This window comes from Coturnix japonica, chromosome 4, assembly GCF_054131305.1.
Source record: "Coturnix japonica strain WE chromosome 4, WE-NBRP24, whole genome shotgun sequence".
Lineage (NCBI taxonomy): Eukaryota > Metazoa > Chordata > Aves > Galliformes > Phasianidae > Coturnix > Coturnix japonica.
Window position 1 is genome coordinate 83,949,643 of NC_140666.1, and position 144,179 is coordinate 84,093,821.

At 43.5% G+C, this 144,179-nt stretch overlaps 1 protein-coding gene across 6 annotated transcripts; it reads right to left on the reverse strand.

The window, feature by feature from the left end:
• Positions 1 to 20,342: 20,342 nt before the first annotated feature.
• FGFR3 (fibroblast growth factor receptor 3) lies at positions 20,343 to 70,263 on the reverse strand. Of its 6 annotated transcripts, none has more exons than XM_085545842.1 (17): positions 70,021 to 70,263; positions 54,853 to 55,116; positions 50,118 to 50,171; positions 45,036 to 45,205; positions 40,837 to 40,960; positions 40,171 to 40,361; positions 36,124 to 36,274; positions 32,107 to 32,294; positions 31,126 to 31,271; positions 30,913 to 31,034; positions 29,636 to 29,746; positions 29,010 to 29,200; positions 27,660 to 27,782; positions 26,524 to 26,594; positions 25,099 to 25,236; positions 23,616 to 23,721; positions 20,343 to 23,537 (listed from the first exon to the last, which is right to left on the reverse strand). In XM_085545842.1, exons 1-17 carry the CDS (start codon positions 70,190 to 70,192, stop codon positions 23,373 to 23,375), a joined length of 2,487 nt encoding a protein of 828 aa, XP_085401968.1. In that variant the 5' UTR covers positions 70,193 to 70,263; the 3' UTR covers positions 20,343 to 23,372. The 6 variants fall into 6 exon arrangements, with proteins under 6 accessions (XP_085401968.1, XP_085401966.1, XP_085401964.1 ...); XM_085545840.1 differs by having other exon boundaries at positions 31,126 to 31,274; XM_085545838.1 differs by having other exon boundaries at positions 31,126 to 31,270; positions 32,100 to 32,294.
• Between the last annotated feature and the right edge of the window lie 73,916 nt (positions 70,264 to 144,179).

Here is a 144,179-nt window from a genome sequence, read left to right on the forward strand (position 1 = left end):
AAGGTGCAAAACCAACTTGCATGGGATCCAAAAAAATCAACCAACCCACAATCATAAAGTTGTTTATTGATGATGTTACAGACAGAAGGACCAGAAGGGCCCATCAGATCATTTAGTCTCATCCTCTATAAGATACAGAGCTCAAAGAATTTCACCCATTCACTTTTGTATTTACCTCAGTACTTCGTGTTTCACTGAATTGTATCTTCCAGAGAAGCATACAGCCTTAATATTAACATGTTAAGAGAGAGATAGTCCCCTTGGGTAAAAAATGCTGAGCAGGCACTGAAACTAGAGAAGAAAATACAATTTTCTACTCCCGCCTATTAATGTAGGATTGCATGTAGGATGTATTTTGTTTTCTGTCATCCAATGTCCATAAAATCTTCTGATACTCAGCCTACACGCAGTAGTATTCAATTCAATTTTCATAGAAGGTCTATACTTGTTATTCTCACTTTATTGCAGAAATGCTTATGTTTGGCAGTCAGGAAATGTGATCCCTTGTACTGTATGAATGTAAAAGAGAAATATGTTATTTCCTTTAAACAACTAATGCTCCATCATCATTTTTATTCAAATTCCCAGCTTTGTTGGTGACTACATTCTCAATATACCTCCTTTGGTTCCATTAAAAGGAGACAGGATAGCTGATACACTGATTTGGTCTTACCTCCTCCACATATCCAAATCTGTTCCCAGACACCTAAGAGCAGCTTGCCTCATGGGATGGAGCTCACTTCATCTGCTTGGGGCTTTGGACTTTTGGAAGAACAGTGTGGTGAGATCTGCTGTTTGACTAATCCCAAATTAGCCTCCCAGCATCAACTACACTAACTACATCCTGGTGTGAAGCTCACCCTTTATGTATAGTCCTGGAATCATTAAGGTTTGTAAGACCAGTAAGATTACATAGTCCAACCTTCAGTCCATACCTCCCTGGGCTGTCTGCTTCAATATCTCACCACTCCTTCTGAGAAGAAATTTCTCCTAACATCCAACCTGAACCTCTCCTGGTGGAACTGGCCATTTCCTCTCATCCTATCACCGTTACCCAGGAGAAGAGGCTGACCCCCACTTTGATATGACCTCCTTTCTGGTGGTTGCAGAGAACTGTAAGGTCTTTCCTGAGCCTCTTTTTCTCCAGAATGAACCATCCCAATTTCTTCAGCTGCTCCTCATAAGAATTGTGCTGGAGACCTTTCGCAGCTTTGCTTTTGGCATGCATCTGGGCTATAAGCCCTTGGAAACTGGTGTTGTCTCCTACTAAGAATGTATTCAATGAGTCAGAACAGCTGGAAAGGGTTAAATTACCAGTATAGTCACTGCCTGGTCTTAAAAACTTACTCCCTCACTCCTCACCTTTACGTAACATTTCAGTGGATTTTGGAGTCAAAGCATCTGAGTCATTCAAGTGAAATCACCAGAGGGGAAAACATCGAGGCTGTCTTATATTTCCTAAAGGGATGATTTGTAAATTATTTTGATCTTTCATTTCTTCAGAACTGGATGCTGCAGCCAGAAGGCTAAAGACAGATTGCTTCTTGCCTGCTCTCATTCCTGACTGTCACTTAGGTCTTGGCTGCAGAGAAGCCCTGGTGCTGGAGGTTTCTTTCAGGCTTTTCCTCCAGGTGCTGTTTGGGGCAGCACTGTGGGAGCTGCAATTTAGTCCTCTCATCCTGAGGAAGAAGCTGGATCCAAATTTGCTGTTTCTTGGCCTGGTGCAGTGGTGCTGAGAGCCCCCACCTCTCCCTTCAGAATGTGTTTTGGGTGAAGGTGCCAGTGGCTGCTGTGCTTTACACCAGTACATCTCATTCTATTGCCCCTGAAAAATGTGGTGGTGCAAGAAGAATGACAGAATCACTGAACTGCTTAAGTTGGAAGAGACTCTTAAAATTCATCCAGACCAACTCTTTTTTCTGTATATTCAATCTAAATCTCTCCTGTTCTAGTTTGAAACCATTTCCCTTTGTACTGTCCCAACAGACCTTGCTAAACAGTCTGTCATGTTCTTTCTTCCAGACATCCTTCAGATACTGAAAGACCAGGTGTCTCTGAACTTTGTGTTCCACAAGTGGATTTGGGCAGGAAATTGTATTATCTTGTTTTATTCAAGGAAGAGGCAGCTCAGGTCATGCATGGTAAGAGAGCTTTGATCACCCGCTTCAAATGGGTGATGAAAATGTATTTGATTTCAGCAACCCCTTTTTCATCAAATAGGAAGTAAAAAACGTGATGTACCTTCCGAACCTCTGTGCTGTTAATCCAATATTGTGGCAACACAATTACAGCTGTCTCCGAGCGGGGTTAGCACAGGATCCAGATACCTGGGGCACAGAGTGTGGAGAGGAGGACTGGGAGACCTGACAGGGCTTAGCAGCAGGCAGTGCTTTCACTCAGCAAGCTGTGAGCTAATGGACAGATATGGTGATGGTAATTAGTGCTGATGTTCATAGTCAGAGAACTTGCAGGAGTAATGTTCTAATGGTTCTGTTCTCCCCATGCATGGGTTAAGTGCTTGTTCCTCCAGCTTACAGATTGGGTTATAGCCTTAGAAATCTAGATACTGAGGCACTGGCATTGATGACCATTTATTTTTTATAACTTTATTTCAAATCTTGTGAACATGTTTATTGTTAATCCTTTAGAGCTATTCAAGAGGAAACTCCACTTGAAGTGTCACACTGGATTTGTTAGGATGGGAGAATGGTGTGCCTGAGAAACAGGATGGAAATCTGAGCATTACCATTCACAATGCCTTTGCTGCTGTTAGATGTCTCTGCAGCTTGTGTTTATACCCATTTCTTTGCAGCAAACATAGATATGGCCCAAAATACAAAACTTGGTTGCAAGAAGTAAGTTGGGAACTGGCTTAAAAATTGGCCATTCGGGCAGACCTGCGCAGAGAGAGTCTGGACCCAAGGGATGAGATCTGTTCTTGTCTTGCAATAGGAGCCCCACATAACACAACACTATCGTGAAAATAAATATTTTCATGCTCCTCAGGGATTAGATAACCTGGTCCTTCATTCCACATTAACTTGAATTTGTACATTCCTCCAGCCTTTTATATTATGTCTCTCTGGGACTCTACCAGCAGCTGCTCACATAACTGCCAAGTGAATGGGACTGCGCGGCTGCTTTGAATGGAGAAGTAAGCAGGCAAATCCTACACCTGAACCTCTCTTATAGATATCAATGGAGAGATGTGAAGATGACTTGACTGGATTTTGCTCTAAGCGTTCAGGATCCAGAATACCAACAGCTTGGATGCTTATGCAGCCTGGTTTATCTCCCACCAATGTTAGGAATCCTAGTGCAGAAAAAAACTCCATGCTGCCATAAGCACTATTCTCAGACCTTGTTTGGAGCAAGTGTAAAATGCTGGCAGATGTAATTGGTTATCCAAAAAATCTTGGCTTTAAAATGCTCCTATTAAGAGTTCCTCTCTCTCCTCTATCCAAAACCTTGCAGCACTGTGCTGACCCCAGAATGAGTTCCCACTCCTTTGCCTTGCCTCACTGTTCAATCATTCTCCTCCAGGGCTTGTCCAGACTTGGCGTGAAGGTGCTAACACGCTTGTACTGACACACTTCCAAATGAAAAATGACAGATTTTCAACCGAGCAGCTTTATCTTTCCCAGCTAACACCTGCTAGAAGTCAGCTCCCTTTGTCCTCACTGGGATTTGAAAACCTGCTCGTTCAAATATTTCAGCTGACGTGATTCAGAAATGCTCTTTTTGTTGGAGTTGGGACAGGCAGGATGTGTAGGAGTCTGTGTTCACTCCCCATTTGTGAACGTGGGGCTAATGACAAAGCCTGGCTGATCTGAATGGTGCAGGATCAGGTTCAGAACAAATTTAAAGCCTTGTTTGCACTCACTCAGCATCTGAGTTGGAGTGGGAGAGTAAAGGCTTGTGGGCTGTTACCTACAAACACCAAACTCCTGCACTGTAACACCACTTTTCAGTGAAGCTCTCAATTGTGAGCTTTAATGCTTCAGCAACTACTGTTCCTCTTCCATTCCTTTTTGACAGTGTCTTCAGCTTTGACTTATTTATCCTTGCCCATCTAGAAGTATCTAGACTTAATCAGAAAGATGATTAATTCTGTATTTTCAAAGGAACTGGCATCAGGTACCTCTGGCAAGATGAACCACCTCTGGAGCCAGCTGGACTAAATTTCTTCCTCCCCCTCGTGAGTCAGGTCAGGTCAGGATTACCTGAGGACTCATCCCTAAAATTCTCCAACCTCATCCACATGTGGAGCTGATGTGTAAGTTAAGCAAGAACTGTGGGAGTGGTGACTGCGGGGCTGGGCTAAGAGCCTCACAGGGCTCAGTAATTATGTCCTTGGCCAAAACCTGCCTCCTGCATCCTGCCTTGCAATGCCTTGATACTTTAGCGCTCAATTGAGTACACCAGGACCCATATTGGGACTAAGGAACAGCTCGATGTGCAGAAGACTGATGGAGTCCTACCATTAGTTAGTGAATGAACAATGAGACACCAACCACTCCTCCCAGTGCAAAAGGAGTGTAAGATATAAAACTGGACACTAGTGCATATCAAAGCATAAAACAAATAGATTAAATGAAAAAAAGGAAGGAAGGAAGGAAGGAAGGAAGGAAGGAAGGAAGGAAGGAAGGAAGGAAGGAAGGAAGGAAGGAAGGAAGGAAGGAAGGAAGGAAGGAAGGAAGGAAGGAAGGAAGGAAGGAAGGAAGGAAGGAAGGAAGGAAGGAAGGAAGGAAGGAAGGAAGGAAGGAAGGAAGGAAGGAAGGAAGGAAGGAAGGAAGGAAGGAAGGAAGGAAGGAAGGAAGGAAGGAAGGAAGGAAGGAAGGAAGGAAAGGCAGAACTAAGTAAAATTGGATTTCAGAGCAAAACGTACTATAATCTGTGTTTCTTGAACCTTCTGCCATCTCCCTTGTTCAGTAGTGCTGGTTCTCACCTCCTCCCCTATTAACACCTTCGAGTGCATCCAGAGGAAGGCAACGGAATGGAAAACTTCCCCAACAAGGACAGGTTGAGAGCAGGAGCTTTTTAGGCTGGAAAAGAGAAGGCTTCAGGGAGACCTGAGAGTGCTCTTTCAGTATCTGAAAACAGGCTATAAGAAAGAAAAGGATATACTCTTTAGCAGGGACTTTCGGGATAGGACAAGGGGAAATGGTTCCAAACAGATTTCCGAAAGAGATTTAGACTGGGTGAAAGCAGTTTGGTTTTTTAATGCTAAGAGTGGTGAGGCACTGGCACAGGGGGTGGATGCCCTGTCCTTGAAGGCATCCAAGATCAGGCTGGATGGAGCTCTGAGCACCTGCTGGAGTGGTAGGTGTCCCTGTTCATTGCAGAGGAGTTGGACTTTCCCTGATGTTGGTGGAGGTGATGGAAAAGCACTTTGGATATAGCTTGGAAGACAAGAAACCTGGGAGTGTTGCAGTCATTTGAGCACACTTAAATTTTTATATGTCTTCTTACATTGGTTTGTTCATCATGACGAAGGATTTCATGAGAAATGTGAATAACCTCAGTGATTGCAAAGGAAATTTTATTGTGTGTAATCTAAGTAGTGGACTTTGCTTCTCAATGCATTTCCTTAAAGTAACTGAAGTTCAGTAGCACAACAGGGAAAGGAATGGGGAAAAACCATTTACAGCTACTGTGAGAGCTAACTGCCATTAGCTGGGTTTGTTGTTCTAAACCAGATTTCCTGAGGTCAGCTCTATAGCTATTGATGTAAACAGATAATTCTGCTTGTGATAGCTTTCATAGCCTCCAAAACAGTTTTCCTTTCTCATAGGAACTTGAAAGACTTTTTTTAGAATATTTTCTTAAACGAAAATGTGTGAATATTATCAGGTTAGGGTCAAAAAGTTCATTTGTAAGAAATTCCACACCATACTAAGATGTCGCCCTTGGCTAGAGATTCCTCAGACTTCCACTTTCAAGCCCGAATCTCTTCATAAGGTTGGCTGTGCTTCACTGTGATGAAACACGTTGACAAAATGGAACTTTTCAGGGTGCTTCCATTGCTGTCTTGAAGAATCTTTGGTACAGACCATTTCATATCTCACTTCACATATCTCTATGTCTCCCGAGTTTATCTGTTGCTCTCCCTGCAAAGGTCCTTGGGTACATCTCCTCATTGCTTTCAAACTAATTTCCTCCTTAAGGAGATGAACCTCTTATAAATCTATCTATAAGTTCAGACACTGAAAGTGGTTCTACTCACAACATATACATAGTTTCCAAGCAGATAGATCTTAGGGGGCTGATTGTGCTCTAGCCAATGGAGCTAAGCCAGTTTGCCCCTGTTGGCCCCCCTTTTTAATGAAGTGATGAAAATGGGTCACACAAATGGTAATTGCCTGATGATTTTCATTGCCCTGAGCTCACTGGTTGCTCAGTGTGTTTTATGATCAAAGCATGGAGAGGATGGGAATGGTACACTGTTTCTCAGGTACATTCCTCTTCTAGTTCTTGCATTGGCTGGTTCACTACAGATGCGTCTTTGACTTTTCACACCTCATTTCAGATGCGAACGCAACTAGCAGTTTTTATTTGATGTGAAAAAGAGAAGCAATCATAGAGCCTAGAAGCAAAAGGCACTGTTTGTTTTTCAGTGCACACAGGGATTCCTGTTTTGCAGCTATGATGTGCATATTTCACAGTGTTGCAGACAGCTTCTGTCAATTAACATGAATTATGGCTCCAGAAGCATTCGTTTACCATAAACCTGCAGTACATTAACTCCTGAGTTTCAACCCCTGCCAATGGCAAATTCATTGCAATGCAAAGAGAAATAATTTCGAAACTTGTGACTGGGAAGTGTTTTCTCTTGCAGTATTGCTCTTTCAAACGGTGTGAGGATTCTGTCTTGGTACAGCTCATGACTCTACTGTGTATATTTCGCATATCAGATTCAGTCTGCAAACTCCTGGAGTGTGGGGCTTTTTGTATCCTTTTCAGTCCTCAGCTTGAGAGGTGAAACCTTGCCCCTGGCATAGGGCTATCAGCATAGGATGATAAACCTGTGCTATTTACATGGAGTGTGAAAAGAAACCCCTTGGGAAAAACCAAGTGTTCCTACTAGGACAGCCCAGAACTTGGGCAGTGCAAAAAGATCCTCAATAGACTACTGAAGAGTTCACCTAGGACAAATTCCTGGTGTGGTCCCATGGTCCTCCATGCTCCCTCTGGGGTTGCAGGGAAGGGGCAGCTGGGGGTCAGGGAAAGGGTCTGCACCAGAGGGTGGTGGGCATGGAACAGGCTGCACAGGGCAGTGGGCACAGCCCTGAGCTGCTGGAGTTAAATAAACATTTGGATAGCACTTTCAGGCATATAGTTTGGATTTTGGGTGGTACTTTGTGGAGCCAGGAGTTGGACTTGATGATCCTTGTGGGTCCCTTCCAGCTTGGGAAACTCTGTGATTCAGTGATTCTGTGAATTGACTCTTGGAGAAGTCCCTTAATGGGGAATTAAGCAAAAGCGTGTGGCCAGGAGAGGGGAGCCAGAATAGGGTTTCAGAAACAAGGAGTGTTTAAATCAGCTTTGTCTTCTGGCATTGCAACCTGAGAACACATGCTCATGGATAACTCTGTAGAACTCTAAGAAAGGTTTAGTACCTGTTATTGGGGGATGGATTTGCAGGTATAAAAAGAGTTAATTGTAAAGAGCAAAGGGAGATAATTGCTTGCAGGGGCTGTATCCACACAGCTGAGTCTTGTCTTCTATTAGCAAGGAATGCAGAAGTCACATATTTTTCACAGGCAGGCAGAGTTTGCAAAGACTTGTGAGGACTTTTTTTTTTTTTTTCTTTTTTTTTTTTTCAGTTGGGTCTACAGATGGGATTCTGGTATATGGAGAGACCATAGAGAAGGGTACACGTAAGAACGTGCACATATTTAGGCAGTGTGCTCAGTCACTCTGCTGTAGAACAGTGATGAATTTTGTGTGGGAGTCCTGACGTGATGCTCAGTTAAGTTCCCATCTTCATTCCTACAGCTGCAGGCTTTTTTAGAGTCATTGGTCTTATATCTTGTTTAGCCTCTGCTTTCATTTGCCATCTTTTCAGTGAGGGCAAAAGAAAGCAAAATGCAAGTTTTCTGGTGAAGGGCTGGCAGATAAGGCAAAGTTTGAAATGCTGATTAAAAATCAATCCTAACTGTGAAAAGAAGGTAACTTCTAATATGTGGACTTCTTAGGCTGTGGACTGAGGCACTTTGCCAGGGCAAATCTTCCTGTAGCCTTGGATTTCATGTCTGCTCCCATGGTAGAGTTCTCCTAGGCAGCTGGGTAAGAGTCAGTACGTCAGAGCAGCCATGCCAGCCGCTATGTTCCACTATGGCAATGCAAAGCAAACCAGAAAAACTGGCTAAGCTGCCAAGAGAAAAGTTCCCATGCACTGGAGAATCCTCTGTGCAGGACAGTTTGTATTTCCAGCTCCTGGACTAGATTATAACTGGGGACTGTGCCAGCATTGCCTGTGCTCTGATGCATGATAAGTAAGACATAGTTTAGATGATGGCAACAACCATCAGAGGCCTCCAACAGTGGACTATAGTTGCCAGACTTGGCTTTGTGTAGCCAGTAAGCTCACTGAGTGATGTTCATTGATCGGGTCTCCAGTGCTGCACTAATGCAGCTGGAGTGACTGGCCTATGCTGATCTCTGCCATGGCTAAAGAATATGGGGTTTTACTTTGCTCTCGTAATGCACGTTTGTGAGCTTTTATCTCTCTCCATATCTCCTGAACAGGTTAATACGTTTATGTGTGTGTCTTTGGCCTAATATACATCATGTGTGTATGTGTGTAGAGCATTAGCAGCATCTTGAGGAAACATCTTACAGGCACAGCAATGTTTGCTCTCTCCAGAGAAAGACTATTTGAAAGTGAGAAAGCTTTTAAGGTGAATAACATGAAACAGAACATGCAACTGAAACCTTTGCATCGGTCCTGAGGAAGCGTGACAAGAGTAAAAGGAGCACATTTTGATGGAAGCTGGGGTGCAGACAGTGTTCTCAGGTCTGGAGAGGCCAACAGAGCAGTGGGGTAGATCTAGATAGGTTGTGCTTGTGAGTATGGCTGTGATCACAGCACAGATGCAGACTGCTCTGGTGTTCTTTGTACTGGGTATGAGTTATTTCATTTGGGAAACCAAAGATAAGGCAGGCGACAGCTCCCAGCACTGCCCAGTTCCATATTTCAGACTTTGCTGTGGGAGTTTATAGAGCTATTGATCCTGGTGGTGTGGTGCTCTAGGGTTTGTACCTGTAAGATGCCATTGCATAGGACTGCCTCTGCTATGGGGGGCTCTTGCTGGAGTGGGTGTTGATCCATCTCATATAATCTCACAAAGATTTTTATTCAGTGACCACTGAAACTGGTTTTCTACATCTTGTATGTTGTGGGAGAGTGCCTCATGTTGGAAAGTATATTATCTGACGTGCCTTAACTAGCATAATATTTAATACTGTTTTGCCCAGATGTCCTTGTTGCTGCCAAAGGCAAAATAATATTGAATATTGTGGTGGTGGTGATTTAATCATGCAAACAAATATATTCTAAGATGAACTTTTCCACTGTAGGCATAATCTGTAGCTACAGACAAGTGAAGGGCACAGAACTGATTCATCTCTAGTTGGTGTCTGCTTGTTAATTGTAATTATCATCCCCTTTCATGAAGATTTTTGTCAAAGAGGAGAGCATTAACCCGTTTATCTCAACAATTATGTTAATGGGAACAGAGGAGTTAGAGAAAATGTGCTATTCCCTCAGTTTCTTTTCCAGTGTTAGTACAGATAGAAAGAAGGTGGTGAATGTATAACCTGTATAAGCGCTGTGCGCTGACTTCTCATTCTTTACTTCTGTTGGCATGACTTTGTGCAATGCATATGCTTCTAAGGGACTTGGTAAATATTCTACTTTGCATCAGAAAAGTTGGCTTGGAAGATTAATTTGACGAAGTTTTGCCCTAACCAAAGCCAAGGGTGTATGATGGCCCATAGATGCATCTGCAGACTATATCTGAATAATAAAATAAGAGGTAATGGCTTCATGTTGTGCCACAAGAGGTTCAGTTTGAATATTAGGGAAAATACAATCTCATAAAGAGTGATAATGCATTGGAACAGGCTGCCTGGGCAGGTGGTGGAGTCACTGTCCCTGGAGGTGTTCAAGAACTGTGGATATGTGGCACCAAGGGACGTTGGTTGGTTGCTGGGCATGGTAGGAATGGGTTGGGCTTGGACTAGATGATCTTACTGTTTTTTTCCAACCATAATGATTCTAATAGTTATTAGTAGGTCAACCCACTTCACACCAGGATCTCAGTATAACTGCTGATAACAGGCATACCAGGGAGCACCATGTATAGCTATCAATTTACTCTAACAGACAAATTAAGCAATGAGTGGAGGTTATTAAATATGGCAGAGCTTGTACCCGGTTCATACAACTCAATAACTCTTATTCCATCTTAACTTTCTCTTGCCAGTCAAAATCAGTGCATGACTTTCTATGAGAACCACTTCTAAGGGTAACAGGGGAAAAGCACGGGTACATGGATGATTTAATGGGTTGTCTACATGTGGAGTTATTTCAGTGCAGTGCTCATGTGATTGCAAACAGGATTTTTACAAGATGGTCTAGAATTGGAGAGAGAAGCGCTCAGTTTCTGGCAGCCACCTGGAGCATTTTTGGAGCTGAAGAAGTGAGGGAGGCAGTCCGGTGAGATCTGAGGTACTGCCATCCATTATGCATGGATGTACTAATTGATGGAAGACTGGAGGCAAATTTAAATAAAAACGTACTGTGCAATTACAAAAGATTAAATCAAGCTGGATTAATTGAAACTGCAGGAGCAAAGGGAATGAGCACAGTGCTGCAGTTTGAACAGGTTTTACAGAAACTTTGTCCACCTTCCTGGCACTGAGCATCCAACCAGAGGGAGCTCTTGAGTAAACAGATAGTTTCTGCACTTGGCCTCTTCTGTATAACGCAAGGACCAGTCCTGTAACTTTGCAAAGGACTAAGTAAAGGGATATCTCTTTTGCACTGGTTCTGCAGTGACAATACTGCAGACAATAGCCCAGTCAGAGCTGGGCTTTCTCTTTTGTTTTTGGTGTTGAAGGATACACTCTCTGCCTGACTTGTCTATGTCTTGGTTTTCTAACTCAGTCTATTCCAGAACAGTAACTTGGAGGGCAGGGATCAGGTGCCAGGCATTTGTGCAATGCTTAACGCCATGTGATGTCAGCCTTATGAAATTTAACTAAAACTGTGTGACTAAAAATAAGAAGCTCAGGAAAAGCTTACTGACTGTGTCTTCTCAGATAGAGACAAGGAAAACACAAGGGCAATGCAAACACAAAGTGGAGCTTCCAAAAACACTGGGTCATCTGGGACAAGAAATTTTAGCAACAAATGCAGCATGACTGGCCAGATGGCTGAAGATCAAGTGTGAAGCACAGGAATGACCAAAATACTGGCTCTCACAGAGAGTTTTAGAGGCCAGTCACCACCACCCATTTAATGGTTGTCCCAAGCAACACCAGCACCATCAGAGCGGCAGTGGCAAGGTGGTATTGGTGGAGAAGCACAGTCAGAGCTCAACATTACCTAGATTTTTCAAACTAATGCATCTTTTCTTGTCTGAAAATTGTCATTTTGGATCTGAAAATTGCCAAGATTTGTGAGTGAAAAGTCTTTGCTTCCTGTGTCGTGGTATTAAATCATATTTAAACTTCTTCACTGTGAAGAAAAGCTAAGTTTAGAACCTTTCGAATTCAAAAATGAGAAATCAAATAAAAAGAGCTCCAATGGCTGATTTATAATGAAGATGAAAAGAACTAAATGGGTTTTTTGTTGTTGTTGTGTGTGTGTGTGTTGAAATTGTAAATGTGGGGTTCTATCAAGGCAGAAAATTCCTAAGGCCCCCATACCCTGTATCTGTCTGTGCTTTCTTCCACGTACACCAGAGCAGGGCTTTTGCTCTTCCATGCAAATTCAGTTATTGTTATCAGAGATGGATCATCCTCAGGGAGATAAGGAACAAGAGCTGGCCAGAAACCAGCCCCAAACTCACAGCCTGTTTCACAGAAGCTGCAGTGGAAGCACTGGGTAGAAATCCCTTCCTCTGTCTCTCCCTAAGTATGGATTCATATGTGGGGTTTTTCTCCTGGGGTGTTGCATAGCTTTCCATCTTGCTTAAACCAGTAGTAACCAGCAGTCAGTTCAGTACCTGGGTAAACTGCCATTAATGCTTTTATGAAGCATATAATGGAGTGGAAGCAGCAATTGTTTCACCTTATCTGACTCAGGCTCCTTTACTTTTGTGAACAGGTTTCCTAAAATACAGGAGTGTTCGCTTGCGATTCTTCGTTCTGCAGTGAGAATAATTTATGAGGAACGCATTTTCCTCCCCCCACTAAATACTTTTTCTTAGCATGTCAAGTGTGTATATTGCTGTTGGCAAAAAGCAACTAGACCTGTAGAAAGAGAAATTTCTGAAGAATGTGTGGGGTGTTTGGGTGGAGCTCAAATGAGCAGATGTTCCCACAGAACAACAGGGTTTTATGGTGAATGAACACAGGTAAAGCCCTGGCTCGGGGGCAACTGGATGTATTAGGTTTACTCCAGAGTAAGAGTTGCAGAAGCAGCAGAACTGCAGAAAAAATGACTGCTGGATTAGGCCCAAAGCTTTAAAATGATGCCTATGGGGCTTTCCTGATGGGAAGAGTGGTGGGGATGGCTGTGCATGGGACACTGGGATAAACGGTGTCCAGTTTGCAGCTTCCCTTAAAGGACAGTGTTTGTCTTTCTGAGGTAAATACTAAATAATGGGAGGTTTAATGTCGGGGAGGAAGATGGTCAATAGAATCGAGTCACAGAATCATTAAGGTTGGAAAAGACCCCTAAGATCGAGTCTTACTGCCAGCCTATCCCCACCATGCCCACTAACTGTATTAGTGGTCACATCCACATGTTTCTTGTACCCCTCCAGGGATGGTGACTCTTCCACTTCTCTGGTTCATACTTGAGTGTTTGAAGATGAGACAGCTAAATCCATGTGTTATTTGACAACAGTGAAATGCCTTGGTTGGTTGGTTGGTTGGATTTGGGTATTTTTTTGTGTGGTTTTTTTTTTCGGCTTGTAAGTCTTATATTTTTTATGGGAGTGGTGAAAAATATTAAATACCTCTGCCATCAGATCTTAGCAAGGGTAGGGCTGAGAGAAGCCAAGTGGTTAATCCTCTACCATGCCTTAGCTCTTAGGAACACTACTGCAATGTCTTGTGTGACTGCATAGTTACTGAAAATATTGTTTTAATTTGCACCATACTGGAAGCCCAAGCTCTCAAATGGAAATTAAAACAGATATTCCAAAAATACCCACCTTACTTTCTGTGCCTGTAAACTACACTGATTATCTGTAAAGGGCAGCAGCTTTGTCATCATCCTAAAAGAATATTCAGAGATCTGAGAAGTGCCTCTTGTCACCAGACCCTATCCATCTCTGAGTACCTGGTGGATATATCACCAGCTCAGCCTGTTCCTTGAGTTTCAATTACTCTTGCTTAACTGAATTTGCAAAAGTCTTTCTCGCTTCAGCTCTATGGGGTGTTTTGACATGATGAAAACAGAGATGGATGATTTATGTGTTATTTCACTAATAATGTGCATTTGATTTCCCTTAAAAAAATCTGCTTCATCTGAGCTTTGAACTTCAGTGTACCTAAGATGAACAGAGAGAGTTATGCTCCATGAGTATTACTTAGAGCTTGGTGATATCTGATTTCCTTCTCATTGGTTGTATCTTACTCATGCTTGAACTCTACAGAGAAATCTGACAAATGTATAGCTAGACTAAATTGAGATTTTTCACCTTATCTGATATTTAATGTGAACCATTGGCTTATTTGAGGCTGGTATTAAGTACTGGCTTTCAGTCATTCTAATTAGCAGTTGCTTGAAATTATCCATTTTCTGAGCCAAAAGAATCACTCAGACATTGAGGAAATAAAAATAAACAGCATTAGATTTGATCATTTGGAATAATATGTGTAATATGGCGGGAATCATAGAATGGCTTAAGTTGGAAGAGACCATAAAGCCCATCTGGTTCCAACTCCCCTCCATGGGATGGTTACCCACCACCAGATCAGGCTGCCCAGGGCCCCATCCAAGCTGGCCTTGTGCACTTCCAGGAGTGGGGCATCCACAGCTTTTCTGGGCAACATGTTCCAGTGCCTTAATATTTTTGTTCTGTGAACCATCAGAATTGTATAAGGAAGGATTTGACTCTTACTTAGGAAGCAAAGTATTATTCAATCCATTGGGAAGCTTGAAAGGCACGTAGAATACGTAGGATCTGTTCCGTGTAGCTACACTCACTGATTTCCCAAAAAACTCTTGCTAGAATGAAATGGGCTGTGCTTGACCTGGCTGTATTGCATAACTGAATCCTGAGGGATGACCTGGGCTTTATAATGAGACTCCACATCCCTTTGCTTACAAAAATGGACCGTTGGCTTGGAGTGCATCAGCTATAAGGAACATTCTAGAGTAAGATATCAGCTAATTGCTGGTGCATGTTTGGGTCTCTTTTTTTGGCAGTCTAATCAAAGGTTGTCTTGTCACTGAACAAACCAGCACATTTCACAGATCTTGCCCTGCCTTGAGAAGACTGTTTGTTGCACGAATCCATAACAATATACAAACACACCGCTGCTGAACCTTATTTACTGAGAGGCAACATTACAGCTGAGCATTCAACCCTAGCACTGCCTCGCTTCACTGCTTCATTTCTCAATTTCAGTGTTGCATAAACAACTGTTTTTCTGCCCTGTTCTACATGTTCACACATGCAGGGAGGCCATACTTCTCTGGTCCCTCCCACACAAGCCAGCTTCCCTTGGCTTTGCTGGCAATTTAACAATTAAAATGTTGCCTTTTGCATGGTTTCTTCAGATTTACTTGGATGGTGAGAATAAATGTATCCCTTTTGGAGACCTGCTCTCTCTCCTTGGGCTCACACTATGCTTATGTTACTCCCTGTTTACAAAATCTATATTGCTATGTTGATCTGCGCAAGGCAAATATGAGCTAGTACCTTTTAGCATTGTGGCACATGCAGGAAAGTTAACTAGCTTTGGATCAGCCAACTGAAATTATTTTAGGTTCTGTAACCTCAGAACTGCTCTTTTCGCCAGCAATTTCTTGTCCTTCCTCTACCTTGTAAAAATTTCTTAGATTCTATATTTAAGTATAAGTTTGATGGAAAAGTCAAAGAGTCTTTCTGTTCCAACATAATATGGTAATGTTGTAATGAATACAGCACTTACCTTTCTGTTTTCTGGATATCCAATGACAGCTTTGATTTGGAACCTAATTCCTGAAAATGTGATTAAAATCACTCTCGAAGAGTGAAAGCTGATAGTGGAGCATTGCATGGAGTTGACTTGGGGTCCAAAGGCTGCCACTGGCTCAGGTTTCTTACCTCCTGTTTATTCTTCAAACTGAGAAAGAAAAATTTGATCCTCACAAATAAATACTAATTCCTAACAGAGGTAAAACATGGCACCACTGTGCACGTTTCCTATGGTAACTTTTCAACCAAAAAAAATCACAAACTAGTGAAGACATAATGGAGGCACAAGAGGCGTATCCAGAATGTTTCAGTCCTTCTGAGACTTCCTGCAGTTTCAGGCTGAACCTTGACCTGAGCAGTAAACATCAGTAAAAGTGATAGGTAACATTAAAAGCATCGATTTTACAAGCGTATATACTAGCAAAACTGTTCATTCTTGGCATGGAGGAACTCCAGGTGTTGGTCATCTCCACTCACTCCACCCTGCACGTCTTCATTCAGTCTATGCAAGGAAAGAGCTAGAAGGTCCTTTTCATCTCTCACATGCAGCCCAGGACCTGCATCCATCTGGATCTCGATGTTTAACATCAGCCTCATTATGTGTGTTGTATTTAATCTGCATTTTTTATCTAGTAGTCACCGGGCTGTTCAAGAGCCAAGTATGGTGGTTTCAGACCTCACTGTTTGCTTTACCAGACAGATTTCCTTGGTCATTAGGGATATATTGCATAACCTCTCCTTTTCTCTCCTGGGCTATTTGGAAGGTGATAATGCTTGCAAAAACACAATCTAAATTTTTGTGAGTTTCTATCAGTGTAGGAATATTTCACTGGGTAGTTTGAAGGGCTGCTTGGCAGATAATGTTTATTCACTGGATATTTAAACATCCCAAGTCGAGGCAATAAGTATTGTTCTGAGCAGAACCACCTTTCTCAAGAGGCAGGCTGTGCGACTGTGCAGGGTCTCATTAAGATGGTCTGATTCTTGATTTTCTAGGTGTTCTCCAAGAATGTGACCAAAAGTACCTTTGGGAGGGATTTGCAGTTTTTCATGTGCAAGCTATAAACCTCCAAGAAAAGCATTAGGTAGGAGTTCATATTGTCAAGGGTGTTTCCACAAATGTATTTTATAGCGCCCATATCAATCAGCCCTAGAATTCACCCTGTCATCTGCAGCATAGATTTGGCTATGTGGTTTTTGTCCAAGGGAGAATAAACACCAGAAATCAGTGTAACAAGAGCTCTAAGATGTCATTCAAACTACCACAGTTTTGAACATTTCTTATGCAGGTTATAAATAATCCCTTTCTGATGGTAACACGTTGCAGAACATGAACTCACAAGTATATGGAAATGTATTGTATTGGGGGATGAAAGGATGGAGCACAGCCTTGCCAAAAAGGACTTTAGGATACTGGTGGATGGCAAATTTGCAGCCTGGAAAGCCAATCACATCTCAGGCTGCATCAAAAGAAGCGTGGCCAGCAGGCTGAGGGAGGTGATCCTGCCCCTGTGCTGTGCACTGGTGAGGCCTCACCTGGAATACTGCGTGCAGATGTGGAGTCCTTAGTACAGGAGAGACATAGAGCTGTTGGAGGACATACAGAGAAGGACCACAAAACTGACCCAAGGGATGGAACGCCCCTCCTATGAAGACAGGCTGGGAGAGCTGGGGCTGTTCAGCCTAGAGAACAGAAGGATGTAAATGCTGCAGGGAGGCACAAGAGCTTGCAAACAGGTATCTCTATCCCATGCCTATTAATAACAAGGGATTATGTGGCAATGACTAAAGCAGGTTTAATACAAGGGTCTGCTTGAAAACAGCTTCTACAGAATAGCTGATTTTTACTTTTGGAGAAAGTTCTATTTGCCTGCCTCTTTCCTATTACTGGTGTGGAAGTGGAAAACTTGACACTGACTTGTTGGAATCAAACAAATGGGTTTTCTGCTTTGCTGAGCAAACTACACAAGTGTTTGATGGAAGGTCAGCACAAATAATTGTGTCTTGAACATATTATTGGCTTTACTGGGGGAAAAAGAGATACCCATAGTGCTATCCAGGAAAGATATGGTATTATTTTTCTTGAATTGAGTTCAGCCATTTTTGTTAGGACCAGAGATATTTGAAGGAGCAAGTGTTGGCTCCTAAGGAAGTTCAAGGTGTTGTGCTGGTATCTGTGCAGGCTGTGATCATCTTGTCTTTGTTACTCTCAAAACTGGATAGTTCACTGAGGTAGCTTCAGTGAGTGCTTGTAAGCAGATCTTTGGGTTCTGCCCAGTTTTACAAGTCTGTCAAAGTCTTCAGGGAATGTGACGTTTTTTTATTAACTTTCTTAGCTTAGATTTTCTGCTTTATGTTCTGTTTCCTCTTAGGAAGTGAGTTAAAAGGTAGCATGATTCTCTACCCCTGCTCTATAAGCCAGTCTCTGATGCCTGGAGGTCTCTGATTACCCTGTTATCTGTGTTGCCTCTAGTTTAGGGCAGAGTAAACCCAAATGCAGTACCTGCCTGAGACAGGTTTGATGTCAGGCAGTCCTATCAACTTCCTCTCCTACCTCAGTTTACCAAGCCCCAAGGGAACGCAGAGGATGGTGAGGTAGACCCAGGGGCACACGGGCATGGAATTTAGCTAACTGTCTGTAATAATGGCTGAACAGGTTGTGTTATTACTTTGAAGCCCATGAGTTGATTATCCAAGGATTATCTTGTGCTGCTCAGCACCAGTTTTCATCTGTGATGCCTGATTTTCTGACCTAACACGTAGGGATGGTGATGAAAATAGAGCCAGTGCAGCTGAGAAATTGGAGGATGGCTACAGGCAAGCACAACAAATCCCTTCTCTTTTGACAAGACCGTGGTCTTGGGCCACTAAGTACTTCAGTGCTTGGCCATTTCCTCACATCTCCCCATTGCTGATAGCTCTGTGAAGTTGAGCAGAGCCAACCCTCTTTCTATTCCCTTTTAATGTCAGTACAACTCACGTCTCCACCTTCACCTTCTGCAGGTCTTGTAGAGCCTCGGGAAAGCACTGACTTGCTAGAGGAGTCTACCAGCAGCAGAGTTTTAGATGACACCAGGAATGAGGAAACTTGGCTATTTTCATTCTAGCTGCCTCCATCTCCTACAGACACCTGCAGAGCTTCAGACTTTTTTTTTCCTTTTGCCAAATCCTGCCTGGCTTACCACAGAGCCACGGCCAATGAGGACACATAAAATATTACAATATTAGTAACTTGTTTGAACGTTGCTATGAAACGGGTCAGAAGGGCCAGCGTGAGGCCCTGTTTGCGCAGTCACCCGCAGAGGAAAAGAGACACTTGTTCTGTTTTGAAAAAATACCTCTTTCATGTGGAAAGGAAACATGGTTTGGGTGGAAAGCTGCAGCCACTGAAGGGGAGGATGAGCAGTGATGGCCGGGCTGGGACACGCTCAGTGACAAAGCCCCTCCGAAGCAGCTTCAATGGTCCTTCAGATTGTTTTGCAAGTTGCTAAATGCATATCACCTGCAGCAGCCAGCCAAATATTCCTCCTTGGCTGAGAACTCGCTGCACAGTAGGGCAATTAAAGTAAAGCATTATCCCCCTCTCTAACCCACAAGCGAACAGCGCAGAGCATGAAGGCTGGCAGAGGAAGAATGACATCATGAAACTCAAGAGGAAAAGCAAACATCGCGCCAGCTCCATGTGCAGGTCAGCCACAGACAAACTTTGTCTTCTGTGCTTGGAGGACTTTTCTCAGCAGCTGTAACACACAGGCGTGCTGTGTGCAGCTCTGTCCCTCTTGCGCTTTTTCATCCTGATGGCCATTGGTATGCAACATCCTCACCTCCATGCCATGTTGAATGAGCAGAGGTCATTCTTCACTCCGTGCCACTCTTGCTGGGACAGGGCGCTGTTCTGGCCATCAGAGCATGTGCTGAAAGCATGGAAACAACCCATTGCAGAAGCAAGATTTCTCCTCCCATGGTGCAGAGCGCCTTGGTAGTGCTAAAAAAGGGTTTTTCCTACTATGTCAAGGAAATGACCTAAATACCAAGCAATCACTCTTAAAAAAAATAATTCTGCTAGGAAGCAGCAGTGGTTACATTGCTTCCAGCAGAGAAAAGCATAGACCACTGTGCTCTCCTGCATGGCAACTTCGAACTGCTAATACCTCGTAGTGAGATAAACCTAGAATCACAGAATCACTAAGGTTGAAAAAGACCTCTATCATCATCTCGTCCAACCATCAACACACCCCAATCAATGCCTTCTAACCACATTGCTCAGAGCTACATCTCCATGGTTCTTGAACATCTCCAAGGATGGTGACTCCACCACTTCCCTGGGCAGCCTGTTCCAATGCATTACTACTTTTTCAGAGAGGAAATTTTAACTAATACCCAACCTGAATCTCCCCTGGTGCAGCTTAGAGCCATTCCCTGTCATCCTATCACTGTTACTTGGGAGAAGAGCCTGACACCCACCTCACTGCAATCTCCATTCAAGCAGTTGTAGAGAACAACAAGGTCTCCCCTGAATCTCCTCCATACTAAACAGTCCTAGCTCCCTCAGACACTCCCCATTAAGACATGAATGCAGAAGTTAAAAGGTTTCTGGGAAGCACCTCAAAAGATCACTCACAGGAGTCAATTTTATATGGCCAATGCTTCCTGAGCTGCAACAACCCCCTGCAGCCCGTCAGCTGCCAGTGAAGCACAGACCGAACCTTGCACGTTCCCAAATACAAAGGAACCAAACGCATCTGACCCTTGGGTGCTGGGCAGGATGAGGCCCCGTGTGCCCATCCCACAGCACACTGGAGGCCTGCTCTGTGTGCTCACATGCTCTCTTTCCCAGCAAGATGCTCATCCTGGTAGAGCTCCTGCTCTGAATAAACCCAGGTTTCATTAGCAAATCCTGCCCTTGTGCTAGGGCTCCATTGTTGTTGTTTTTTTTTTTCCCCGAAGGACCCTCACAACTGGGAACAAACCCCAGAATTTAACAACTTGTTTATTTTATTTTATTATTATTATTTGTAAAATTAAGTTTGCCATGTTAACAAAAGCAGAATAGTTTTATTTAGTGTTTGTCTCACACCTTCGACAGCTGCAGCTGCCAGGCACAGAAGTACATTATTAAAATAAACTGAACAGAGTTGCTCGTTGAAAAATCACGCTATGCAAACCTGTGGATTGTAACATCAACAGTATAAAATGTAACAAAATTGGAATTTTAATATTTTTTTTCCTTTTTTTTTAAGCTTTTAAAGATAATAGTCCAGGCTATAAAACTATATAAGCATTGAATAAGAAATGTTAAAAGTCAACAAGTCTACAACAGATACATCTCGTAAAAACTCAATAAATTATATATATATTTATAATATCTAGTAACATTTGAAATCATGCACAGTTTTGTACATTTTCTTTTTTCAGTACACGAAACGCAACGCTTCGAGTACTTGGAATGTACACAATTAGCAGACATTTGTAAGAAAATACAAAAAAATTTCTTTTTATCCCGACAAAACAAAACTCTATAGAAATCTACCTTCTCAAACTTCCATTGAAATAACCTCAAAACTATAAATTATTTATTTTAGGATAAGGATTTTGTGGCTCTAAGAAGGAAAAAAAAAAATAAAACAAAACAAAACCCAACAACAACAAAACACCTTAAAAATGAGATGCTGCCATCCTGCTGTTTTGACACTTTGATATGTAATATGCACTAGAGAAAAATGTAAAGGAGGAATTCAGGATGCAATTCTTCTTGCCTCTTTGTGGTAGCAGATAAAGTCTTCTGGACAAGAAAAGGAACAAACAACAACAAAAAAAGGCCACCCCAGACCTCCCCCCATGTCAGGCTGAGCCATGTGAAGGTTCTTTTTTCACTTGTGTGCTTTTAACTGATGCCTAACATTCAGGAACAAACAAAGCACAGCATTTCGGAAACAGAAAACTAGGCATCACTGGCATTTTTCAATGTGTTAAATGCAAAAGAAATATGCAGTCGTTGCATCTCCCCTGCAAACAATATCGCTTCTCTCGCTGTTTTGCCCGTATGGTTTTTCTTAAACCCAACATTACTGGCACAGGGGGAAAAAAAAGAAATTAATGCTGGTCATCCAAAGCCAACACGTTGCTTTGCTGCGTGCTTCTTATTGACTGGACCACAAAGAATACCTTCATTCGAAAATAGAAAAATAAACACCCACGCCCCTGTAATGCACAGTGGTTAAAGTGATGGAAGAAATATTGGCCCTCTTTTTTTCTGAAATACGTAAAAAAACATCTTTCTGCTATTTGTTTGGTTTTAACCACTGGTGATGTATTGAAAAATAAACTTACCTTTGCTCACTGCAATCCAGGATAAACTAATATATATTTTTTTAATGAATACATATATATATATATGTAAGTATATATATATATATATAAAAACATTAAATGTAATTTGTTAAAGGCCTGTACATCTATACATTCTTTCAATATTTTCCATAAACACAAAAGAAAAACTTGATTAATATACTTTTTTTCTCCATTTTTAATAAGTTAAAAACAAACAAAAAAAAAAAAACCAAAAAAAAACCCACCCTTAAAATTCGGTGAAGTTTAAAGTTTACAGTAACGCTACGCTATTTAAACCGGAGAACAGATATGTTAATGTCTATAAATAACTTTACAAATATACACGTTAACATACAATTTTTAAAACAAAACTGTGAAGATATAAAACAAACACAACTCTTCTCTTTCACCCAGATCAGTATATCCTAGATTGCAATGCTCATACTTTGAGACTCTCTCTCAGTACTGCTTTATGTTGAATTAGTATTATACATTCTTTTTTTTTTATTCTTTTTTTTCTTGTTTTCTTTCCCCCCATATATTTATTTATATATATACAGGATATATTTATAGATATATACACAGATTCTCTGGAATAAACCTTTTTGATATAAGTTAAAGGCTCTTGCCTACAGGTACCCGTAACTTCTTTCTCCAAGTCACTGCACGTAGTTGAAACCAAACCGCTCATGCCAAAGGCTGGAGGAGCTCCTCCCCTACAACTTGCCCTTTGTAAGCAAAAGTATTCAAACCCCCATCTCCAAAAAGCAGGATTTTCCCCAGTTTGGCTCGTCCTGCAGGTTGGAACACAGCTCAAGATGCCACATAGGTGTGCAATCCCTATGGGACACAGCCAGCAGCTGGGCGGTGCTCTCCTCCTATAGGATGACTTGACTGTCTTTCTTTTTAATTATTTTTAATTCTTCCTCCATGCTGATTTGCGCATTATTTACTTATATTTCTTCTTCTTCTGAACAAAAAAAAAGATTCCTTCTATGTAGTTGGGAAATAAGGTCACGAAGCTATAAAAACGACGACAACAAAAATATAGATATTTCTATAAATATATGAATCCCTGCAGGCAACGTGGCTTTTCAGCTCCACCAAAAAGGTTCATGTACAGATTGCATAAGCAAAGAATTTCTACATTCTTTACACTTTTTTTTTTCTCATTAGCTTTTCATTTTTTCTTAAAAAACAAACAAACAAAAAAACCCAAAAAGAAAAAGGAAGATTTTTTTTCCTCTTCTTTGTATTGTAGGCACAGATTGGTTACTCTGGCGCTCGGCAAGCGCAGGCGGGAGGGCAGTGCCCTCAGGTTTAACATTCTGCTTAGGAAAAAGAAAAGAAGTTAAAAAGAAAATCATACACGATAGATCATCTTGGCAAGAGATGAGTTCCTTCAGGCCAAACAGTGCTTCTTGACTTTTTATACAGCAAATGGGAAAAAAAAAAAAAAGAGAGAAAAAAAAGAGAAAAAAAGATTTGTTTTTCTATTTTCTGTCTTCTTCTTTTTTTTTTTTTTTAAACCCTGAACAGCTCAACAAGAAGAATCCTCCGGCATCACCGAGCAATATCATGGAAACATCCTTCACTATGGGTTTATCTTCAGCGCTCTGTGCTTGTGCCAGGCTGGGCACTCTGCCTGTCTGTCCATCCGTCTGTCCAGGGGAGCTGTCACGTGCGGATAACGCCATTACAGGGCGCATGCTTGGGCAGGCAGGGCTCATCAGGCAGCAGGTCATGTGCAAAAACTGAGTCGTCCCCTGAGGAGCAGGTGCTGTGGGTGTCCTGGCCAGCGGGCGAGTATTGCTCAAATGGTACTGAGAGGTCCAGGTACTCCTGAAGGGGGACAAACCTGTTAGCGTGCCTGGGGATAAGTCATCCCTCCCTGTATTCCCACATCAACACCACACTCACATCAGTGGATGTCATGATGAGGACTCTGTCCAGGTCTTCCACCAGCTGTGTGAAGGTGGGTCGCTGTGAGGGGATGGCGTGCCAGCACTCCCGCATGATCATGTACCTACAGGACATACAATCACAGGAGTTGAAAGGGACCTCCAGGGATCATCAAATCCAACCCCTGCTCCCCACTGTAGGTTAAGCAGGAAAGTGTCTAGGTGGTAAATGGAAACCTTCAGAGAAAGACCTATCCAGGCTTCTGCCATCCCCACCGTAAAGATCTTGCTCACATTTTGTATGGAACTTTCTGAGTTCCAGTTTGTGCCTATTGCCTCGTGTTCTGTTGCTGGGCACCACCGAAAAGAGACTGGTCCCATCCATTTGACTCCTGCATTTTAGACACAGTTATGAGATCCCTCTCAGCCTTCTCTTCTCCAGGCTGAAGCCTTTCCTCATAAGAGAGATGCTCCAAGCCCTGCATCATCTTTGTGGCCCTCCACTGGACTACCTATAAATGACCCCTTACCTTTTTTGAACTGGGGAGCACATAACTGGACAGAGCACTCCAGATGTGGCCATACCAGGGCAGAGTAGAAGGGGAGGTTCACCTCCCTTGACCTGCTGGCCATGCTCTTTTTAATGTACCCTAGGATAGCAATGTCTGTCTTGGCCATAAGGGCACACTGCTGTCTCATGGCCAACCTGCTGTCCACCAGGGCACCCAGGTCCTTCTCCATGGGACTCCTGAACAGAAGGTCATCCCCTAATCTGTACCAATGCATGCAGTTATTCCTTTGCAGGTGCAGGGCTCTACACTTGCTCTTGCTGAACCTCATCAGGTTCCTCTCTGCCCAACTCTCCAGCCTTTCCAGAAAGAAGATGACAGGGAAGACTGGCTGTCACCCATGGCAGTGCTCATCACTCTCTGTGAGGCTCACTCCTAGGATTCTATCTGCCCGAGAGAAAAGCTATGGGTGAGGGGAGCCACAAAGCCCAGCCCCCCAACTGCCATGTCAGGAACAGCAGGGAGGCAGCCCAGTGCTGAGGGGATGTCTGCAATTCCCCTCCAAGCGTGGGCAGGCACAGCCTCCTCCACTCAGGCTGGCTTGAGGAGTCACTGGAGCTGAAGTAATGAGGAAGGAACTGAGTATAATTATGTCATTTTCTGGGATGCAAAATGGGCTGTGGCTATAACTCCAAAGACGTCATCCCTGAGCTGTGGGGTGAGGAGGGTGTGGGATTGCAGCCTCACTTTGGGGAGAGGAGGAGGGATTTGTGGAGACCTCACCTCATGTATGCATGTGCTCTGAAAGCAGGATGAGGGCCTGTCCTAAGGATGAGATGCCAGATCTGCACACCAAACTGCCACCCAATGAATGAGGAAGAAAGGTTACACCCCAACAGCCCAAAGCATGGCCTGGCCATGGCCCTGGCGGTCTGTGGCCACAGAAGGAAAGGGGAGTGGGAAGAGGAGAAAGGGTCACCCCTTTCCACTCACAGGTCGTGGGTGCAGTTGGCAGGTTTATCCATCCGATGGCCTTCTTTCAAGAGTTTGAAGAGTTCCTCAACGGGAATTCCTGGGTATGGAGACCCTCCCAAAGTGAAGATCTCCCATAGTAGCACTCCAAAAGACCAGCTGGAAACCAAAGAAAGATCTTTAAAATTCAATGAGGTTTTTTTTTTCTTTTTTCTTTTTTTTTTTTTCCTTTTCCTCCACATTTCCCCCTCCCTCCCCACCCCATCTCCCCAGTATCCCCTTCTCCCTGCTCCGCTTTATTTCTGTGCAGCCATGCATAGCTAACAAAGTCATCAATAGCATGACTAATTGCCTAGGCCATTTTTACTAGTTACTTGGAGATCTCCGCTGATCCAACTCAATAGCAAAGAAATCCCAGGCACCAAGTCTGAAATTGAAATGAGCATTTAATCAGATAGGTGACAGCCCATCTATTACCCCCAGCTCTTTGTTAGGTCTTCCACCAGCTCCACTGAATGGAACAAATCAAATTATTCATGCACAGCTTCACTGAATCGCAGGCTTGGAACCACAGGCCACTAATTGTGCAAGCTGATACCAAAACTTGCTTGTTACAACACTCATTTCACTGGCCAAGATGAGAGAAAAATACCCCAACAAAAAATCAGCAGAGCACTAATGTTACACACTCCACTCTTGCAGCTGTGCTCTGGTTAAAAGTCCTCTTTTCAAAAATATCTTTTGCCTTCTTCATTTTCTTTTTAAAAACAGGGATTATCTGTCTCTGTTTCTCTTTCAGGAATGCTCTCTCTCCTGTTTTCTAGCTTTGATTTATCTGTCATGCCCAATGCAGCATTACCTAAGCATGGAAACTATGATTTAAGATCAATAAAGCCAAAGTATGTGAAATTTACAGAAATAGAAATGATTCATTTGTCCAATTGCAAGCGGCAAGCCTTGGGGAACAGGCAGCCTGTCTGCTAAATTACTGTAAAAAAAACATTATTAACCAAATATTGAAATAAAAAGCGTGTGCATATTGAGCTACTTTGGTCCCTGTGAAGTTCAGATGCGATGAAAACTGCTGAAACTGCTTCCCAGACTGTTCTGCTTTCCATTCAAGTCAGGAAAACGAAAGAGCAGTCTTTAAGAGAGCAGCCTGCAGAATGAATCTCCTCATCTATAAACCACACAAGCAATACCTGCCTGCCTTCCAGTAATTTTTCAACAGCTAACTAGAGATCCTCTGTTAAAAGCAACCAGATAACAGTAAAGCAAAACCACGTGTGCAAAGCTGCAGCCTGGAATTGATTCATCGGCGTTTTCATCCCCCAATGCCCTGGACAGAGCTTGAGTTTAGCAGTACGTTTGTCTTTGGGATAATATGAGTGCTTATTTTGCTGTCATTTTATTATTATTTTATTTTTAAATGTGGATAATGCTTACACATCGCTCTGGTGAGTATAGACCCGGTCAAACAATGCTTCTGGAGCCATCCATTTCACAGGCAGCCGACCCTGTGATTAGGAAGACAATGGGAACACCCCATCAGCATATTCCCCCAGCCACAACGGCACCATCTGAATCTTCTTTTCTAATCCAGTTTGAAACATTTTCATTAACAATCACATCTGTCTTCCCGGTCACTGCGCAAAGCAGTAGTGGCCACATATAAACAGATTACAGCATTTGATCCCTGGATCTTTGCTGACAGTCTTTGCGGTAAATGCTCTCTGCAGAGAATTGTACTTCCTTGCCAAGGCAGGTTTAACATATCAGAGCATCTAAATCTTAGCATGGGAACTGCACCGATTGCTCACATATGCAGTTAGCACTGAAGCAAAGCATGGCACAGCACTTTTCATCTCTTTGACTGGAAGAAACAATGTGATACACAGCCCAAATCCTGCTTAGGCTGAACTACAGGGTGAACTTCCGAAAGTTCTCCAGAGCCAGATCCTCCAAGAATCAAATCTTGATCCCACTGGAGTGAAAAATAGCCCTAATTCCAGGTTTCCAGGGGGCCATTCTGCATCAGGGTTATAAACATGCCTGTCCCATGCAAGAAAACAGACAACAAATACTGGTTTTACCATGATTTTTTGCGTGAGCTTTGAACCATGACAGATGTCTTCTCTTCAATCCTAAACTCTATAGAAAATCTAAACTGCTCTGGGACCATCTCCTCACCCTTGGTAGTGGAACCATGGAGCTCTGTTGTAAAAAGGGCTCTGGTGGAGCCAGAGGTTGGCTCCTTGGGACCTTTATGAACAGGTTAGGAAAGGCTCTCTTTGGTAAAAATCTTGGCTTCTCTTAGCCTACAGTCTGCCTGACAGAGATATGAACCTCTCAACCAGCTGCTAGCACCTGCAACATCTGTCAGGAAGAAAATGAATGGTGGGTAGATGCCTGGGACCAGCCTGCCTATGACTCTTCACCAAGTTAGGCTACAGCAGATTTCTTTCCCCTAAGCCCCTTTAGCCCCTCTGGAAAGGGAGATGTGGAGCTAGGGCCACTTCCTGCAGCAACAGCAGTTCCTTGTGAGAAAGAACGCTGCATGTGTATGGCAATTCAGTACTTACATTGGTGGTTTTCTTATAATAGTCGATGTTGTGAACGTCTCTAGCAAGGCCAAAATCAGCTATTTTCATCACATTGTCCTCTGTGACTAACACATTCCTGGCTGCCAAGTCACGATGAATGCACTGTGAAAGGTGAGCAAGTCAATAAATAAGGGCTTGTTAGCTGCTTGAGCCTGGATCTAACAGCAACGTGTGGTTTATGAGCTGCCGTTTCATTGACTCTCAAGCTCATAAAGCTGTGAGTACTGCTTAATTCCTGGCTCTCTGTGTCACCGCCTCATCATGCATGCTCAGTGGGAGCCACCTCTTAGCAACACCTCATCAGAAGCCTCAGCACAGACACAGCCATGCAGCGTTTCTCTCCAAAGGGGATGCATGGGTAAGAAATCAAACCTTCCTCTTCTGTTGGTACCTACTGGTATACTAACTTGTCTCAAATGCATCTGCTCCACAAAGAGAAGTGATGGTTGATATTTGCAGTAAAAATCCTCAAACTAATTAAAATATCCCCAATTTACTCAAAATACATCGTAGTCATTAACTGAAAAAGAAGTTAAAGTAGCCAGCAGTGTGCAGAAAGGGAAGAGTTTAAGCCACTGTGAGCCACCACTATGAACTGCAGTCATACACCAACAAAGCAGTCCCCAGGGAGCATCCTGGGCATGGATATGCCAAATCCACTGCCAGCTCTGTTTGCAATGAGCCTACACGTGCTGGCTGCAACCGCAAACATGTGTGCAGCAAGGATCTTGGCTTCCTCTTGGGTGTCCTGAGTCTTTAGCAATCTCACAAGGGAGATGGGGAGGGAAATCAGGAGTGCATGGAACTCCTGACTCTGAAGTAATGCTTCCCAAGGTGAATGCTCACAACTCTGCACAATGTTCACCCTCACCACTGCTGGCTGAGTCCCCATCTGAAAATAAACTTGATTCTACAAGTGGCTGATGCTGAATTGCTGAGGGTGGGCACCACAGTCTGGGCTGTTTGTGTTTTTTGTACTTAAAGGGAACTTACAAGCAGGACTGACTTTTTACATGGGTGGATAATGACAGGGCAAAAGGGAACGGTTTTAAACTAAAAAGAGGGGAGATTCAGGTTAGATGTTAGGAAGAAATTCTTTACTCAGAGGGTGGTGAGGCCCTGGGACACGCTGCCCAGAGATCTGTAGGTGCCCCATCCCAGGAGGTGATCAAGGCCTGGTTGGATGGGCCCTGGGCAGCCTGATCTGGTGGGGGTCAACCAGCCTGAAGCAGGAGGTTGGAACTGGGTGGGCTGTCAGGTCCCTTCCAAACCAAACCATACTGTGATTCTACGACCAATGCTTTTATCAACTGAGGTTTCTCGACTCACTTTCTGTGATGCCAAGTACTCCATGCCCCGGGCCACCTGGTAGGCGCAGGAAACCAGGTCTTTAAATGTCAACTGCTCCTCAGGCAGCTTGCAGGTGTCGAAGGAATAGTCCATGCCAGGTGGGCGACGTGCCCTGAGGTATTCCCGCAAGTTCCCCTTCGATGCGTATTCAACCAACACGTAGAGTGGTCCTGCAAGCAAAAGCACCATCAGCAGCCAGAAGAGACACAGGGCTAGGCTGACCCCTACATCTCATCTTTTTGGGTCATTTTGGACAGACAGGCAGCAATTAAATAGAAATAATCACAAAACTCCAGGACATAATTGTACATTTATGAGAAAAGGAGAAAGACACAGATGTGGACCTCAGGAAAAGGTGCAACTTGAGCCAAACCACATCAGAAACAGGCAGGAGCTATTTGGCCATCAGCAGGGCCCAGACAAGTTTCACACAGTTGATCTGTGAGCAAGCCAGAGGGGGGAGGAAACGTTTCTCAGCACTGATCAAATACAGTGGTTTGGTCCGATTCAGGGCAAGAACAGCTTTAGAAGCCATGCAGAAGACTAAGACCAATGCTGTAGATGCAGGAATGTGATAAAGCACTCTGAACCCTGCCTGTACATACCATCCTGCGTGCAGGCACCGAGGAGGTTAATGATGTTTTTGTGCTTCCCAATCATTTTCATCATTTCCATCTCAGAGACCAGGTCTGAAAGGTCCTTGTCTGTGGCATCATCTGCAGAAAGCAAGAGAGGAACAAAATGAGTGTTTTGTTAAGCATTTAATACAACTGTGCCAGAGACATGCAGAGATTGACGGGGAATGATAATCCAAAATGTGCCACTCTTTGTTTTTATTCTATTTTGGTAAGAAGTCCCAAGAACAAAAACTACTATAATACCGTTCATCTTCTGTTTCATCCTAACAAATATTAAAGAAAAAAAGCCAGTTGGGGTATTTGGCATCATTTTCTTGCATTGTATCCCCTGTACAGCAAGGGGTTGGAATGAGATATCTTTAAAGGTCCCTTCCAACCTAAACCATTCTGTGGTTCTATGATTGTTACTCTCTCTTTTGTCCAGGGACTTAGAGTTAAGGATGCAGGAAAGTCAAAGATGGGATGGGGGACAGTGATTATTTTTCTGCATGGAAAACTGCACATTTTCTACAGAAATAGAAAAATGGGTGAAAAATCTCCTCAAATGAATGCTTTGATGCGAAGAGGTGGAAACGTTCCTGCTTCCAAAAACAACTTCAGAACAGACTGAAAGAAATCTGAAGAATCTTTTTCTGATAAGAAGTATTTCTGTGTAAAAAATGTCACTCCATGTAACCTCAGATTGCCAGAATGCCTGCCTTGTCTGGTCCTGCTGAACTCCTGGAACTCCTGGTGATCTTGTCTATGTACAGGGAACAAGGACTCCTACAGCAGTGTCCTGTGCATTCCCCATTTGGGGTTCCCTTTCAGCTTTCAGCAGTTTTGGATTGAGGTTATTCAGTGAGAAGGCAGAAGTTTAGCAGATGAGTTTCTGTAAACTCCAGCTGAGCATATTGCATAAGCTTTTGCTACAATAGCCAGTTTTAGTTATGGGGGGAGTAAAGAGCAGACTGGTTCCTGGAAATGTCTACAAGTGAAGGTGCTTCCCCTCCTTCTCTGTGATTATATTACCCTCTGGCAAAGAACTGAGTTAATTCCCATTCCCTTCTCCTGATGGGTTTTACACCTTTACATCCTCTCCAAGGAGACAGCCCTCACCCCGAGGCTATGAGGGTGAAGTGGAATAGTGGGTCTTCTTGCTTTCTTCTACAGGATCTGTTTGTTACAAAGGAGACTTAAAAGACAGGGGAAGAGAGGAAACCCCAGCACAATATGATGCTCCACCCTCCTCAGATTCCCCATACCTTTTAACATCTTGACAGCCACGGTGATGGCCTTGTTTGGCTTGTCTTTATCAATCCCAATTGCTTCTGCCATCACCACTTGGCCAAAACAGCCCTCACCAAGCGGCTTCCCCAGGGTCAGGCTAGAGGGAGGAACAAGCAGGTACGTTAGCAGGTGGTGAGGAGGCAACACTCCCAGGAGGCACAGGGACCCTGCTGGTGAGTTTGACTGACCGAGAACGTGCCAATTCCCACTTGGGATCTGGAGGAAGTTCCAGCTCAGAGACGTTGGCCAGCATCGGCCCATCGCTGGAGGAGAGACGAGTGATCCGGACCAGGGGTGTGTTGGAATTCATGGAAGAGTTGGACTCCAACGACACCTGCTTGGGTAGAGCAAATTAAGTGTTATTGCCAACTGTATCCCAAGCGGGTGAGAATATGCTCAAGATGGGGGGTTCTGAAGTAGCTCTGTACACTGATACCTTTCTGGTAATTTCTACATGGGAATTCTGAATTGCCCCCCACCCTTGCAAAATTTTGCTAACCTAGGCAAACACGGTCAGGTTGTTCACTGGTGGAAAGCAGGGACAGGTCAGCCAGGGCTCTCCTGAATAGAAGACTCTTAGCAGCTGCCTAAAAATGAATTAATATGCTCTGTCTGCTTCCACACACGTCTGGGTGTGTGTGACAGGCTATGGGGTGACTTCTCTTCTGGCATGGTAACTGGCCACCACATGCCTGAAGTCAAAGCTGGGACATCTGTATACTTCCCTATGTGGTTTTACACAGTGCCTTTTGCTCCAGCCCCTTTGCAATTACAAGTGGCAGAGCATCTCTAGCCGCATGGAGGATTCCTCATAGAGGTTCCTCTATGAGGAATGACTTCTAGTTTGCCAGTGACCTCAGTGACAACAGCTCTTGCTCCCCAAATTATCCCTCTAGCACCATCAAACCGTTCCCCTGCAAGATCAGCTTTCTGTGACATCCACAAGTGCACTGTGAACATTGGGAGCTGCTCATGAACCTGAAGCAGCTGCCACCAGGTAATGATCCACTGAAATGGAAACAAATGAATAAAAGGCCAGTAAACTCCTACACTGTAATTAACTTATGTTGCTCTTGGACAATGCCCTTCTGGTAGAGTAACTCACCTATAAAGAAAATGGCAAGGGAAAAATAGGGGGGAATAGGAATCTTGTATCTACTTTCTGTTACCTGTCTCTTGAGTGGAAATTTGGAGACTTTCTGCACAGTGGTGGTATTCATGGCTTTTTTGTTTGGCATTTTCATCCTGCAGATAATCACAATGACCAGCACCAGGATGAAGAGGACTAAGCCAGTGCCATAGCTGAGAATGCCAGCGTACACTGAGCCCGAATCATCCATTTCCATCAGCTCCTCTGCTGCAGGGTGACAAGAGACAGTGGTCAGGTGGGGCCAGCATTGCCTGCCCTCAACCACACACACACAGCACAAAGAATGTGGGGAGGACCCGCTCACCCACACAAACTTTCTGACCGACTCCTGTGAGGTGACCCTCCTAGGCCAGTGGTTTTCCACATGCAGCTGCAGCTAAAATATGATTTTGGTTTGCCTTTTCCTGGGATACTTTTACTGTCTTTTGATGCAATGCTGTAGAGCCTTCAGCCCACATGTTGAAAACCACTGCTCTAGACTGAAGGCACCTTCATGCATCTGTCCTTCTGAACCACATCTTGCTTTCTCCACACATCCAAACCATGTTATGGGGTGCCTTGGATGTGCAAGGAGTGCAGGATGGGGGTTTGCTGCCCTTTGCTGACCTGGCCCCTCTGATGAATGCATCTGGACCTCATGTGATGATCTCTATCAGATCAGTGCCTGTTCTGAAGGACCAAAGGGCCTGAAGGGCACCCAGGGATAATGCACCACAAAATGAAAAAGTCTCACAGATATCTATATAATCATTCTGTGAAAATTCAGTTCTTTTGGAGGGTATGGCTTGGAGAGGTGGCTGAGCCAGGAACGTAATGGCATGAGCTCATCAGTGGTGTCTGGTCACCTTCCACCATCGTATTTTTGGGACCAGCAAGGCTCAGCTGCAATTTTCAACTTGTTCCCTTCAGGACAGGCACTTTGCTCACTTCAGGACAGAGGGAGGGCCATGATGGAATCAGTTTTCTGTCCCCTAAAGGCAGATCAGCATCAGAGGAACAGTCAGCAATGGAAAACTTTACAGTGAAGTCATGCCAGCATGGTTAGCTTCCTAATGTCTAATTTAAATCCATGCTTTACAGTCAGTGGGAGCTTTTCCACTTGCAGCAGCAGGCTCCAAATCAGGTCTTTGATGTCCAGGATGTACATGGAGAAACAGCCATAGGTGACCATGGGGGCTGCAGCAGCACATGTGCACCCCATTTGCTGGACAGCGATCTCTTCCTACAGGGAAGGGTTTTCAGATCTCTTGGCAACACAGCATCTCTGCTCCATTTTCTCCCTCAGAGAGGGCAGGGATTCACGAGCAGAGGTTCCCCGGGAGGGCTGGATCCTGCTCCTCTTTTACTGTGGAGGGCAGTGCTTTGGAGCCTGCTGCTGCTGCACAGACGGCTGTCCTTCTCTCCATGGCTGACTTCATCGTGAAGTTCAGGTGATTTTCTTCCTTCCCATTTTAATTTGCTTAAATAGGAGGCATGGATTCATGTATTTTAAAAGCAGTCTAATGGTTGAATGAGATAGGATGAGGAGATTCTTAAATAACAGAGATATTAGTGCTCTAACCAAATTAAGTGATTTCTCATCCAGTTGATGGCAGAAGCAGAAACAGGATCAGATCAGCTATTTTGAAGCTGGCAAATGAACAGAGGAAAGACCAGCAGATCCCACCTGCAGAGGGTCAGGCACGGAGGAAACCCTCTTGAGAATCAGGAGAAGTATTTTAAGATGAAATCACCCACACAGATAAAGTCAAGATTAGAGATGCCAAAGTTCCTGATTGTTAAACACATCCCAAGACAGATGTGTTTGTGAGATAGACACAGGTGTGGTCTACAAGGTGAGCCAAACTAGGGGGTATAGAATTTTGGGTGCCTTTTCAGTAAGGACCTACTGAACATACTCCAGAGCTGCTGCTGCAGCCTTTGCAAGGCACAGCATCCACTTAGCTTCCATGTTAACACTGCTAGTGTTTACAGGGCTGCCCCCATAGCTAGAGGAAAAGGCACAGCCCTGAACCCCTTTTGAAGGCAGATCTCTCCTGTTGCATATTCCGTGCTGATTTCATTGTCAGTGGGAGCTTTGCACATGAAAGGATCACAAAATTGAGGTCACTCTGGCCTCAGGTTTGAAGTCTACAACAACTCTCATCATTTTCAGCTATGGCATTTGGTGCCCTAGGAGCCAGGGCTCTTGGGCTCTGACCATGGATGACTTTGATGGACCCTGTTCGAGATCACTGTCTGGGCCCGCTCATCCATGAAGCAGAAATAATGCTAAATGAGTGGACATGTGTACTCTTACCAACCAGCTGTACATCTGATTTTAGGCTGAGATACGAGGTGGAATAGATCTCCATAAAATGATCCACTGTATGTGCAGGGTTTAGATGCCCTGGACCATCTGATGAGGTTTCCTTCTCCCACTGAGTACACTGGCAGCATATGAAGCCAAAGTGTCTATTTTGGTACCTAACGACAGCCTCCTAATGCAGATGCTGTGAGCACCATCTAAGAAGATATACAACATTCTGTATCATTATTCCAGTAAGAATTTAAATCCTGGGATGAAGTGGCTGGATTAGATGATCTCACGGTTGGACCAGATGATTTTAGTGCTCCTTTCCAACCGTAATGTCCCTATGAAATGCAAAATCTGTCAGCTGTGAGTATGCAACAGGGGTCTTCTGCTGTGCCAATTTGTCACTGGTACAGCAAATCAGAGAGGGGGCCCTCCTTGGGTAACATGTCTGCAGGAACCTGGCATCTCTAAAGCAAATGTCAGAGCACCCTGGAGAGGGAAGGAGAGGCCAGCACAGAAGGAAATACCTGGTAGCACCGTCAGCCAAGCAGAGTGATGTGAAAACCCAATAGAATTCCCTGCGAGACAAGTATATTCCCCAGCATCCTCAAAAGTAACATTTCGCAAGTACAGAATCTCTAGCTCCTTATCCGTTGTGTTAACACCTGCCGTCTACAGGGGAAAAAAAAACACACACATATAGAAAGAGGGAAAACAAGAGAATAAGCCACATTCCCAGCAAGTGTGAGGACACCACAGGCAAATTTCAAAAGCAGATTAAAGTGTTTTTTGTTGTTGTTGTTGTTTTTCTATTGGCCCATCTTCCATATATATTCATTCATTCCCCTCTGCAACCTGCAGTCAAAAGCAAAAAAAGTTCCCTTCACCAGGTTCTTACTCTGTCCCACTAAAGAAGCATGCAAGCAAAAGCATCCAAATGAAAAATTGCCCCCACAATATGACTGACTTTGGTTAGTAGCGTGAGTACAGGGTGGGAGAGAGAGAGAGTAATGGGGAAAGATGGAAGGAAATGAGACAGGAGGGGAGAGGTGGTGGGGAAAGACTCAAGTGCTGATCAGATGAACATACAAACGTTGAGTTCATTGAAGAATACTGCATTATTCTTTTTCTTTTCTTTTTTTTTTTAAAAGTAATTTTAAGAATGAGCATTTCAAACCCATCATCCAGCTTCTGATACCACAGTATCATTGATCACAAGAACGTGTCAGACCCTCCAGGGGTGCAAGAGCTGGAGTCGCACCAGAGAGCTCAACACGCCATGCTGCTCTCTGCTTAATGTGTTTGCTTGTACAAGCCAACGTATGACTTATTTCCCAATTACTTCTCCAAGGGACAGAAGTGAGTCCATAATGACTACATCAGTTTTGGACGCAAAAACCTTACAACAGCTTGGTTTTCCACAGAGCTGAACGTCACAGGTCATTAGCATGCAGTTCTGTTATCAGCACTCAGTGGAAAGGAAGGGAAAGGAATAAAAGCATGAAGGATTGATAGCAAAATTTGACAGTCATTTTATTGTGGGAATTTTTCCACAGCAATTGCTGTATAGGCGTTACATTCTTGTAAAAAAAAAAAAAGCAGGAAAATAAGATAAAGCCATTCATTGTCAGTTGACAGGGTGTAATACAAAATGAATAGTAATTTTAATCACTAGCTTCTTAAAATGTTATAGCTCATTCTTGCAGTTGCCAGGGCCTTGGGACAGAGTCTGTGGTTTACCTGGTTTTGGTTTGCGAATGTGGAGCCAAAATGGCTTTTCGGCTATGCCTACGAAATTGTTGGCTCTACACAGATATTCTCCTTCATCTTGTTCTGTCACATTGAACAGATTTAGGTTAGCATCGGCTTCAGCGTTTTTACTGATCCAAGACTGCAGGAATAGACAGAAACCTGAACTTCAGTAAACCAAACAATAACCTCAATCGAACCTACATTAGCTAGGATTGACTGTTCAAGCCTGTTTTCCTTCTGGCTGTAGCAACATCCCCACATCACCCTACGATGAACAACCTACCCAGCACCTGAGCAAAGAAGAAAAGCCCCCAAACCACACACAGGTCACCCTCCTGCCCTTCACTGGTGTTCCTGCTGCTGGAACATGCCATTTCTTCCCAAAACAGAACAGTTTCCCACCTCTCCATCTGACACTAAAGACCCTACAGCAGTTCCTTAATAACTGCAGACAGGAGCACCAGAGAAAGGGCTTAAGCAGAGATTTGTGTTTGCAACTCAGCTCCGCAAATACTGTTTCAATTATCAGATTCCAAAATAGAATTTGGAAACAAAATATAAGCAGTGGCGGTCTGAAACTCGCTGCTGACTTTGCCTTTCAGAAATTAGCTGTAATTTTTTCCACTGCTTATAGGAGCCTCTTCTTTACTAAATAAAGTGGCGCACATAAATCAAACAAGCTTCGGACTGTTAAGCAGGGTTTTATTTCTCTTCTTCCAAGCTGCCACAACTGCACATCAGTTTGTTCCTAAACAGTTGTTTGTATTTTGATTAAAAATAAGCAACTATTTTGGGTGGCCTCAGTAGTAGATTGGGGAAAGTCTAGAAAAGTATCAGCTTCAGTCCTGGAAGTGAAAATAAACAGACTGCATTTCTCAGTTTTCTTCTTATGCTCTCCAGCTCCACCTCAGTGCTTTCCATTTTCAGGGCCTGATCCTGCCAATGTGGCTTTAAGTCCATTAAAATCAATGAAGCTGATGGATCTCATAGGTTATTGGAAGCCAAATCCAGAGGTGGCATCAACATGGAGCCATTGTGCCCATGCCTGATGGCAAACACCACTGGGTTTGACCTGATCTCATCTCTGAGGTTCACATGCTACAAGGTCTGCCTGTCCTGACCAGTGGGGAAATGTGCCTGCCTGCTATTGCTGCCTTGTTTATAATTAAACCAAGCATGTTTCAGTGCAGAACGTGCAATTTAGCCTTTGACAAAGCCTGGGCACCGTGCTGCCAGCCTCCCTCTAAAATTGGAATGCATTTAGTGTTCTTCTGCAAAGAACAAGGGCTTGCCTTTGATCACAAATGAGCCTTGGTTTTCAGGAATTGGTGCAGGTGATGGCTTGGTTTTGTTGAGCTTTTTGAAAAAAAATGGGTTGAAAGCACAGCATTCAATTTATCCATCTGGTCTGGGGTGGGTTTTGTCCTCGATTTAGATTCATGGAGAAATTTCACATGCTGGACACCTCTCCTTGCTTTGATGTAGGCTGAGATGTTCCTCCTATACAAACTGCCCCATAGCAGTTCCAGTAAATCTCCCAAAAGCAGGAGGGAAGAGCGGGTTGATAAAAAAGCCTTATCTCCCTGCAGGCGCCATACTGCTGGGCAGTGGGGGGCCCTTTCCCAAGAAGCCTGTGGTCAGAAGGACCGCTGCCAGGACCCTGCAGCATAGCCTGGATCACAGACTTGTAGATTGGCAAAGGCTGGAAAAGACCTTAAAGATCATTCAGCTCCAACCTCCTGCTGTGGGTTTGCTGCCCCCACTGCATCAGGCTGCCCAGGGCCCATCCAACACTGCATTGAGCACCTCCAGGGATGGGGCACCCACAGTTCTCTGGGCAGCCTGTTCCAGGGCCTCATCACCCTCTGAATAAAGAATTTCTTCCTAACATCTAACATAAATCTCCTCTCTTTTTGTTTAAGGCCATTAAAGAGGATCCTGCCTCAAAGCAACAGTGCTGCATGAGGTAAGGTCAACAAGTCCATGCAGCCAAAGGACAGGCTTGAAGATGACAGCACGATCATCTTTAGTTTTGAAAAAAATAAGCACATACACCCCCCCAAAAAAAACAACAGAAAAGAATCCCTGCAAAACCGGGCCCGCTACAGCTCTGTGGAGGCTCAGGACTGGCACACAAAAGATGCATCCCAAAATGGAAATGCTCCGTGCCCCAGTGCTGATGCCGGCATTAACACAATTCAAAGCATTCCTGATTAACCAGAAGTAGTAAATAGACGTGTGCTGGTCCTATTCAGCAAAAATAAAACCAAACAAAACTTCTGCTTTTAAACGCCTGCCTGTGCTCCCCTTCGAGGAATGCGCCCACAGAAGAGGAGGTATTTGGCAATTCTAATTACCTAGCCACCCCGGTGCCGCTCCAACATGATTTTAAAACGCTATTTATACGGACTATTTATATGTTCTTTGCCACAGCAAAATGGGAGCCTGTGCTTGTGACACAAGGCACTGTTCGCAGCGGCTCTGCGAACTTCCAAAAGGTACCACTTTATCCCATGGGGACCACACACAGAGCTTGGAGACTATGTGAGATGGCATGTGACACAGGCAGCTATTCAGAGTGTGGTGCTGGGCTGTGAAACCAGGGGGGGAAATTCAAATATGCATAATTCAAACACATTTGGAGACGCAGACAGAAAATGAAAAGTTTTATCAACTCGCGAGAAGCGCCTGCTGCCAATCCTGAAGAGCTGTCTCCAGCCATTTCTTCCAACCAATCTGTTATTTCAATCTGTGTAATTATTTCCAGGGTCTCTGGCTTTTATTATCATGCATCTGGCTGAGATACACTTTTGTAGATGCTGTCTGATAAGTTTGTTTTTAGATTAAAATAATAATAATAATAATAATAATAAATTCATACAAAGGGAAAGAAGGGTGTGTGTAGCAGGATGTGCACAGGGGATGTCCATGAGGACAGCCTCAGCTCTACGTTGCAGGGACAGAATCTGTTTCCAGAGGCAGAAAAACTGGATTTGGCACTATTCTAATACACACAAGCACAGGATACCTTCAATTATCAAACAAAAAGAGGGGGAGGGGGACTTATAAGTCCCATGTGTTTTTTTTCCCTACTTTTATATCTGTACTGGTTCAGGAAAAACCAGACCTGCTGGCTTGGTTCTGCCTGCAACCTGGAAACTCCCTTTCTAGAAAGCATTTGCAAAGTGGAGTTTGACTAAGTGAGTTTTTGCTCAATAAAATATAGGCTTTCCTGAGCATGGATAACAGCACGGCTCACTAATGTTCGTGGCTGGAACAAGGCTCTCTTGGCTCTCAGGTGCTGGGAGCTGAGCATTATTTAGTACATGTGCGCTGCAGTGTACTTACTTGGAAAAGGAAAGAATGTGTTTTACTTGGGAGCCTTTCATTTTAATAAGCCCTGAAAATACCTCCATTGAAGCAGTAAAAAAGGGTTATTTTTCCAATTTTAGGTCAAATGCAATCTGACAGCTTCCCTTTTATAATGCTGCATTTCTCACAGTTGCCTCAGCCCTTGCAACTACTTTGCTTATCTGTGCCACTACAGTAGTTGTGTTATCTCTGGCAAACAGAAGAGTCTGGAACATTGACATTAGGACATTTTTGCTGTACCCCCTCCAAAAGCAGAGTATTCCACTGCACAGACTTAAAGGAAAGAGCAATCCCAATAGTGGTCCTTGGCTTATTCTCAGTATTTTTTCTCATAGACATGAAACAATCATATAAAATGAAACCCAGAGCTCACAAAATCTGATTTTAATAATAAACACCCTTCTAGGAACTGTGGTATTGAGCATAGTCTGTCGAGAGCTTCTGGATCTCCCTGCACTGCTACTCTAGGCCTTATTTATGAACACATCTATAAAATTTTATGGCTTCTATAGATGACAAGAACCTTTACTCAGCGCTAATATCATTTGCCACAAGACAGTAGGCTTCTCTGAGAAGCAACTCCACAGTGTAGCTGGTCTCTCTAACACTGAGACCAAGCCAGAGGAAGAGATGCCCTGAGAGTAAAAAGGAGCGAGCACTAACCTTCAGCACTGTGACGTAGGGTGTCCCATCAGGTCCATACTTGCTGCCGTTGACTTCCACGTGTTTCAGCCACTGGATGTGAGGCTGGGCATCACTGTAGACCTTGCAGTGAAATTCCACATTGCTCCCAACCACCACGGTCTGATTGGCAGGGAGTCCTGCCTGCAGGATCGGTCGGTGAGGTGACCGTTCTGAAAAACGTAGGAGAAGAAAATGTGAATTCATCCATTCTTCCAGCAATGACTCCTCTCTGCAACCATCAGTGCTAATGACGGAAAGAATCAATGCTGCTCAGTGGTAGCAGCTCACAGTGATCTGGCAGGAATTGCTCCAGATGAGGAATCTCCTTGATTTTCAGCAGAAAGGGTGCAGACTAGGAGTGCCATCCCAGGTGTCCTCACCAGCTGGTGCTCTTCAAGCCAAACAAGGAGGAACCACAAGGAACAGAATAGAAATCTCAGCTCTGCTCACACCTTTCCTTCTCTGGCCTCTCTTGAGAGCTGCCACCTAATTTATGCATCACAATCTGAAAATGAATTGCTGGTCAAAAGAAGGCTTCCTCTCGGCTCTAGTTATTTGGGAAAGAAACCAAGCTCCTGCTTCCTGTCATATGCCTGTTCAGCATCACCACAGATCAGCTGCTGAGGGGAAACAGTGAAATCTCACCTAAAACATCAAGCTGGTACGTGTGCCTAATATTGCCATATTTGTTCTCCACAACACAGGTGTAGTTTCCTCGATCTGACGGCACGACGCTCTCCATCACCAAGCTCCACTGCTGGTGCCGCAACTGGAAAAAGAAATGAAACGATCAATTCCATGGTCAAGTCACCAGACCCTATAACTATCAGTGAACTTGTAGATGCTTTCACAATAATAGCAATGAAACCTGCTGACTGCTGCACTGGATGTGGCACCTCTACTAGAATAATGGGTTTAGAAGGCATCTGTTGAGACAGCTCTGATGTGAATCACAGAATTATAGAATCATAGAGTGGCCTGGGTTGAAATGGACCATAATGACCATCTAATTTCAATGTGCTTGTCCCCTTTGCCAGACCACTCAGATCCAGAGACTCCATCAGCTCAAAACACTGCATTCTTGTCTGCAGAATTTTAGCAATTGCTACATAATTCATACAGATAACTAAGAACAATAAAGCTTATAATTCTCACCCTGTATTCTGAATGTTTATGCTATGAGGACAGCATAGCTGTCAGAACAGAAATGGCTGACTACAAATGAGTCAGCCCCCAGTGTTTTCTGTCTAGAACTGAGGAGAAAATATGCTCAGCCTCACGTCTGGTCAGTCCTTCTCATTCTGCACTAAGCCTTCATTCTAGTTGTTTTTTCTGAATGTGATTTATGTCCAGAATTACTGGTTGTGCAGCAGCAGGAAGGGAAAGCACAACCCACGTCTCCAGTCTGACCCACTGCCCTGTACTCCTGGATAGAATGATTGTTTCTAATGAGTGCAGAGGAAATAATGGATATGAAAAGTAAACCTTGAATTAATACAGAAAGCAACCAACATAAATGAAGATGACTTAAAGACGCACAGCATATGATAAAAGCTTTCCAAATTTCTGAGTATTCATTTGATGCCTTCTGCCACTCCGATCAGGACAATTAACTTCATTAAACATTGTGGAGGTGACTCCAAGGACACAGAAGCTGGAGACTGCAATACTGGTGAGCTACAGAATGTCAAAGGCTCGTGGAAAAAAACAAGGATGTAATTGCTCCTGGAGTTTCCTTGCTGCAGCAGGTGAACTCAAATATGAAGCTATTTAACCTCTTTCACTCCATGTAAATTGCATCCACATGCTTTCCTTCAATGGGCCAAGTTGAGATTAAAGACAGAATTTTGGAAAGAGAAGGTCTGGAGTCATACGACCTAACAGTTTAAACAGCTTGTTTAGCAAAAAGCCATTCTGATGAAGCCCTGTGCTTTGTACATCTCTATGTTCCTAGGAATAGCAGTGCTGAGAATCCTACTTTTCAGATGTGTGAATATAAGATTTCATTTCAGAATTGGTCAGGCTGCTTAGTAGCTTATGTTCATAATGATTTATCTCCTAGTTGTATCTAAAGACTTCTTTTAATCCACTCTTCAGCATTGCATTTGCCTATGGAAGCTGAAGGAACTACTCCAAGGAACTGGGACTCCAGACACCTGGCTAACTCCCTAGTCTAAAATGTATTATAGAACCAGGTCCAAATTAGGTCTTTTTCTTAGCATGCCTTGTATTTACTTTCAAGGATCTTCTTATCACTGGGTTTGTGACAGGGACTTTGGACTCTAAACAAAGATCTGAACCTGGGGGCACAAACTCTGGGAGAAAACTTGAAGCAATAGTCCTTTTTTAAGGTCTAGATGTAGTAGATTATAAAAAGGGATGTTCCCAACTTAGGATGGTTGCCATCCTTGATAAAACACTAGAAACACGACATGATTTAGCACAGCCATTAATCAAGTTGGTGAGATACTAGAAATCCCTCTGGTTTATTTGGTGTTGTCATTCTTGGCTTCTTGTGAAACAAACATTTGCAGACACACTTGGAAACTCAGTGAGTGTTTGCCAGACTGGTATGCAAGTCAGTGTGATGGTCTGGGGAAGGGATAATCTCCTACCTCCCCTCCCCCTGGATCTTTCCTTCTAGGGTCATTTAACACACACAGGCTTACAATATTAGAGATTCCAACAAGGATTTAATCATTAATGCTCTTTGGGAAATTTCATATGATAAGTCATATGAATTTCTTTCCTCTATCAGTTAAGGATGAAATGTAAGAAGCCCAGTTTAACCCAGTTTAAGTGTTTTCAACACTTGCCCTTCTCTCTTACAGAATTCACAGAGGGCTCTGACAATCTCTGACACAGGATCTAAGTGCCACTTGTGAGAGGCAGAAGTGGAACGATGGTCAACTTCCAACTGCTGGCTGCAGACCTTACACAATCAATGTTTAAATTCTCCTGCACATTGAGAACAAATGAAAAAATTCTCAGCTCAAAAATTTCTGGGTTAAGACCAGATACTGAGATGAAGTGAGCCAACCAAGCTCTGCCAGCTCTGGATATTGCCAATTGTTTTCAAGCTGCCTAATCCTTTTATGACTTGAAGTTGTAACAGGGAATTTAAATCTTAAATACAGGAGATACTGAGCAGGTTTTCAACTTCTTCTTCTGGTTCAAATCTCAGCTGATATCTATCAGTATATTTATATTGGATGAGATTTACATCAGACTACTTACAGCTAACTATGGCTCAAGAGCAAAAGCAGGCAAATATGAGAAGGAAAATTACAGAGAGAGAAAGATGTCTTTATATCATGAAAAGGACAAGGAACTACAACTAGACAGAAAGCTTAAATCAGTCTTGCTGTAATTGGCCTGACATTGCGTTCAACAGCTCTGTAAGCACTGGTTTGTTTCTGTAAGGTGCCCCTAGAGAAACAAAGCACAGTGATGCCAAAGACTCACTACCGTGTTGCAGAGGATGAAATGTGTCAATTTAAACTCAAGGATAGATTAAAACTGCTGGAAAGTGGGTAGGGGGATTGCTTTCAGCTTTACATCTTATTCTGCAAACATAATTTAGTGCAGCTGATGTCACATAGTTTTGCAAGAAGCCATTTCATGGCTTCATGATGATTTTTACACCATGCAATTAGTAAAAGATGCTTGTGCTTCATAAGACTGCATACAGACAAGAGCTGCTTCCCCACATCTTCGCTTTCCTTAAGTTTTCAGATCTAAAACCGAGAGTGCCCTGAGCCTCATCCAGGCTGGAACGGGGACAGGGCTGAGGAGGGACCTTCAAAGGCTTTACTGAAACGACCACAATGGGCTCTTTCAGGAATGGGCTTGAGCTAACAGGAAAGAAACAGTCCGAAAACGGTGGGGAGGGAATGCTTTTTCAAATCCTTTTCTGGTTTCTGGAACCCTGCACGCTCTGCATGCCGAGCCCCTTTCAGAGAGTTACAGATGTGGTAAGCATCAGCACAGAGCTATTTAAGGTACTGGAGAAGGTGCCTTCTGAAAAATCCCCTTCTTTCCTCAGAACTATCTCAGAGAGATGCCAGGGCTGGCGGAGTGCAAGCTGCAAATAATTGCTCAGAGTCTGATATTGTTATATCCAGCCATTGCCTAAATATGTGTTGATTGTGACCTTCAGGCGACAAAGAAACAAGAGAAAAATTGTAGCAGCTGATTTTCTAGTTAAAATCCTGTTATTTGTCATGTACAGTAGCACAGAAACTTCTGGATAATTCAGTCATTTGAATGCACTGGGTTTTGGTGTGCACCCAAGCCAGAGAATTTTCCAGAACACTGTATGGTAGAAAGGAAAAAGGGAGAAGGAAGAAACCAAGTAGCAGACTGCTATTACTGTGGATACAGGGGGATCCAGCACTTGATGATTTATGCCACAGGAATATGAATGACCACAAGCACAGCTGTCCAGCCCTTTGGTGAGGTACTTCCCATGGAACAGTCATTTCTCCTTGGAATCTGGGTCTTGCACAGTGTACTGGGCTGATCTCCATGAAGACAGACAGAGGCTTCTGCCCCCAGTTTCTCATTACTGACCACAATGCACCCAATACACTCATCCTTTTTTTTATCTCATCCACGAATAGCCAATGTAAACAAACTCTCAGGCAACTAGTCTTAAATCCCAATGGACAGCAGCCCTATCTAACACTTCCATGTTGAACAGTTGCAAGGACTGCCAGAAACATCCCTTTTCCAGCACAGCTGGAAAAAACATGCTCTTCCATGTACCAATGTTCATCACAGCAAAATGCCATTTCCTACAGTTGGTAGAAAAATTCTCATAGAGACCCAAGCCAAAGCCTTACCTTGATGCCCCCAATCCTGTGCTCTCCCTTGAACTCTTTGCCATTCTTCAGCCAGTAGATGGTGGGAGTTGGGTTTCCACCTGCTGGACATCGGAAACGAACAGTGTTGGCGGCGGGAACTGCCAGCAGCTTCTTCTCCATCTTATCTGGCCGGGTCCAGAAGGGGACACCTGAGGAAAAGAAGACAAGATGAGAAAGCCCATTTATGCAGTAGAGGATATCAGCTGCTGAGCAGATGCATTTGAAAGGCTTTGGCATGTGTGGAGTGACAGCTAAATTGCTACCTGCTGCAGTTAAGATAAATGACACAGAAATGCTTTCCAGCTAAACGACTCTTATATACATAGACAGGGTGTTTGCATTTTAGGTTTGTGATGAAAGGTTCATGACCAGGTTCTTGTCTCAGTAATGCTGGTATAAATCTAGAGTAGCTGCTTTTAAATCAACAGGGAGAGAGCTAACAGAGTGAGGATCTGGCTTCAGTGTGTAAAAAGATACAGATGTACCACTGGGACAATAGTAGCCAAGAAGCATGAAGAGCAGAAAGATGCTGGAAATGTAAAGAGAGTGAAGAGAAAAAGAATTAGCTGAGTGCTTTGGAAAGTTTTGCTTCTCTGTGAGCACAAATGTAGTGCAGCCTCCTTAAGGGAAGGAAAGGGAAAGAAGCCAGTGCCAAACTGGTTTATCACGTTTATGTTCAGAAAGTTCAAGTGATTTTATTTTTAAAGATTCATGTTACCTTTGAACAGGGATAAGTTTTAAAATACCAGTGTTAGCATGAGATACTTTTATAATCTGCCTAAAGTACAGCAATGTTTCTTGGCACCGTTACAGACATTACATATTAACTCCAAATTAGGGCAGCAACGGCAGCAAACTTATTACACAGGAAAGAAAGACAGAAAGAAAGAGAAAGCTTTAAAAACAAACTTTCGTTTCTGCTTAAGGAAGCAGTGCAGAGCTGAGCTTGCTATCTTCCCCTGCCATGGTGAGGCACCTTCAGCCACGGCCAAAGGGAGATGGGCACACATGGTGTTTGCTTTGCAAAACAGCAAAGAAATTCCACCCCAGTGAAGACCCCCTTCATTACAAGGGTGTGCAAGGTCTGAGATGCACTTGAACTCTTCACGTTCTCATGAGCTCCTCCACGCTGCCGGCCCTGATGTGTTTGGCTGCATCCTGTACTGAGTCCAGGTAAGCCTCCCCACCCTGAACTACACAAAAAATGCATGACAAACATTGCTCATACATCACTGCATTCTGCTTTCACAGGAATGAACAAGGACTACAGATTTTGAAAGCCTTTGACAAACGTGACTGAAAGAAGTAGGCCTGACCAACACCAGAGCCTCCCAGAGGATTCCACTCATTGGATCACAGAATCATTTGTTTGGAAGGGACCCTTAAGGGTCACCCAGGCCAACTCCCCTGCAATGAACAGGGACACCTTCAGCTCCATCAGGTGCTCAGAACCTTGTCTAGCTTCAGCTCCAGGGATGCTTCAGGCACGCTCATGCAGCTCAGCTCCAACATGCACCATTCTAGCACCTGCTGATAACACTCCATATTCCTGGTTTCTTTTCGGCATCTGGGTGCATTGCTTCTGTATTTTATCTGCTTTTACATCGCTGAGGCCAGGCTGCTGAACATTGGTGCTTTGGTAGCATCACAGCCTTGGCAGGGGTGAAAATTCACTATTAAGGGCTTTCATTTGCCCTCAGACCCCCTCACATAACATGTCATGAACCCATCAGTAACCTGCATGCATCAAAGGAATGTGGGTACACAGACAGACCCATCCCTGTCCTTCTTCCTGCTATTTTTCAGTGAAACACTTCCTTTTGGCAGTGCATCCTGACTTCCCAGGGACTTTAAACACAGAGTGGGTTCAGGGAGAGGCCAGGCGCTGATGGAGACATTCCCATGCACTGCTGCAGAGTAGCCCCACAAGCTCTTCCAGGCATCAGACTCAATGATCCTTACGGGTTCCTTCCAACTCACATTATTCTATGATTCTATAACCTACTGCTCACTGTTTTACTGAGTATTCAGGGATCTTCTCCAAATGGGCCCCAGTCATTAAACACTGATTCTTCCCCAAGTGCATCTCTGCCATTTGGGTTCTCTCCCACGTGATTTGGGGCTCACAGGGCTCAGCACCCCCACATTAACACACCAATCAGGGCACAGCACATTTCAAGCTGGAACTGGCAAGAAGTGCCAAGGCATTCAGAACGGTGCCTTTGTTCTTGCTCTCAGGAGTAGCAAACAAAACATCAGCACTTGGTCTACTGTGCCCCAAGAGTCCTTTCATCGCTGCTTTTTAAAGGGGGTGAAAATTTTAACTCTTCTTTTCACACAAAGCTTGCGAAGTTCCACAGTGCTTTGGGAGTGAGAAAGAATGGAAGACAGGAAAAAAAAATTATTTTTGAGCTGCTTGCTCTGAATTAATGACAAGCAACGATTCTGCGTGCGCAGGTGTGAAAAGAGGGACCCGCAAAGACTGTCGCCAGCCCTTTCCCATCATCAAGCACTAAGCCTGCCGGTCCATTTTGTTTGTCAGACACTGGCCACCCATCCACCTGGAATGACCAATTAAAAAACCAAGAGCGGTACTTGGAATAATTAATACAGCCAAGCGCTCATTTAGCAATTAGGAGCAGCCACAAAATTTTGCAGCAGACAGAATCAACCCTAATTGTGTAATTTCCCCAGCTGACGCCTCTGAGTACACAGCCAGATTTAATTGGAGATTATAGGGGCTCTTTGAAGGTGCTGGGGCTACACAGCAGGGGCTCCAAACAAACAGATACAGAGGGATAGGGAGCACTGGGGCAGAAGAGCACTGTGTGAAAATGGAGCTTGGTTTTTTGTTCCACAGCCAGGAAAAACAGCTGTAAAGAACAGAGGTACTGGGAAGCCTCTTTTTGCAAAGGCAGATCACAGTTTGTGACAAGGCTGCAACAAATGGGACAATATGAAGTTGCTGAGCTTCCTCTTTCCACCCTTCAGCTGCCTGTCTCTATGGGATGCTGTCTCCATGCTCTCCGAGATGCACCAAATACTTATTTCCTTTAGGTGTAATTTCCTTTTACCACCCTGGCTTTGGTAATTCCAGCTTGAATTTTAGCAATCTGTGGTGTAATCTCCAAAATCACTGAGACTAGCTTCAAACTCATGACACTATTAATATCAGCTCTCCGAGCCCCTCTCTATAAACACGAGGGTAAGAAACTCTTGAATAATGGGAACAAGCCAGACAATACGCACAGTGTTACATGAGAACAGGATATATTATTATTCAGTGATGTGCGAAATAGGCAGTGCACGAAGAAGTCAGTCCTGGACATATTATCTCTCTCTGCATAAGAATAACTCTGGGTTATATCATGCTTTCGCATGAAAGGCAATTTTTTGCCCTCACTCCTCTAACTGCTGACCGTGGTGATGTCTGGTGGCCAGGCAAGTGCTCATTAGAGTGCTTTTTGCCTCAAGAGATGAAGGACGTGGGACTTTGGGACATGGCACTGGCGGTAGCCACATGCCCCCTTGCTTGGGATGACCCAGTAGCCTCTGTCCCCAGTGAGATGTCCCAGTGGTGGTGGTGGTGCTGGGGTTAACACACAGCTCCTCAGATTCAAAAGAAGATTTGCCAGTGTTAACTGGAGGGTCTGACATTAAACAAAGCAACATAAAGCACATTCATGTCACTTCACAACATGGGGCTTCACCTCTCTGGTATGTTAAACTAATCGACAGCTTTTAAAGCAAAAGAGAATACAACTTTTTATAGTGAGAGCTTTAAGCAAAACCAGTGGTTGCCTCTGGATCTAAAAAAAGAGACTGTCTTGAAGTCAAGAAGACCCAGAACACAAGCTATAAATACATGTGGTAAAATACGTGTTTTCCCTCTTGATGAAGAAGAACGTGTCTTTCTCTACTGTAAAACAGCTCGTGTTTTGTGATACCTGCTGCTAAGAGATGGAGTTTACTACAAATCACATTTAAAAAGCACAGAGCGATGTATTGTGCTCACCAGCAGCTGCTCTGCAGAGGAGCAAACCCTGAGCAAAGCTGCCCCTTCCCATGACTCCAATGGGCTTCAGTTGGCACCAGGAGCGCTGAGCACCTCTGCAAAGGTGCTCTTCAACTCATGGCATCCAGCCGCCTAATTAAAGGCTATCAGAAAACCACTAACTGCTGCTGATGGGCTGCCTGGCACCGTACCTCACAATTACTGTCCACACGCTGCACAACACAGCGGCACAAATTTATTACAGTGGGAGACCTGTTTTAAAGAGTCCTCCATGTCCAATGCTGTGGGCAGGAGAAATTTTCCAGTCATGCTGAACTTCTGCCAACGTACATAGCTGATTTGGAGTTCAAATGTAAGACATTTATTTATTAAAAACACATAAGCACAGGCAGCTCGCTTTTCAGAAATATAAAAAGCATAATAAAACACAACACCAACGCCTATGAAGCATGTAATGATCCTGATTAATGATACTGCACTTAGAGAAACAAGCTCTGCGATTGAATAAGGTTTAGTGTGGAAGCATAGAGGCTCTCTTCTGGGGCTCCCTTCCCCATACAAGTTAAAGAAAATCCAGAGGGGCTTTGCTTACAGCTCCTGCTTATGGCAGCTGTAAATCTGGTGCTTGGCTAGCGTCAATTTTATTCTCTGAGATGCCTCTGCCTCCAGCTGAGATGCTCATTAGAACCAGAGTTAAACCCAACAAAACCAAAGCAGGCTGAGGTTTGCAGTGTGTAACTGCAAGGTGTAACTTCAGCATAGTAAAAAATCATGATGACAGAATGAGTTACTCTGGAGTTTACATTGAAGGAGAATTGATAACCCAAGCTCAAGTCAAACTCATAGAACTGAGTGACCAAAAAAATCAAGTTACACCACTTCGGCAGCTTCTTCTAAATTTCTGGTACCAGGACCCAGGAGTCTGTACTCCTGTCCTAAGGGCTCCCATTTCAACGTGTATGGAAGCAAATGCCTGAGCCATGCCACATGGCAGCCACATCTCTGTTTAAAAAAACAACTCTCTGTATGCTGGAGAAACAAATTACCTGTATCCTCTGACTCATCGTCATCATCTTCATCATCACCTGACGAAGGGGAATCTAGGAGGAGAAGGAGAAAGACATGAAACAGAAAGAAGACAGCACATGGAGATGAGGCTGGATGATGCTGTGGATACCACAGTGGGCTCCACTGAAGGGGGACCTGGGTGACATGTGGATGACATCCCCTTTCCTGCTCCACCACTCTGGGGTGAGCAGCCAGGAGCTTTCTGAAAGGAGAGAAGTGAAACAAGTTGGCCAGTGCTCTGTCACGACAGAGCAGGGGTTGGTGCCAACTACTTTTCGATATGCAAAGAGCTCTTCTCCTAAATACAAAGGCAGTTCAAAAAGAGGAGGTTTCTTTTTGCAGAACAAGCTCTCCCCCGCTTTTTCTTTCCCCTAGCATTCACTCAGAGACTTTTTGTTTCACTGAGTCTCAGAACGACAGGTCAGCATTTCCAACTCATTTTGTACTCTTTTAACTCAATACATCGCTGCTACATCCTCCCATGTTAACTCCTTGCTAAACGACTCAACTAAAGCTTTTAAAACTTCCCCTTGAAATTGAACCTCTCTCCAGACAGACATTTTGATGGCTGCTCTGTGAACCAGCTCCTTTTGCTTATATTCCTTGTACAGATAAACCTTGAGGCTGTAACTGAATCCAGGTGAGCAGGTGGGAATTTTCCATCAGTGTATCTCTAAAACTTTCTGTATTCATTCTCTAAGTGTGATCTAACATCTCACCTTCTCCAGGCTGTGCACAATGAAGCTTCAGTCTGTAGATGTGAATCCCACGATAAAACAGCAGCTTAGTGTTTGATTCAGTTGACACTATTTAGCACAATTCAGTGTCTGGAAGATTTAGTGTCTTCTGACTTTATATAATCTCCAGGAATTTCTTTTTTAAATAAAGGCAAAATGCTAAGAAGGCAACAGCATTTATATTCTGAGACAGAGGTAAAAGCACTTGGCATGAAACAGCAGCAAACAGGAAACTTTATGAGTGTTTAAAATGTGCCAGAACAGCAAAGCACTGATTCAGGCCAACTCAGGCAGAGCTTCTTCCTTCCATGATCCACTGCATTTTGGTTGGGGAACTGAGCACCCTTCTCCAAGTGTTAAAAAAACATGGAGGTAAAAAAAAAAAACAACAAAAAACAACCAGAAGGAGGGGGAAAGGTAATAATAAATATCGCTTCTCTGCAGAATCTGGAGGGAATTTCCAAATGTATTCACCACATATAGGAGCAGTAAGCCAGGAATCATCTCCCTCCATCAACACGCGGCTGCGCATCATGCGTTGCACCTTCTCCTTGGCTCAGGCGCTGGCCCTGCAGCGCATACCCAACTACACACTGCAGCTGAGGTCCTGCTGGCAACAGCACTGGGGAAATGCCATGGGGCTTGCTGAGAGTGAAGTGTCTGTTGAGGCGTTTCGGCTGAACCAGCAGGTTTATTCAAGTCCCGACGAAGGCAGAAGCCCTGCCAAACACCCACCAACACCGGAGGAACGAGTACATTCTCAACCCTCGCTCTGCGATTTGGTTACCTGTATATTAACATGCCATTGATGTTTTCTTCTGGTTTCAAATGAACCAATCAGGACCAAAACAGCAGAATCGATCTTCAAATCAATTCAAAATGCTTCCACAAGATCAGAGGAGAGAATCACAGAATCACAGAATATCCTGAGTTGGAAGGGACTCATAAGAACCATAGAGTCCAACTCCATGTTCCCTTTGACTTTGCTTGTGCTTCACATGAGAGCTTTGCAGGGAAGCTGCAGCCTTTTAACACCTTAACCCACAGGTTTTAACACAAAATATCCCCTGCTCAGAGCTACATTCCTATTTAGGTTATTAAATGTCGCCTTCTTCAATAAGTGACTAAAAATCTATGAGCTATTTGTTAATCATTTACAAAAACTGTATTCCCTTCCAAAAGACAACCAGGATTGGCATCAATAGGAATTACTGGATGCTATTCCAAAAGAGCTCTATTTATGAGCAGGAAGGAATTCTGTCTTGGGTACCTTGAAAGATCTTTTTGCTGCTCAATGCAGGAGTGCTGCTCAGCTACTAAATCCCAAGGGAGTGTATGAAATGGCTGCAGAAACAGAGCCTCTGTCAACAGCAGATCAGTTTGGGCATGCAGCCCCTATCTGTGATCCACACCAAGCACCCATGCTTTAAGAGGGCAGTACGTTTCATCTGGTAAACTCATAAAGCAATCAAGCCCATGTCCGTCAATGGAGGCATTCTAAAGTAATCAAGCCCTGTTACTCATCAGACTAGTTTTCACTGTGCAGTAGCAGCTTCTATCTCCAGAGGTACAGGCTGCTTCCTAATGTCAACACCTGCCCTGTGCAGCCCATCCTTCACCAACACGCTCCATCCCTGTCACAAACCTCAGAAGGGCTTCCAGAGTGTGTTCAGCAAGTCTGCTGCCCTGCCAGGATCTGCAAACAGCTCACAAAAAGAGACTTAAGTGCCTACCGGCAATTTCCAGCATTACACCTTGTCAACTCAGCCTGCTTTTGCTCACATCGGAGCACAGATTGGAGCAACTCCAATTCATTAGTACAGATTTAATCCAGTTTAACACAGAGAACACCTCCAATCATCAGATAACCACATAAACACCCAACCAGATATCCAAGCTCATCACTGGAGTTACCTTCACAAAGTGGGAACGCAAACCACAGATCTCAGATAATGATCTCCTCTCTGCAGCGGAACACAGAGCAATCAATAATAATTACAAAGAAATATCCCTGTGCACGAGAGGCGCCACTATTGCCACATACAGCAGGGCTTCAAAGCTCGAAAGGAGCACTGCTGACAGCTAAGACAGAGACTCCCACACTGCCAGCACTTGGATGGTAATGACAGCGAGCTAATAGAATCAAAGACTCCTAATGCTGTCAGAAAGCAGGTTCAGGTTACTCGCTTGTTCTTAAGCTGTTATTAGCTATTATTAGTGAAGAGGAAAAACACAGGGGCTTAAACTTTTAAAAAGCAGAGGATTATAAGCCCTTCCACTATTAAAAACAATTTCTCACTTTACAAACTTTTGGGGCTGGCAGCTGTTTCACTTGAATGTGGAACCAGCTGCCCTCTTCTGCCTCCCTGCTGCCCCTTGAACTCAAAAGCATTTTAATGTCACTTAAAAAAAGAGAGAGAGTAACATTTCTAACAACCTGCAGTTCCTTGGGTAGTCCCAGTAATCGTACCTAGTTAAAGAAAGCCTTTCAAGGGCCAAATACTTCTTCAACCATTTAATTGATATGACCTTGAAGCGTTCACAGCACTCTCCGGTAACACTCAATGAAAAGCAGATGTTGGTGGAGGCTGCTGAAACGGGCTTTTATTCTCACGATGGTTTGATTCTCTCACATGAATTTTACTTCTGGCAGGAAAAAGAACTTTATGGTACGGGCACGATTTGCTATGACAGACACCTCTGTGTTCAGTCTTCATAGAATTCAGTTCATTAAGGTTGGAAAAGACCTCCAAGATGATCTAGTCCAACCATTCACCAACCATCAATACTGCCCACTAACCATGCCCCTCAGTACCATATCTCCACCTTTCTTGAACCAAGGACGGTGACCCTACCACCTCCCTGGGCAGCCTGTCCCACTGCTCGACCACTCTTTCAGGGAAGACATTCTTCCTAATATCCAACATGAATCTCCCCTAGCACAACCTGAAGCCATTCTCTCTCATCGTACCTCTAGCCGCCTGGGGAAAAGAGACTGATTCCCACTCTGCCACAACCTTTTCAAATAGAGCTTGGTGCTGTCTGAGGGAACTCAGCTTTTGAAGGTAAGAACCTATGGGGGAAGGAAAGTTTTCAGAACCTTAGAGAGGTTAACCCCCATGAAAATTCAGGCATTGAATCTGTGTGGTCAGAAGGCTTTCTATCAGCTCACGATGATGAGCACTGTACCAATGCAGCAGGCTGAAATCAGGATGATCGTAGCATTATTTAATTGTTATCTTGGAATAATAGCTCTTTTTGGCACCTTCTGTAGAGTGATACAGGCTTGTACAGCTTGTAGCTGTTCTGTCCTATTGTCCTTATGGAAAGTACAGACACACTAAGACAGCAAGTGCTTTGCTAATGCACCACTTGTCTATAATACACGGTTAGCAGTTGAGTTCCTCTGATGAAGCACATATTCTACATATACAGTTTGCAGATAAGCTACTTTTGAAACAGTTCAACTGTAATTTGTGACAACTAGGGTGGAAGGAGGAGATGGTCAATGATCTTTAAAGTCCCTTCCAACTGAAGCTATTCCACAAGCCATTCTAAGATACGGAAACAGTTTCAGAAATCTCCAGTTTTTACATCCAATTTTGTCAATGATTTGCCACATAAAGTAAAAAAAAATAAGTCATTTAACCTTCCTGAGTCACAGCTCGCTCACCCACATTTCAAAGGCATTTTGTCTACTTGAGTGTTAAGGGGGATCGGGGGCTTAATCTGACGAGCACTGTTTCCAAGTCTCTCTCAGTCTCACCATCAAGCTGTTAACACTTGGTAATAACACGCAAGCATTCTTTGATTGTTTTATGTTTTGTCAGAATGATTACTGACAGGGCTTGCTGGGGAGGTACAGACTGACCAAGAAGGGACAAAAACCTGCAGAACACCAGCTATGCTGAACAAGTGAAGGGGCAAAAATACACACACAGAAAAACCAGCAAATCAACTCTATTTCTGCACATACCTGTCACTCTGACTGTAAAGTTTCCCAGGACCTCGTTGGAATGTCTTGGCTTGCAACTGTACAGCCCCGAATCATCATATGACACATTGATTATCTTCAACAGTTTTTGTCCAATATGAGTTCTGTTGGAAGGTGCAATCCCAATGCCATCTTTAAACCAGAAAACTGACACAGAAGAGCTTTGGGTGTCACAGGAAAGTTCAATGGTATCTCCACTTCCAAACACCAACTCTTCCAGAAAGGCGGTCTCGCTCCTCAAGTATTCTGCAAAGGGAAAGAGAGGGAAATGAGTAAATAAGAGCACGTGTCAGAGAATGAAAGAGTATTTTAACAAGTAACTTGTATTTGCTCTACAGATGCTTTCACATGTGCAGAAGCCTCTCACACCAACAACAGTGAATCCTGTCATGAGCTGCACAGTTCTGTTTTGCAGGTGAGCAATAACAAAAGGAAAGGTCTGAGCTCAGAAGGCTTCCCACAAAGGAACACAAGGCACGATGGTTTGACAGTCCTCAGACTCATCCTGCAGTGATGCATAAACTCACTTCAGACTCCCAGCGGTTTCTTCCTCTTTTACATCATCTTGTAAAGGAAGACTCAGTCCTCCATAGCTGCCCTCAACCCAGTTATTCCAACAGCATGAGCACCACTGCCTTGTCTACGCCAGCCAATATTTTCTCATTACATGTCTCATGTTTCTTCCAGCTTACACCAGCTATGAGACATTATGCTCTGCCAGGCATAAGTCTTCTTGGTTTTGTACACTATGGAATCCTAATTCATAGCAAAGACTCTCTGGTGCTATGATTATATAATTAAGAAGTAAGCAATGCAAAACAAATCTATTCCCATGATCCAAACTCAGGTGGCCCAATTTTACCTCTGATAATAATCAGATATGAATAGAGATCTTAATTTTGCTGCTCACATATATGCATAGATCAGAATTTAACTGTGAAACCAATGTGATACTCAGAACACCTGAGGATGGTGTTATGATGATGAACTGTCTTCAAGTTGTTGTTCTGCTATTAAGTGAAAGAATTGGAGGAGGTAATTAAAGAAAAATATACTGCTTTTCTCCCCTTGTCATGCAACTTTTCATTCTTGTGGAACTTTAAAAATATAAAAATGCTTCAGTCAGTATTCTTACATGGTGAAACTGATGAATTCTAAGGGCCTGAAAATGTGGTATTTCATGGGAGGTATCATCCCACAGCAGGCAAAGCCCACACACACTGGGGTCACGAAGCACCTTTCCCTTATACTCTGGCAGCAACTCCAACTCAAATATTTCTGGGTTTGGCCAGAATGCTGTGGTGTTCATATAGACAAGGGTTTCTTTTCTTTTTTTTTTTAATTCTCTTTTTTATTATTTTTAATGAAAATATTTTCCCCAAATGCATATGCTATTAGTAAAAAAAAAAAAAGGAAGCTGAAGAAGCATCAGAATCTTTCTCCTTACAGAGCAGCTCTTGCAGCAGTTCTGTGCATGCCCATGGTCTGCCTCTTCCCATCAAGGAGCTCCTTGCGGATATATAGTTGAGAAGAAGAAACTTGCAGCACCACGTAAAGAAGCATTTTCTGTTTCAGCTGCTGATTTCAGGATACAGCCTTCCTTCTCTGTATCACATGCATTTTCCCAATGGCACCAACTTTGGCTTTATATTATAAGTCCCTCATACAGCTCTGCACGCAATGCTGGGTGCTGATCTTTGCTGACTCTAATGGAAGCTGTTGCTAATTTAACCTATTGGAAAACAAACCCCAGGCAGCTAAGCCATTCCTCCATACAAAATGCACACTTCTCCCTGACCTTTGGTAACTTGTGTATTTTGGCTTTTGTACCCTAAACCTACCAACAGGAACAAGCCCAGACTGAATACAAATCAAATGAGGCTGTTTAGTCATTTAAAAGGAAGTCACCTTTTTCTTAAAGTGATAATGAATCCGTGTTAATGACAAAGCAGTAAAGCAGTTTTATAAAACATCGCAAAGGAATACCAACATGAAGAGTAAATTCATATTCAACTCAGTACAATTGGGGTTTGCAGCTTCTTCTGAGGAAAGGAACCTCATCTCTTGCTTATTTTGACCTCTCTGCCCCTTGACAACGTCCACAGAGTTGAATGTGCTTTAGTATTTTGCCTAACTGGGACAGAGAATGAAGATTTGCTATTATTATACCTCATCCAGCTTTCAAATATGACAAATGCAAAAGCAGAGACAGAGGTTACAACACCCATCACCCAATTATCAGTCCTGAGTCCTAAGCAAACCATCCACACGGTGGGGAAGCAGCAAACCCCTTTAAACTTTCCTGCACTTTGGCTGGTGCCTGCCCTGCTGCTGGGGACTGTTTGTAGGTGCTATGCCAGAAGCATGACAGTTGCTGCAGGCAGTGAGGGATGATGGAGCCTTGGGATGCTCATGGACTCCACACCACCTTGCACAGTGCAGTCACCCCCAGCTCAAGAACATTTTATTCCTTTATTTCTTTTCTTCACTTATGATTTTCCCACTGGAATATCTTCCTACAGTTTCATCTTTTGAAAAATCCCAGTGCTCTGGAACATCCTTTTCAGCTCTGACTCCTCAAGGGAACATCCCAAAGCTGGGGCACAGCCATTCATCATGCATCTGATAAGCAGATGGCCCTGACTACCCTGTCACTCCCATGGTGGAGGGCTCAAGGCTCATCACACTCAGCGCTCTGAGTGGAATATCCCTCACGTGCCCCTGAGAATCTCAGGAAGGTTCTTCTGTGACATGGACCAAGAGGCTCTCTGGTAGCTGATATTTTCCTATGTTCAATCTGCATTTGCCATTTTACTTGTGTGTCCTCACACTGGGAGCTGAGGGCTTCTGTGCAGTGTCTGGATGAGGAGCTATGAGATATGGTTTAGTGGCTTTCGGTAGCAATGGTAATGGCAGGACAGTTGAATGAGATGATCTTGTAGGTCCTTTCCAACCTTGTGATCCTATGATTCTATGAGGAGTAAGCCCTATTGCCAGAAATGGGAACCAATCTCTTTTTTCTCCCCAGAGTTTGTATACTTTTGGAAGTGAACTGACTTGGTCCCTCCCGTAAAAACCTAAGCTGCGATTTAGAAAATTGCCTTTAGGAAACCATATCCGCAAACAGTTTGCCTCAGTCATTTGAAAGGGTCAATTTATCCTTCACCTGTTGTGTATGTTTGCTCCGGTGTGGGGTAGGGGTTCCCCTGGAAAAGCTTAAAGCAGTTTTTCCCAAAAATAGACAGGTTTATTCAGTATTACCACTGCAGTGTCTATGCAACTGTTACCAGTCAATATTTCTTCCAAAGACTTTAAGAAGTGCATTGTACCCTATTACCTCCCAGGGTTGTTTTTATGTGTATGTATGTATGTGCAATACAAGGAAAGCAAACTTTTTTTCCTAGAGAATATGCAGAACCACGACCAGGGTTAGTTCTCAAGTCATATGCTTTTTTTTCCCCCTTTTTTCCCCAAAAGCAAGAGATTATGGGAGAAAGAAAAAAAAAAATCTCTAGTGTTTAGCTTAGCTATCCCCAGCAGCGACTTGGAAGGGCTTCTCAAATGGAAAAGCAGATGTTGCAAATCTGCCTTATCTACAGAGCAACTGTTGACTCTGTTGTGCAAATCCTAATTTACATCTGCATGAAAGGTTTCAGAGATTAAATGGCATTCAAGGAGGAATATTAGCTTTTCTCCCTCCCTCCAGCCTTCCTTTGAATGGATTTACTACTGGCAATTAGCTTTCTGTTCCACCGGCCAAGTAGAAAACAGGATTCATCGAGACTCTACAGTATCCTCCTTTTAATGGACTGTTTTCTCAAATCACCCAATTCAGATGCCGAGAGTTAGAAGGAGAAATAAATTGTCACAAAGCTAAAATAGTTACAAAAACACTTTAGCCAGGAGGATTTCCCTCTGGCAAAGCCCTAAGGAGTGAAAAAGAGAACGAATCAAAGGGGTCTCCCGGCTACATCCAACAAACATGGGAATGCAAAACCCCAGGAACACAAAGCTTTGGTTGCTGTCCCAAGGACAGCTTTTAGCTGTGAGTTTCTGGCTTAAAGGAACACACAAGGATGGGTATTTTCCTTAAAATTAGGCCAGACTTTCATTAGTTTCTAATGTAAAACAAACAAAAAAGAAGCAACTACCAATTACAATCCATGTCTATTCCCATAGTTCTGCATGCTTTTTTTTTTAATCCTTTTTTTGTTTCTGAAATAAAACCAATATGAAATGTCCTCCACCAGCCCACCCCACTCAACCACAGTGGCCAAACTCCATCAATCCTGACCACTTCCTATGCAATGCAGAGTGATGGGACACTTGCTGCACTAATTCTAGGAGCACAGGAGACCCCTAGGAGCCTTCCTCTCGTCCACTCAAGAGTGATGGCCAACGCAGCCTTTGCTTTTAGATGAAGAGTGACAAACTTGTAAGGGAGAAAGACGGCCAAGCAAAACTGTTGGCTGCACAGGGCTACCAGGCTGTCCTAGCCTGGTGTCAGTAGATGAATCCCATCACAAAATGGTTGGGGTTTCACTCTTCATCCCTGAGATATTTCAAAAAGCTCATCACTGCACTTAAGAAATCACAATAACCTTGTTCTCAAACCAATAGAGGCCTATGAAGACTGAGGCTCAGGCTAATGCTTCCCAATGGCCAGAGCAAAACTCATCTCCAGCCAGCACTTCAGCAGAACCGGTTTCCAGCAACATGCTAAAATAACCAAAAGCCCCATGGAGCATAGGTCCTGAGCAAACTCATGCTCTGCAAGCATCAACATGCTGTGTTGCCCTTCCAGAGGAGGCCAACTTAGCTGGGTTTTACAGGTGACACGCAGTAGGCAATCAGCAGCCAGAACTACATGTTACACAGATGAATGGTCCACGAGGCACAAAGAAAGGACAGAAACTGAATCTTTAGGAATGTTTTTAAGTTTTGTTAAAAAATCATTGAGTTATTTCTCCTGGGCTCCTCTTCTCCAGCTTTATTTCCTTCCTTAAACCCTTAAAAATGTATCGCGCATGAAGCTCTTGAGCTTGGAGTAAGTCTTCAGCTTTCTGGCTGAATTCTAGAATTTGGTGAATGCTAGCCAAGCATTCACCACCTTCTTAGAACCTCTGCAGATCAGTTTTCTGACACACTCAGTAGTCACCAGGCCCACTGGTTGAGGTTCACCGCAGAATAACTTTTTAAGGGGCACAATGAACAGGAGCACCGCTACAACTCTATCCTGGTCACTCGCAATGAGTCCCTGAAGTGCGCCTGGAGATCACATGGCAGCAGAAAAAATTTGCCATAAAGCCAGCTCCAACCTTTCCCCTTCAGTTCACAGCTATGCAGCGACCAAATCCCAGCTCCTCCGTGTTTCCCTTCCACTTCCAATGTGCGCTCCTCTAATCTTCATTTAATGCAGGCAGCTGGCTGTAAATACCCCAGAACAATGACTTTAATCCTAAGGATCCTGAAACCCCCCTTCCTCCCCACACCAAAACTGAAGAAAAATGAAAAGAACAGCCTCATGACAGCAAGATGGAGAAACCCAAGCTAGCCATTTGGCCAAAAGAGCAGAATGACACAATGAGCTAAATTTTGCCTGGCCCGCTAATTAAAAACGGAAGCTACCATACTCCTGAGCCAGTGATGGGAGGTGGGGGGAGTTTCCATGCTATTCAAAAACCGGCTTCCAACTGGGACCATATTCACTCCACATTAATTGTCATTCCAACTACGAGTGTCCTAGTTTCAAAATGAAAACTACTCTCCAGCATAGCTAGTGAAAGCCAACACCAGTTTCGAGGCATTAAACAAAATTTATTGATTGCATTTTCCCACCCACTAAAACTTTAATAAGCATTAAACCTCAAACTCCTGGCCCTGTTTCCTCCCTCTACCCTCTCTCTCCATAAAAAGGGTCAGGCCCCTCTATATGGAGATTAGGACTTTATGTTTGGCATTTGTTTATGAGCCTATCAATTGCCTCTATTTCAGGGGGGAAAAAAAGCACATCTAAAAAAACCCCTCTTGTACATGGATTAAGAGAGGGCAAAGGTTTAGGGTAGTTTTGGTGTTGTTTCTTTTTTTTTTTTTTCCAACAGACTGTGGGGTTTAGATATATTACGGATCATGTTTACACGAAAAAGTGAATGCTCCCCTTTTTTGTAAGCTTCCCTTGAGTTACATCAAATGGCGTATTTCAAAGATCCCTATTTCTCAGTAATAAGACACAGAACTTCCAGGCTTCTCTGCCGGCTGTTTTCAGCTGTGTAGAAGGGAAAAAAAGAAATAAATGGGGGCCACTCAGTCTGCATACTTAGCAAAGAAAACAAAGGCCAAACATTTGAAATGCAAAGGTCGGTGATTAAGCCCAGAAATCCATATCTAGGCATCAAAATGAATAACCAGATTTTAAGAGTGCTTAAGAGCTTGAAATGCAGAGCCTGACCTGGCTCAGCATCTTTCAAACCCAAGCCTGTTATTTCAGTGCCTGAAGCGGGATGGAAGTGCCAGGTACCCAAGTTGCAAGAGCCCAAAGCTAATCTTCTGTTCATGAAGTCTGAGCCAGTTCAATCTGAAGTCATGAGCAACAAACACAGACTTTATTATTTAGAAAGCACATCTCATTAATACTGCAACGCTTTGTCCCTGTGCTAAACTCAACTCCAACCCTTCAGAGATGGTAAAAACAGTGGATATCAAAAATTCTTTTATTTCTCTTCTGTGAAGTGGGCTGCCGAAGGGAGTCGAAGGTTTGAAGTTCACTGCTCTGTTAAATCAACGTTACTATATTTTTTCAGCTTGTTTGACTTGCTGTTTCTGTATACATTTGTGTTTTCACCTCTCTGTATTCAAATCCCACGCTAGCATTTGTTCCGTGCTTCTCACAGGAAACTTGCTCAGCTCTTTATTTGTATTAAGTCTACGGACTTATAGAAAACAGACTTGGAAAACAATCCCTAAATTAGCAGGACTTACCAGCGTACATGCATAGGCACACACACACAGGGCTGCATACCATCCTGCCTGAGCGTGGTGTTTTATCATTTCCAGCAGCAACAGCAGGGCATCGGGTTCAGCAGAACGGGCCTTTTAATGGTCTCATGCAACCGTATCTATTACAGCAGGTTTTGGACTGCACATCATAAATCAAGGGAGAGTTCAAGGAAGTCATGCATGCCTCAGTTCCCACTCTCTTCAAACAGTTTTAATGCTCCTGAATCAATGTCCTCCATATACTGAGCCATGCTGGGTTCTAGATATGCCAGCAGCAGGTTTGACACCTCCACTCACAGCTATTTTAATGCTGCTGTAAGGAAATGCATGCTTTGCAGGCTGTCCTGTGCTGCGGCACAGCCAGTCCTGACTGCCGGTGGGACCTTCCTCAGGCTCTCTGACCCCATCCCCAACCTCTACAGTCTGACTTTCCCAGCTTTTCTTTATGTTTTCCCTACAAAAAACACATCTAAAACCTCCTTCTCTCTGTGAAAGAGTGCCCAATGCTCCCTGAGAGACAGAAGATACTGCAGCAGCAGGGTTGGACACTGCAATGGGCATGGGAAAGGAGGAAGCCAACAGCTGTTTCTCTTCTGCTGACAAAAATGTGGAAGATAAAATCCAAAGCAAGCAGCCTGGATTGGTCTGAAAGTCAAGCAGAGATGGCAAGCTCCGTGTGGGCTGCCTTGGGCAGAATGGATGTGTTGGGTGATGAACCACCACAGCAGCGCTTTCACAATCATAAAGTTGGACATGCCCCTCATATTTTCACCTATTTCTTCATGTAGACACATGTACCTACAAGCAGTGAGGCCACTGAGTGCAGTGATCCAAAACCTGGACTCTGGCCCCTTTCAGAGGACCAGCAGCTAATTCAAGTCATGCCCTCCTCCCTGCTGCATGCTACTTCTATAGATGCTCTTCCTCACCCCAAAATGGCCAGGCACACGCAATGGGTGAAGACACTCCAGCAAAGACTGCATCACTTGTTCGCACCTCATTTGCTATGCACTGAGAGCAGGGGAGCAGAGGAGATGAAAATCTCACTTCAAACATTTACACAGGTTATGAAAGCACCCGAGAAGCTTTCAGGTGCTTTCTGCCAGGACTAACACATTCCACCGAAGCAATTCCCTTACAAAGCACGCAGATGCATGGACTCATGGAATCACAGAATCATTGAGATTGGAAAAGACCTCTAAGATCATCTAGTCCAACTGTCAACCATCCCCACCATGCCCACTAACCCACATCCCTCAGTGCCAAATCTCCATCTCTCTTGAACACCTCCAGGGATGGTGACTCCTCCATCTCCCTGGGCAGCCTATTCCAATGCCTTACTACTCTTCCTGAGTTCAGGTTCCAACCTGAACCTCCCCTGGAACAATTTAACACCATTACCTCTCATCCTAGAAAGCATTTATGCTGTCTGGGGTCACACAGGAGAAATGATGGCAAGAGAATGTTCCAGGGGCAAGGTGCCCCCCTCTGAGATACCCAACACTAAATGAAACATGGGGGAACTATAACATAGTATCTACAATTAAATTCTATGGTATTTACTGTATTTATACTGTATCCCAGCAGGGCTGGAAGCTAGGGGCACAGGAGGGTCAGGACAGTAACATGGGTTTACAGTGTATCCAAAAGCCAACATCAGCACACTCCAATAGCAGCTTACACCATCGCTTCCAAAGCAGGGAAAAGCCTGGAAAGCCCAAAACTTATTTTTATGCCTGATTACAGATCTTGAGTGCTCAATGCTGAGAACTCACCCACTACACTGCTGACACTGATGCCTTTGGGCTGACCAGGAAGGAACGCTTCATGCTCAATCATCACTCACCCCTTTCACAAGAAGGAGGTGGGTGATGGATTTGGAGAAATTTCAGGTAGGGATGCAGAGAAGACACCATCTGCTGTTTCTTCCTTTTTTTTCCTCTTTTTTCCCCCCCTCCTTTCTGTAATTTATCAGTTTGCAAAGTGGGAGGCCGAGTTTCCTCACAGCTTGCTCTTCCTTCAGCCTTAGGAAGAAGGAGGCTGAAAGGAGCAAAGAAGGTGATGGCCAAGGAGTTCTGGGCTCCCAGCCCTGTGGTTCCACTCGCCAGGCGCCCAACCCACCGTGCTGCATATAAAGAGGCTTTCTGAGTTTTCCCTGGAAAAACAACCGAAAAAAAAAAAAGCCCACATGCTTTCATGCAAAGCTGTGGGAACATGCGTAACACGCTGGCTGTAAAATGAATGCATTTTTTATTTGATTTTGCAAGCGTTCCCTACCGTTCCAACTGTATTCATTTGCAGCTCATGTCTTACACAGTAAATACCAGCGAAGTTATGCACCTCCATTTACCACCCGCCCCACTCCTGCATGAATCTTCAGCCTATTAGCATAACTATTTAAACTGGACATGTTTTCTTCAACATTCCCCCTCTTTCATAAACTGCCAAGTGACAGTTGTTTACTGTCAACATAACCGGGTACTCCAAGACAGGGAGGAATATGCCCTTTCAAAAGGCGGACCTATAGGCTAGCAAAGGAAGATGAGAATCTGGTGTTTTCCTCTTTGCTCTCCCCAGAAATGCTTTATTCATAGGGATGCGCATGATACAGATCAGCAGAGATGGTGCTGTGCTTAATTCCGATCATTCTTTTAATTAAAGACAGGCTCACGCAGGGTTTATCTTGGGTTGCACATGTGAGTTGTCAGCACACACCAAACTCCTTAATCTTCCCATTGCAACTGCTTTCCCTCCTCATCTTTAGCTCCGATACCCCAAGCACATGGTGGGGAAGCAGTATGCTCATCTTGCCTAGATCCTGAAACTGGTGAGCAGTAAAATTCTCGCCCTGAGGATCTATACAGAGAGGTTAACAAAATTCAAGGGGAAATAAAAAAATCCAATCACTGCTCACTTCCAGACCTGCAGCCTCCGAATAAGCTGCTAAGATATTTTGCTGGGAGGGAATTTCTTGCTCTTGAGTTTTGCACATGAAAGGGAGCGGAATAGGAGGAAAAAAACACAACACAACAATAATCCTCTGAGAAAAGTGGTTTTCCATGCCTGCACACAGCAATAGGGAAGCTCCTAGTGGGTTTACTGCTAATTCCCACTGCTTTGCCATAAATGCCACCAGCTTCTGCTCTCCTGCACACCCACAGGATGACATCATGTCACCGTGATGCCACCCACTGGCATCCAGGATGGACCTGGAGACAAAAACTTGGTATACAGCGAAGGTGGGATGGGATGCAGAAAGCCCCAGCCATGTAGAGCCAGGCATATCCCCACCACTTGAGTTTCCTCATTTGGATCATCATTAGCAAACTTTCCAAACAATCTCTATTTCTGCTCAACAGTTGCTCCCACCACAACCTGTGAAGGGTTCCAACCTGCTCCCTTGGAAATTCCTGCTTGGGATTAAATAGGCACGAGATGAAGACCTTGGTATGAGTTTTACAGGACGACAGGCAGCAGAAGCATTTTCTACATCTCTTTGTCCCCAGATAGCAGCCTCCATGGATGCATATCTGGCTTTTCCCAAGGAAAATGACCCCCCCCCAAAAAAAGCAACAAAAATAAAAATTCCCTGTGATGTGCCAGAACGTGTTACACAACTCTTAGGACCGGGTGCAGGCACTCATTTCGGGGCAGTGCACAAAGCTTTGCAGCCACAGAGAGCAGCCCCAGCCTGCGTCCTTCCCTCACCCGCAGCCTTGGAAGCCTCTGCTTCTGAGTCATTAATACGTTTAACCCCTCGCAACCTGTGGAGATGGCAGGGCCCCAAACTCTCACAGATGCTGAACGTGTAAGCACATGGTAATTGTTTTGCATACGGTTCTGTGTGATAAAGAAACTCCGAGGCGCTTCCAAGTTTTAATAGAACCTTTTTATTCTATCAAGTCTTCATCTTCCCCCCCTCCTGTGGCTTTGGGAAAGCAATGCCAGCTCACTAAAGCTGACTCCCCCTCCGCTACGAATACCACACCTTTTTTAGATGAATACATCTGAAACTGAAGCAGTTACTGGAGAAGTGTTTTCTCGCTTTGCTGCACTGGGATTCTTTAAAAAGAAAGAAAGAAGGAAGGAAAAAAAGCTTTGCTAAATTGTGTAACCTGAGTGTCACAGCAGAAAAAAAAAGATCTAACCTCCCCATCCACCTGGGCACTGCAACTCCCTCTTATCACGGTGATACAGGGCAGGTTTACGTCTCATTACCTTTCACATTTTAACTACCAAGTTTACCAAAGGTTTTACTCCGCTGCTATCGCACAGTTTTTGTTTGCTTTTGATATTATGGAAACTTCCTGGTCATTCGAGCCAAGGAGCTGATACTTCAGGGGAAAGCACATCACACATTGGGATCACAGTGCCGTCACCGCAGGAATAGAAGCCTTTCTCCACTCATTCAGGGCTCTACATCCTATCTCTGCCACTCGGCAACCTGAGCTGTGAGCTATCAGGAAGGGGGCACCAGGGCCAGCAGCTCCAATTCAGAGAAAAAGCACCTTTTTTTTTCACCAGATCACGAGATAAACGGCCCCAAGAATGGCCAACAGTAAGCTGATAAGCTATGGAGAAGGCCCAGGAGAAAAAGGCAATGAAAGGCCTCATATGTGGCTTCAGACGTGGTTCGGCCAGCGGTTTGCTCAGGGGGTGCTATGGGACTTCTCCTCTGGAGGGTGCTGAGTCAGCAGGCTGCTTCAAAAAGCCGACAAAACGTTATGCAGAGCCAGACCATCTGACTGGCAGGGCACGGGAAAGTTACGAGCATACAGCACGCTGGGAAAAATGGAAGTCCTCTCAGATGGGAAAGGAAACAAAAATCAAGTGGGTTTCATTGATGCCTGGGTTCAGCTTAGCTGGGAAAAAGTCACCAAACTAGATGGAGATTTCACTGTATCCCTTAATAGAGCTACTGTAAAGTTGTAGCATTCCTGATCAGTATCCACATGAACTACAAAGCGACACTGAGGATGATGCGGCCACATCTCCTGCTTCTCTGAAGCCCTGGCACTGGGTCCTGTCCACTTAAATGTCATCCAATTGGCCATCGCAGTTCACTAAAGAAGAAAAAATTTGTTTCCCAGAGTTATAAATGGGAAAAAGAACTCTCAAAGCTTCACACAACACTTTGGCTTTGTCCAGGCAGGAGGACTGGATGGGATAAGTCCTGGGGCAGTGGGTGCTGCAGCCCATAACCCAAAACCCATCCTGGGGCTGCTGGACAGGGACACTTCCCAAAAGTGCTGATGTGATCGGGAAAGTCATAAAAGTGAACGTGCTGGTCAGAGTGGCTTAGTTTAATTGCAGGATCTAATTAGCAGATCAGCACTTTGCTACCCAGTCTTCAGATTCACTTTCATCACGTTCCCTACCCAGTGGCTGTTCATAAAGTCTTAATTAAAAGGGAAAAAAAAACCCTTGGATTTAATTGGAGTGACCCCTGTCAATATGCAGTGCTATACAGCCGCTATCAGGTGCTGTAATGAGTCAGTCCCTGCACTGGGACCTGCTCTCTGGTTCCCTATTTGCTAGGTAAGGGACAACAACAACAAAAAAGCCATATTTCACCACCTTTTCCTCTGTCCTGTTATTTCATTCCTCAATCAAATATGCTAGACTCAACATAAAGGACTTTGTTAACTTTTTTCTGCTGCTATTCTTAGAGAACAAATGGATCAGCTTTTTATCTCAGCACCGTATCACTCATGACACTGAATTTGAAGGATTTCAGGTCTTGGGCACAAGACTGGGAGCACTACCCATTTACAAAGGGCCCTTTATAGAGGGTTTCAGAACACTTTCCTGAAGGGAACCACTCCGGTGCCGTGCGGCACTCACTCAGCACAAGGGCAATTTAGGGTGAACTTTGGAACATCTGGGTACACAAAGCTCAGCAGAGCAGCCTGAACCTCTGCCATCGTCTGCACAAAGCCAATCAGTCCCAACTAGTGCATCCCCAGTCATTTCCAAGTGGGAAAGTCACCAGAGCCCTTGTGTGCTTCTGCCGGGCTGGAACATTCTGCTTGGTGATAATGTGAGCACAGCCAAGGGACCATCAGTCCTGGCTCCTAACAGAGCTCAGCTTTCTGCACAAACCTCAGAGTTCAATGCACACACGCAGCTCCACAGCACCAGTACCAGGAATCCCAGAAACTCCCTTTTTTTCCTGTATACAGTTCTGGGAGACGGGATGGGTATCACAAGCTTTGGAAAGCAAAACGCTGTCGCTGGTCAGCCCTGCTCTCAGAGCAAGCAGCGTCACTTGACATGCACAAATCGTACCCAGTAATATCTTTATCTGAATACTAATGCAAATTGGACGGCCTTTTTTTATAGGGATGTCTATTCTGTGACTGCTGAATAGAGTGACCGCATGCTCAGGGCTGCAAAGGAGTTCACTGACCTCCCTAATCATCTCTGCCATAGCCCCTGAATGACACACACATTCACTCCTGCCTTGCCCCTCCGCTTTCATTCATAAAAAAAAAGAGAGAAAAGACACAACGGGGAGGGGGGAAAATTTTGACATTGTTCTTCCTGCCGCAGCCTCGAGAAAGGGAGAGGGGAGAAACTCAGCCCAGATGAGGCCCCCGGTGTTTTGAGTTGAGCTTCTATTCAGCAACAGCCCCGCCATCTGCCTCCTTCCTGCCAGCAGCCCAACACCTCCCCGCGGAGATGTTAAAACCTGCACCCCTCCACCTCCGCCAGCAGCGCGCGTCCGTATTAGCAAACACACACATACCTCCAGAACGCCTCCCCTCAATGTGTGTTTTATGGAGCTGGGGACAGGCACAAAGCAGTAGCTGTTACAGCCTTCACAGCCCCGTGTGGAGAATTAGATCACTGGGGAAAAATCCTTCCAAGCCCCTTTATGGAAAATAAGGCCTTAGACTGTAAATGCAAAGCCCGGCGAACAACAACCCTCAGTAATGAGCCAACACCCCATGGCCCATTTGACCAGGAGAAAGAATTTGCTTTTTACCATTCCATTCAAAGGCTGAAAAGCAAAATGTGTTTTAACCCGGCTCGGAGGGTTTATGTTCTTTACAGTTACTTTTGCACAACCTTTTCCCCTTTGCAGGCTGGGTGATGCTGGGCTTCTCACATCCCCACACACGTGGCCAGTGTCACCCTTGGGCACATCATTGGGTGGCCCACAGGGGACGGAGCCCGGGGAGCTCAGAGCCTCATTCCACTCCCTGGGGTTGACAGTGACACCCACATGGCCACTGTCAGGTTGATACTGACACCCATATGGTCACCGACAGCAGTGAGAGAGCCTTGATCCCAACGATTTCCAACTCAAGTGACTCTACAGTCCTATGATTTCCAATGGAAATCCCAAAGCAGTGATATCCCTCCAGATTAACCCCTCCAAACTGTCTTCCAATTGACATCACAGAGACTGACACACGCTCCCTGCCCCTTCGCTTCCACCCGGACGCCCACCTCGATGCGCTCACTGCTGTGTTTGACCCATAAATCAATTCTTATGGCTGTGAAAAATGAGCCAAACGTGTTACACTAAGAATCTGGGGTTTTATTAGCACTTTCTCGAAAACAAAACCAACCCCCGGCATGATTTATGGCTTTAACCAAAAGGAGTATGAAAGTAATGCCCCCACCCCCGGCCTCCGCGAAGCCCATTTATTCCCCTGTCACTTTTTTGGCAACGGGGGCTCCGAAACCCAATGGTGAACAATGGAAACTTTCTGCCGGGTACATGTAACCCCGGAGCCGGGGGGCTGCGAGGGGGCTTCGAAAAACAAACAGGGGCTCAGGGAGCAGCTGAGGCGGATCAAGGAGAAGTCGCAAGCCCACCCGAAGAGATTTTTTTCCTTAAAGCAGCTTTTGTCCGGCTTTTCCTCGAGAGGAGGCGTTTAGCGGCTCCTTCCCCAACGCCTCGTCCCTAAGTCAATGAGTCGCGACTGTTGGTGCTTAAGAAGCACCCTCCTCCCCAAGCACCGCGAAGAACCGGAGGCACAAATCCCCGAAGGGCGCTCAGCACCTCTAGAACCTTTTCAACAACTGTTCAAAAACCACTTTCCCTTCAGAGCACCACCACCACCACGCACGATCCCGCCGCAATTCATTCATAACTCCCGCTCCGGCCGTTCCCATCCGCCCTACGAACGCTGCTCTCCTTACCTGCCGCCTGCCCGATGCTCCGCTCCGCTCCGCGCCGCCGAGCCGACGGCAGCGCTCCGACGGCAGCCGCCAGGCACAGGCACCAGACGGAGCCCCAGGCCGCCCGCATCCCTCCGGCGCGGCTCCGGGGCAGCGAGGCCGCCGCCGCCGCACCGCCGCCCGACTCAGACATCCCCCGGCCGCATGATGCCGCCGCTCAGCGCTCCGCTCCGCTGCTGCTCTGCCGGGAGAGGGAGAGAGGAGCTGAAGGCGGGAGGAGCTCGGTACGGTCCTCCCCGGGGTTGGAGTGGTGGAGGGTGAGGGGAAATGGGGATAGGAAAGGGAATGGGGGTAAGATGGGGATAAATGGGGGAATAGAGATATAAAGGGGAAATGGGGGTAAAAGAAGGTAAGGGGGGTGAAAGTGGGAAATGGGGATTAGATAAAAGGGAAAATAGTGACAAAAAGGGGGAAAGAAGTGAGAAAAAAAGGAAAACGAGTGATAAAAAGGGAGAATGGGGACAGAAGGAGGGAAATAGAGATAGAAGGAGGGAAATTGGGATAGAAGGGGGAAACGGGTATATGAAGGGGAAAATGTGATTAAAAACTAGAATGTAAGCGATAAAAGAGGAAAATAAGTGATAAATGGGGAAAATAAGTGACAAAGGGGGAAAGTGAGTAGTAAAAGGGGTAAATAGCACTTTAAAAGTACTACAAGAAAACTAGTAATAGAAAAAATAGTAACAGAAGAAGAACAGCAGTGAGAGGGGGGAAAAAAAAGTAATAAAATGGATAGGGGGGAGGATAAAAAAAAGCGATTAAAAAGTAAAAGATCCAAGAAGCGCCCGGGGAGGCTCCGAGCGCGGCGGGGCCCTCCCTACCTGCGCAAGCTCCGCGGCCGCCTCCCTCCCGCCGCCGCGGCGCTCCTGTGTCTGCCCGCGGCGGCTCCGGAGCGGAGCGGGGCGGCCGCGTTGTCCCCGCCCGCCGGGCCGAGCCGCCCGCCCCGCCGCCCCGCCCCGATGCCGCCGCGGGGGGCCGCACCCGCCGCCCGCTCCGCTCCGCGCCCGGCCCCAGCGGGGGCCCGAGGGGGGGAGGTGGGAACGGGAGGGGTGAGCTGAGCGCTCGCTTTTTGTCTGGGGGTGAAGCAGTGGGTTGGATGAGGGTCCCGAGGAAGTTCTATGCCGGGACACACGTTGGTTTTGTTTCGTGGCCCTGTAACGGCAAGGGTGTGCTTTCTAAAGGGAGGAGGGGGGATAGAGCTGGACTGGGGGCTGTGGGTCGGGGCAATCCGCAACGTGGTGAGAAGGAACTCACCCACTGTACCCAGAGTGAAGCCGCCAGCACTGCTTCACCCACCAGGGACACGGAGTTTGTTACCGGCAGGAGGAATCACAACCTACTCGAGCTCTGCGCTGTGGCAAAATCGGATTCAGTGTCACCGGTGTGTGAACAGCTCGCATGGAGGAGGGTGGTGGTTTTGTGGGCATCTCCCGCACCATCAGAGCCGCCCCAACCTGAGCGATGCACGCCGCTCTTTGCCTCCACGCAGGGAGAATCACAGCGCTGCTCTAGGAGAAATCACAGCGCTGCTCTAATCCCCTGACGCAGCAGCACGCTCACCAAAAATAGATGCAAATATCAGAGCTGGGAACTCTTGGCATCGGGGGCCCAAATGAACCAAAGACTGAGTGTAACAGCTAAGCTTCAGGCTGTATCAGGTCCCGACAATGTGCGCGGAGCTGGGGAGAGCTCAGAGCTCCCAGGCTCTGTCCTGACACCTTCATCAGGCGCGGGGGTCTGACATCTCAATAGCACCGCATTGTGTGAGTGCAGGGAGGAAATGCTCCATGTCAGACAGACCCTCACCGCTGTCACCAGCGGGCTTTAAGGACAACAAAGGAGGGAAAAGCAGTCGGCAAAGTACAGCGTGGTGATGACACCGTCACCGAGGTGGCTTTTTGGACAAACAAGGCTGAGTTCTGATATTCACAGGAAATCAAAGGGGTATCAGGGTACAGGGAGCACTTCAGGTTTGCCGGGCAACGTGTAGAACTGATACAAAGTGGGAATGCTTTGTCGTTTTTTAGGACTTTATGCCATGAGCCATATGATAGCGATGTACTCAGTGTCTGAGCCTGTCACCGTCCTGGGAAGGGGACTTTGAGAGCCTTTTGAGTGCTTGGAGCCATCCCTTCTTCTTCTCCATCCAGAATATGGGGACAGGATGGGCTGTGAGATGTCCCAAAGCCCTTGGTCCTAATGAGTCCTCTTTGGTGTGTGCTGATGCGGGTGGGGATGGCATGCAGAGGGCATGCTGCAGAAAGCAGCGCCTAAATCAACGTGAGCTGGGGCAAACAAGTGGGGAGGGTTAAACTGTAACATAAAATGTAATGTACTGAGATCAGAATTAAGGAGACCTGTGGTCACGTGAGTCTGAATCCTATCGGGATGAGAAATTTGGAGCGAAGCAAGAAGAGAGAGCTGGAGAGATGCACGTCTCTGCTGCAGGAATTGCATACGGGGAGGTGCTGGCAGAGGTACAGTAATTTGGCAGCCTAGAGAGCAAACAGTTGGAGGAGCGGTGAGAAAAAGCCTGGAGAGAGCCTGAGGAGGGTGTGAGAAGCACAAGATTTCCAGCTGATCCCCAAATACTGCTGACTCAGCAGGGCCAGTCCCCAGTGAGCATCCCTGCTTCTGAGATGCTGAGCGCTGGGTTTTCCCAGTCCTTGGAGTAAACCACAGCAATGCTCTGGAGCCTGGAGGGAAGGAGACAGGGATGGTGTGTTGTCTCACTGCAGGCAAAGACTGCAACATGGGGACAAATTGGTCATTCTTTGCACTGCCTTAATACTGCCTGTGTGCTCCACTAGGCAGAGCTGACACAATGCCCTGCCACACTGACTGGCCCACTTGTACAACCATCTCCTTGCAGTCCCTGCCGTGGCTTTATTCCAAAGAGCACAGCACTCTGGATCAGGCATATATTCATGTAATCATAGAACCATTAAGGTTAGAAAAGAGCTCTAAGATAACCTAGATCAGCCTTCCCCTCCCATGCTCGCTAACCCATGTCTCTCAGAGCCACATCTCCACAGTTCTTGAACACCTCCAGGGATGGTGGCTCCATCACTTCCCTGGGCAACCTGTGACAGTGCATTATCACTCTGCGAAGAAACTTCCAAATATCCAACCCGAACCTCCCCTGGTGCAACTTAAAGCCATTATCTCTTGTTCTGTCTCTAGCTTTTGCTGCACACAACATACAGGTTGCCCTGTAGAGTTGAGCAACTTCATACATGTGCACGTGTTAGAGCTCCAATGTGTGCATCCAGCAGCTTTGCAGTGGAAAAGCAACTGAAGACCTCAGGACAGTTTACAAGCAGAGATAACTCCTGCAGCTGCTCTTGGGGATGGCTGAATATCATACCCCATCACAAACTATCACTACAAAACCTAGAAGAGTGAGCAGCCTTCCTGAAAGCCAACTCCTCATTGGTGGCTTTTGATTGTAAGATCATGTCCAGCTCCATTCTAGAAAAGTGATATTGAGCTCAGGGACCCTGTGCTGCTACGGAAATGTGGTCCCTTCCCACAGCGTGTGGATGCCCAGATCAAACACAGTAAGGAATGCAACCTGTGACTGGCGGGGGGGGGGGGGGGTTTGGCCTCCACCATTTCTGAAAGGCCTCCATGTAGTGTTTGTGGCTGAAATCATTTCATTCATCATTAAGAGAAAAATATTTGTGGTGTGGAAAGTAGCAGTTACATAAGAAATTGGATAGAAGGCAGGTAGGTATTGACTTCAAGATGTTGCGTGGAGTCAGTGCCTCTAATCAACAAGGGAGATGTCTGAATGTTAATAGAACTAACAATGAAACCAGAGTCGTGTTTTGACAAGTATTTACAAACATTTCAGGAACACTGCGATGCTCGAGCAGCGGGTTTCTTAGGGAGGTAACTGATTGCTCAAGCTATATAAGGGTTTACTCTGCATGAGCAGCCTCAGCAGTGCATGCCACACCATGAGGCTGCTGAGGGTGCCCTGGTGGAACTGCTAGAGGCAGGCAGGTGGCTACTTCTAATAAAGGACTAATTTTGTCCCCACAGATTATCCTGCAGGCACAGTGGAAGATAGGTGAGCTCAATGCTGGAAGCTCCTCCTGAGAAATTCTATTCTGGATTATCCCTCCATCCTTTGCCCCATCCCTGAAGTGTTCAAGGCCAGGTTGGTTGGAACCCTGGGCAGCCCAACCTAGTGGTTGGCAACCTGACCCATGGCTTCTGCCATGGTTGAATATTTAAGGTTCATTCCAACCCAAGCCATTCTATGATTCTGTGATTCTACGATCATAGGGAATTAAACATGGTGGTTGTTCTCCTTCATCTGTTGGATTTTGCCCCTTTTATTTATTTATTTATTTGCATGTGTTGCTGACACAGATCACCTCTATCTGTTCTGAAAATAAACACTTGAGTCATTCAAAAGTGACCAGAAAAGTGCTGAGGGACTAATGTATCTCTGAGATCAGCCCTGTGAGTCTTTGCCATGCTTTACTCACTGATTCTGGTTTAAGTCAATAGCTCAGATGAATCATTGATGAGCATTCGTGAACACGGGATGCCAGGTACTGCTTGTCTTGAGAACTTTGTCAACGATTGACCAGCTGGTCAAAGGTGGGTTTTGTTTTTATGGAGAAGACCCACAGTTTACTCCCAGATTTACTATTAACTGCATAACTCTGGAAGCTTCACACCCTCTTTGAGTCTCCTGACACTGCAACAGTTTGCCACCCTTCTCTGCATAAGTTGGAAAAGTGAAGTTACTAAAGCATGAAGTTAGGAACCTGATGGACCTAGGCTATCCCTATGGCCAACAGAGAGAGAGAGATGCTTTCAGTGTATGATTTTTTGAAGTAAACTGGTTCTCATAGTGGCTGTCTCTAGAAACTGATAATGGAGAGATCCTGGATGCTCAACAGCCAAAGGATCAGGCCATGAGCAAGGAAAAGAGCTGGGAATGAGAGGGGAAGATGTCACCTCTGTCCTTCTGATTCCGAGCTGCTGTCACTGAAAGCTTCATTACTCCAAGCTTGCTTGAGGTCAATCTCAGTGCCCACTGCTATTTCACATCAGTACCGCATCTTTAAATCTGAAAAATATCAGTTTCCTTGCAAATCATACCCAAGTGTGCCTTCAGTAGTACCAAGAGGCAAATAGGTACATCTGAAGGCATTTCTACAGCAAAATCCTAGTCCTCCTTAAAAACAAAACCAAAAAATGCAGCCAGAATAACCAGCGGTTTTCAGTCAGTGGTTTTCCATCTTTTTCATTTGCAGACATCGACATTTTTTGCAGCAGAGGTTCAGCCCCTTGTATACTTAAATTGAAGCCTACTGACAATAGGCTCATTTTTCTTGTAAAGTTTTGTAGACCATTCAGAAGAAGTCAGGGTACCCCGGAGACCTGCAGACTACAATGAAAATGATTGAAAACTGCTATATATTTATTCTTCTGTAACTAAATATGACTTTTTTTTTTTGGCCGTGTATTTATACAGACTGTCTACTTCAGCCTCTGTAGCGTCTGGAATCTGTGGGCATGGTGGTGAGGGGGACAGAAGCTTGCTCTAAGGGATAATCGAAATATTATTCATGTATTTTCAATTGATTTAGTGACATCCCTATGTGGACTGTAACTGTGACATTATCTGGGAACATTAATGAACAAGTCGCTCCACTTAATCATTTATTGCCTAACTTGATGCAAGCAGTGTAGAAGAGTTCAAATGAATCAGGAGAATAGCAGTAATTGTTGAAAGACTTAATGTAGTTTACACAGAAATGGCTGCTTAATTGCTTCTTAATTGCTCTTGGTAGGCTCATGAGAGTCAGCATGCAAACACTGCAGATCATACAAATGTCTCCAGCCCAGCTCTGGAGCACAAGCCTTGATTTCACTGTGGGAGAGAGGAAGGATATGGAGGTGAGCACTTCAGAAAGAGCAACGATGAGCAGCTGCAGCATCCACTATGCTCATACAAGTCACCCAACTGGGACGGCAAATTCGTGTTGTTTTCCAAAACTCAAGCATAGTATTAGTAATGTGCCACAGTTAAGACAAAAGGGTTGAATACTGCCAGGAATATATTAGCTCCTCTTACAATTGAGAACACAAGTAAGAAGTTGGTTGAAAAGGGCAGTTTTTCTCTGTGGCTGTTTTTGCCTCAAACCATAGAAATATGAAAATATTTGTAATAGTTTGTATCTCATTACACAGCACGGGGGGGATGGACCATCTACTACCAGCTCGACTTCTCCATGCTGCTGTACAGCCAGGCTACAAGAGGTATCTGCTGAGTAAAACACATATCCCAATCAAACAGTCCAGGATTTGAAAATATCTTCCTCTCTGTGCTGGGGTTAACCTGGGAGCCATGCAAACCATCTGCAAACCAGCAGAGGAAGAGAGCAAGTATTTGCTCCTAGCAAATCGAGCAGCTCACGAGATAATAAGAAAGACAAGGACACTACAGAAAAATTATCATTTTTTCTTGAAGGCTTTGTGACAAATTTCCAGTCACTTCTTTGCCAAAATATTTTCATAAATGCTGGAGATACCTGGTTTTATCCTCCCTGAATTCATAGAAATGTCAAAGCATGTTCTCACAGGTAGCAGCAGTTAATCTGAGCAATCTTGAAATGGCTTCCAGCTTTCAGAAGTTTACATTAAGTAAAGATTATCCAATTATAGTTTTCTTTTAAAGATAAGAAAGATAAGGTCGATGGAGAGACATGCTAGATGACTAAAGTATGCTACTTTTTTTCTCATACATTTCTTTCATGTGAGACAGCTCAAAAATTAAAATATGGGTTTTGGCTGTGCAGAAATATATGACATAACTCTGTAATTGAGGGATAAGCACAATAACTGATGACAATTGTTGTCATACGTATTATTACTATTGACAAACAAATCATGGCACTATGGATTTCATCCAGAGTTATGCATTATCTTTCAAAATACCCAACTTTAAATTTTGATTTCAGCCAATAAATTTGCTGTAGCCTGACTCAGCCAGTGGAAAATAAATGTGGACTGTTGAGGAAATTATATGCATTATTGAGAGGTCTGAAGTCAGACCAGTGGCTGGTTATGGGTCATTTTGCAGGAAGAATATCAGATAAAGGATAAGAGAATACACAAGTGTTGTGTTAGGAAATGAAGTCACATTCCAGCTTTAAATTCTAATTCTCTCAGTCTCTTACAATATGTGAAATATATGTTCTCCTACCTTACCACAGCTTTCTAAAATATGTTTTCTTTATGAAAATAGACTTGGGCAGATTTCAGAAACCTTGTAAATCCTGGTCCTGTTGGGGCTGAACATGGAGATAACACCTGTTTCAATTGTATCAGTGAAAGACTTCATGGAATGATTAGAAAAAATAAAAATATTAGTACAACGCAAGCATATTTTAAAGTAAGGTGTTGTGGATCATGATGATGATTTTATGATTCATTGATTCTGTAATGCTATAAAATACCTGAATTACACAAAGCAAATAGTTTGTCTTCTTTGTCAATGGCTTATCCAGGTGGAAGCCACAGTGTAGGGCCATGATCAGGCCAATGGTGGTCTAAAAGGGAACTAATAATAGCTTGCCATTGGATCCCTTGCTCCATCCTAATTTTCTGTCTTTCCTTTCCAATAATGCTGACCTCAGGGGTGTCTTTCATCATCTTACACCGTATACTTTGCAGGCAGAGAGGTTTTCATGTTATAACATGGCTGCCGCATTGTTTGCAACCAAGTGTGTTTGTCTTTTTTTCCTTGATGATGTTCAAAAACTTTAAAAGATCTGTTTGGAAATATAAGTCAGAGGATACATTGTTTGGGTGAAAAAATGCCAGGAAGCATCACCTGCCCCATGCTGTGGGATGCAAAAGGCTTGTTATGAGAGAGGACCTGGGGGAGGAGGTATGGGATCTCCATGTTGAGATCTGTGGAAGAATGTGGTGGTTTCTAGAACTTACCTTGTCCAGATCACCTGTTCTTGTAATTTTCCATGTGTCTCACCTTGGTCTATGTTACTACTTTGGCTTCTCAAGGTTGCCAAAACCTTTAAGGGCAGAGCCTGAGGAATGTACCTCTGTGACCAAGCAATGAAGCTGACTCTTCACCAAAGTCTTTAGCTGAGCCCTTTCAATCAGGCAGAAAGCACAAGTAAGATCCATGCTGTTTGAGCTAGAATCGATGGGAAGCTAGTTTTCACTTCTCACCTCTTCATATTCATGCTGAGTTCAAGGAATTGCCAGAATCAACCCCATTTTTAATTCCAGGTGAAAGATGTTGCAGACAGAGGAAATGAGCCTGGGGCAAGTTTCTCAGGAATGAGAGAAGGTGCAAGAAAACAGAACTGAGGAACAGAAGCATATTTTTTTTACAAGGAATCATTTTCACACACCAATTTGATGCTGTGTCTCAGTGCTGCAGAGTCTAGAAGAGCAGTTGGCCTCTGTAGCACCAAATGCCCTTTGCCCATGTATCTTCCTCCTAAAGCAACGAGATGGATTCACATGCTCTCTCTATCTCCTTGGGATGCTGCAGATTTTCTAAGGGAGGAGACAGTTTGACTTGGTGTGTTTGAAGTTATTTTTCTCTACCACTCTCAGGATTTTGTTAGCATTGCAAATTCCCATTTCACAATCAGCATTCTTCCAGTGAAGTGGACAAAGGCATTTAAAACGGGCTGTATTTATCACTAGTGCTCAAGCTGGATGAAATACAGGGTTGGATCCTCCGCAGGGGGTTACACCATAACTCCACTGACCCAGGGGAGCTACACTGATCTGCTGCATCTGAGGGCCTGGCTGGTGGAGTTTCATTTGGCAAGGTTTCGGTGATGATCTGATCAAAGGCAGTCTCTGCAGAGGCCAAATTCGAAATGCTGAAGACAAATGCCTTGCTCTTGGGGCACACTCTTCCTCAGGAGATGGCCAGAGAGTTCTGGCTGAGCCTGTTGTACAGCAGGGCTGTTACAGATAACAACCATCTGCATACTTGGCTGGTGCTCACCAGTTGCATGTCCATCCCTAAGGCAATTGCTGTCCCCTGGATGGCCTGTTAGACCAGGTTTAGGCAGTACTGATAAGATTAAAGAAGTGAAAGAAAAAGGGCATTTGCCCTTGAAAGCGTGCTTGCTCAAGGGCCATTATGCAGGGCAGTGCTGAGCTGGGGAAGCCCTTTGCTCCCTGTCTCTGGGTCGATCAGGTTTAAAAATCCAGCATAGGCTTGAGCATCAGAATAGCTGCTAACAAGAGGCTAGCAGGGACATTTTCATAAAGCAGGCTGGTTTTGGATTTCATTTATGTTTATCCTGCTGAGCTTCAGTCAATTTTAGCTCAGAAAACACTGAAGGACAGTAGTGGAAACAAGCCAAAAAGTGAATTATTTCTTTTTGTCTCTAGTTCTTCTGCTTGCCCACTTACAAGACTTTGAAAAATCTGAATTTGTATGCTTCCCTTAACAGCAGAGGCTTAAGGCAACTTCTTGGTCACCTCTGCCTAGCCTGATCAGCTCTTTGCATGACCTCTGAGTTACTCAAGCCCCATAAATGTTCCCTCCCATCTTGTTTTGCTGAGTGGCTTAGAGTGACCTCCATCTGGGTTTGCTTCCAGTTGTCTGATGGCATGACAGCCACTGCTTTGCCTTCAGTGTTAGCATACACTGTCTGCATGTTTTTCTCTTACTGAGTGATTCTGGAGACTCAATTCTGTTGAATTCTCTGGGTCCCCTCTGCCATTATAAGTTTGGCCATAGCACAGTGCAGACACTTCTGCCTTAGGTTCAAACCAGACATTCATAGCAGCAGATGTAGGGAAAACAGTAGCAGAACCCACCCAAAGAACATAGTAACGATGTGAGCAGTTACTGCCCAATGCTACTGGGTTAGGCTGCTGTTGATGCAGTGCTTAGTATGTTTAAAGGCTGGCTATCTCCTCCACAGAAGAGGCTCTGATCAAGTTCGCACTTTCTTCAGTAAATTCAGTTAATCAGGTACACCATTCTTCCCAAGGGGTTTGCATCCAAAGCCATTGGACTAGCTGGCTTGACCTGTGAAGGGTTCTTCTGGTTTTCTACCCATTTCTTAACATGGGGATAACATACAAAACAGAGCCAGGATGGTGGGTCTTATGGCTGTGGATTTTTGCGGCTTACGTTTTGGTTAACACTGCTGTGCTGACTGTGGATGTGATTTCCTTCCAGACATTCCTACTGAGCTGCACATCGCTGCCAAGATATGTAAATTGACTCACTGTGATTCCTTTGCTTTCTAACATCACATTGAGTTAGGCATTACCTGGATTCTCATTAAGTTTACTTTTTTTTTTATAGCTAATTCTTTAATCTTCTTTTTTTGCTGATCTGGACAACATTTTGAGCTCTGCTTATATGTCAGTACTGCTTTCATCTAGAAAACTGCACTGCTAGTAAAACCTAAGCAATATAGAGAGCTACTGGGGAGTCGCAATGAGCCTGGGTTGTATCTATGTATTCTTTTTTTTTTTTCTGGGCAATTCCAAGGATGAGAGGTGAAGGAAAACATCATTTTGTGATGTCAGTGCCTGTGTGAAAGCATTTGCCCAACTTGGCATTAACTCTGCACCATCATTTAAAGCATTAAAGATGCTCATTCATTTTTCTGGCATGGAGGAGCACATTGACGTGTTCCAGGTTGAATCACCACAGTGATATTAGCTGAGATAAATAAACCATGTTTAAGAAGGTCTTCAAAGCCAAGTGATCTCTGTAGGTACACTAAAGTAAGCACTGATGGTCATATTTTACTAACATCATCCATAAGGAGAAGAACCTGGTGCCATACATAGACCAGACAACTTTAAGAAGTGGTTGAAAGACTAAAACTCAAGTAATAGTTTGAGAGTGAAGCACTGAAACAACTGAGTTGAGCACCTTGAAGGCTCAAATAGGAATAGGGTTGAGAAGCCTGTTTAAATTTGGCCTTGGGAGACTGTTCTTCTCCCAGCCTTGTGTTACAAACGTTAGCTTTCCTTAACAAGACAAAGGCAGACATTTGATGACAAAGCTCTTTCTTGGTTGTTTAATTAAGGCAATTAATGATTAATTTCATCAGCAGTTTCTATTTTCTCTGTCAGTGGCCTCTGGCTGAAGGACACTAAAACTCCTGCTGGCTCAGAGCATCTCAGTGCTGGGCACAACTGTAGCTTATTTTGCATTTAGTTTTGTCAGCATTTCCAATAATTTGGCCAATTTCTGATAGGAATTATTCATTGATATTTGAAGCAGCCTCTGTTTCCTTTGGGTGAGCTGAGACTCCCCAGCTGGTTCACTTGAGCGCCTGTGGACTATGGCTGGACCACTGCAGTTGAAGGAAATCTGAAACTCTGAAGGAAATCAGACTGCATGGCCCAGAATGCACAGATCCTTTGGAAAGTTGTTGGGACTCTCTCTAGTCTCTAAAGGCCATGGGTTTACTTGGAAGATTTGTCCATCTGACATTTGTTCTTCCTTATAGATGTTAGCTGACTTCTGGGCTTCCAGAAAGATACCAGTGCAAGAAAGGACTCAGAAATCTCTATTTTATTTTGACTTCCTACTATGTACAGCTTTAAGCAATTAGAAACTCCTCACCAAGTAAAAAATGAAGGCAATACCCACCAGCACATAGCTTGATCAAATCCCTTATCAAAGTTGTGTTTATAACAATGGCTGAAGCCCCATCACAACTGCAGTGTTTTTTTTTCATCCGAGGGTATGGATGAGTATGTCTTTAAGTATGTAAACTAGTCTTGTACCAAAGCATTTGATTAAAGAAATTGAAAGGTAGAATATATCTCAGTCAGTCTTGAGTGACCACAATTTCATCTTTGAGCAGTCTCTTTAACATTGGTAGGGATAGGAATCCCCTCCAAGGGAAGCGAGACTGGTGTCTCCAGCAGGGGAATCCTAGAGCTCCAGGGAGCTGCTGATGGGGGTATTCAGGCTCCCTGGATATATGCAGGGAATATCCTTGACTGAAATGTTGCTGGCTTGAGGTCAAAAAGCTGATTTCAGTGGAAGTCTGAACTTCTGTCCGTATGGTGTTTAGGAAACATCCTGATTTACTTAATTTAAACAAAGGCAGATATCCGGTTAAAATCCCTGGAGCTGCAGCCAATAAGTGCCTCATTTCAGCACTGTGCTTGCAGCAATGACTACCCACCATAAAAACACTGTTCAGAGGAATAAAAGCATTAAGAAAACAAATAGTTTCAGTACTTGGATTAGACACAGATTTTAAATATGTGAGGAAAGATGGAGCTAGTAAAGAGAGTCGATAAAGAATAAATAGACAGACCCCAGTGACAATGTTTAATCCAGGCTGCTGCACGGGATGTGTTTTTATGTGTATATTTGCTTTCTTCCCTCTTACCAAGTAGGTGAGAAAAGGACCCACATTGCTGTATGTCTCCAGCACAGTTGTGGAAAAACATAGGTAACATGAATGGGACTATCAATATGCATTATCCTGGTTTGGCAGAGGCAGGGAGAGGTTAGATACCTTGTCTAGGCTCATACAGGAAATCTGGCATAATACCTGAATCTCTCCAAACCTGTGGCTTAATGAACCACTTTCATAAAACTGTAAAAAATCAAGTTGTAAAAGACCTTGAGAGATCACTGAGTCCTTCCTCCAGCTCTTCCATTGCCTGATGAAAATCAGCTCGCTTGCCCCTCTCTTTTGCACAGCTCTGGGTGCAGGAGGTAATGGATATTGATTGCTGCAGCCTTTCTTCCTTCATGCCAACTATGCTCTGAAAACTGCAGCTAAGCTTCTAGCTACCTGGGGAGAAATGATTTATCTCCTTTATCTGATTTTACAGAGCAGCAAAGAAGAGGCAACTTCAGTGATGGGTCTGGAGTTGTCACAGCTTTGCTGACAGATACTGCAATTTTGCAAGGTCTTGTGTCACTAGACCTGCTATTCAGCCTTGTGTTAGCAGAGAGGGCCATTGGCCTTGGAACCGCTTCAAGGTGGCTGTTTGGAGTAGGCACGGAGCTGGTTTGATTGTAGGGTAGGTGGAAGTGGGCAGTTTCTTGGTTTATTTGTCCACCTTTTCATAGCAGCTGGGGTTTTCCAAATCACTTCCCTAGTGAGAAAACCTGCATGTGTGAGCAAAGCAGCCTGCCTGCAGCCCAGACCATTTGTTGCTGCTGTTGTGGGACTGAGGAGATTGAGACGATGGGGCTGGATGGATGGCAGGATCAGACTTGGTGTCCCCTGCTTGGGCGCTTTGTAGCGACTCAAGCATGTCAACTTGAGTCATGTTTTTTTCTTCGCTTGAGGGTAATGATACTTGCTGGAGTCATCCTGACTCTGAGGTTAGATTCATCTGGTAGGCAAGTTCAGAACAGGCCACCCTCAGACTCTAAACAAAAATGCTGTCGCTCAGTTTATGAATTCAAGATGTCAGTTTTTGCATCCCAAGATCTATTTTCTGCTATGGTTTCTATTCAAGAAGGGCTGTGCCCGTGTAATGAATAGCAGCTGACGAGATCTTACAGCTCAGCATTACGCAATCAAAATGAATAGCATGTATGCAAGAGTCCCTGGCATAGCAAAGCAAGGAGTGCAACCTAGGGCTGGGTCCCATTTCTGGGGCTTCCACGTCATCACCATACTTGGGGTGGGATGCTTGACATCCTCAATAGGCCTGGTAGGAATGGAGTTTGTTCCTTGTTTTCCCAAGAGGAAAGCAAGCCAAGGAACCTGGTCCTGCTGTTTTTTGTTCCAAGATGTCAAAAGAATTGTCGAGGATGCTATGATGCCCTCTGGGATGGAGCTGTGCTTCAGCAGTGACCATGCTTCACCCTCCGAGCAAAGTAAGTCTTGTGTGTGCAGATTAATTATCTTTTATTTTGATCTAATAGAAGCTCCCATGTCTCCCCATATCTGGCTGAAGTCCTGAGGGCACTGTGGCTACAGTGGCACCAAACCATCCTGTATGTGATAAGAAAATCTAGACCCCATTTCAACCCCCTTAACAGCCAACACAATGTGATTTTCTTTAACCCTCTTGGTCTTCCTAATTGCCCCAAGAGAAAGGTGTCAGGGAGATGATGTGTTGTTCTATGTAAACAATTGATTTTGGGTTCCAAGAACGATAAATTTCTTTGTGTCAAACCAAAGCAAATCCTTTGAGTTTTCTTGGGAAATAGAAAAAAATAAAAGTGGAAAAGATTATTGTAGGGTCAACCCTCAAATAGTTTCTTCAATCCAAACCCCATGTATTTTTGGGGGGGTTTATTAACCTTTTCATTCAAGCTTTCTTTTCTTTTAATTTATATTCTTCTTTAAAACAAAAAAACCTGCTTTGTGATATGAATGTGAAGATGTTGAAATGAAATATCTTTGTGTTTGAGAAAGAAAACAATCCATTTTGCCTAGAAGATGTTGAAACAATATGCTTCAATTTATTTTTTTTATTCAGAATTCCCCTCCTGCTTTTATTCTCTTTTTTTTTTTTTTCCCCTCTGCTTCTCCCTCTGGCTGAAATTATTCGCTCAGATGACCCTGAATTTGCAATCTGAATTTCATCTTCCAAACTCTTTGATTTCTGGCATACTCGCTGTGCCAAATTGGTGTTGCTTTACTGTCCTCTCACACAGCAATCCAAGTCTCCAGCATATTCCATTGGTGTTGGATCTTGCTCACTAGCTCAAAGTTAGGAGCTTCCATCGGGTATAGGAAGGGAGAAACAGTGAGATCATTGATGCAGGTGCTGCACTGAGGGATATGGATTAGTGGGCATCATGGGGATGAGTTGATGATTGGACCAGATTATCTTAGTGGTCTTTTCGAAGCTTGACAATTCTATGATTCTATGATTGGTTGATCTCATGGAGGAGTAGCAACTCCAGCAAGTTTGTAAGGTACAAGAATTATGATTATGAACCCATTTACACATGTCTTGTGGCCCTCACACCCTGTGACGTAAGCTGCTTGGAGCTGATCCTGGACATGTTGATGTGCCACTTTGTCGTGCAGCCAAATGCATCTTTCCAACAAGAGGTGGAAAAGCTTGTCTGTGATGCTCAAGAACGTCATAGCAAGCTGAGGGGTGCAATTTCAGGATATGTGTTTCTAAACACAACAGCTTCTCCTGATAATACTCAAAAAATGGGAGAAAAGAAGAAAGGAGAAGGAAAGGGAAAACTGAAGAGAAGATGGACGAAGGGGGAGAGAAAATGAAGGAAAGGAGAGGGAGAATGAAGGAGAAGTTTGGATCTGACTAAGATCACTGTCTTGTATCATACAGGCTCTGAGAGACAAAAGCCAGCTTTGAAGATTTTTGCTTTTGCTCAGACCTTTCTCTCTTCTGTTCTATATTGCTCTGGTCTCTGCTCTGTTCTTGCCCACAAGAAGAATGAACTGAAAAACGAGAACAAGAATTTTAAAGAAGTCTTTTTTCTTTGTATGATGCAACAAAGTCCCCAACAAATTGGTTCTTTGAAACTGATGGGGTGGAAGGCATCAATTAGAACTAACTTTTTCTATATAGACCTAAGACCTTTTCCCTGGCAAATGAGTTATGTATTTTGTTTTGCATTTATAAATACCAAGTTGCCTTTTCATTTCAGTAAGTCTGAGCAAGCAAGAACAGATTAGTCTCTGGGGCAAAGGGTGGAGGGGGGGTGGGTTGTAAACATCGTTTGTTTTTTTGACTGGTGAGTGAGAGCTCAGTAAATGAGCAGTGCATATGGGGAGAGATGGTGGGGGATTCAGCTGCTGACTTGTGTGGCTGGTGCTGCATGACCCTCATGCAGCTGGAAACCCAATGTGTGTGGGAAGACCCCAGGTGCCTGTAGATCCTTCATGGAAGCTTCAAGGGCTGAAGAATATGGCCAGGGGAAGACGCAAGGAAGAGATTCAGTTTCAGTAGCATCTTACATTCTCTTCACGCTGCCTGGAATAAATGCATGCAGTGCAGAGCAGAGGAGAAATAGGCTCCCTTACCATGGGACTATTATGTTACACTTCCCATAAAACATGCCCTTCATTTTGCTCATTAAAATCAGGCATGCTTGTTTGTTGGAGTTTAGAGTGTACAGTATTTCTTCTATTTGTGGGTTTAACTATAAAACCAAAAGAAAACTTTTCTTATAGTTAATTTTCCTTTTAATTGCTCATAGTGGAGTCCTTCTGACTCCAGACCATTTCTATAATTACTGGAGCACATTTTTCCCCCTGTACTGCTTTTATAGGGTAGGAATACTATTTGCCTCCCCTTTATCCAGAGTCCTTATTGAGATAATGCTGTAGAAATGTAACCACAAATTAAGGCTGCCAGCTCTCATACTGGTATGTTTGTTATTCCTCAGGCCAAGTTAGAAAAAAAGCATATATCTATGTATTTTAACTGATAAATACACTAAAATAAAAAATATACATATTCAAGCCAATTTGTTTGTAATCTAGGTCTGCAGTTAGACAGAGAGACTGTGCTGTGATTGCAGAAGTGGTGGGATGAAAGTCCTATCTTAGTGACCAAATTATGGCCCATGGTCTTTGGCAGCAGAGCACAGCTCAGCTCAGCTCAGCCCAGCAGCCTTCCCAGGCTCCCATCCCAGCAGAGTTGCTTCTCTTTCCTGCTCGAGGCCATAAACCCTGGCTGCATTGTCAAACCATCTGGGTGGTGTTTCACAGTTCTTTGTAGTTCAGTAAAACCAAGCTGGTTTTGAGGGGTGACTGAAGGAGGTGGCTTCTCTTTGGGGAAGTATTAGGAAGGCAGAATTTGGGAGGGTTTAAGACTGCACCCTCATTGAGGGGGCACCTCAGCTGCAACCCAAGCTGGTTATGCCTCCCATGTCAGCCTCACTCCCCACTTTGGGAATTCCATTTCACTCTCCATCTAGTGCCTTCATGCAGTCTCAAGGCATCAGACTAAGTCCACAGGACCTGCACCCTCATTTTGATCAACCCAAACTGTGCTGAACATCATTCCCCTTTGTTTAACTGAAGCTGATGCACTGCTGGCAGCAAAGTAGCAGAGAACTGCTTGGAATGGATATGTTCATCAGCTATGAACAAGCATCACTGACAGTAACTTGGGTGAAATGACCTCTGTATTGATTTGCACTCATAATTAGAAGAAATGAGCAGGCTTGCTGCAATGGTTAGTAGATGGGGAAAACACATTACAGTTTATCATCTGATATGTGTTTGCCCAGGTAAAAACAACCTGGATGTGGTTGATCTTGGTGAAAAAGAGGGGAATGTGATGGCCACATTGTCCGGGCTGGAGGGTGGTTGCTCCATGTCTTTGGACAACAAGAGCTACAAAACCCTGCCTGCTCTCAGGCAAGGAAGGGTCAGAGCTGCGACACCAGAACACCAGGACCACCCTCCAGCCCTATGAGGGTTCCTATTTATCGCTTTGGTTGCCTGTGCATCTGGTCTCAGCTGGGGATCTCCAACCACTTTGCTTGCGCTTGCGCCATATGTCTCCAAGCTTGCAACAGCTTGCTTCATGCTCCAAGGTAATGCTTATTTACTGGCAGTAGGTTCAGTAATTGCCTGGGTCGGCAAGTTATTTACAGAGTTCCTATTTCCTAATAGCCTTATAATGCAGCCCACTGTTGACAGTTTGTTTGAAAAGTCACTTTTCATGCATAAACATGTTCCAGTCAGTTATTATTTGTTTTTATAACTCCTGTTATCAATAGAATTTATTATTAACACCCCTCCCCACTTCACTAGAAAATGTTGTTCTGGAATATTTGTGTGTCTGCAAATGATAAATATTGAGATTCCTACTTTTTATATTTGTGAAAGGGCAATTCATTTATTCAAGCACTCAACTTTTGACCCGGTCTTTGGAGTAGTCACTTCTGCTGGTTGAATTATTCATCGTGAATAAATTACCCCATGAATGTATCCCCCTTCTCCGCCTTCTTTTTTCCTGTTTGTGAGGCATATGTAGAGAGATCCTGATTTCTGAGAACAGAATCATCATTTGCGAGAATTCACTGAATAGTTGCATGCCTGTTTCTTTCTGCAGTAGCCATGGTCTGGTTGTTTCCTTCTCTGGCTGCCCCCATGGAGACCTCCGCACATCTCTGTTGTCCTGTGATGGAGAGAGAAGTTTAAATGCAGGATGTTTTTCTTGGGTGCAATAAGACCACCCTACCTGCACATTTAGAATCACTGAATATTCAGGGTTGGAAAAGACCTTCAAGATCAGCAGGTCCAACCATCAGCCCGACCTACCAAGTCCCAGCACTAACCCATGTCCTTTTGAGACACGTTCACATCTCTTGAAAATGTTCAGGGATGATCTTAGTTGTCTTTCCAACCTTAATGATTCTATGATTCTATTTTCTTGTATAGAGTGATGAGGTTCCCTTTCAGCCTTCTCTTCTCCAGACCACACTACCCCAGTTCCCTCAGCAGCTCCTCACAACTCATTTCATCAGCTTCACTGATCTCTATGCAATTGGGCAGCTCAATATCCTTCTCGTAGTGAAGAGCCTCAAAGTGAATACAGTTATCGAGGTGCAGTGTGCTCATTTGAAAGGACTGGGTTGCTGGGTGAGCAGGCCCACACTGCATCACTGCAGAGGGGAGCAAGAGGCCTCTTCCACCTGCTAGGAGACCTGCAGGTAATGTCAGGGAGAGAAGAACTGTCTCCTTTACAGCTACAGAAAATGTATGGGAAAGCTGCCATTCCAGAAACCCCAGCTCAGGGGTTGGTCTTGTTTTACACCCACTTAGCGCTCAATTTGTGCTAATATAAATGTCTATGAAAGGCAGCAGAAAATCAGGATAATTTTCTGGAAGTCTGGAATTGAGTTATAGAGCAATTAAGATTAATGATCAGAAAGGGCTGACTAGTTCTGGAGATGCACTTTCTCCTCCCACCTCAGTGGGATGCAGGCAAGGAGGTGTCACGCAGTGGGTGCTGGGACCATGCCCCAAAGCCAGGCTGGTCTGTTATGTGGTCTTCTGCCATCAGTTAAACCCCTTATTAAAACAGGGTCTTGGACTCTGCCTGTAAAAACTCTGACTCCAAAGCAACCTGATGCAGCAAGCTGGTTTAAATTAAAAGGAAAAGTGTATTTTTTAAAACATTTTGGCTATTGCATCCTAAAGCCTTCTGGAGAGAGGACAAGTTGTGTTTTTGCACCTGCTGTGTTAGTGAGGGGGAAGTCCCAGTGGCTGCTCTGCCTGGGTGATGTGAATACATGGTGTTATGTGTCCTAATTAGGGCTTTTGTTGGCCCTTTGATGAATTTCTGAGCCTGTTTAGTCACACCCTATGTCTACAGTGGTGGAAGTGCTCACTGGGTTTTAAGAACTGAGACTGGTTACAGGCCAGCATGGACAGGAAAACAGTACTGCAGCATCATGATGTGAATCCCTTTGTCAGGATACATGGAGTAAAGTGGTTAAGGGAAAAGGAATAATCCCAGTCCTGCAATGGTTGGACATCTCTGGGACTATGATCTGAGCCCATCTATTCTCTCCTCCACATCTTCCTCATTGCTGGCTTGTGGTCCAGGGTTGGATCTACCTTCTTGAGCCTCACCATTCTGCTTCTTTATTTTCAAACTGTGGCTCCCAGGGGTTTGTCTACCTTGCCATGCTGAACCCAAACCCAAGCTTTTTGTTCCCCTCTTTAATACATCCTTGATCATCAGTAGGGCTCTCGGAGGGCTGCAAGGACACCCAGGAGTACCTGGATTCTGATATGATGGCATCCGTATGACTTCCTGCACTCTGTGTGCAATGGAGGCCCTGGGTGGTTTCACAGAGAGAAAACAGACATCCATAATCATGCAGAAAAGGATGAATATATCCAAGGGAGTATGTATGTCTAATCTATTTGCCAGGAACTGAGCATCCTTCCAAAAAAGCCTTCCTTACCCACTGAAGGTTGTGCTGGTGACATGGTCTAGGTGTCTCCCCAGGGGATATCCAGCATCTAGAAGAGTGGCTTTACCCATCCCAGATTTTGTCAGCTTTTCACTATATGACAGAGAGACTACATATGGTTGAACATAGGGAAGGAAGGAATGGAGGCAGGGAGGCAGGAAGGAAGGAAGGAAGGAAGGAAGGAAGGAAGGAAGGAAGGAAGGAAGGAAGGAAGGAAGGAAGGAAGGAAGGAAGGAAGGAAGGAAGGAAGGAAGGAAGGAAGGAAGGAAGGAAGGAAGGAAGGAAGGAAGGAAACACACAGCTTATCAAAATGTGACTCCCATGAAACAGAAAAAGAATGTATCACGTGCATTCTCACGGAGTTTGCTACATGTTTTAGCAATTTCTTCACACATATTCAAACATCCTGGGATTTTAAATTGGTTAAATTAGCTGGAACAGTTTCATCACCATGCAGATTCCCTATAGCCTTGCTCCAAGCTCCTACAGAGTGCATTTTCCCAGGCAAGACATAAGTTGTTGATGTACAGGTATTCCTTTTACAAGGCTTACAACTGGGAGCTGCGATTTTTGGATATGACAATCTCCCCTTCTTCTGACTTGTGGACCTTTAAGTGCATTTGCTCTTGTTTTTGCTATAGAGGAATTGCCTGGCATATTCTTTTCCCTTGTGAATCAGCCTGTTGCCTTCTGGGCAGTCCCTGAAGGCAAACACATGCAGGCAATGGGCACAGCTCAGCAAAGGGATGATCTCCAAGGGGAGATGGCCCCTTGGCTGGTTATATAGCCTGGGGAACAGTAGCCAAATCCAACCAGACAATGGGAAGGACAGTAAGCAGTGTTTATGTTTTCTCCTCTCATGTTCCTTGCCAAGCCCTAAGAAGTCAGGGCTGTGAGAACGACCTAGTTGTGCAGTTTCTCTCCCTGGGACTTGCCTGAGCCAAATAGGCTGGGTGATAGGTTCCTCTTCTAAGGACAAGTAAGGAAAAATCTTCCATTGCTGCAGATCAGCTCAGAAGTGCAGCTCCTAGCTGTTCCTTCAGCTCTGTGACTGGAAACCTCAGCAGTTCTTTCATTCCTCAGTATGAAGGTCAGTGCCAGCATCCTCTGTAGAGGAGGGTCCCTTGTCCCTGACTTGCCTTCTCTCCTTGCGTTCCGTCTCTTCAGGACACCCTACACCAGGCAAGGTACCGTTCAGAGGCTGGTGACTGCAACAGCATCCCAAAACCCTGCAGGCAGGGCCCTGGTGGAGGGGGAGACATGGCCCATTGTGCATTGACAAGGACTGGAACATAGTAAACAAATAAATCAAAAATAATTGAAATGACACCATGGGAAATAATTCCCTGGGGCTCGAGAGCAGACAACTTATTCCCAAGGAAAGTTACTGGGGACGCTGCCTTGGAGATGTCAATGTAATGAAAACAAAAACAACACCCACCCCAAACCAGGGAGCATTTTACTTTGAATAACGGATCCCTTTTAAGTGTAGGATATTGACATTGTGTTTGAATGGGGGGAACCTTTAGGAGCTCAAACTTGCCATACATGTATTTCCAAACCTACCACTTTCTGTTGAAACATCAAGGGAATACATTTGAATGGAAATAAATTCAGCTAACGCCTATTGATGCAAATGGGTAATTTCAAGTGCATTAAAGAATGCAGCCAGAGATGCTTCAGCAAACAATCCAGCTCATGTCTTAATTAAGGTATTTTCTTTCTTCTTTCTCTTTTTTCTCTTTCTTCTTCTTCTTTTTTTTTTTTACTCCTTCATTTGTGGGCACAATAGCAAAGAATCTTTGCGGTCCCCGAGAAGACAAAATTATACCTAAAAACCAATGCAGCCTAAAAGCACGTGCTTTGATAAACATAGATAGACATGCATTTAATTGTGTCCTTGCACTTTCACTCTGCGAGGGTGACAGCTGAGCCAATCAGCTAACTAATTAACATACACTGCAAACGAGATTCCTCTTTTCTCAGGACCAGGACAGATGGCCTGTGCCACTCAGCTCGCTTCCTGCGCCTAATCCCTGCTCCTATTTGCTCCAGTGGCTGCAGATATTTGCATTCACTCAACAATAACCCATTCAAACAAATCACTCCCTTTTTTCTTGCCACCTCCAAGAAAGCACTACACACCACTGCCAGCATGGAAATGTTGCCACAAAGGAACCAATTATTATTTACAGGAAAATATCAGAAAAACAGAAAAAAAAGAAAAACCAACCCCAAGATCACTGCTAAAAATAAAACAAAGCCATTAAAAAAGAAAAAAAGTGAAAAAGAAAAAAATTATAGAAAAACAGGAAAGAAATACAATGACATGCTGAAAAGGTTCTGGTATATAAGGGCTGCTTTCAGAGTGATTGGAGCAAGTTGTCATACTTTTTTTTTTGCCTACTCCTGATGCAATTGAATCCAATAGTGCTCTTTGCTTGTTAACAAGTTTTATGCTTGATTTTGGACAATAGTCTTCTCCCTTGGCCAACATCACAGATTCTGAATTGTTCTCTTGCAGTCCCTTTTCCAACAACCCACCCATTGCCAAGAATAAAACAAGAAAGATTTATTTTCCACTATATCTTTTATCTAAACACGTCCCTAGGTGCTCCACAGAGAATGGAAGTCTGAGGCAGCACTTGGTTATGTTGGAAGATGCCAGCAGCTCCTGCTCTGTCAAAGGATCCAGGGAGAGCTCTCAAGAGCAAAGGATGTGCAGACTACAGGGTAGTTTAATGCAGGTGTCTTTGCTCATGCTGATGGTCTTGGGCATCCTAACATCAAAGAGTTCAGCTCTGGTTTCACAATATCAGGCTGCAGTATTTTATTTTCTTCTTTAGATCTCATGGAAAGAGGTTTTTAAAATGCTGTTGCCTGTACTGTGATGCTCTGCAGTGCGTTTGCCAAGATGCAGAGGCTGAGCCACGGCCCTCATCCCTGGCCAAGTGCTGGAATGAGGCAAAGAGGGGGCAGCAGTGGGGAAGAAGAAAAAGTAAAACCATCCAGAGACTGCAGACATCAAGGAGAAAATCTGGAAAAGCCTCCAAATCTCACTGATACAGTCTAAAGTAAAGGCCATGGAGTTCATTTTTTTTAAGATATGCCTAGAAAGGCTTTTTCAGCCACTCATTTCAACTTGGGTCCAAATGAAGACTGCAGCAAGCAAACATAGGACTGGCAAGCTCCAGCAGCACACCTGTAGCATGCCTTGGTGTTGACAGAAAGCATTACTAGCTGCTTGAATCAGGCGTGAAAGCATGGCTTTGATTTTGTTTTTGGTTTTAATAAATACAGAGAATATTCTGCCCGGGGAAGCTGTAAATGCCCCCATCTCTGAGGTTTTCAATGCCCCTTTGGATGGGGCCCTAGGCAACCTGGTTGTCCCTGCCATGGCGGGATGGTTGGGACTGGATGACCTTCAAGGTCCCTTCCAACACAGACTGTTTTATGAAGACCGAAGAAATGTGACATCTAAAATATTTCAATGTGTACATCAGTTCTGATATAACTTTAGTCAGTTCCATTACATTTCTGCTCTATTTTATTTCAGATGACAGGGATGATGTCAGCCACTGGTTCAATTGTTGAGCGATGTGATCAAGTACTCAAGTCTTTTTCCCTGGGTGGTGAAAAATGACCAGATACAAAAATGTCTGCTTTTGAAGGTGGAACAGTTGGTTACTTGACTTCGTATTTGGCAATTGGAGCCTTTCTGGGAAAGGAGCTAGCTTTCCAATTTCCACCTGCCTCGATCCAGCAGTTCACATACTGGGATCTTAGTTCATTATGGGTTAATACCAGCATTAAAACAACAATGTACATACTCAAGAAGGAATGCTCAGTGACAAACTGCAGATTGAACATCCTCCTCTCATTCTTGAAACATTGTTTGCATCAGTTCTGAGGCGTTAGAAAACTTAGAAATTATTAAATCAATGGGAAAATAATTCCAGGTGTAATTCTACACCAACGACTGGCAGGGAAACTTCCCAGCAATAATTAGATCTCCATCAAAAGAACCAAATGCATGTAATTTTCATTCTAGTTTGAAAAAATCCCTTACATAAGCCTGGCATCCAAGCTCTCTGTACTTGGCTGGTGATACAAGGATTGCCACAGATGGGCACAGCCTGTCCTGTAGTCATGTTAATCTAGAGACTAAAGAATCAGCATGTTTTACTGAGTACTGGTGTAGTATTTATCAGTCCCACCCAGCATTTGGACTTTATTCCCTGGCAGACCCTTGTGATCTGATCCCAAGGAACAGAGGAGGTGTGGGATGAACTTGCACAACAGATGCTGGGCACTGAGGTTCATAGCAAGGAGAGATTGCCAGTGTGCCTCACCATGCATGGATGAGAAGAGGCAGCACTCCTTCATGGGGCTGAGAAACCTTGTACCAGATACACCAGGAGTACATTTGTCACACAAACCAAAGCTTCCCAGACAGCCAAAAACCCAGCCATTTTTACTTATTTTCCCAAGATTTGTATTTTCTTCCTGACTGTTACCAGATTCACATGGAGATGCCAGAGCAAAATACAAAAGACTCTTCTTCATATATCTCCAGTTCCACTGAAGTGATGACAAGCAGCCAATGGACATCCGAGTAGACTGTGATGAAACTTCCTCCTTCTTACTTCTACATCAACAGCAATGAAACAGGTCCTCATTTGACCTGTAGCTTCACAAGCTCGACCCTCAAAAACCAGGAAGCACTATTTAAGCCAAGGAGAAGAATACAATTCTGTGTACAGAAGTTGGTTCAACAACTGCTGATACCTTCTCCTCATCCATCCTGTGCAGGAATCATAGAATCACAGAATCATTAAGGTTAGAAATAGCACCATCTAGTCCAACCAGAATGCTATGCCTGTGACCACTCCAGACCCTATGCAACATCTACCCTTTTCTTGAAAACCTCCAGGGATGCTGAATCCACCACCAACCCTGCACAGCCTATTCCAATGGTGGCAGGAACATGGCTACAAAGCCCATTTTGGCAGTGAGGGCACATTTACCCCTTATCTATTCCCCACAGCCAGCCCCTTTTCAGAGATAGGAATCAGACCCTGCTTTTTCCCCTGGAGCAGTCTCCTCATCCAGACACTGAAATGAATATGGAAGGTGGCAAGATTAGGGTCTGGCCAAAAGCTCTCTTTTGCCTGTTAAATGACACTGATACATTCAGTATCTAAGGAAGGGCTATAAGAAGGAAGAGGACTGACTCTTTAGCAGGGTCTGGTGTGATAGGACAAAAGGAAATGGTTTCAAACTAAAAGAGGATATTTAGATTAAATATAAGGAGTAAGTTGTTTACAGTAAGGGTTGTGAGGCACTGGCACAGGTTGCTCAGGGGTGGTGGATGGCCCATCTCTGGAGACACTCAAGGTCAGGCTGGATAGGGCTCTGAGCACCTGATGGAGCTATAGGTGTCCCCATTCATTTACAGGGGAGCGGGACTAGGTGGCCTTTATAGATCCCTTCCAATTCAAATGGTTCTATGATCTGTCCTCTGTGCAAAGGAGCACACGAGCTCACTCTCTGGTTTGCAATTACAAGAATCCCAACAACAACCAAATCCCCTGTATTTTCGAGACAAAGTTATTTCTCGGAGCAGAGCCTTAAAACTCCTTATAAATGTAAGATGCCAGTGGTTTCTCATGCAAACAAAAGATCCTGGGGCTTAGCTCTCTGCTGAGAGCGGAGGAAGCGCCAGAGAAGGAATAAGGGAACATTCAGCCGGGCTCTTCTCTGACAGCTTTATAGCTCAGATACAATGGGCAGAACCTCTGTACCGATGAGTCTAATTTCGGCAACTCTGGCACCCGCCCCCCTTGGCTCCTCTGCACACTGGTGCTGTCTTCTTCAATTCTTCTCCCCGGCCCTACAAACAAATCGGCGTATCGGTCACAGCGGCCCCGAGCAGCAGGCCCCCGCACACCTTTGTGATGCTCTGTGCAGAAAAGCTGCTGTTTAGCAAAACAAAGGCACTCTCATAATCTACTTATTGTGCCTCATTAGGATTGCGGGCGCCCTCTTCTAATGGGAAAGTTATAGGATCAAGCAGCCGGTGCACTTCAAGGTTACCATTCTGGGTAATAAAGACATTTTTTTCCCCGTTCATGTCCGAGCATGACAAGACATAGCAGTTCGCTCCGGAGAAGCCGCTTGACATCTTCATTGTTCTACCTTCGCTGCTGAACGCTTTGTGAGATGGGCATCCCATGACCAAGCGCAAGGTTCCCAGGGAGAGATGCACACTTTGCCCTTATTTAGTTCTTTATTTCACCCCTGTTTTGACTTGATTTGATTTATTTATTTATTTATTTATTCGCTCATTCATTTTTAATCCTGCAGGCTCCAGTAAGGAGCAGGGCAGGATCTCTGTGCATTTTCAAAGGAGTGTCCTGGCCAGATGTTATCACGGGCAGTTTGTATAAATCCAAACCTAGGTTAATTCAGAAAATATGTCGTTCCCTCAGCGGCTGTGAAGCACACAATGTTATCGTGCGCCTGATATGCGGGCGCTTAGATAACATGACAGTCCCTGGATGATGGGGTCGGATCCACCTTTGATGCTGAAACACATGTAAATTCCCTTTTAGTTGGAAATGAGGTGCTTCGGGGCTGCTTAAAGGAGACATTGTTCACTTCGCCTTTCTCCTCTGAGCTGCAGTTTCTTATTTCCAAAGGAGAGCAGCCAGCTCTGCTGGTTATTACAGAAGTCGCTTAGAAACATTTCAGAGATAGCTTAAAAATAACCATTATAGCTCAGTTTAAATGGATTTATGGAGCATAAACAAAACCAAACAAAAACTTGGCTAGATCAAGGAACTGTAGAGTCAAAAATCCGACGTGCTCCGTAAATGCAGCCAGAGTCGTTCTGCAGAAAACATTAGTGAAGTTCTGAGTATTTGACTTTCTACTTCAAGTGTAATTTAACTCTAATGAACCACACTGTGTCATCAGTTTCGAAGTGGGAGTCCCTGATGAAGTCTTTCAGGGAAACGGCTTCAAAAACCCATGGCACGGTGAGGATACGAGGATTTCAGAGTCCTTCAGCACTTTACGTGGCTCTGGGCAGCCTGGTCTTGTGGTTGGAGACCCTGTTCATAGCAGGGGGGTTGAAACTAGATGAGCTTTGTGGTCCTTTTCAACCCAGGCCATTCTATGATTCTATGATTCTACGATCAGTGCTTCCTCAGATGAAACACATTTATTATTTAACAGTTCATTACAACACAGTGTTTCAATTTAATATCACAACTGAGAACTGTTACATTCAGGGAACCAGAAGAGAATTTTGGGAGGTGCCATAACCTTCCCAGCTTTGCCAGTGATCCCTCCTTCAGAACATCCTGGTCTTCCCCTGCCAACCCAAAGATTACCAAGAACCACTACGACTACTTTAACAGAATGAACTGTTGATGTTTAAGTTTTACATGTCATAGATAGAAAGATAAATCCAAGTCTACAACCTCATCTGAGGAGGAGCTATATTGCCCAGAGAGGTGGTGGATACCCCATCCGTGGGGACACTCAAGGTCAGGCTGGATGGGGCTCTGAGCATCTGATGGAGCTGTAGGTGTCCCTGTTCATTGCAGGGGAGCTGGACTAGATGATCGTCCCATCCAATTCAAACAATTCTATGGATTTATGATTCTATCCTTGCAGGGGCAAAATAAAATGATTAGATCTTGATGCCATTGATATTGTCAGTATAGTAATATTGGTGTGTGCATGTGTGATTTCACACATCTTCTCGAATAATCCCTTGCACACAGTGTGGATGGAAGTAGGTGTGCTGTGGTTTCCATGAGGAGCTACACCACTGAAGAGATTTGCTGGTTGTGACTACTGCCAGTGGTCACCACTTCTAACACTGGCCAGTTTTCCTCCTGTAATTTAGACTGATTTCAAATGCAGATGGTGCTTAAAAACATGAAACGCATCGAGTCATAGAACAAAATTCAGTAGCCAGCAGATACGGTGAGGAGGAATAAAGTGCAGTCACTGGTTTTTGGAAGCATTCACTAAACCAGCCCAGGAGAAAAACCAGCTCGAAAGAAAACAGCAGTAGGAGCTGCCAGGGAGTACAACCTGGGACAGAGCTGCCCTTTCGGACAAAGCAGATGTATTTCACAGGGCTCCAGGCAATGACAAGTCTTGGAAACTCCTAGCTAATGTTTCACCCAGTAGCCTGCAAGGAGACCAGATTTCTTGGAAATAAAACATTTCTCATGGGTGTCTCATAAACAAATTGCTCTGGCTCCATTTGCTAAGCTGTCCCTTTCTAGGAAAAAATACGCGACGAAGCCCAACCCAAAACGAAGCCAAGCTACCCTGGCACTGAAAGAGCAATGCATGGGCTGAACCTGGAACTCTGCCATTTTCCTTAATCTGTTTGTAGGGAGGTAACAAATATCCCGTTTCTCTCGTGTATCAGCAGCTTTGAGGCCTCTTTGTCAACAGCACTGAAGTCAAGTGCATCTGTAATGCCTGGTATTGTGGCAGACACCACAGAGAGAGCATTAGGAGCGCTCCCTCCTTGCACCGAACACAGACCAGGGTGTGTTTATAGCCCAATAATTGCTTGTTTGTGTAAAGTAATGATGTCCCTGTTTGGCTTTTAGGCTAATTGGTAGAATAAAGGTGGTAAAAACACCAACATAATTAGTCTAATGACTATAAAACACTGAGACGAAGTGTAAAATCTCTAGCCTTTTTGACACCCCAGTTTTATAGTGCAATATAAGGAGGGCAGTAACATTTGGATGCGGAGGAGTCCCTTTGCCTTTGTGGTGGACTGTTGAATGCCCCTGCATGATCTGATGTGCCTGGATCACCCTGGGTAGTCAACTGTGGTCTCATGTTAAAGGAAAACTCCCTATGCTAATTATTTATTGCACTACTATTTTGTTTTGCTAATTATGAGTGGCAGAGAGACTTGGTTATCTCTTTTCTCTAGTAGTTAAAAAAAGGCAAAATCAACCCCAAACACATCACAAATCCCATGGCTGAAGACAATACCTTTCCCCTGTGTCTGGAGTTCTGTTTCTTCATCAGTGTGCCACCAGCTGAGATTGCTGGAGGCTGCCTATGAGAAGGGACCAGAAATCAGCCTTTTAGTGTTAGCTACAATGCCAGGGCTGTGCTGGGTGGGTGAACAGAAGGAGACTTATGTGGACATGCAGCTCTGCCTGCCAACATGAGCAGCATTACTGTGATCCTGGCTCTCCCCTCCTGGTGCTGTTAAAGAGGGATCAAAAGGACTGGAAAGGCCAAGATACAGCCCAGGATAATTATTTACTTAGATGCTCCCTTTGCAAAACCAATGCAGTCTCTTTGGAGAGTTTCTTCTTCTGTGTGAAAGCCCCCTTGGTTGGCTGTTCTTTCATGCAGGAGTTGAGCCTGAGTGGTAGCTCAGTGCTGATGTGGATCATGCTTAGGGCAACAGAGCTGCTATGTCTGAATCTATCCCTCCCCATTGAGATGGCTACTGCTGGTAACATCCACTTTTCTGTGCAAGAGACTTTGCAGTGTCACCTGATGGCATCACATGCTCAGAGCTGTGTCCCATGCACCAGCCACAGGATTTGGGAGCTGTGGCTGAGACTGGACTGACTTCATCACAGCAGTGTTTCACTGCACAAGGGGGATGGTTTTTTTTTTCACAAACCATAACAGTCTTTAGTTATTTCAGTTCTTCCTCCATAGCCATCACAGAGAGCAGTCTCCAACTGCATTTGGACCGGTGCACAGTGAGGGCTGCTCTTGCTGTCCTACAGCTCAAGAGAGTCACACAGCTCTGGTGCAGTGTCCCCCACTGTGACCCTGCTCTGTGGGTCCTTAGAAATGCACAGACAGATCGATAGGGACCTTCCTTATGGCAGTGTTACATGGGCTGAATGTGATGCTTTAGAGGTGTGTTTTTTTTTTTTCTCCTAAGGATTCAGCTAATAAAAACAAATTAGCACTTTGACCTTCAGTTTGAACCTCTTGGGAACCTGCTCTGCAATTCCTTGAATTTGCCTTGTTTTTGTGCTTACTATTATTATTATTATAATTTAATTTCAAATGCTTTCACACGTGAAAACTGTATCTTGCTGGAATACAACAGTGTGCAGAGAAGAGATATCGGCCTGGGGAGCTCAGCTTATGGATTTTGAAACACTTATCTTTAAAAAGAAGTTCCTCTTCCACCTCTGCTGAAGCTCAGCCTTCATGCTCTCTTTCCACGGGTTATCGGCATAAGGTTCTGCCTTCCCTCACTCTCAGATCAAAGGGAACACTATCAGTTTACAAAGCATCCTGTCTCCCAGCAGCTCTGCCTGGCATTAACCTTTCCTCCAGAGGTATGGGATTGGGACCCGTGATGCTGGGCAGCCCTGTGTCCCCCAGAGCAGGGTGTCTGCTCCATCAATCTGCAAGTCAATGTCCAGGGTTCCTATTTACAGAAGACAACAGTTTTCCATTTGTTGGTTTGGGCCACCAAACATTTCTGGTGCAGCACAGCCTCATGTGGGGAGTTGCCGAGGGGGTCAACTTGACCCCCTGTCCTTGATTTGCACTGCGGGGAAGAAAGGAATAAAAGGCATAAAAATGTAAGTTAAAGACAGTGTCACCCTTTGCTTTGAATTTCCTGCCTTTTATCAGGCTAAATGCTCAGTGCTATTTAAATGCAAGTTTTCTATAGGAGAATCCTCCCCCAGTCAGGCTTTCATGGTGAGGTTTTCCATGCCCATTGCTTCTGAGGCTGCAGGTTTGGGAAGAGTTCATACAAAATCTGCCATCAGAGAGAACCTCCCCATCTCCATGTTGCCTTATGGCTGGTTGATGCTTCCTTCTCCATCAGGGCAAAGAGATGGGAAACAGTTGCACCTCTACCACGGACAGATTTTGTTCCCTAGTAGCATCACCTGACCACCTCCTGCCTCGGTTTACCTGTCAATCCAATGGTTGTAACAGTGCTGATAGACCTATAACATTTCCAAGTGCCCAGATTTGTCTTGTGGGTTGCATTTAGGCTGGAACAACTTCTTCAGAAAGACTATTGCTAATGGTGTATCTTTTCTCCTTGCCAAGAAAGCCAGATGGCTCTATGTTAAAAAATAAAATTCATACTTTTTTTTTTGCTAGATTCTTATTACAGTGTGTTGCTGATAGAGCATTTACTTCCTAAATATTTGCTCCCTTCTATCCATCCTACCCCAATCTTGCCCCTAAGCAGATTCTCAATTATGGAAACAGATTATTAATTACAAGTGGGCAAACCTCACCCGTTCATTTTCCCTTATTTATATGGTTGGTCAATGTTGTTCTGCCTAAGCTGATATTTCTGATTGGTTTTCAATTAAATACAAGCATCTGTTCACTGGAAAAAATGCTTCAGCAGAGCTGGAGCTATGAAACAGTTTTGTTCTTTGGCAAATATGTAAAAAGAAAGAGTCTTTTATGTTGGTGGTGAACATGTGAGTCCTCCTTCAACCTTTATGCTGTGGTGGAAATCCAGATCAGTGTGATATACACAGTAACCTCAACATGAGAAGTTGGAAATGCAGTTGTCTAGGGCCTCCAGCATAAAAAAGACATAGAACTGTTGGAGTGGGTCCAGAGGAGGCCCATGACAATTATCAAAGAGCTGGAGCATCTCTCCTATGAAGAAAGGCTGGTGGAATTGTGCTTGTTCAGCCTGGAGAAGAGAAGACTCCAGGGAGACACTTTGGCTTTCCAGTACTTGAAGGCAACTACTATACGCAAGAGGGGGGCTGACCTTTTCCTTGGTCTGATAGTGATATATAATATCCATTAATAGTCATTCTTCCTGTGATATTTCCGTACTTGGAAACCTGGCCCTGGCCTCCAGCTTTCATAGTTTCAGGCAGCAGAACCCAAGTACCCCCTGCAGCACCATGAAGGCGAGCAGCCCTCTGTTTGGTATGGGGATCTGTGCTAGGTTTAAGGACCGGATTAGCCACGGAATAGCTAAGCTCCTATAAGGCTTGGGAAAACATGCTGCCCTTCCATGCTTAGTGGGTTTGCCAGGCTCTCCTGTCACTTGAAATGAATGGGGAGAGAAATCATTATTTAATTATCTGGGAAGCCCTTTAAAAGACTAATCAGCAAGGAATTTCACTCCAGTAGTAACAGCTGGCTCTCACACCATGAACGACAAAGAAAGATTTTAAAGGGCTGCGTTTTTCTCAGTTAGTGAACTTATTAACTGTGCTCTCCTCTTTTATAAAAATGCTGCATTGTTCTCTAACAATGGTTCTCAGCCCTTGAGAAACATGACTGCAAATGGTGGGGGGCTGCTTTACTGTAAAACTAGGGTTTACCCTGCTCAGCATCTCACATTTAAATCCCTCCTTTTATTTACTTATTTATTGGGGGTGGAGAGGGAGAGGACACAGGTGAGGATATTGTCTGCAGCCTGGAGGAAATGGAGTCTGCAATAACTTCATTCATTGAGGAAGGCTGTGAGAACACAGCAGTTTGCTTTCTCGCTGCCATTGCAGGCAGAGAAAAGAGCATCCCAGCTGTACTGTGAGGTGGGATATGGACCCTACCTTGGGGTAGAATCTTAAAATTGCTTGAGTTGGAAATGACCTTTAAAGGTCATCTAGTCCACCTCTCCTGCAATGAACAGGGGACACCTGCAGCTCCATCAGGTGCTCAGAGTTCCATCCAGCCTGACCTTGTGTGTCTCCAGGAACATCACCTCTCGGGGCAACCTGTGCCGGTGCCTCACCAACCTTATCATAAAAAAAGTTTTCCTTTTGTCCAATGTAAATCTTTCTTCTTTCTGTTTTAGTTTGAAACCATTACCCATTGTCTTATCAAAGGAGGTTGTGGCTACCCCATCCCTGGAGGTATTCAAGGCCAGGCTGGATGTGGCTCTGGGCAGCCTAGTCTGGTGGTTGGTGACCCTGCATATAGCAAGGGGGTTGAAACTGGATGATCACTGTGGTATCTTTCAACCCAGACCATTCTATAATTCTATGATTCTACAAGAGTCTGTCCCTTTCCTTCTTACAGCACCCCTTTAGATATCGAAAGGCCACTATCAGGTCACCTCAGATCACCTCACAGTGTTCCCTTCTCCAGGCTGAAGATCCCCAGCTCTTTCAGCCTTTCCTTGCAGGAGGGGTGTTCCATCCCTTGGATCATTTCTGTGTCCTTCCTCTGGATGTGCTCCAACAGGTCTGTGCCTCTCCTGTACTGAGAACTCCACATCTGGACACAGTATTCCAGGTGAGGCCTCACCAGTGCAGAGCAGAGAGGCAGGATCACCAAGGTGCAAGACCTTGAACTTGGTTTTGTTGAACCTCACGAGGTTCACCTGGACCCACATTGTGTACGTGTGAGTAAGCAACATAAACTTCATCTCTTTAAAAGAGAGTCAAATGAAATTCCTCATGATTGAGGGAGAGTCTCAGCACAGCAGAGAAGAGGCACCTCTATCTAGAATGCCCAATGTTATTTACCTTGAGAAGCAAAAACAGTCCAAATACAACTGCTCCCTCCTCTCCTGGGGCCCTTGCTAAAGACAGACAGCTCGGCAGTCTGGCAGTCACAGCTAAATCTCACAGGGCAATATTTCAGCTTATATAAGGGGATGGGGCTCTCTGCCAAGAGAGCTTCTACAATTTACATCAGAGAGGATTTGGCTGGAGATAAATCAGGCAGTCCTTGCCCTGGAGGAGTCATAGTACCAGCAGTGCTCACCTGTCTGCCTGGTTTCAGAGCAAAGCCTGTCCTGCCTTATGCAGCCCCAGGTATGAGCTGCACTTTTGAGGTGCTTTGGTGATGGTATTAAGGAACACTGGCAAATTTAAGAGGAAAGTAGGTGTTCAGTGGGAGTGCTTTCCCTTGTAGGAGGTGCCCTTCCAGGGACAAATACTGACCTCCCTGCTTTGTCACCATTTTTTGTGTGCCATTGGTCTCTTGGTTTTGGTCTGCTGCTACTCAGCACCACGCTGAGCATTGTGAGCTGCATGTTCAGAGTGGGTGTGAGGAAGACCTCCTCCACAAGGTGGGATTAAAAGGATGGTGAGTAGCGACACGGTTCTGGGTCTGCAAACTTGCATCTCCATGCAGATGGAGGAACACCCATCCACCATCATTTTCAGGTCAGTTTATCAGGAAAAATTTCTTCTCAGGATGAGTGGTCAGGCATTGGAGGAAGCCAGGAGAACCAATGATTCAGAGCTGCCTGAACCACAGCTTGTTCTGGGTCTACTTTGATGGAGAAGCTGCTCGCAGTAATTACCTCAGCCCTGCCTCCAGCTGCCTGGCATTGGATATATTTCATAGAATCATAGAATAGCTCATGTTGGTTGGAAATTTAAAGGTCATCTGGTCCCAAACCCCTGCCATGGACACGGTTGCCACTAACCAGACCAGGCTGCCCACGGCCCCATCCAATCTGGCCTTGCATGCCTCCAGGGGTGGGGCATCCACAGTTTCTTTGGGCAATCTGTGCCAGTGCATTTGTTCCTTGGCTCTCACTCATGCATCCATCATATGTCACAACATACAGTGTGGAGAGCCACACCCTGCTGCAAACACAAACCATTCTCCTGCCAGCCAGAGTCCAATGCTTTACCTGGGTCTGCTGGACCAGAATGAAGCACTGGGGCTGATGCAGAGCATGCTCTCTACCTGGTACACATGGGGAAGTCTTCAGAAGCCCAAAACAGGGCTTCCTTTATCACCACCCTGCACGCCCACTAGTTGTGTTGCATAAATACAAAGCAATTTGCTCTTGGCTGCTTGCAGTTGGCTTTTCAGTGGGCTCATTGTGTGTGGAGGAGGCACACACATGGGCTTGCCAGCCATCCAAGGAAGACCAACAACCTTTGAAATGGTACTCTAGGAAAGGGCTATCCTGGAAACTGCTTTTGGTATCTGTATAATGGAACAGAGCAGAGTCTTTTGAGCACAGAACCTTGCTGTAGACCTCATGCCTGTAACTTGTTTTGATACAAGGAGAAAAGGCATTTCTAGTTCTGTAGACTTCAACCTGAGGCATGGAAACATTAAGAGTTGCACCAACAGATCAGACCCAAAGGGGTCTGGGCCATCCTTGTCCTGGAAGCTGGAAGGACACTGCAGGCTATCTCCAACAGCACTGGATGCCCGTGCATAATCAGCATTTGTCAGCCTGTCTGATTTAATAACAGTATATTATTCTGTTATACCACTCTTATCAGGGTCCTGTAGCCTGTGCACTCACAAACAATGACTACCCTTTCTGTAACAAAATTGTACCTTCTTTTTCTTAATTGGACATAACTTCTAATGATGTCAAAATCAAGGTAAATGTCTTGGGGGAAAAAGTGTGAAGGAAAAAAATGTCTTAGGGGAAAAAGTGTAAAGTGTAAAGGAAAAGTGTAAAGACATGGGAGTTTATCAGAGACTAAATTCAGAGACATAAGGCCAGGGTTGCCCATATAAGGAGCCCAGCAGATGGCCACCGTGAAGGAGGTTCCTCAAGAGCTGGTGATTCCAAGCCTGGCCAGACAATCCTGGTGCAGCTGTAGGGACAGCTTCAGCACAGAAGTTGAAGATGAGAGTATTTTGAGATGCAAAGGAAGAAAAAGCTATGGAAAGCTGTTTTTAGCAAACCTTTCTTCTCCTTCCATCTGTTTTCAACCTGTGCAGCGAAACACTGCATCTGATAGGGATCCTGTCTGTGTCCCTGTGCTCACCTCCAATCACTGTCATACACAAACCTTACATCCAGGACAGAGGCTGGAAAATGCTTAATTCCTATGAGAAACTCAGACTAGAAGCTCATTTTGGATATAAGGAAAAATTTCTTCTTCAAAAGAGTGGTAATGCATTGCATGGGTCCTTCCCATGCTGCTGATGCTGAGGATGAATCTAGCTTGAGCTATGAAGTGCTGTGAGTAATGGATGTTAACCTACCTGCATTTTGAGAGATTTTCAAACTCTGCGCCAAAGTATATGTCTGTTGGCCCCTTTTATTTCTGCACAAATAAAGCCAGACCCAAAGGCACCTGTTTATGAGCATTCAAAGCACAGCAGAAAATACTAGCTTGTTGTTATTTCTACTCCTTCTGCAAAGGCCTGTTTTTTTTGTTGCTGTTGAGGAAAATGTGACACTTAAAAGGTAACATATTCTTTTCACTTTCCAGATTCCAATTCATTTTATAACTTAGCCCTAAGAAGTGATCAGGGGCAGCTTTCCTTTCAGCCCCAAATCTCTTTTTCATGCGCGGGATGTCAGTGCTTCCAAAAAGATTAAATAAGGCAGAGGTAATGTAGATTTAAAGGATTTTCCAGATGAAGTGCCAGGGCACTTTGAACTGAAGAAGAAAGAGGTTGCTGTGCAGGGACTGCTTGGTATGGGGGAAGGTGCTGTGCAGCACTGCCTGGCGCATTGACTGTGGGTGAATATGCTGTGTCCGCAGAGCAGCACCATTAGCACAGCGTCTAAAGGAGGTTCATGTCCAGCTGTGGATCTGAGGAACAGTTCTTAGGTCTTCACCAGGAGGTACCAGAACCACTTTGCAGGATCAGAGAGGTGGAGAATTCTGATGCTACCATGTTGAGTCTGGGTGTGCAATCACAGCCAACACTGGTTGAGTAGAGGCGATCTCCATCTCCCTTAGCTTTTGTCTTCAGATCCAGCCTTGCATCAACATCAAAACCCTTCCCAGCAAAGAAGGAAGAGTTGTGAAAACAGTACAAGTATTCCCTGTATTTGTTCAGTGGCCATCTTAACTAGAGAATGGGCATCAGACATGACCAGGATCAAATGTTACTGACATCACCATATAAAGAAGCATCAGGGCATTTTCTCCTGCTTGTCCTTCAACAGGGAGGCTCCTCCCTGCTTCAGCACTGAGAATGTCTGGGCGAGAGCATGAACTGCTGGAAAGGATAAATTATTCCTGTTATCTCCAGATGGATCAGATCTCCAACAGAATCTGATAGTAGCCCTTCAAGAGGAAAGTTCAAGGGAGGTTTGTGGAATTGCTCACTCTGTAAGGAGCAGAGCTACCTTCTGGCTGTGAGCAGTGGGTGGAGAGGGAGGTAGGGGAAAGAAAAAGGTTTAATGCAAAATAAAAATAATAATCATAATATTAGAAAAAAAAATCCCTTCATGTTTCAGAAGCAGCTCTTCCCCTTGGAATCCCAGACCAAATTAACTCATGAAAATTTCCTGGCAGGTCAGCCAGGAATCACTTCCACAGATAGCCAAAAAGAGATCTGGAGGCAGAGTGAATATACAGCTTCAAGCCATGCACAAGGGCAGTGCAGTGGGTAGAAAAAGCACACAGGAGTCCAGCTCCATTTCTGCACTCTGGCTGGCTTTTCCTTGTGCCACTTGATCTTCAGGGTTGTGTGATGGTAAGAGATCTTAACTCTACCTAGTGGCATCTTTGAAGAGCTTCATAGAGGCATGGAGGCAGGAAGAGTTTGAGTACCTGATGCCACTGATCAGATACTCATCACTGCCTGTTCAGGCTCGTTCATACTTTGAGATACATGGATGTGTAGGTGTGGGGCAGTGTGGGATTATTTGGGAGCAGCAGGCAACAACGAAACTACAAGTCTTGACAGCAACCCAGGGGCTGATATTTGGGTGTTCTGTGCCTGCAATGGTCTGGCTTCTTCCTGAGTTCTTCACCAACCTTCCAAACAAACTTGCATCAGCTGTTACCTGGTGAGCTCTGGTGAAAAACATTTACTTTGAAATCTGACCACGGTTTGAGTGGTAAATCCTTGGGAAGGCTGAAACTTGATGCATAACCAAATCAAATAAACAGCCACTGGGCAAATGGCTGCAGATTTCCATATTCCACATCAATATACACGCATAACATGTTTGTTGAGATGCTTTTGGCTTCTTCTCATCACTTCTGGACATTTATTTACTCTTTCTCTTATTAAGGGAGCATCTTATACTTGCACTTAATTAGCAGCAGGATAGGCAGGTAGAAGTTTTTGCAGTGTGCTTGCACAGTTCCTGGGACGTTGGTCCCAGTCCTTGGTGAAGCAAATAGAATGGCAAGATGACTGGCAATAAGGACTTCAGTTCTAATCCCAGTCCTCCTTCACCACCTGCACCTCTGCAATATATGTCCAGGCCCAAAGCTACAGTCAAGAACTATTCCAATAATGATGCCTTCAATAGCTATACTGATATGCTATGGAGCACGGAACTCTCCCCTGCTCCATGTCACAAACTTCAGACTTACAGTAAGAGACCCAAAGCCATCTTACAAGATGCTTATAAATTTGTTAAGTAAAATTACCCCTTAGCGTTATGATAAGGGTCACAGCTTTTACTGTAGATGAAAGAGAAGAGCCTGCAGGTGAGAGGGAAGAGGGCTCCTATCAGGCTAAGGGAGGCTCATTCCTGTTCCTGAATCTCATATCATGTGTAGCCCCTTGTAGGTTACATGTAATTCAGTACTGCCAGGAGAATCAGTCCACACATCTTTCACTGCCTCCTCTTCCCAATTTCAGGTGCCTCTAAGGAAGCTGAAGAAACTTCAACAACAACAGCAACAACAACAACAACACGGGAAGGGAAGGGAAGGGAAGGGAAGGGAAGGGAAGGGAAGGGAAGGGAAGGGAAGGGAAGGGAAGGGAAGGGAAGGGAAGGGAAGGGAAGGGAAGGGAAGGGAAGGGAAGGGACACTGCAGGGCCTCAATATCTTTTGACATGATCCTATCAAGTCATAAAAACCCAACAGCCCTTCCTGGACTACCAATGAAAGGGATGCTTGTGGGTTTTTCATCATTGCAAGGCATTAAAACCTTGAATTTTAGTGTGCTGAGCACCAGAACCTACTCCAGAACTCCAAAACCTCACCCCCAAATCCTCTAGAGATTGACAGTCTATTCACAAGTGCAAAGCAATTAGGCCCAGTCAGGCAAGGGCAGGACATTTTCACTTGTAACCTTAAAAACTGCAGCCCAGGTTACACTTTACATATCATACTGAGCATCATTGATGCTCTCAGGCACCAAGGACCAGTCAATTACATCCAGTCTTTGCCATGTCACCACCCCCTACCCCGGACCCTTCATAAACACAGATGTTCCTTCTCCTCTGACAAAAATCATTCATGAAAAATTCAATGGGATGTTTCTTCCCCTCTCTTTCTCCCTCTCGTTTTTGTTGTATTCTTGACAAGCCTGAACTCCATAGGGGGGGAAAAGAAAAGAGCAGCCCAGCCCCTGGTCCTCCCGCATCCTGTGCAGTGCCCATTTTACATGGTACAAAGGTCATTTAGCATAGCATGGAGCCCTCAGCGAGTAGCACAAGGCAATTTCATCTGATCCGTGATGGAATTCCACTCAGCCAAAGTCCTTATTATTATGCATTTTTTACACATTAGGATTTTCCCTTTGTTGGCAGCCAGATCTCTTCATGAGGTGTTAAAAAGTGCAGAGGGGCTCTCTGCTCCACTTCTGGGAGCTAATCCTGTCTTTAAGGCTGGGATAACTGTTTCATTGCAAGTCCGGCTCAGCTTTAGCTGAGCTAACGTTTGCTGACAAGGACCTCAGAAGGCAGCACAAAACCTGCGGTGGAAGAAAAACCATCCCTGCTTCTTCTGCATCCCAGTGAGGGTCATCAGACTGTAGTTTCTGCCCTCTCTCTTTTATTTCAGCTTTTTACTTCTTCTTCTTCTTCTTTTTTTTTTTTTTTTTTTTTTCTACTTTTAGTCCCTAATTTTCTGAATGCTTTCCAAGCTTGAAAACATGTGATGACTCATTTGCACCTGTGAAAAGCAATCCTCCCAGTTTGATGGATGATATGGCAAACCTTAAGAAATAGAGGTTAACTGGTAGAGTTAAATAAATAGATTGTTCCCAAGCAGTGAATGGAGCAATGTTGCGGGCAGAGCAACCATCTGCTTCGCGCCAATCATGGCCACATGTCTCCAGGGTAGTGGAACAGCCACTTTATCGAGTATTTTGGTCCTTTGAGTACTAATTAGATTATACCTGAATCTGAAAAAAAAGTTGTTCACAGCTCTTACAATGCGATATCAAGGCCTACTGTAATGTTTCCAGGTGACAACTAATCAAGTCCAGTACTTCAGACAGGAGGATGTTTCAGTGTTTTTAAGCTGTTTTGACTTTATCAGAAGTGATGAATTCAAACAGGAACAGGTGCAGAGAAAGCAACAAGGATGCAGCATAACCAAGGCCTTGAAAGATAGTTTTATGAGAGAAGACTAAAGGAGACTGGCTTGTTAAGCCTTGCAAGATGAACGGGGCTTGACTGCTGCCTATAAGTACATTGGGGAGGTAAATTCAAAGGAGGGAAAAGAGCTGTTAAAGCAAAAGGCAGGGCTGTCATGAGAACAAATGGATATAAGGTGATCACTGATAGACACTGTCAAGAAATTAGAAGTTGTTTTCCAGCCACCTGAGCAGCGTGGCTCTGAAATGGGCTTCCAGCAGAAGCCAAAGCATGGCATAGCACAAATGGTGCTTGGGTAATTTGGGGTAGAGATGGCATGTCCTGAGATGTGAGGAATGAATGCAGAACCCACAGAGATGACCAGTGGTCCCAGCATGAGGATCTTAAAATGAGTGAGGTTGGGAGGAAAGAAAGATGGAAAATTGAAGCAGTACTGATAGTTTGGTGAGAACAGGCTACTTCTGTGAAAAATCACTTCTCAGGGAACAGAAATAACCACTGGAAATATTTCAACCAGTGAGATAAGAACTGATAATGAAATGTGTAATAGGAGTAAAATGGTTTTCCTGGTTAATACAGGAAGCAGATAGGAGAACTGGGAATAGCTTTAAGACTCATTTCTTCACAACAATACATGCTTTCTTCCCTGAAATGAAGCAAATCCCAGAAAAGCTATAGTGGACAAATCCTGTAAGCCTGGGAAATGACCACTCCAGCTGTTGGCAATGAGTAGCATTTGAAAGAATAAACTAAATTTTGTCTTTTTCCTCATCTTCTCCATAACCAAAATTGTAAAACAAAGGCAAAGAATTCCCGCTGGCACAATTCCTAAGGAATACAGGGTAAATAAGCACAGCTATTTAAGTCTCTTGCTGAAAGTGGCTTTTTTTCCCCTTCTGATTTAGACAAACTGAAATGTTGAAGTGAATTCACCAGTCCGGCACAGTCCCTCCAGCTGAACCTGGTCTGTTACATGTGAAGTCCTTAAGCAGGACTATGACAGGAATATAAGCTGGTTTTGTTTTGTGAGTGGAACCTGAGTGCTGTTTGGTGTCATCCTCTCACAAACGCAAGAGGCAGAGCACCATGTTTTGGTAAAACCAATCTTTCAAGTGAAAGGCTTTTGGCTTTGTAAGTGATCTGATGTATAGTCATCATCTTGTGAATGATAAAAGGAAAAAAGTTATCTGCTTCAGGATTTGTTTATAAACTAGGAAAAAAATACAACAAATGACTGGGTAAGGTCTAGGTTCCAATCTCAGCATCTCTACCAGGTGATTGGTGTCTTTGTAAGCACAGGATGGTTCATCCAAGATACTGTTCTTAGCTTGTTTTACTGGTTTCTCAGATACATTTTGAACTCTTTTAAAACAAAACAAAACAAAACCAAAACCAAAAACAATTAAGAATGTACTGGTCCCTTTTCACTAATAATAAAAGCAAAGAAAGGAAAGAAAGGTAAGGCAAATAGTTACCAAACAACTGAAGGGATTAAACAAAGAGTGACACCTGTATGTAGATGTGTAACCCCAGGTACTGGGACTGGAGCATATCAACACAAGCACACATCAATATCAGTTAATACTCTGCTGTAACCAAATATTGTATGCACTGCAAACATCCAAAAGCATACCAAGCATCCACCCTGGTTACCCAAGCCTGATGCATCTCAATCTCTTTTTCTAGTTAAGATTCAGGAAATGACATGGAGAGATTACTCAATCTCAAGGTTAGTGGCTAGGTAGTAACCTGGCCCAAATGGTTCAGATGAAATATTAAAGGTGGTTAGAAAAACTCAGACCAGGTAGCTGCTGTTCTAATATACAGTTATAGCTGCATGACAACTGACTGCTCCAAAGAGACACTCACTGAACTGCAGGGATAACGCAGAAAGGATAAATTAATTACCTGGGTAATGATTTAACTTCCATACTTGCCTTCACTAGATTGACTCCAGAAACGATTTGTGCACTGTCCTTGTGCACATACTGCTATTATTTGTCCCTGTTTGCATCTATGAAGCTCAGGTCTGCGCTGAAATGTGAGAAAATCCTAGACAGAGTTTAGAGATGTGGAAACAGCATTAAACTCTCTATTTGATAAAAAGGCACTCTAATCCTCTTATAGACATAGATATCAGGACACTGATGTTAGAGGCTGGGCAGCAGGCTGGGCAGAACCTCACTGAGGCTTTAAGGGTTAGGTGCTCAGTGATGGTAGTACAATGAGAGTGGTAAGACAGTTGTGTATCCCCATCTATCTCCCAGAAAATGCCTTGAAGTGAAAACAAACGAACATCCATGATTTATATTATAGACAGAAGAATAATTGCGTGGATCATGAGTTTCCTGTTGAATGTGTGCAGCAGTAACATGCCATATGAGTCAATTAATGTTTAGGCAGTCACATAAACGTTTATTGATGTGGTTTCTAAAGAACCTTTTATTTTTTATCACAGAAACTCTGTTGCTGCTTTTGTTCTCCCTTTAACGTGAAGTTCATGTAGAGTATAGAAGCCCACAAACGAATCAGCTAGTCTTGAACTTAGGTTGGTGATTTCATATTACTTGGAGTTTCTACTACAGTTTTCTTCTGAAGCAGAAAAAAAGACATCATCCGTATAAATGATGGGGTGTGCAATTTCATTTAGAAAGATGGAGAGAAGAAGGGTAGGATGGAAGGAAAGAACCTCTGCGCATTTTGCTCTGAACTCCTGAAGAAGGTCACATTCCTCCTGAGAAATGGAAGGGAGAGAACCCATTGTTGGCAAGGCTGTGCTTTGCATTCAGATCTTGTATGTTATCTTCACTACTGCCTCATGCCTATATGGACTTCCCTTTCTCCTAACTTCTTTGCTTTCCCATACTGAAGAAAAAAGAGGATCTTCCTTTTTTAGCTTCTCTCCCGTGGATGTTTCTTCAGCTTATGCTCAAAGTCTGTGTGAGCTGATAACAATGAAAGACATTACTAACTCCAGTTTGACCAAGCACCTGTCTGTGGACTGATAACACAACATACAATACAATAATATGCCAAGAGGTAGGTGTCCTCTAGTTCAGATATGACCCAAAAGCAAAAACAAATGTTAAATTAAGATAACCAGAACTCAGAGGACTTCATTTTTGGGACTCCAGTTTTGATCTTTTTGTTATTTATTTATTCCTCATGTACACTTAATTGTTTCCAGCAGACCTTCATGCCACCTGAAATTTACTGAAAACAAAATGAGGTGCGACTAATAAATACATGTATGCATATGCCTGAATCGTGACTGCCTGATCCTAGATGATTACTGCAGGGATCCCAAATTTCATGCTGCTGAAAAGTATTTAAACATGAATATCAATTTGAGACTTCAGTTCTGATCACACTAGATGACTCTTAACAACCATGACCAACCTCTCCTCAAATCATTACCATTCGTATAGCCACAAAAGGCAAACTTGATGAGAGAATGAGAAACTAGTGGTGTCTCAGGCTAAGCATACAACAGTGGGATAGCTATAAATGAACCTTTTCAGCCATAAATTACATGTGGCCAGTAATTCCCTTTTCTCCCTCTCCATCCCCTCCCTCCCTTTTCTCCTCCCCATCCCCCTTCCACTCTGAAAACCCTGGGACAAAGGCTTGCCTCTCTGAAGGATGCCTTTCTGGAGGATTAAGCAGCTTTTGTTGACAAAATACAAATTACAACTCCTTTGCTTGGTGTCCCGCCTTCTCAGCTGGGCTCCAGTCCCTGAGGGACCAGGCTCTATTACCCCTGCGTAGATGAAGAGCTCAGAATAGGCAGATGTAATTATTAACACCATTCAATGGGGTGTCTTTCTGAATTATCAATTAAAAATCTCTACTGTTTTTCCTCACACTAAATAGAAAGCTGATGGCAGTTAATCCATTGTGCAGCAGAGCTTTATATGCATATTTAAGCAGTGTGCTTCTCTGCTTTTTCATTCCAAGGGCAGTGTGGGGTGAGAGGGACTCCCATGAGGGAGCACAAAGACCCCTGTCATTTGAATGAGAGAAAATTCTCTGGAAAAATATTGTCGCCTTCCACCCCTGCAAACAGGTCCCGTAGAGATGGTCAAACAGATGAGAGATGCCTGATATTGTGGAAGATGACAAATGAGCGTTCCCTGCTCGCACACCAAAGCGCATCTAAACAGCTCTTGTGATGCGCAGAGTTCACGGGCAACAGACACATGAACATGAAGTGAAAACAGAAATAAAACAGCGTGATTAAAACCAACAGGCACGCGGAGCCATGCTGCCAGGAGCTGTCAGTTTTTGGCAGAGATAGAGGACTGAGGAAGCAGGTTTAGAGGAAGGGGCTGTCAGTAGGTCTCGAGCAGGGGTCTCTGGGTAGAGCTGAGTCAAGGCCCCTTGCTGATCTGTAAGTACTTGCAAGAATAAAATTTCCTGCAAAATTCCCAAGGTGGCTTGTTCAGCTCCACCGAGAGCCTCAAAATTTCCACCAACGGATGTTTAGATGGAACGGTGGGTTCTGAGCTATTGCTTCTATTTGATAGCTCCAAACCCAGATCCCAGCATTTCCCTAGAACCAATGTTCATTTTTTTCTTGTGATAAAGTTTGTCCTACTGCATGCACAGAGTCAACTCCTGGTTTACAGGTAAATATAATAAACTTTTTTTTCCCATCCTGTTATCTTTTATTATAGATGGGATTCTGAATTCACAGCAGAGTGAGAGAGGTTTTAAATGTTGGAAAAGTGGCATTATGTGCTGCAGAAATAGCAGTTCAGATATTTCAGTTTTCAGAGTGGAGCCAACTGAAAAAGCACCCAAAGAAAGACAAAACAAGAAAAAAATTGGGACTATCTCTGGGCTTGGGTAAGTAGAACTAGAAGTGTCATATCAGACAATAAAAATAAGAGCTGCTAAGGAAATGGAAAGCATTTTGGGCTGGACATGTGCCTTCAGAAGTCTAGGCTCTTATTTTATTTGTGCTTAAGACCTAGAAGTAGCACTGAACTCTTGACAAGTTGGACGACTTCCACCTATTGCCTAATCCAAACTCTACTATTTTTTCCTAGTGCTTTGGAGTCGGGATTACCTAATAGCATACAATACCTGGGTGCTCTCTCTCTCTCTTTTTGCATTTCAATAATATAATTCCCCTTGCCCCCACAGCGGGCAGACCACAAAGGACCATAATACACATGTGTTTCCAAGCTTCACTGCTCTACTCAAAAACCTTTCTCCAAGACAAATAGCATTTGAACTTTGTCCAATTTTTCTTCTATGGTATGTGCCCTTTATTTACTCCATCATGTATATCTCACTCCATTTAAAATATTCACAGTTTGTTTTCGGTGCTATCTGGCTGGCCTTCAGTCTGGGTTTAACAAATGTTAGACGTTACATTCACTTGCATATTTCAGGTTTTGTCATGAACCAGAAGGGGAAAAAAAAAAAAAAAAAGCATTAAAAAAATTGCCTGCACCATGATTTAAATAACATGTTCAGATCCTTTATTTTTCTGTTTTAAATGCCTTCATCTCTTGGCCTTATAAGGTACAGGCTGTCTTACACTGAACTCTAGCTGGGTGGCCTCAGTCAGCCAACAGCCCTGCAAGATCATCCCATTAAAGTCATTATGTTTACTTCTTATTTCAACAAACGAACCTGGATTTTGAGGCAGTAGAAACTGAGGGAAGGAATCCCTGGTCCATTTCTGAGTAAAAGGGTGTGAAGTTCCATTGCCAATAGGCTGCAAAAGGGGAGCTTTCAGCGTTTGCTGAAAAGTGTATTTTTTCGCCATGGGTAAGGTCTGTTATTTTGCCTATGAAATCTGATGAAGCTGACAGATCATGGGCAAGAAATACAGAAGAAGATTTGCTGACAACCAAAGCAATTTCATATTACAATTTCATATTCATATTCATTACATATTTCAAATTACAAAATTATTAAACCATGACACTGAGCAATGTTGCTTAGGCCCAAAGCTTCACCAAACCTCTGGCCCCATTTCCACTGAGAGAGTAGGCACTCCCATTAATAACACCAATAACCTTGCTGAAATGCACTTACTGGTTGGGGAAACTGAGGCACAGAACCTTACTCTAGCCTACACAGTGCATTGCTGGGCTAGCTAGGAAGCGAATGTGTGTAAAGCATGCACCAAGGAAGCACTTGAAGCACATGTCCTCCAACAAATGGCTTATCTTATGCTGGGAATGCAGCATCTCTATGTGCCTCTAGTACCGTGTAAAGGCAGTGGCGCTCTGATGTTTCTCCCAGGAATGTGTGGTCTATAAAGCAGAGAGAGAAGGACAGGATACTGAAGGCAACAGACCCTGAGGTCAGAAGTACTAGTGCAAATAGGGAAGGGTGATCAGCCATTTTAAGGGGAAAGAAACTAGGAAAACAAACCCTGGTTCCTGGATGAATGCTTTGGTTCTGGGCTGAAATCACCATCTTCTGCTACTTTGTTTCTTCGTAACACATCCCACATGCTCTCTGGCCAGGGATCCTCCAGAGTTCCTGGAGGAGTTGAAGAAACCCTCTCCAGGGTGGTCCCCAGGATCTCCTGGCTTGCAAAGGAAAGAAAGATGAGTGAATACTCGCAATCCTTTCAGAGCTGGACCTGTGATTTGCCTGGGGCGATCATCCTATGCATGATTTCCCTCCCATCCCCAGATAAATAGGACAATAAAAAAGTCTGAAGAACGAGTTGACGTGATTAAGTGTCCAAGTACATTCCAGAGATACTGGGCACTACAGGGCTTTTCAGATTCAGCCAGAGAGCAGCACAACAAGAACCAGTAAGAAGCTCATCCTGGAAGTTCAGGGCAGTCAAATTCACAGGGGAAATAAAGCATGCAACTCAATAATTAAAACAGCAAGGCTGATTAACACATAGAACAAACTGCGGAGGGGAAGCAAGACAATTCCAAGTCAACACTGAATGCCTTTCTGGAAGTCGTGCTTTGATCAAAATAAAAGTGATTTGGCTCAAGAGAAGGAAAGCAGGGTGAACTTGGTTCCCTGGGGGAAGTTTCCAGAAGACTCCCAGCTGAGCAAATGTCTCTTCTCCAGTTCTAACAATCTCCTGAACTCTTCATTATGAGGTTTTGTTATTGTAAATGTCGTCCTATCAGTTGCATGGCAAGAAGTGTCAGCACTCGCCCAGCAGTTCATAGGAGGACTTTTATCCTTTTGTGTCTCACAAATGTCTCTGTGCACAAGGGATAATGAAAAAAAAAGGGGAGGAGTGAGAGCTGGAGTGACTCACTGCAGAACTGGAGAAGAGTCCCAGTCTGGTGGAAGGCTGCACCGTGCCAATGCTCACAGCCTGGAGAACTGCTTAGCAAGCTCTTGTGAGATGAAAAACCAAAGCAGCAAATGCAAATGGGTGAGCTGGATAAACAAAAACATCCCCCAAATAAAAGTCTGGGAAAATGGATCGAGGCTGCTCCATCCTCAGGCTGTTGACTGTGTTCCTCCTCGGCAGCTGGATTTGTCCTTGCTGCTGGCAGGCCTGTGGCCACATGAGGAGCTCCAGTCTGCGTTTGAAGCTTGGAAACAATGTGCTAAGGCACCAGCCCAAAGACACTGCAAGTCATAGACCTTCTGCAGCCCGCAGTAAATACGGAGGTGCTGTTCATAGCTGTATTAAAAGCCATATTAAAAGTGACCTTGAGATCCTGCCCTGTGGAAGACATATAAGTTAACAGACAGTTCACTTGAGGTTCTTGTGGGAAGAGGTAAGAGTTGAGCAGAGGTCTGATCTTCTGTAGACAAACTCACCCACACAGCTTTCATTCTATTGCTGTCACCTAGGAAAAGAAGCTAACCCCCACCTTACTACAACCTCCTTTCAGGTCTCCCCTGAGCCTCCTCTTTTCCATATTGAACCCATTTCCCTTATAAGGAGCCTTGTGCTCCCCATAAGGCTTGTTTTATTGCCCTTCTCTGAACATGCTCCAACACTTCAATGCCTTTCTTGAAGTGAGGAGCCCAGAACTGAACACAGTACTCAAGATGTGGCCTCACCAGTGCCAAGTACAGAGGGAGGAGGAAGAAGTGAAAGGTTGAAGGCTTAAACCTGTTTGGTAATTCAAATGAGTGGTAAAAGGAAACCGACTTCAGAGATCTTGAACATACGTTGTGGGTCCCTTATACACACTGCAGAACCTTCACTTTCATATGCAAGGATGTGGTGCAGCCTTTGGTTTATTGTTGCCTTTATAGAGACCTGGGGTCAGGACTTAGCTGTGGTTTGTTTGTGTGTGAGGTTATTTTGCCTGGATGCTCCTGGATTCTCTGAAAGCACCAGATTTGTCTTTTCACAGCCATCGTCCCCACAGCAAGGATCAAAAGTATGTGACATTTATCTTCTTCCAAGAGCCAGATAGCGGTGGGAAGACACAATTTGCAGATTAAGTTTTCACTTGGGAGGACCAGTTTGCTCCCAGATTACTTTATGTGGGATTCAATCCCAACTGTTGGGGATTGTGAATCCTTCCTTTGGTAAGAACTGCAGCACCACTCCTGATGGAAAACTGCTCTTTTGCTTCTATTTAAAAGGTAGCTTTAGCATCCAGGCTTCAGAACTGAATGAGATGTATGTAGGTTCTGTTGCTTTGTAGGTCTGCAAACTGAGGACATCATTGCTCACAGTTGTGAGCATCATGAGCAGACTGAGCAGTTAACGTGGTTCTCTCAGCCCACCTTTTGCTTTGTGCAAAGGCATGGGACAGCTTCACAGTGAAAAACCTTGTACAGAACTATTGGAACCAGACAGTTCTCAGTGTTCCCTGAACTTGCTGCTGTTTAGCACCCAGGGTTTTTAAAGTGGACAGACAGACCTGTGTTACAATATGTCTTCTCTGAAAGGAGCACATGTATAAGTGGGCATGATGCCTTTGTGCCTAACAGCAGAGCTGATTTTCTCCAGGTCAGCTGGGTGTTTTGGAGCACCTCTAATGTCCCAGCTCAAGGGCCTTCATTTCCAAGGGATTTGCTCAGAAGTTGTTATACTTCACTGTAAAAGTCACACATTTAAGTTCTGAATCTCAGCTTCATACATATGAAATATGAATATTTCTGCATGATATTAATGTCTAGAAGCTTTCTTTTTCAACTGAAGGCTGATTTTTTTTTAATTTTTTTATTTTTTTTCATATACATCTCTTTTTAGCAGTCAATGGGCCTTTAGTAAAACCTGAACATTTCAAGACCTACAGTGAAGCTACAACATTTTAGACTGTATGTAACTAAAGCAAAATTACTAACCTCTATGATTTTTTTATGACTGTTTTCCTATGGGCAACTACACAAGAATTCATCTTTCATGAAAACAAACAACAAAAAAAAGTGGCAGTTGCAAACAAGAAACTGAGAAATATAAACTGAGATACTTTAATCACTGGAATTCAAATGAGGAGAACTCTCTTGCTAACTTTTGAACCATCTCATGATTTCTTAAGGTGATCTCAGGAATCTGAGAGACTTTGTGAACAATTTTTCATCTATGGAGCTGGCAGCTTGCTAACCTTTAAAATACTGAGGTTATGACAGCACCCAAATGAGCATATTAAGCATGTTTTCTTGCTGTTGGATTCCTGTGTGTACGCACTTCTATGTTTGTTTTTTTTTTTTTTGTCAGAATCAGAACATTCATGTCAAAGATACTGGAGACAGAAAACAAATTTCAACATAGGTGATGGAAAAATGACTACGCTAATACAGCCAGCATTTGCCACTTCTGTTTCCAAGTGACCGAGACTTTCCAGAGGCAGAGTACCTCAGCACTTGTAAGAAATAGTGTCTTTATCCAGTCAGTGCATGTGGTAAATTGAAAAGAATGGTTGCATTGCCTAGAAGGCTGCAGATCAAGTGACAGAGGCCTTGAATATACCCTCCCTGAAATGATTTTCTTTCCTTCCACTTCTTGCTTTGCTAATTGTCTGGTGTTTATGTAAATACAAGCAATACAGGTGAACTTGCAGTTGTGAAGTGCCACATTTAGGAACTGCATTCCTTCAATATCTTGGCTTTTAATTTAGAGGGCAGGTTTATCTGTCATTCATCTTAGGCAATTTTCAAACTCTTTGGTGTCCTGAACTCTTCCTAAGAGATACTTTGCTCTATATTTACTGGAGATGATTGGTCAAAGTCAGGCAAATGTTGTTAGCACAGCTACATAAACATATTTTTCATTAGAAAAGAAAATTATTTTCTTAATTTTGTTATTATATAAGCATTTATATATTTTGTGTCTTCGTAATCATTACAAAGTGGTGTATAGAAGCATAGAACAGCTTTAGCCATTGAGAAGCCCTTAGCCTGGAGCTCACGCTGAGCATAATGCTTAGGAAAGCAGGAGACTTTACATCAGATTTTGGAGTAAACTGTAATAGTGCTCAAGACCTCACATGAATTGTCCTCGGACCTTTGCTCATGATGCTACTGCTAAAACCAGGGTCATCCTTTTGGCCAGTGCTATTGTTAAGAGTCTGACTAGATTGAGTTATTGTGATTGAAGTCACACCTTTTGCTGAATAGACAGTCCCAAATTCACTTCCTTTGTGAGTAAGATACAAAGGATAGCTTATAAACACACATGGATCAGTGCTCCACCTAACAGAAGAAACATCCTTCTTCCTGGAAATAGGCAGCCTCATCACTCATGCGAAGCTACACTGATTACTGGATTGCACAAATTGTGCATTGTAAGAATGCAATAGGAATGATTGAACAAATACTTTGTTAACCTCTATCTGGTTTCTGAAAGTTTGCTCGTAGTAGATGCCTAAGTGTGTGGGAATGAGTCAGCAGCAAATAGGATTCACCAGTTTGAGGTCCAGGGATTTCCGCAGCCAGGTTGCATCTTTGCAAATATACTGTACTAAAGCAGTCACAAATAGATGGCTGGAGTGGGCAAATTAACATACAGCTGCTAAAAATGTCAAAAGTAACCAGACCACCGTGAGTCACGAGGGGAAGAAAATTGACATAATGTTGATGAAACTCAAGGTGTGTAGTGGGGGATCCGCTGCAGAGGCATAACATTGACTATACTGCTGAGGTGAACAGGGAGCACCAGGGGAAGAGATGTAGCCCAGCAGTACCTCAGTTTCTACAGCCTTGAGAGATGACTTTGTTGGGGAGGAAGGCCAAAGTGAATCAGTGGAAAAATTGTGTTGTGCTTAATTTGGATGTGACGGTTTTCCCCCTTTTTAAATCACTATGGAGTACCATAGGAGGAACCTTGTCCTTTTTTTTTGTCCTGTAATTTAGTTGGTTCTTGGACCCAGAGACCTTCCTTGTGAAGATTTTAAGCTTTAAAGTAAAGCATATTGGCTCATTTTTTTTTTTTAACTGCATCTGTTGTGCCAGGCCTCTCGTCCTTGTCTCTAAACATTACCAAAAGCTGGTGAAAAGCATTGATCCTCCCCAGTTGTCTGTAGCTTCAGCCATATACTATATGATGAGCCAAAATAAACACAAACTGGGCAACTTTTCCAAGACTGAAAACACCTCATTTGTTGAACCTCTGGGTCTCAAAGGCGCTTTGTCCATTTTTACTTCAAACTTTCCAGAAAGAAAGGCCTGTTCTTCAAGAAGATCGTGGATGTAAAATTCCAGATGGATTGTTGCAGTCTTTGAAAATTAGGGAAAAAACTGTCAGAGACCGGCAAACTACTGTGACATGAATACTGTTTTGGACTAAAGTCTCTCCACAAAGTACTCCCCAGTATAGCAGCAGAAGGCAACGTGATGTATTGGGTAGCTTGAACAAACCTACGTAGTGAAGGTATTTTCAGGATTTAAACCATCCAAATTGCATTTGACTGTAATAGAAACACTGAGCACATTATGGCACATTTAAATAAAACATTTTACTGAGCATTAAATGAGGAAGCATTCATCTGGTTTTGGCTGGAGATTGAGAGGCACATAAAGGCAGGCTTCTCCTTTCCTTTTTTAGTGATTTAGAGTTTCATGGTACAGTCAAGCCAAGATTAGTATCTGACACTTTGGGAGGTTTTCCCCTGTATAAAATTGTGTAATATTTATCTGTATAAAAATGTGTAAAATTTACTTGGACTTATTTTTTAAGTCTTTAACTGCCCATGTTACTCATTGTGGAGAATATTTCTGTTCAAGTTCAACATTTGAGTTCTGCATTCGGGAATACAAAGTAAACTATTATTTGCTCCTGCCCACCTCTGAGCGTACTGCCTTAGGAAAATGGGACATCCTAATGTGAAATGTGGACTTTTTAGGTGTCAGCTTGCAGTGGGTCACAGCCTTCCCTCCACTTCCCTCTGCTCTGGTCCTTTGAGTGAAAATCTGATAGAGATAAAATAGAAAAGCCTTTGAGAGGTATGTTCTCACTTCTGGAGCAAAACTAAAACCCCGTGTTTCAAATGTGTGCAATTTAGGAGCAATGTTTACTCTCCAGCCCTGGCTGAAAACTATATTGATATAGGCATAATTGATCTAAAAATTAAGTCTAAGCCATGCCATCTAACATGAATTAACAGTCCCTAACATATGAATATGAGAGGGGGGAGAAAGCAAAGGTCATCTTGACCCACTCTACAGCAAAAACTTGGATACTGTTCAGAAAACTCCTGCCTACTAAGACCCACTAAAAACAGCGCTTTGATCTCTGCACAATGCACTCAATTAGAGGGAGGGAATTCTAAACAAAAGCTTTTTAAAATTTCCTTTAGAATTAATAATTTTGAGGGTGGTGGAGGATGGCGGCAACAATAGAAGGAAATCATCGCTCACTATTTGCCCAGACATTTTGATACAACATAAAAAGCCGAGAGGAAACACGCTCTGGAGGGTGGGTACAGGTATGAAATTGTTCACAGCATGCTGATATCTGTTTCTGGTGTGTAAGATGATATATCTCGCCCTAACTCTGTGAGGAGCTGTGCCTTGCAGCCTGGACTGCAGAATGCATGGTAGTTATCCCATACAGCTCATCCTCTCCTTTTTAGGGCCTACTTATTTGTTGCCTGACACTAATGACAACTATGAAATGACCATGGCCCTTTGAAAGTAAGGTCTTTTATTCCTGTATTTTGATAGCATCCTATATTATTAATAACCATAGACTGGATTAAACAATGTTATCAGTCACTGTAGGCAGGGTGACCAGAAAATTTGAAGCATACCTGATTTAGCAGCATTCCACAATAGGGTAAAGGCTAGTACACTGCTGATGATGGCAAAATCAAGTCATATGGATTTAACAGCATCTCCCACACAGAAGAATAAAATCAATGTGTTGAAGAGAGAGGAAGCTCTTGAGAAACAGTACACAGAGTAAAGATTAAGGTTTTGGCTGAAAAGTCTTGCATCCAAGTGAAATGATGCTCTTTGTAGCAGATTACCAGAAAAAGGTAGATAGATAGGGATGTAGAAAAATATATGGCATCCACGTCAATTCTTTTCAGAGAGGGCATTATGGAATGGTATTTATGAGTAATGAGAATGCATCTAGGGAAAAGCAGGTCTTAGAAATCCACCTACAGCCCATGCAGTGCCTTGGATTTCTGTGAGAAAGTCTGTGCGAGGATCATAATGGTGGTGGTATTAATGGGGAACAGCATATGACAGCACTCTTTCCACTCAGCAGCTTGGAAAGGGAAAGACATGATTTGGCACTTGCTACATTTCAGGACATGAGAAAGTTGAGAAGTCAGAACTCAGCTGGTATTACTTGCTGAGCTTCATAGCATTTCAAAACCAAACTTGAATGCATTCTGCAAGGGGCTTACTGTACATTTGTAAGGATTCCTTACAAAGCATCATGACTTTCTGAGGAGCTGGCAAAGGTGTAAAATGAAATGATTCCTGGTACCACTCCTGAAGAACTGAGGCCCTCACTGCTGCACGGTGCTGTTCAGCCCAATTCCAAAATGCACATTCCTAGGAATACCAAGGATACCAAGGTGTAAATTACACAACATACAAGCATGTGTATTTGAAGGGCTAATACAACTCCTGGTTCAGGGCTAAAGTCATTCCTTAGATCTTGCAGTGCAGGATGGGTATTATGAGAGATAAATTTATTACAAATTTGCCTGCAGTCTTGATTTAAAGCAGTTATCTCAGGTATTTGCCACTGGCTACTGTCAGAGTCAAGAAACTGGATTAGATCAACTTTGGGTATTTTCCAAAAAGTCGGCTTCTGTATTCTGAGGATGGGGGAAGAAGATAAAGTGTAGATATATGGATGTGATATACAGAAGATAAATACAGTTTTCTTGTCTTTCTCTTATGCTTCACTGATTTCTCCAACAAATCATGAAGAACAAGGGATATTTGAATTCAGCATTTCAAAGCCCTGCTGCCTCTGCTGTCTGAGAGGCGCTAAAGAAAACTGTAACCAGTATTTAGACCTTGTTCTTCTGTTGAGAGGTGATTTTACCAAAATAATCATTTCCAAGCCAGACACCATCTTGCTTTAAGTGGTATTTCATCTATCTCTAAAAGATGTACTCCATCCTCCCCACTCATTCCTGTCACCAATATTACACGTAGAGTAATGGGATTCAAACTCCTTATACAAAGCCTTAATAGCTACACACAGCTTTCCCTGGGGACTTTGGTCCTTTTAAGGTTTGCACTTCCACGAAGGGAACCCAAATCTCCAACTTTTATTTGCACTCTCAGAGCAGCAACCCACCTCTCCAAGAGAGACCAATTAAGGGTCCAGGCTCCACAGGGCTTACTGTCACTGCCTTAATGATTTCCGTAGGCTTTGGATGAGGGGCACAAGCAACATCAAAATAAGAAGTTAAAGAAACAAATACTAACAGGTTAAAACAACAACAACCCACAAGAACACAAACAAAATCTGACTCCTTTTTTTTTTTTTTTTTTTTTTTTGAAGTGCAAGAGACTCAAATAATTCATAATGGATGGATTCCTTTTGATCTCTGTACTATCTACTTAAACTTTTCCATACAGTTGCTCAACCATGCAGGGCATAAGGTTAAAGGAAGAAGATTTCCATGGTCAGATGGAGCAATGAGTTTTTTTTCTTTTTGAGTCTTACTTCATTTTACGCAAATGTGATGACAGCAAGTATACAAAAATGCACCAGCTCATGCGTTTCCCTCTCCAGTCTTTGATAGATGACATATGTGCACATATCCCAGCTGTTACTTAAATGAAGCTGCATGTATACAATATGTCAGAGACAACACAAGCCAAATTCTATGATACAACTATTTAAAATATATAGGCTAAAATCCATATTTTGTCTTGAAAAAACTAAAACAAATGAAACTCGCCTAACTGAAAACATACACAGGGCCTCCTTATGAACCATAGAAAGATCAAGATTCAAACACTGCAGCTGATCTTTCAATTTTATTTTTATACTTTTATTTATGTTTTTAATTATTATATATACATATATATGTCCACCTACTCTGACTTCTTTGTCGCTAAGACATGGCCAAGACCTGTGTTCATTCTTAGGTATCCTACTGCCTTCTTATACGGTCTCAGACAAGTCACTGCATATTTCTTACCCACATTTCCATCACCTCCTGCTTTCTCCCTTACTTTTAAAAGAAAAGACATTATTTAGCAATGAAAGTTCTCAGGGTGCTATCTTTTCCTCTTTGCATACCAGGCCCCAGTTCACCCCAGACCTCCAGTGATGATCACTGTTGTATCTACATTAAATCAAGGTGTCCTCCACCAGGATGCCACCAGCTCTACTTCATTCATCAATTAACCTGTGAGACCTGGGAATGTGGCAACAAATACCTCACGAAGATCCTGGCCTTTTACGGATGAAAGCGTTAAGGAATAAGAAAAACATTTTTGAACATAGCAAGCTGTGATAAATGAATGTAGGAAAACACAGGGCTTGACACTTACTGTCAGCATACAAAAAGGGTTTCACAGCCTTTTCTGATTTGCAGACCCACTGAATCTGTGACTCCGTGCTGACTCAGAGTACATAAAGGTCCTCACTCACCCATCTGCTGTGAGAGCATGTGTGTTTGTTTAGGTTTAGACAGGTGAAACATCTCGTATCTGTCAACAGTGCTTGCAGATGGAGAGGGGAGGTTTTTCTGAGTGATTTGCATTGAGCCTCTGGCTCAGTGTTTAACTGCAATCATCTGCAAGCTGAAAAAAGAGGAACAGCAGGTAAGGAAAGAGAGTGGGAGCTGCATGTGGAACAGGTCTCGTGTTGTGTTATCTCAAAACAAAGGTTGATGTAATCTAGAAATAAACACTATCGACCCAATAATGGGTCACCTGCAAGCAGAGCATCTCAACTTCACTTAGTGAGACTTTTGCAACACAGGACTGGCCCTCATGCTGGGCAATGATGAGCAAAATACAACAAAGGAGTCGTCTGCCAGTGTTTTCAAAGGTAGCCTCAGTCAAGCCCTCTCTGGGAGGAGTTTTCCACATTCATCATCTGGCTTATCAACGCTGTCTTGAGCAAAACCCAGATGCAGGCTTTGTGAATGCCAGAGCACATGAACAATGGTTAAAGTTGGGAAGGCGATGATAAGAAGTGAGTGCAAGGCACATGTTTCAAGTTCTAACTTTTTAAGCAAGCACTGGGACTGGGGGAGCTGAGATTGGGCTGAACGCCAGCATTCCCTGCAATTTAATCCCAGCCTTGGAGGAACAAGCTGTTATCCTAGCTCCATGCCAGTGTCTACCCTTTATCTCACATTCAAAATTCTTTAACCACTTCAAAACAAAATATCTCCAAGGAACACTTCAGAAAACGTGTTTTCTTTTGTCTCCTGAAAACACCGATGAGAAGAAAAGCTCTTTTGTGTTTTGTGTAAGGAGCCTTTCAACATCTCGACTTTAAGTGCTCTCTTCTGTTCATTCACTTTCCCTGAAGCCTAACTCTGTGTAAGACCAATAGCCCTTTCCCCACAGAAGGCTGAAAACCTGAGAGCCCTGCATTGAAGAGGAGGAAGCTTAGGCAATGGGCAGAAGACCAGGAATCCCCCCCAAAAAGAGAAAAAAAAAATAAAATACATTAAAGCAACACAAGGGGGCTAAGGAAGGCCTGCAAAAGTATTAGGTAGAGCAGAGACACACCTTGGCACCCTTTCCTCAAGTCACATTGGTATTGTCTCTATTCTGGATGTAATGACATTGTTCAACTCAGTGCAGAGTGGCTGGTTCTGATGTCACCAGATCGGTGAAGATTTCTGCACCCAGCCAGGTGAATTGCATGCCTATGGGAAGTTTCGATGAGGGGCAGTCTTCTCTTTCTGGTTCATGAAACTTCTGGCAATGGGGTATAAGCAAACATGGGAGATTCACTGATCAAATAGATTTATGGCTCCTTTCCTAGAGTAAGGAATTGCAAGGAAGTGGCCCATACCACCTTAATAGCATCGAAGTGGAAGCAGTCACCTGCTGACATGGTTGACATGACACATGCATACGGTGCTATATCCTGTCTGCCAAAATAGCCCACCCCACTAAGCTGAGGTAGTGGGAAGTCAGTTATGAGAGGAAACAAGGAGCCATGGAAGAGGTTTGTGTGCAGGAGCACTCAGAAAACCTGAAGGAAATTTGAGTCATGATAGATATGAAAAGCCCCAGAGGCTTCCTGCTTTCTCCGTCCTTAATCAGAGTTTTCATACACATGACAATACACAAAAGTACAGTCCTGCAATCTTTAAGATAAACGTAGATGATGCACTTGAAGCAGTTGGTATGGATCAAACCAAATGGTTGAATTTGTTGCAGGAATTATTAGGTGAGGGTGTCTGGCCTGTACTTTTTGTTGAAGTTTGGAACAGATGTGCAAAATGATTGTATATGAGACATAATCTCTACATTATGAAAGGCCACTTCCAGTGAGTTCCTGATGCTGATTCAGAGAACTGTGAGAATAATCTAAAGGCCACGACTGCATTTTCACCATTACAGTTTGGATGTTGCTAAAGCTTCACACAAACAAACAAAAAGAGTCTAATCAATTGTCAGTTCAGTGTTAAGTTCCTCTGCATGGACTTTCCTATTCCATAAAACAGAAAATGTGAATTGGTCTGCAACATCCCAGCACTTAGAGGTATTCACAGTAGTATTAAGTTTCCTAGCCTTAAAAAGAAGAAAGCATTTCTCTCTCAGCTGAGGATTTGTGTGCAAAGATCCATCCTATGGTAAAACTTGTGGCTGATGTAGGAAAACCCTACAAGGTAGTGTTTATGATTCAAGTGCTGATAAAGTCACAGGCTGAGCATACTAGGTCTCTGACTGGGAAAATACACATAAGATGGAAAAGTTGCTAAAGTCTCAATAGCATCTTTTGAGCACAAATTATTTTTTTCACTTCCCCCTCAATGATTTTGAAGTTATGGACTCATACTATGCAAGCAACTCCTATTGTGCTCTGGCAGAAGAGTGCTTATCTCTCTGAATGAGATGTGGCAGTGACTGTTTGTGAACAAACCACACAAAACTTGGCTAAGTCTTAATGGGCCTATTGACTCTGTATTAAGGGTGAAGTAGACTTGGACCCCACAGCATGTTCAAATTACGTGGCTTTAAATGAGTTTAGGGCTTGTCAAAGGAGCTAGTCTGACAGCCCAGGAGACTAAAATCCTCTGTTTACCTCCAGAACAGATATCACACGGACCACTCACAAGTCCCCCTCTGTGCTAATCCACAGAGGATTCGAGTTGTTACAGCTCCCAGCTACACAGCCTGGCTCCGACCCTCATCCTGCAATAACCTGGGCTTTTAGCTCCGGAGGCACCTAGTTCAATCTCAGCGTGTCAGCCAAGACAGAGGCCATAACAAACTTCCCTAACATGTTCCAGTCCTACCCCAGAGAGCTCTATGTGAGAGCTGAAAAACATAGCTCTGAAACTAATTACTCAAACATTGCTGTTGCGCTAGTATGGAGAGGAAATATCAAGAAAGAAAGGAAGAAAGGGAAGAAGAAAGGAAGAAAGGAAGGAAGAAAGGAAGAAAGATAGAAAAAAAATGAAATGAAATGAAATTGAAATGAAATGAAATGAAAGCAGAAAAGATTGGCCTGCCTTCATTATGTTCAGTTCCAGCTGAATTGTTGTTAGATCAGTAAAAGAATTTCTGTAGATTTCAACAGAGTTTGGGTTGGACACAAAGAATCAATGTACTGCATCTTATCGTTTACAAGCTGCCATTGCTTCCATAAGTCCAAGTGAGACTCTGTGTTGTCTATTGAAAAGTGTGCCACCAAATGACTTTCATAAGGCATTTGTGCAGCTCACATGTGGAATGGAGTTGCACTCTCTAACAAGATGTGTCTAGAAGCCCTCTCAAATTGTGGGTAATAGTTGAACCAATCTGAGAAAGCACCTTCCTGAGGGTGTTTTCACCAGGCTGGATGGGGCCTTGGACAATCTGATCTACTACTCCATCTAGCAGCTGGCAACCCTGCCCATGGCAGGGGCGTTGGAACTTGATCCACAAGATCCCTTCCTACCTAAAAGTCATTCTATGATTCTGTGATTCTATGATCATTTGGTAGATGCAGTTTCTGCAGGCTAACAGGCTGCTGTCTGTTCTGCTTCTGAGCATCAGCCAGTTTCTAATTTGCTCATTGTGGTGGTGATTTCATGGCAGTGAGTGGAGCTTCACTGGCATAAAGAGGATCAAACGCAACATACCGTGGAAGAGCTATGCATTAAACCAAGCCCTATTTGTTCCTATGGCAAGAATAAACATGAAGATGGAATATTTTCACTTCCTGCTCTCTAGCTCAGTTTAACTTCTTCTTTGGAATTCTATTGTTTTTCTTGTATTTTAACTGCAAATAGGAAGAGGTAAAAAATATACTTTCAGGGAAGTAAAGCAAAGCAAAGCAAAGCAAAGAAAAAGTAACTCTAATGTCTTTCATTGAATAAGTCTGACTCTGATCTCACAGAGTAAATATGAAGTAACTCTACTCAAGTGAACAGAGTCATTCTAGAGATTCAGAAGTGTGCATAGTTCTGTATGTTCTGTTTTGCTGGGAAGAAGTGGCAGGGCTTTAGAGCAAGTACTACACCCATTTCTCTAACGAAAACTCTCTTTCTTACACAGCAGTCATGGGCATCTTTCTCTTTTAATTGCTTTTAAAATGTACAGTACTAGGGAACTGCAGCAGTAATTTTATATCCTGGCTCCATTTGGCCTTGGTTGCATCAGTAGCAGGTAAGAAGTGAGGGCTGAATAACGTCTCACTGTTTGGTAAAATGATTACTGCTCTGGCTCAAGATTTCAATTAATCCTTTCAGTGCTGCTGGAAAATACTTGTGTCTGTGAGTCCTAACCACATATTCGGTGGAAGGGTCCTTCCTATTCACGCTTGGATTATTTTGTGTAGAATCCCTCATGCAAGTTGAAATAGTGTGTTATGAAATGATGAAAAGAAAAATAAGCCATTTGAAAGGTGTAGAAAAGGTAGAAAAAAAGGTGTTTGGGGGCACCTCCTGTACTTCTTCACATTGCTGTGTAACAGCAAAGGGCCTTTTTTAAAATGCCTGAAGGTTGCTTACCTGGACTGTGGCTTAAATTTCACAGTGCTGCTGTTGTCATGAAATTCCCACAAAACTGCCACCATCCATTGCCTTGGCTTGAGGCAATGTCACAGCCTGGTGGGACAGGGGAGGAGGTGTGAAGGTCTAGTGTTCAAGACTTGGAAAAGTGAAGACCCTCAGTGCACTGTCCCTGTCAGCTGATGGTAGGGTACGTTGAACTTGACCCATTCATGGGATACCATACATGGGTACTATTCTCAAGTGAGTCTCAAATGGGCTTATACTTTGCAAGCTCACCTGCATGGCCTTTTCTCCAGACCAAACTTGAGAAAATCTTGTTGTTGGGGTTCAGCTATCTGCAAAGAAAAAAGCATATCTAAAAAAATCCAAAGGCTAATGACTTATTCTATTTCACCTCTCCTAATTTTTAAGCCATTAGTTTTTCAGACTTGGCTTACACATCTTTGGTTCTGAGGGTTAGTAAATAAACTTTTCCAGTAGTAGTTGGCTCCAAATAGTTAATGGAGACAGGGTGTAGGAAATAAACAGCACCGGTGAAGCACTGAACCCCATATCTGATTGAAATGAAGGGAAATAGTTGGAAATAATCTGGGGATTTTACTATATTTGTTTTTGTGAACTTTTCAAAGTTTTGCTCTAGAGAAGGTGGAACATATGAAAATTCACTGAGAAAATTGACATTTGAGTCATTTGTTTTTCAAAAATGGTCTGAAATTGTTTTGAAAAGAATTATTTATATTTTTTAAATAGGAGTTTGTGAAATATAGTATTTTTGATCAGAAACAGAACTTTCAGCTCTATTTGACTTTGTCCAGAAAAGGACGTGGCTCTGACATCATGGTGCATCACTGAGAGACAGCATGAACAATTTGGCCATTGGCACCCTATGCAACTGAGGGCCAAGGGTTTGACCCTGTTGACCTCAGTTTGACGTGGAAAAAGTGGGGAAAGAAATTCCCTAATCCACGGAACTACTGAAAGTCTCTCAGCAAAAGAAAGAGGTAGCACCCATTGCTATATACCATATACAATATATCACAGTATGAATATACCATATAGAATATACCACAGTATGAATAACAGTTGTCAGAATCATACAGATCCTGAGCCACCCTTGGACTGAAGTGCGTACTCATGAAACAGTTGATAATTTTAATGAGAGATTAAAACAGTGTTTTTAATGTAGATTATTTATTTTATTTTATTTTATTTTATTTTATTTTATTTTATTTTATTTTATTTTATTTTACCTTATTTTACCTTATTTTACCTTATTTTATTTTAATCTATCATGTTTTAAAGGAGATCCATCCTCCTACCACTAAATTTTTGGTGTACATTTTTTCTCTGCAAACCCTCACTTGGTTATCACCAATGCAAGGCAACTTTCATATTGTGTTTATGTGAGCATCAGCCTTGTTCAGAGTCTGTCAGCACAAGGGATTTCTGTTTGTGAACAAAAGTCTTTACACATTCTGGCTCTGAACATGTGCTCTGTCTTTTTGAAGCCAGAAAGACTCCCGTGCCAGTTTGTATTTCCAAAGTTACTCTGCGTCCTCTCGTCATCGGCCAAGTTGTGCTGAGCTACTAAGCTACGTCTCAGGAATTACAAAGAGAGCTCTTCTAGAGGGGGAATGAGGACAAATTCTGCAGACTCTGGCACAGATCCTTCCCAAGCAGTGTGTGCCCACGTCCATAAGCAAGATGCTGCTATGTACATGTGCAGAAGGCTCTTGGTGTGCTTCTTCTTTTCTTCTGGGACACAGTTTTGGTTTTACTCCAGTGGAAAGCAGGGCAAAAAATAGTTTGACTTCTGCCCAGAAACCTTCCTTAAGTCCCCAGGGATGCTCCTCCATGCAAGTCATGATGTTGTTCCAAAGGAACCCGGCACTTTGGCACATAATGCCTCAGAAGAACAGGCAAGAGGTTGCCTGTGGTTAGAGACACCAACGAGAACCCACATCTGGTTGCATCAATGGAGTGATAGCATCCAACATGCATAAACTGCTGATCAGGCTCACTGAGGTAGAGGAGCAACAGACCTCACACTGGAACTGTCTATATACTGCCAGTTTTGGAGACGTGCTTGGTAATGAATGTTGAACTGACTACAAATTTTGTATTTCACATAAAGATATGTGTGTTGGTATAAAACACCCCACTCGCATGATGAGCCTTGTGCATCATTATGTTTTATGGAGGGAATGCTGCAGTTTTCATGCAACAGTCAATGAATTCTGCATGACCACCAAAAAGAATCTCTCTGTTGTCAGTTATTTCTAACAAGGGATAAAGATGCCAGTTGTGTTTCATAAACTGGTGTCCTTAAAAATTCTGCCATCTAGGAGAGCTGAGAACAGGGGAAGCTTGTGAGGTATGATATGTATATGATCTAACTAGGAAAATACCAGGAAAATTTCTAAAAATATTTGCAACCAAGAAGCCTTAGTGAAACAACTCAAGCACAAAAGGGCATTGAACGTCAATACAGTGTGGCACATACTTTTTCACTGGTAATCCTTTATCAGATAATTAATAAAGGGGAGGACAGTGTCACTCCTGTTCTGTCCTCCAGCTCATATACATGTTCACAATCTTTGCTGATATTCAGGTGTCAACCCCAGATGAAATTACCATGGTGATATGAAGATAAATCAGCATCAGTTTTACAGTTCTGCACATATAGAAATGAGGACAGTCCCTGTAATCTCTCAAAAACTTGTCATATGCATGGTTTTAGAATTATTCCATTCAGTAAATATATAGAAACAAATAATCATCTGCTTTTTTTCCTCTGTTCTTTTTAACGTACTGGTTTTCACTGTACAAACTGGTAGCATTTTTAAAACAAGTATATTACCTGCAATTTAGAGCACTGTTTGCGAAGAAAAGTTGCAAGACGTAAGAGATTTCTGGATTTTCCCAGTGGAAATATTTTGGAGATGACTAAAAATAAGTACAATTACTATAGACTAGCAGAGAATGGAGCAGGTCCTGCATATTCCTAAATAGGAAACCCTGGAAGAAAATTGGGATTTAGGATTTTACCAGAAACCGAATGAAGAATAAAAACAACAAGTCTGCAGAAAGGCTGCTTGTGCAAAGCACGGTTATTATAAGTGCCAATCTGGACATGTGACATCAAAATGTGGAGATCTTTGACAATCCTTTTTTAACTGTTCAGGTAACATTTCCAGATGCAAGTACCAGCACACCCATAGGAAAGGAGGCATGTGGGAACATTAGCAAATTTAAACAAACTTGCAGAAAATATTGTTCTGCTGCACTGCGAAATGTGAGATCAGACCAGAGGAGGAACCATGGAAGGTCACTGACTGAAACCATCTTGGTCTCTTAGTGAACCAGCGAAGGAATGTGGGAAATCTGGTTCAAGTCTCTGCTCCTCCACAAGGCATCTGAATGGCCTTGGGAAAATCCCTTCTCTGAACTGTGAGCAGAATTAAGAATATACTTACAGACTCTCTGTAGGATGTGGATTCTGAGGTCCTTAGAGGATGAAGAAGTGTTTTTTTCCAAACTGACATTAAAAAATGGAAAAATGATTGCTTCAGGACAATACAAATCTTATTTGTACAGAATACCTAGTGCATTTCTATTGCAGTCAAAGGGTAAAAATCAGTGAGACACGACAGTGATTAAGATCATTACCTACACAATAGGAAAATCAGGTTCTAATCCCACTGTTGCTCGATGTGGAGCTGATGTGAAATTGGTTGCCCCAATCCTCCGCTCTGCCCATTTCTTCTGGGAGAAGTGTGCTTTCTTCTGAGATAACAACATTAAGACTTTATTAACTCTGGATTGTATTTCCTGCACCAGAAAATGTCTTTCCTTTTGGAACACGAGCAAGAAAGAGAATTTCCCACCTCACCTGTCCAGCTATGTATTAAGTATTACCTGAGGGCCAGAGGGTTCAGATTCAAGTTCTTGTTTTGACTGAAGTGCCATAGGATCTTCAGCTCAAGGCTTCCCATTTCATGAGTCCCATTCTCAATGCCTGCAGGCTCCTCCTTTGTGCAAGGAGGATGAGTCCTACCTGGGATGTGGTTGTGAACGCTGTTGGGCACCAAGATGCCAGTGTCCGTTGTGCAGTCAGTTGTGACACCAGGGCTTTTAGTGCGGAAACAGCTCCAGAAATGAAAGGTGATCCATAGCAGCTCTCTTTTTCCCTTAAAAAAAATAAAATAAAAATAAAAATTAAAAAAATAAATAAATATATATATATATACATAGGAAGCAACCAATAGGAGATGAAAAAACCTTACAGAATCCCATGGTGTGGCAAGTAATAACCAGGGAGAGCAGAGGTGGAAAAAGTCTTGTCAGAAAACTGAGCAAGTGAATAAAAGTTTGGAGAATAAAAAAATCTTTGTGCTCAAGTGTGACATTTCAGCATTAATGCCACTGCCACAAATTAGTTTTGTCATCTGTAAGAATTCAACAAGAAGTTAGCAATGCCCACATGAATTATAATAATGTAGCTACATGCAAGTAGCTGTTTTTATTATATATTCACCTGAATTTCATTTTCTCCACTTCCACAATCATCCAGTAGACTGTTCTCCAGGGAAACATTCACATTTTACTTTTGAAAGTACAGCAGAATGTTTCTTCCTTTTTTCTATTTTCTTTCTACCTTTTAAAGTGTATTAAAAAACTTTTACAATAAAACTTATGATTTCCTATTTTCAGCAGGCACTGTGCAGTCTGCAGCCATTCTATAGTACTGATGATATCTGGGGACATTATAAACTATGGTACTTTACAGTCTGATCTTTTTCTTTTTACTAGAATCCACTTTGGAGACCTGACTGTTAATTCTGGACTTTGTTCCCCAGAAATCACACCATGAACTTGTACAAGGTATCTGTACTTATCATTTACCTAGCAAGATGTTTCAAACTGAGGTGGGGGGAAATGAAGACCCAATTAGATGCATGGATGAACCAATACAAGAAGAGATTCTGCATTTCAGACTGTATAGCCTATTTCCTCTTGGATATTGATTGCTAACCCTGGTCAAATGTTCAGCCTTCATGCGTGTTCAGTGATGACAAAACGCAGCAATAAAGGAAGTTGCCATCACAGTTGTTGTAATCAGAATCTGGAGAACCGGATTCAGTTACTGAGAGCAGTGTAAAATGACCGTGGTAGGATACTGTGACCAAGTCCACCATGATGTTTAAGGTGTTTAATTTCTCTTTGAAATGTCTGGTGTGGTCAGAGGTCTGTGACCTCATATGTCACGACTATAGGCTGCTTCCAGATATATGTCTTACTCCCATTTTTTTTTCTTCCCCCCAGGAAAATGGAAAGAGCAGACACTCCCTTCTAGGCAATAAAAAATCCATCTTGACAAGCTGAATAAATAGTGATATCCAGAGTTGGTGATAGCTAATCTTATTCCCTAAGTCCAAAAACACAGCCTGTATCTCAAATATGTTGGTACCCTGTGAGAGTGGAAAAAAAGGTAATGAAAAACAGAAATGTAGTGTTCTCAAATTCTTTTTAGTATCTGCATAGGAATAACTCCCTCTAGCTACCTGACAATTTAACAGATGCCATTCTTGATGTTACAATGAAAAGTAACATCTCAGACACCTCCACAACCCCAGATCCTGAGAGCAATGTGTTGGAACTTTTACTCAGAGTCAGTCTTGCAATGTGCTGGTGAGGAAGGACAATATAGTAGGTATCTCTGGTTTTCAGCTGAAGAACAAACACACCGGAAGCTCAAATCCACATGAGGAAATTAGTGACAAAGTGATGTCCAGGTGTCCCTAGAAGAAACTTTGTCCAAGATTCATGTTCCCATCAGCTGGCTGTTGTCTATCCTGGAGGTGTCTTTAGAACACCTTAATTCCTCATTTAACATGTCAGAAAATCACTTTCACAGGCATCAAATCTCAAAAGAACTTCTGGATTGCTATCAGTTGTATCCCTCTTATTAGATCACTTCCTCACATTTTTGAAGAAGATTATTTTCACTTTGGGTTTGCAGAACTATGAGCATTTGAGGAAAATTTCCATGAAAGACTAGGAAACAAGTTATCAGAAGAGTACTTTATCTTAGGCTGAAATTTGGTGGAAATAACATACTACAAATCAAGTTATATAGTGTATAAGAGAATCTTTCTTAAAAATAATAATAATAAAAAAAGTTATAGTTTAACTGGATAACAAACAAATTCTTATTTTAAGTCTGATTTTCTGGTAAGATAATCAATTAAATCTCTCCTACATCTTGTAAGTCTTCCTTTATGAACCAAAAGAGGATAAATCTATTTCACTTCATCTTATCTTGCAAATGCTTTACATTTTTGGAAGTGGCTCAGTGTCTGCTTATTGACATTATAGTGCATTTCTGGAATCTATTAACAACTTGTTGGTCTCTTTTTTCTCATTTCTTCTATTATACACTGAAGTTGAACTTCTGACAGCAGAATTTTCTTTTAGGCTGGCAATGAAGAAGAGCAAGTTTAGCCAGATGTATTAATGACTATTTTTTCTCAGAGAGAAAACAATAGCAGAATAACTGAGACCCCTGCAGTCTTCTTCCTTTGTCTGTGAAACTAAATATGGACTATGGTGATTTTTGAGGCTCTTGCTTTGTCCAGGATTTTAGAAATGGACTGATCCAGAATCATTTATTATTTAATCTATTTCAAAGGCAGATGACTGGGAAACTTGCAAGAAGGCCTCAGTACAAGGGCATGAAGACTTTGGAAGAGTTTGCACATTTATTTAGGATTCTGGTACTTAACCTAAGACTAAGCTCTGAGTGCAGTGAGTACTCCCTATTGAGAGAGGCCAGTTAAAACTGAGCACAGTTCCAAAATTCCGGGGTTCAACCATTAATTTTCCTAATAATTTTGTTTTAGTTATTCTTCAGCTCTTGCCAGAACCACAGAAGATGAAGAAAGTAAAATTTCATCATCCTAGCAGCTCAGTGAATACAATTCCTGCATTTATCAAGAACCAGATAACTGACACCAAGGCAAACAAACAGGCAAATGCGAGTGTGTTGCTATATCTTTCAGCTCCCTCCTTACACATTTCCCCAGGGGAAGAAAACTTATGAAAGGTAAAGTGTTCTCACAAGGTGTTCTTTTTACTAGATTAATAGCTCTTCAGAGTGTTCCTTCACCACAAGCTCCTTTGGACACAAATGTTTTGTTGAACTTGTACAACTTTCCTCTGAGATGGAGGTTACCTGATAACCATTTACAACACTCAATGCATTGATGTACAAGAGACTGCAGAAGACCACTCACAGATTCCTGGAAGCATTTTCTCTGCCAGAGCACAAATGAGCTCCTGAGCAAATATCTGCCAGCCTTTCACTCTTGTAAACTTCACTTTAAAATGGTTTGGGACTTTGAAAGGCTGAGTTCAAGGTTACAGTTTAGGGAAGAACCTCCCACCATTACATTATTGAACTGTGTCCTGGATAAGGTTCATTTTTCACTCATCCAATTTACCTTAAAGTAGAAATGACAGACGTAGACTGATTATAACTAGCTGGAATTTCTGCATTGGTAAGTAATGTTGATGCTATGCACATCGTATGACATTTCCTCCAGGCAGCAGAGCCTCTGCTTCAAAGAGTAAGTCTCCTATTTTCCAAGGTGTGAATTTAAAGAATTTCTTCTTGGGGGCCTTTTTTTGTAGAGTTTGTCTCTTATGATTCACTTCCCCCTCACCCAGATGAAATTCGCTGCTCTTCCTTCATGCCTCCTCAATATTTGTGGGGTTCATTTTGCTGAAATCTCCTGCCTATAAAAGTGCAGTCCATAAGAGAGCAAAAGAGAAGTTATTTCTAACCACACAGTGCACTAACAAGTGTAAAAAGTGCCAAAAGAATGGGAGCGAGCAACTGAAATGAAGAACACAAGTTCATTTTTCGAGGGGTAAAAAAAGAGTTATTAAATATTTTCTGTCAGACTCCTTATTTTTCTTATAAGAGAGCCCTGTAGACACTTGTAGCTTTGTATTGGAATGCAACAGTTGTTCAGGGGGGCAAATCTCAGGAGCTGTACTGGAATTAGAAACCCACTGAACTGGATTGGAGAAGATTTTTGCTAGGTTAAGCTTTCCTAAACATCAGTGAAGACTGTCAGTTGGTGAGGATGCAGCATTCCCATTTCTTGGGCACCAGATATCACCATCATCATCCCATATTGCTGCGATTAGCTCCCTCCATTGCAGTAAAATCAAGTGTTTCAGTACAGAGAAAGCAGGTAAAAGGTGGTTTTTCATTGTTTTTTTCTTTGTGTTTGTGTGTGCCAGAGTATCTGAGAATACTGAGCTTAAGGATTGTAACCTGTTTTGTCAAGGCCCCAGCAAAAGCTTTGAATTCACAACAGGCTTCCACTAAACTGCACCAAGCTGGTTCTGCCACTTTTAAGAACTCACTAATGCTTTTCTTAGCCTGGCTGTTCTGTATTCACCTTTTTCCCTTTAAACCTCTGATAGTTATCCTTAGCTCTTACTCTCCTTCCTCCTCTTTTTCTCACTCTCATCATCTTTAGCTGATTCAAACTATTAGCTTTTGGACTGACCATGCAACCATGTCCTTGTTGGATTGTCCCTATAGTCTCTGCAAACAATTAACTCACAGAATTTGACAGTGGTTTGTGCCTCATCCCTGAATCCAACAATGTGCAATTCTCATTAAACAAACAAACAAACAAAAACAACCCCCCTATTTTTCAGACTCCTTAGAGGAAGGTTGAACACTGACCTGAACAGGCACTTGTCCTCCAGTGATATGGTGCCATCTCACAGCAAACCTAGTTAGTCCCTGAACCAAAACCTTGGAACTGGGTCTCTGGGTTGGGAAGCTGTAGGGATGGCAATGCATGACTTACTGTGTTGCCACCAAGCTGGAGAGCCTTGAGGACCATGGCAGTAGCTCTCTGTTTTGTCTGTCATTGACTACGTTGGCTCCTTGAGGCTACTGACAGCTAAGATGTAAGGATTGAATGGCTCTTCACCCAGCAATACCAGAGTTGAGGAGGCAAAAATACTCAACAGAGGACAGAAATCTCATTTGAATGCTTTCTATTCAGAAAATTGCTCTTGGGCAATTTTCACAAGCCAATGGCAGCAGACTCAGATGGTACCCTGGATCAAGCCCTTCAACACTACACAGACCTTTCTTGAGCCTTATAGTCAGAGAAAAGGAGTGGCTGTAGACTTACTTAACAGTGAGACAAAACAGTGGGAGCTACAAATGGAAAAGGCATTAAAAAGGGATAATGACTACAAATACTATATGAGCTCCTTCAAGCAGTTGCCAACTGCTACAAATAATTAATAACTCCAGTGTTATAATCTCTTCGGTTAAGGCGAATTTTGTACGGTTGTAAAGTCACACACAAGGTACTAAAGTAGCTTAATTTAGAGAGGTGAAACAGTCAATTCTTAGAGGACTGCTGTATAGATTGTGAAAAAAGTCTGCTATGAAAAGGAAGCACAAAATTGCATCCTGAAAATGAGACACGCTCTGAAAGAGAAATTCATCGCAATGTAAACTGGAACTTTTCTTCACAGAAATGTTTAAAATGAAACTACTCCTTTCTCCTTCTTCTTCCCAAGCTGCTGACTTGCATAAAAATTGTGTTTGACCAACAGCTTATTTGGAATGTTTTTTCCTTCCCTCACGAAAATGTGTTATTTCTCTAAACAATATGCCAATTAATACCAACAGCAGTATCCTTAGCAGATAGGACAGATAGCTGAAAGATTTCAATCCATGCCAGAGTTTGGATCTAGAAAGAAAACCCTACTAGGTTGAAGTATTTACTTATTTAGTGATTCTTTCCAAAGCCATATTTTTAAGCTGTAGGGGAAAACCATCCTTAAGAGTAAACTGAGTGACTGGGAAGTTGAAATACAGAAGCTTGCTGTGACCGAGTTAGTAATGCTCTCTTTAAACAGTGGCCCCACTGAAGAATTGAACTTAAGTGCCTCGGCACAGTAAAGCCTATGTGTTGTCTTTGGGAAGCATTTCCAGCTTAATAGGGACGAAGTTTCCTTTATGCCTGATGCAGCAGCACATTTCGTTTCACAAATTTCCTTTTCCACCCATTTAAGCAATTAACTTGGAATGAATGAGATGCCAGATGAATATTACTGCCGAAAGTATCAATAGCTGCTTCTGAGGTGGCTCTGAAGAAAAGAGGGGTCTATATTAGCCTGCTGTGCCTTTTGACAGGTTGCCAAAGCCACACCACCTCAGCAATTGCTTCAGAAGCACTGTAGCCATGCCTCCTTGTGCCCCATAGTAGCAGCAATACGTGCCTTCTTCTTTTCCTCCTGTTTTGGTACAAGGGAGGTGAATGGTGAACTTTTGGGATGTGGGGAGCAGAGTGGAGGTTTTGCAGGCTCTGTGTTTTGCTACCTGCCCACGCATGGCAGGTCCCTGGGTACACAGTGTACAGCCGGGGCACTTCAGCCCAGACCTGGGCACACAGCATGAGTGAAGTGGTAATTACTCAGGTACACTTCTTGAGCATAATTCTACTCCCTGTCCTCAAGTGAATAAACACTTGGTTCTGTGTGGTTCTGCTGTGGCACTGGAGGACATAGTTTAGTGGCCATGGTGGTGACAGGTAGATGGTCAGACCAGATGACTCTATGGCCTTTTCCAGCTTTACTGATTTGATGATTTTTTGAATGAGCTGAGACCCTGGTCTTCAGTGGAAGAGAGTTTAACAGTTGGTCCCCCTCTAGAAATAGAGAGGTGTGGAAATGAATAAGGAATAATGCTTCAGTGCTTACAGCTCACTGAGCATGTCTAAAACACATTGTGTAGAATATTGCTGGCCTTGGAAATGTAGCTTTTAGGCACAGAGCTGGAAATTCTTCTGGATTATCCCTCACCAAAAGCATTGTTAATTATCTTCCATTTATAGAATGGTTGCTGCTGGAGATGTCAGGGCTGGAAAGACACTCAGAACAAGGGGTTTCCCTTCAGGGCATCATTCCCACCCAGGCAACAAAGAACAGATTGGAAAGAGAAGCTTGTCTGCCAGATGAATATTTGAGGCCGTGAGATGCTGTGAGAAAAGGACAGCTCTCCCTTGGCCATCTGCAGAGGTTATTGTCAGCACAGGTCAGTACATTCAGGCTGAATTTTCAAATGTGGTTTCTTGACACTGTTCTTGCAAGACATTTGTTCACTCACTGCAGGAAACAGGTACTCACTGTGGTTATATGGTCTGCACAGGCAAAGATTTGTACACACAGGAAACGGGATCCAGTGCATTTCTGACAGTTCACTTTATGCAGTGGGAACAATTCCCTTCCAGACTGAAGAATAGCACTGTGTTCTTAAAAAACAAGAGAGTAAATCAGGTCCTGACAAAGGGAAATCTCCAGTGAGGCTGAGCTCAGCTGTGGTGGTGCCCCAAAGCAGGGCTTGGGATTCACTGATTCACAGAATTGTAGGGGCTGGAAGGGACCTCCAGATATTATGTAGTCCAGTCCTCCTGCCAAAGCAGGCTCACTAGACCAGGTCTCGTAGGTATACATACAGGTGAGTCTTGAACATATTCAAAGAAGGAGACTCCACAACCTCTCTGGGAAATGTATATCAGTGGGCAAACTCATGCAGATCCCTGTCATGTTGGGAAGGGAAAGGGGTTAATATCAGCAGAAATGCCTCTGCTGTGGTATTACTGAATACAGGCTAATTTATGGTGAGATGGGTGGCTCTTTGAGCTGAGGGCTGTTGGATTTACAAACTGTCACACAATAGTGGCTTAACCCAGGGTGCAGTGATAGAAATGGGAACTGCACACATTTCTATTTAAGCATAGATGTATTTTTACATTAGCTTCTTATTTTGACCTCCTTGGGCTTCCTGTCAGAAAGCACAACATCCAGTTCTGCTAATTCCTTTCTTTAGGTTCTTCCTGTTTGAGAGCTGAATTTTTGAACAAATAACTTTCATAGATGTTGGCCCCTGGTATTAAAAATAAGTTCCTTCCTATGAAGGAAAAGCATTACAAACTCATGCCTTCATTTACAAACAGGTATTCTATCACCTGAAAGTCTGGATTTTGGTTCCTACACAAAAGCAATTCTGATTTCCAAAGGTATCAGGAACACAGACTCCTATGGAAAAGCTTGGCTTTGGGCATATAGGATTGAAAAAAACTGGCATATTGAACAGGAATAACATTTCATCACAGAAAGTGGCAGCCCTGAAACTCTGTGGAAATAACCTTAAAGCAGTTGTTACTTAAAACTGCTCCCTTCATGTGGAGTTTTTCTTCTGGTGCTGTCTGAAATGCCTTCAGTCTGTGCTGAATTGTTTTCCCTCTTGAGGTTGAGACTTTTTCTTGGTTTTCTCCTGGAAGGAATTACTCCAGCACTGAGGCTGAATAAAACGCAAGTGTGCCAGGTTGGCTCCAGCTTTAACAAACACTTCAGCTATGCTTAATTTTATAGTTTTTGCTTTGTCACTGTGATTTTTCAAACACTACGAGGCTATATTCATTTTAAACAGGCACTAACGCGAAGCAATCCAACAAGGCTATAAAGACGTATTTATGACGGAAGCAACGTTGTGAAACCCAGAGTGACACAGCTCTAAGCAACCTTTTGGTTGTGTTGGATGTGAGGATCCTCTTTCACTCCCACTCCCACAGCCTATAAATCAGTGCTGCTACGCTGCTTCTGAGCAAGCACAGCTTGCCAGACCAGGTGTTTAAGGCTGAATACTGGGCATCTTTTATGTCAAAGTATCTTATGTTGCAAAGTGTCAAATATAGATGATCTTAGAGGTCTTTCCCAATGTGAATAATTCTATGATATGCCAACAATTATTTATTTTTTTTCATATCCTTAAGAAATATGTGCATACGTTATTCTTCAGCTAAGAGATATGGGTCTAGGAACTTGACATATAGGACTGATCTGAGAAATACAAAAATGAAAGCTATTAGTAAGGATATGAAATGATACCTGACAGTGTGGGAGCACAACTTTACATCCTGTTCAGTGACACTTTTACTCTTTTATCCCAGCCTTCTCCTGAATCATAGAATCATTACGGTTGAAAAAGACCACTAAGATCATCAAGTCCAGCCATCAACTCAGCACCACCTTGCCTAGTAAACCATGTCACTCTGTGTGATATCTATAAGATTCCAGCCTCCCCGAGACAACAGATAAGTTGAGGATTCACTAAAGACAGGAAATAATATTTAATAATCAAAGCTGATAGAGGATTTGAACAGGAGAAGCCTGAGAAAAAGATCTAGCATAAGAATTTGTAGGACCTTGAGTCTATTTCGTAGTACCAGCTTTTCACACACATGGATATTGACTTTTTTCCCGGTGAAATGCATATGTGCATTTCTTGTGAATGATATATATAATTTTCCCGAAAACTACCGTTAATTTTGCTATTTCTCAAGTAGAATTCGGTGTCATTTTACTTCTTCAGTCAAACACGTGCACTCTAA

Excerpts from the sequence above, each read along its gene's own strand:
- FGFR3 (XM_085545838.1), bottom strand. The coding sequence starts at position 70,192 with ATGTCTGAGTCGGGCGGCGGTGCGGCGGCGGCGGCCTCGCTGCCCCGG. Across the intron at positions 40,362-40,836 it reads GTACCAGCTTGATGTTTTAG|AACGGTCACCTCACCGACCG; the intron begins GTGAGATTTCAC and ends TACGTTTTTCAG. Across the intron at positions 23,722-25,098 it reads GCCAACTGCACCCACGACCT|GTACATGATCATGCGGGAGT; the intron begins GTGAGTGGAAAG and ends TATGTCCTGTAG.